Consider the following 141,594-nt stretch of genomic DNA (forward strand, 5'->3'; position numbering starts at 1 on the left):
GTACTGACAGGAATAATCTTAATACATTCCCAGAACCTTATGAGGCTTTTTCATTTGGGTCTAACCAAAGTTCTGTGGTGGGGTAAGTTGGAAAGGGCTGTGGCTTCATTTTATAGAAAAGGCACTTAGGCCTCAGACTGACTTACCCAGCGTCTGCCTTTGGTGGCAGATCTGGGACCAGAACTCAAGTCTCCTGACCTCAAGGCAAGATCTTTTGGCTCTACCGCCCTGGAAGCTTCACCTCAACTCTATTCTTATGGTGGCATGTGATCTCACGTCTTTTGTTGGTCTTTGAGAGGATCCCCAGGGGGGTATCCATGCATGCTTAGAACTCTCCTTCAGTTTAATTCATATTTCTTGAGTGACAACAATATCTGGCATTTATGTGGGCATTCTGTGTAGCCATATGTGGGCATTGCATATGCTTTACATATATATTCACGTATGTATTTCTATACCTGAATATGGGTATACACATACATGGATAGATTTAGCTCACCATGACTCTGTGAGCTAGTTACTGTTATTATTCCCATTTCACAGGTGGGGAAATTGAAGCACAGAGAGGTTCATTGACTTATCTCCTTGATCAAACTTAATTCAGGCCCTTCTGAATTCTTTCCCCACCTAGACCTTGACATTTGGACTTCTGTGTCATTCATGCCATTGTCTAAGACTAGCAAGAATTCTGCTGAGGTGGTTTATCCGATATCCTCTGTCCTCAGTATCAGATCAAATACCTCCTCTTCCTCCAGCCCCCAGGTGATGTCTGGCCAACCTGGCCTGCCCTCAGCAAGAGTCCTGTTGGGAAGATTTAACCAGAATCCCTCTTTGCCTCCACTTGATGTTTCCTTTGAGTAATTTCCCACCCATCAGCCTCCATAACCTATAAACTCCTCAGCTGTAAATTCTCACTTTTCCATGTTGTCTTCAGAGTTGAGCCCAATCTCTCTCCTCGGCTGAAAAACCCCACCTCAATAGTCCCTATAGCAATTGTGATAGTCCTGAATAAAGTCTGCCTCATCACTTTGACAAGTGTCATGAACAATATTTCGTTGGAACACCTCCCAGTCTGTACTCCTAACCACTAGCCCGCACTACCCTTCCAGTGAAGAGAACACTGAGCCTCAGGTTCAAGTTTTTGTTCTGCATATGCTTGCAATGTGACTTTGAGCGAGTCCCGGAATACCTCTGGGACTCAGTTTCCTTCGCTGACAAATAACAATAACTCCCATTAATACGGTGCTTTGCAGTTTACAAAGTGCTGTGCCAAGCATCATCTTATTTGATGCTCATGGTTCTTCGTGAAGAAGATGACAATCTTGATTTTACACATGAGGAGTCTTGGGGCTTGGGGATCTGGTCAAGGTCCCAGAGCTAGCATGTGCTGGAGTAAGAAGTTGGAACCCAGGTCTTTGTGTCATCCTGGGCTTTGGGATATGAAAGCCCTGGACTGAATACTTTCAAAGAATCCTGCTGGTCCTCTCCTCTCTGTGCTGGGAAATGATCAATCCAGGGTAATAAACAGCCAGCTCTTACTGTGAGGCCACGCCAAGCAGCCTGCGCAGGCAGCAGCACCTCTGTGTGTGGCCCCTTTGCAATCTCTCATCTCCCCAGGGCTCAGCAGAGGCTGCCCATAGACCATGGCCCCAAGAGAAGCAGGCTTTATGAAAACAACTGCGAAACTGCCCGACCCTCTCCTCCCTAGCCCATCTCTCCTGCTCTTTCATCCCCTTCAGGTATCAACCCTGGGGATGGCCAGAAGCATCTCTGAGCTGGGGCTCGTGCCCCCAGAGAGGCCAAGGGAGAAAGGGCAAAAATATAAAACAAAGATTATGCAAAAGAATTACCCTCCGTGTTTCTCCCATCTCCCTCATCTCCCCGTGTAAATTACCCTATTATTCTGCTCCCTTAGGACTCCTGATCGTCCTTATTTCTTCTTTTGAGCTAAAGTCATTCATGCAGTAAATTAGTTCTTTGCTTCAAAATAGCTCTGATTGTAGCAGTTGCTGCCACCGGCGGCAGCGACACCACGTCCCCGGACAGTTTCCAAAAAAAAAAAAAAAAAAAAAATTAAAAAAATAAGGATGAGAGAAATAAAGAAAGATAAAAATGCAGAACAACTCTCACGTCTTCCCATTCTATTCACATGTACAAAGAGACATGGGGTGCCCATTTCCCAGGAAATGACTTCTTCGAAAGGCATGTGCATGCTGAGAGGGAATGCAGATGGAGTCCTAACCTAGCGACCACTCAAGATGGGATACAGAGAATCGGTTGCCAAGGCCATGGATCAGCTGTCCCTTCCCTCTTCTCAGAAACCGAACCTTGGGTCACCCTGGGTTACTGAAGAGGCCCAATAACGCAGAGGTTCAGAACACATTTTTCTGCTGTGGGATACTGGGCCAGTGTCTTAAGAGTCCTGAATCTGTAAGTTCCCCCATCTAAGACGCAGACCTCTCTCCAGACTCAGTTAGGTGACTTCTCTGCCTCTCACACATGCAATAGGCAAAGCCAACTTAAAGATGTCCCCCTTGAGGTTTCCCCTTCTAAACAGGCTCCTCCCACAATCTTTTCCATCTCAGTAAAACTCCTCCCGTCTTGGGCTCAGGATGTCCTTCTTGACTCCGCCCCTTTCTCTCACGCACTCCGTTTCCTTACTTGGATGCATCTGTTTACAAACCACCTCCAGAGTCTGCAGACTTCTGATGACCTTCACTGTTACATCCTGAGTCCAGCTACCTTCACCTCTGCCCTGGCAAATCAATAGCCTCCTAACTGATTCCCATACTTTTTTTTTTTCCCTTGTCTCCAAAGTGGTTCTTTAAAAACATGTTACTCTGAGTACTATGTATAATTACGATGCCTAGTTAGAAAAAATATATAAAATAAAATAAGTCAGTTCACATTGTTATAACATTGGGGCCCTCTGGGAACTGGGGCAAGGTGAAGGGGCCCCCTTCAAATCCTGATTCCTGTGATTAAGGCAGAAAGATTTTGGGCATGTCGCTCAGAGTAACAGGCATGAGTTTATTAGAAGGGATAGGAAAGGAGAAAAAGGAGACTCTCTCTTCTCTCTCTCTCTTCTCTCTCTTTCTCTTTCCTTTCTCTCTCATATGCCTCTCCTGTCCTCCAGCTTAATTGGGGTCCCAGGGAAGTTTCCAGAGAGTCTCATCCAATTCCACCTCCTTTTGACTTTCGACTGACAGCAGGATGACAACAGTCTTTTGAGTCCTCATTGCCATGACAACTCTTTCACTTTGGCTCATGTTAACTGGTTCTAATTGGAACCTGTTCTTTCAGATTAGTTAGGGGGGATTATCCTCATCTCCCTGAATTCTGGGATCTGTTTGGTGTAAGGGTCATGTAACTTGTGTTCTTCTTCTTAGTTTTTTTTTTTTTTTCCTGGTGCCAGGGATTGAACCCAGGGGAGCTTAACCATTGAGCCAAATTCTCAGCCCATTTTTTTGTTTTGAGACAGGGTCTCCTTTGCTAGGACCTCACTAAGTTGCTAAGGCTGAATTTGAACTTGGCAATCCTCCTGCCTCAGCATCTCGAGCCTCTGGAATGACAGGTGTGGGCCACTGTGCCCAGGACTTGTGTTCCTCTAATGGTAATTATTTTAGGTCTGCATTTCTCCTGTGGATAACAGGTAGTTTGCTGAAGAACGTAACATATCCTGTCCACTTAAGCCAGGCAGGGCTGCAGGTAAATTGCTTTTCACAGGTGAAAGTATGTGGGGTTCAGCACAGTGGACCCATTTTATAGAATTATTCCTTTAACCTCATGTTCCCACCACTAACATCTGTCTGTCCCCTATCAATATCTTGCCTCTTCAAAACCTTCCAAAGGTTTTCAATGTTATTCCAAGAAAAAGCCGAGGACCTAAACAATCGGCACCCTTCCCCCAGAGAGGCTATTCTTGTTATTTACTTTGCAAGTAACCACCTGCAAATAGATGTTTGCCTTCCTGTCATTCTGATCCTCCCTTAACATTGCAAAATAACTTACTGTGTGTGTGTGTGTGTGTGTGTGTGTGTGTGTGTGTGTGTGTGTGTGTATGTTTATGTGCGTGTTGGGAGGTGATGGGGATAAATGGGGGAGGACGGGTCCTAAGAACAGGTGAGCTCACTTGGTACTGAGATTCTCACAATTTCTTCCGAATCTCCCTGGTAACAGAGGTGCACCCAAAGCCTTCTCTCAAGTACTGATGTCACCTCTCAACTGCCTCTTCTCCACTCCTCATGGTGCCCTCTCCTTTATCACCTATGGCTATGACTATCAAATTTTAGCTGGAAGAATAATTGAAGGAGCTCGTTTTAAAAATGCACATATCTAAATGCACACACACCTTCATAAATGATAACATACATAAATTTTATTTTTAAAGTACTTTAAAAGGTCAAATTTTTTGTTCATTTTCAAAAAGAAAGATTTGGAAGTAAAATATACAAACATCAATAAAAGGTATAATAAAATAGTGCTCAGTACAGAGGACCAGTGTACGCGTTTAGATTTATCATTAAACATGGTCTGCATGATGTTCTAGATCAGGAATATTGTGTAGAGTAAGAGGCCCATCTAGGAAATTGAATTTTGAGGGTGAATTTCTCCACAGTTTAAGAGACACGGGTGCACATAGTGCCCACCATGGACTGCCTCACAGATTAGGCTGAGAGTCTCTCAGATGGATGCTTCTCTTGATTTCTGAAGTTTCAGTTACGAACATAGCAGTCCGGCTGACTTTCTTCACTTCAGAAAGCGGTAAGGGAATTTCTACTGTTCTCCTGTTCTTTTGGTCTGCCTTTTGCTTTAATTCCCACACTGCTCATTCTACTAGTTGTTTCTGCTAGTACACAATATTTGTGTTTACTTACATATGTGCCAGCTTTTGTGATGACCATTTCATTATGCATCTGAGAAATTCCTTCTGGAAACATTTTCTTTTTTTTCCCAAAATAGATCCTTGAGAAGTTCATTTAGTGAGTTCTGTTGGTGTGAAATGCTCCAGAGTTTGGTTTTCTGTAAATAAATTTATTTCACCTTTGTTCTTGAAAGACAGTTTTGCACAGTACACATCTCTAGAGTGATGGTTATTTTTCTTAGCACTTTGAAGACAGCCCTCTGTTTTCTGGTTTTGGTTTTTGTTGGAAAAGACAACTTTCAGTAGTCTAATTCTAGCTGTTTTTCTTTAATATGATCTGACTTTTCTCTCTCTTTTAAGATTTCTTTACGTTTGGTGTTCTGTAATTTCACAAGCAGGTATATAAATATCCTGTATGTTCCTGACAATATGCGTTAGTGTAGATTTTTTTAAATTCCTGCATGCTGTATACTTTACTTCCCATCTACTTAGATACATTTTTTTTCCTATCACAAATGGAAAATTTTTTATTCATATATTTGTTTTCTTTGATTCTATTCTCCACAGCTGAACCTCTGAGTAAATGCATGCTAGATCTTTTGATCTGTCTTCCATGTGTCTTAATCTCTTTCATTATTTCACAGCATCTTCTCTCTGAATAATTTCCTCAGACTGATCTGTCAGTCAACCAAATTCTATCTTCAACTGTGTCTAATTTACTACATCCCCTTCATTTCTAGAAATACTATATAGATATTTTTTACAAACATTTCCGGTAATTTTTATGATCTATTAGTCCTTGCTCATTTTCCTGATTTTCAAATTTCTTTACATTTTACACCTGATTATTTGTCAAATATTTTGTGCCTAATAGGTGTCAGTTACTGTTGCAGAAGCTGAGGATTCAGTAGAAAAGAAAACCTATAATATGTTAGCTTTTGTTTAGTTTATATTCTAGTGGATACTTCCAGTAGCTAAAGCCTTTGAGGGCCTGAATTTCTTGTGTTTTCTTCTGCTGACTCTTCCTGTGGGTGGTTTATTTCTCCATATGTTTGCAGTCCTTGGTTGTGAGCTCATGTTAGGCTGCATATAATCTGTGGGAATGCAAGGTATCTAATTTGGAAATGCATTCCTCCAAGGAAGACTTGCCTTTGCTTTTTCAAAAGCCAGGGAACACTACTGTTCTCGAATCTGTTTAATCCTTTTTGAGAACTCAGATTAAAGTAGGAATCTTAACTCAGTTTTCTACCTTACCAATGCTCCGAGGTTCTGTATCCCCAACAGTTGAGGGACCTATATCAACAGTTGTCCACAGGCAACACCTGCCTTAAATTTTTGTTGTTGTGGCAAAACATACTAATTTTGGCAAGAAATTAAAATATTAAGTGTACGATTCAGAGGTATCAATTACATTCCCAATGTCACTATTTACTTTTAAAACTTTTTCATTACTCCAAACAGAAACTCTATACTTATTAAGCAATGACTTCACATTCGTCCCTGTCTTGAGCCCCTGGGAAATTCTAATCTACTTTCTGTCTCTGCACAATTTGCCTAGTCTAGATATTTTATATGAATATTTCATATTTCATATAGTATTTTTCCTTTTGTGTCTAGATTATCTCATTTAGCATAGTTTCCAAAGTTCGCCCATGCTGTAGTGTATATCAGAACTTCATTCCTTTTTATGGTTGAATAATATTTCATTCCAAGTATACATAGCATTTTGCCTACCCACTTATCTGTTGATGGACTTGGGTTGTTTCTGTATTTTGGCTATTGTGAATAGGATATGTATGTGCAAGTGTCTGTTTGACTTCCTGCTTTTAATTATTTTGGATGCATACCTATGAATGGAATTGTCATGTCATGAGGTAATGCCATGTTAGCTTTACATGCACGCCCACCAGCACTGAATGAGTGTTCCAGTTTCTTCATATTGTTGCTAACACTTGTTATTTTCCATTATTAACATTGTCATCTGACAGTAGTGACTCAATGTGGTTTGAATTTTTTTATATGTTCCAATTAGTTATACATGATAATAAAATGTATTTTGACATATCATACGTATATGGAGTATAACTTCTCATTCTTCTGCTTCTATGTGATGTAGGATTACATTGGCTGTGTAATTATATATGCACTTAGGATAGTAATGTCCCAGTCATTCTACTGTCTTTCCTATGCCCTTCCCCTCTCTTCCCTTCATTCCCCTTTATCTAATCCAAAGTTCTTCTATGTTTCCCTACCCACCTGCTCTCATTGTGAAGTTAGCATCCGCATATCAAAGAAAACATTCGGCTTTTGGTTTTTTTGGAATTGGCTTATTTCACTTAGCATGATTGTTTTAGTCATCGTTTTTTGCTTCTGTGACTAAAAGATCTGACCAGAACAATCGTGGAGGAGGAAAAGTTTGTTTGCGGGCTCACGGTTTCAGAGGTCTTAGTCCATAGAAGGTCAGCTCCATTCCTGGAGCTGAACATGATGGCGGGAGAGGGTGGTGGAGGGAAGGAGCACACAGCATGATCAGGAAGCAAAGAGGGGTTTCCACTTGCCAGATACAAATATATACCTCAAAGCCATGCCCTAATTTCACCTCCTCCTGCCACACCCTACCACTTCAGTTACTACTCAGTTAATCGCCACCAGGGGATTAATTCATCAATTGGGTTAAGTCTCTTATAACCCAATCATTTCTCCTCTGAACCTTCTTGCATCGTCTCACAGATGAGCATTTTGGGGGACGCCTCACATCCAAACCATAACAATGATATTCTTCAGTTCCATCCATTTACTGGCAAATACCATAATTTCTTTCTCCTTTATGGCTGAGTAATATTGCATTGTGTATATACCACATTTTCTTTATTCATCTGTAGAATGGCACCTAGGTTGGTCCCACAGCTTAGCTATTATGAATTGAGCTGTTATAAACATTGATGTGGCTGCCTGACTGTATGTAGTATGTTGACTTTAAGTCCTTTGGGTATAAATGGAAGAGTGGGATAAATGGGTCAAATGGTGGTTCCATTCCAAGTTTTCTGAGGAATCTCCATATTGCTTTCCAGAATGGTTGCACCAATTTGCAGTCCCACCAGCAATGTATGAGTGTACCTATCCCCCACATCCTTGCCAATACTTATTCTTGCTTGAATTCTTGATAATTTTCAATGTGGTTTTGATTGCATGTCCTAATGACTAATAATATTGTGCTTATTGGCTATTTGAGTATGTTCCTTGGAGAAATGTCTGTTCAAGTACTTTGTCCATTTTTTAAGTAGGTTGTTTGTCTTTTTGGTTGTGGGATGCAGGCATTCTTTATATGCTTGGGATATGAAGACATTACCAAATAATTTGAAACTATTTTCTCCCATTCTGTAAGTTGTCTTTCATTTTCTTGATAATGTCCTTTGAAGTACATTTTAAATTTTGATGAAGTTCACTGTATCTTTTTTTTTCTTTTGTTGCTGATGCTTTTGGTGTCATACCCATGAGTCCATGGCCAACTCTGAGAACTTTATACCTTTAGTTCTATATAGTTCATCCATCTACTTTGGATTAATTTTTGCATTTGCTATGAAATAGAGGTCCAAGTTCATTCTTTGGCGAATGGAATTTCAGTTGTCCCTGTGTTATTTGTTGAAGAGACTCTACTTTCCCCATTGAAAAGACTTGGAACCTTTGTCCAAAATCAATTGACCATATGTGTAATGAATTTATTTCTATATGGCTATCCTTATACCAGCACCACACTCTTGATTCCTGCAGCTTTGCTCTATACTTTGAAACTAGGAAGTGCAAGTTCTCCTACTAAGTCCTTTATCAAGATTATTTTGGTTACTCAAAGCCCCTTGCAATTCCATAGGGAATTTGAGGATGGGCGCTTCCATTTCTGCAGGAAGAAAAGAGGCTGTTGGAATTTCCATAGGGATTGTATTCAATCTGTAGATTGCTTTGAGTATTTTGAACAACCTGACATTATTGTCTCCCTATTTATGAACAGGGATGTCTTTCCCTAGATTGTCTTGAATTTCTCTTAGCAATACTTTGAGGTTTTTCAGTGTAAAAACCTTTCCCCTCCTTGGTTAAATTTATGCCTGGATATTTTATTCTTTTAGATTGTTCACAGTGTGCCTTTCTTAATTTCCCTGTTTCCATTGCAGGTATATAGAAACATAATTGATTTGTATGTGTCAAATCTCGTACCCTGCAATTTTGTTTAATTTTGTATGAGTTCTCAGAGCTTTCTTGTGCATTCTTTGAGATTTTTCTATAAATAAGGTAATGCCATTCTATACCTAGAGACAGGCTTGTTTCATGCTTTCCAACTTGAATGGCTTTTATTTATTTTTCTTGTCTAATTGTTCTTGGAGTGTGACTTCAAATAACTGAAGTGAAAGTAAATATCCCTGTCTTGTTTCAAAACCTGTATTTTGAGTTGGTTTGATGCTTAATACCTTTTGTCCTATATTCAGTGAATTTTGAGAGATGAGTGGGACTATTCTATTTCTTACTTTCGTTTACTCCAGAGATGTAATTTTATGTCTGTTTTAGAAAAAAAAAATCTGAGTGTTTTTAAATGTAAAGATTCTTCTAGGTTGTCAAGTCTGCCCTTGTTGGACAGTAGTCTGCTGAGGGTCGATACCAGGTGACACTTGGAAAACTCCAACATAGAAGACAGGAGATACACTTTACCTGTAATAACAAAAACAGCTGTGTTTTCAGGATGGAAGTTGAATCTCAAAAAGAATCTGGAAATTAGTCAAACTTATAGCGTTCTGGTGGACAGGGAGAGGCTCTGGGGAAACTGGCTTGAAGCATGGGAGATAAATACATCTTGTATCCCATACAAGGACCAAATTTGTTTAGTTTCTCAGCCAAGCGTCAATAGGTATATATATAATCAGGTGACACTTTGGAAATGTGTAATCAGTTGCTAGGGAACTTGCCCCATGAACACGAGTCTGACTTTATCCTGTACATCTGTGTATTGGAGAGAGAGAGAGAGAGAGAGAGAGAGAGAGAGAGAGAGAGAGAGAGAGAGAGAGAGAGAGAGATTGAGATGGAGAGATGAAGCCACTCCTTGGGGTGAACTAAGGGAGGGGAGCAGAGCACACTCCTGGCACCCCCCCCCCCACCTCCTGCCCATCCTCCACACTGGAGGAGTGGATTCCCTTTCCTGGGGTCATGGTCACCCGAAGACCTTCTGGAAAACAGGAGGGGCAGGCATTCTCTTCTTGGGGCTTCATGTCACATCTCCTAGTCCCCCTGGGTGCTCCCCACCCTCAGTTCCTGGGGGCCCAGGTGTGCTCCCACCTGCCTGGTGAGCTGTTGAGCGTGTCACCTCCTGCCAACGCCCGGGGTTACGTTGCCCAGCTACAGTTGCTGGGGGAACTTCAAGTTGAACTGTCTTTGCTCTAGGGCATGTGAAGTCTCAATCACCACCACGAATTCATGCAGTTTCTCAGGCTAAATGTGAAACCCCCATAAGTGAGTGTCGGCTTCCCGCCTGATTGAAGTAAGAGCTTCCCATTTGGATCCTGTCAATCACACCCCCTTCCCTCACGGCTCAGTGTGCTTAGACTGCAGATCCCGAGTGAGAGTCTAGGAGAAGTCAGAGAAGCTATTGCGAACCCTCTGAGAGGTCCCTACCAGGCAGAAGGTAGATCCAAAGGGGTCTTCTGATGGTGGCATTAGTCCCCCCATTCTAAGGGCGTTTCCAAGCTGGTGGAATAGACACAGCCTCTGCCTCGGGAGGCTTCTGGTGTGATGGGAAAGACACATCCTGCTTAAGTCAACTCCATGTCTAATGTGGGAGAGCCAGTCTCTGCCTCAGCAGAAACTCTGTCCTGGTAGAAGATAGACCTCTTCCAGAGATGCAGAACATGATGGAACTGTCCTATTTACATGTGTCCCACTGGATAAGGGGGGTCAGGCTGGCTGGGGTGACCTGATAGGACAACCTCTGGGAACATGCCATTTGACTTTCTAACATAGGAAGGCTCTAGAATCCTAGCTAAACCCTTGTGGCCCCTGGGAGATCCTGACCACTCCTTCCTGCCCCCACTTGTAGAAGTCCTATTTGGAGTGTTTTCCATTCTTTCCTGGGCTTACCTGCCCTCTCCTGAATCCCCTTCCCCCAAAAGGTTATTATGAAATTTCTAAACATACAGAACAATCGAAAGGATCATGTACCCTGCATGTAGATTTGACAATTGTCAACATTCTGTTACCTCTCCTTCCTTAAATACCTATGCATATATCTTATTTGGGGTATATTTGAAAGTAGGATGCCAGTCATTGGTATACCCCACCTCAAATACTTTAGTATGCATATCATTGTATAGAGTATTTGCTTTTTGGTTTTCTCTCTCTCTCTCTCTCTCTCTCTCTCTCTCTCTCTCTCTCTCTCTGTGTGTGTGTGTGTGTGTGTGTGCACGCGCGCGTGCAGGGGTAATTTTACATCACTGAAAGGGTAAGATACACAAATCATGATTATATCCTTTAAGGAGATTTTACGAGTGCTTATGCACATGAAACCCAAAACTTCAGAAAGATAGGGGCATTTTGATCACCTAAAAAGTCTTCTCATGTCCCTTTCCAATTACTGCTCTTACAGAAGCATCACAGTTCTCAATAAAAACCAAACCAAACCAAAACCCAATAAAATCAACCACCAAACCTTTCATCCATGTTGTCAAAAATATTGATTCTTTTTTCTTTTGTGTCACTGAGTAGTGGTCACAATTTATTTACCCATTCTCTCATTCATGGAGTTTGTTTGGGGTCATTTCTAGTAGGGGGACACTGTGAATAAAGCAGCTATAAATATTCTTATATGAGTTTTTTTCTGATCACATCTGTTTTTTTTTCATTTCTGTTGGGTAAACACCCAGAAGTGGAGTTGTGGGTTAAAGGGTGGGTGTGCGTTTAGTGCACAGACCTTACTGTGAAGTATCTGCTCAGATATTTTCACTTTTTCTTTATTGGGTAGTCTGAGTTTTTATTATTGTGTTGCAATTTTTATGTATTTTATTTATACAAGTCCTTTAACAAATGTGCTTGACAAATATTTTCTCCTAGCCTAGACCTTGCTGCACATTTTTGTTGATGGTTTTTGTTGAGCAGAAGTTTGAAAATTTTCTGAAATATAAATTTTTTTCCTTATAGTTTTTTTTTCTTCTTTCCTAAGAGACTTTACTCTAGATATTCTCCTGTTTTATTTGAGGCACTTTCCAACTTTAGCTTGTGTGTCCAGAGCATCTTGAATTAAATTTTCTGTGTTGTGTGAGATAGAGGTCAAGGTTAATGTTTTCTGTATAGGTAGCCAGTTGGTTTCACCACACTTTGTTGAAAAAACTGCTTTGTTCACAGGATTGTTTTGGTTCTTTATTGAAAAATCAAATGACCATATAAATATGGGTCTGTTTCCTGATGGTTTATTCTCTTCCATTGATTTATAAGTCCATTTTAATGCTACTATCCTGTCTTGATGACAGTATGCTAGATTTTTAGTAAGACTTGAAGTTAAGTAGTGTAAGTGTCCAAGTTGTTTATCTTTGTCAAGATTGCCTTAAATATTCTAGGTTCTTTGCATTTCCATGTAAATTTTGGAATGAGCCTATCAATTTCTACAAATACCTGCTACAAATTGAGATTGGAACTGTCAGAAATGTAGAATTAAATGGGAAGTTAATAATTGAAGATAATTGTCATTTTAACAATATTGAGTCTTCCAAAATAAGAACATTAATTTAAGTCATCCTTAATTTATTTCATTAATTTTTTTTCAGTTTTCAGGATGTAGGTGTTGTACATCTTTTACTAAGTTTATTTCCATTTCATGGGTTTGGCCATATCACAAATGGAATTTTAAAAATTTCATTTTCCAGTGGTTTTCTTCTGGTTAATAAAAATACAATTGATCTATGTATAGGGCCCTTTTATTCTATGAGTTCACTAAGCTTACTTATTAGTTCTAATTGCTATTTCTTAGATTATTTTGGACTTTCTAATATAAACAGCGTGCTATCTGCATAAGGAGACAGTCTTAGTTCTTTGTTTTATTTATTTGTGCCTTTAGTTAATTTTTTTCTTGCCTTATTGTTTGGGCTATCACCTCTACAAAATATTATATAGGTGTAGTGAGAGAACATCCTTCTTTTCTCCTGATCTTAGGGGCTATATGTATAATAGTTCCTATTCAATATTACTTTAGCTGTAGGTTTTTCCTAGATGTACTTTATTGGGTTGAAGAGATTCTTAATTTACTCAGAAGTGTGTGTTTTTTTTTAAATTTATTTTTAAAATTATGAACAGAAATAAAATTTCATAAAAAAAATCATATAATTTTTCTTCTTTATTCTGTTAATATAGGGAATCATATTGTGAGTTTTTGAGTGTTCAAACAGTCTTGCATACTGGAATACATCCACACGGCCATGATGTATTCTTCTTTTTATATATTACTAGACTTGATTTGTTAACAATTAAAGTCTATATTCACAAAGGATATTGATTTCTGATGTTTCTTTCTGTCTCTCTCTTTGATGATGTCATTGTCAGGCTAATCAGGGTTAATCTATTATCAGGGTTATGCAGAATTTTAAAACAAGTTGGGAATGTTCATCTTCCTCTATTTCCCAAGTTTATGTAGGATTGGCATTGCTTCTTTCTTATATGTTTGATGAGTTTATAGTGAAACCATTCCTTTCTTGAGTTTTATTTGCAGGCACATTTTTGATAACAAGTTCACTTTATTTAATAGACAGGACTATTTAGATTTTCTGTTTTGTCATGGGTCAGTTTTTTTTTACTTAGATTTTCCAAGGAATATGTCCAGTTTGTTTAAGTTGCTCATAATGTTCTCTTTTTTATCCTTCCAATGTCTGTAGGAACTATGATAATTGTTAGTCCTTCATTCTTGATATCAATAAGTTGTGCTTTCTTTTTTTCCTTTGTCAATCTAGCTTGGCTGGTCCTTCCTCCCCATTTTCATTTATTTGATGATGATGATGATGATGATGATGATGATGATGATGATGATGATTTTTGGTGTATGAGTGCCCTTGCATCTGGCTTTTCTACACAGGTTAAAGGTAGACTGGCCAGACCTTTTAGCTCCCTCCTCATTTCAAAATGTCTTTACCTTCTCTTTCTTTTTTCTTTCCTACCTTAAAGGAAGAATTTTCCCTGACCCTTTCCAATTGAAATCCCTCTACCTATGTTTGACTCTAAAATCATGTCCCGAACTCCATTCTCTTTTATGTGCAGAGTTCCAGCATTCCAACCAAATACTCTTGATCCTTCTCTCTTTACACATTATGGCACACACTGGTGTCAAAGCCATAGTCTTTTGAAGCATCTCCAGCCTCAGCTCTGGCTCTGATAGCCCTGAGAAGCCATGTGACTTATACGTCTAGAACAGGTTGTGCATTCCCTCCCACTGGCCTCCCCGGCCATGCTTTCCTCTCCACATGGGATAGGTTTCCCCCACAGATTCTCTGAAGAACATCTACTCAATTCAGGAATAACTTTCTCCACAAAGCCGGGTGAAATCAATGACTTTTTGTTCTGCAGTCTACTGGGTGAGACCTGTGGATATACATGTGGGTATAGATATATAGACATGTGGCTACAGATGTCTACAGATATACATCTGTAATACTCCATCGCGTGCATCTGTTGATGTCTTTCCTCCCTCCACTGAGTCCACAAAGTCCCCAAGGACAGGTACCATGTGTTCATATTTAAATCCTTAGTACCTATGTCCTGTAGGTTCTCAGGATATGTTTGTTGACTGAATATATAACATTTGCATTTTATGAAGAGTGGGGGTTCTAGGTGGAATGACCCAGCCTTTCCCTATCAGTTGCATCTTCCCCTGTTCCCCCAGTCCCTCTCCCTTCTCCCAAGGTGAGGGGCTGGTGTTTTCCTGCTCTTCTCAGTAGTTTCTAACATCTGGATCTTCTTCAGGCCACCTCCCTTTCCCTCTCTTTCTTTCAGTTCCTGTTGTCTCCACTACATTTTGAAGTAGCCTTGCCTCATCCTTGAGCCACTATCTACACTGACCCCTGGGCTTTCCACTTGCTCCCTCAAGTCCATCCTTCCTACTATTTAATTTGCATGAAACGTGTCAGGAGGAAGCTTCCCTGGCCTTTTCATTGTCCAGAAGACAAATGACAGCTGGCTTTTATTGAGTATTTACTGCATGTCAGGTTTTACATGATTATTAGCTTATAATTAATTACCCCTTTCAGCCTCCTTGTGAGATAAGGAAACTGAGGCATAGAAATGTTAATTAACTTGCTTAAGTTAATTAACATCAACTACTTCATGGAAATGGAATCCAGATCTTTGCCTTCCATTGGAAGCCCTCATCCTTGTTTCCTAACTCTCTTCTCACCCCGCCTTTCAGGCACCGATGCCTTGGATAGAAACCTGGGGCTCATCTTTATATACCATCCCTGTCTTCCATGAAGCCCATGAGCAGTATGACCTGAGTCTTTGCCCTAATTGTTCCCCTGCATAGGATGCTACTTGACTTCTCTCCCCATGACTGCATGTTTGCCAAATTCCTGCCCTTCCCTCGAATCTCATGTAACTCTCTCCTCTTCCAGGAAGCCTGTCTGGTTGTACCAATAGAGATCTTCTTCTCCCCCACCCCCCACCTTCCTCCTTGCTCCTCCTCCTTCTTTTTCCAGGGATTGAACCCAGAAGTGCTTTACCACTGTGCCACATCTCCAACACTTTTTATTTTTTTATTTTGAGACAGAGTCTCACTAAGTTTCTTAAGGCCTCTTGAACAAATTCCTGAGGCTGGACTCGAATTTGTGATCCTCCTGCTTCAAACTCCCTTGTTGCTGGGATTACAGGTGGGCGCCACTGTGCCTGACTGATGATTCTTCTTTGATATTCAGTAGAACTTATTGCTGTTTGCATTTCTCCCTGAAGTTTCTGGTTGCTTAAATTCAGTACAAGTTCAGATCCTCTGTACCCTCTCAGGGAACACAGGGGTACAAACACAGCAGGCCCTCACAAAAGCTTATTGTTGATGAGCATTTTCCATTTCTTCATCCGTGGCTCACTTGATATTTGAATAAGCCCTAAGAAGTACCAGGCATTGGGGAGGAGGCCCAGAGATGAGGCTGAGGAGGTCGATAATGACGGAGGATAGTGATGATAATGGCTGTCTTTGTCCACTTTGCCTGTTATAATAATCCATCAAAGGCTGGATGACTTATCAACAATGGAAATTCATTTCACAGGGCTCTGAAGGCTACAAGCTGCAGCATAGTCAGGTGAGCCGTCTTCTGGGGCTGGCTTGTGTCCTCATACGGTGACAAGTGAGTGGGAGAGTTCTGATCCCTTTTATCAGGGCACTAATCCCATTCCTGAGGGTTCCATCCTCATGACATAATTACCCCCCATGTCCTTACCACTGAATGTCATCACACCAGGGACACGGGTTGAAGATTTCAACATATATTCGATGCAAACATTCAGTACATCTGAATAGCACTATTGGGTGCTAGGTTAAATTCTTTAGAGGGACTATAGAACTCAATCCTCACAGTCATCCTATGAGGGAAGAACAACAATAGCCTCATTTTATCAAGAGGAAACCGAGGCACCGAGAAATTAAAAGAAAATCTCCAAGGTCTTACAGTAAGCGGCAGGTCAGGAGCCAGGGATCTTGGTTGAATCCAATCCAAACTCAGCTTGGGGGGCTCCCATTCCTGCACAGATTCACTAATTTCAGAATAATAACGCCCACTTACTGACTATTTAAGACACAAGTATCTGTGCTAAGCATTTGCTATGGTTTGGATATGAGGTATTCCCCCAAAGCTCCTGTTCATGCAGGAATATTCAGAGGTAGAAGGATCATATTTTGAGAGTCGTAACCTGTGGACTGACTGTGTGGTGGCTGTAGGCAGGTGGGGGTGTGGCTGGAGGAGGTGGGTCACTGGGGGTGTGCCCTGGAAGGGTGCATCTGTCCTGCGGCCCCTCCCCTCTGTTTCCTGACCCTACAATGCACTGAGTGGCTTTGCTCTGCTGGGCCCCTCCCCGGCAGAGCTGCCTCTTCTTGGGCCCAGAGCTCTCTATGGACCAAATCCTGTGACACCGCGAGCCCCAAATAAGCTTTTCCTTCTTGAAGTTGTTCTTGTCAGGTATTTGGCTCACGATAAGGAAAAACGGACTAAACCAGCACTTTAAATACATTGTTTCATATTAATCCTCCCCCCCAAAAAAAAATCCTTTATAAGGTCCGTATTATGATTCACATTTCACAGGTGAGGAAAGAGAGGTTCAGAGACAGTTTACTTGCTCAACTTGAGCAAGTAGGGTGCAGAGCTGGGACCTGAGCCAGGTCGGCCTTGACTCCAGAGCACCTGTTCATTTACCTTTGCTTTCTGCTACCTCTGCCACCGCAAGATCTGGGACTTGGAGGAGCCACCTTTACAAGTTGCCAGCCTCAGCTTCCTGAGGATTACTGATACAATCCTCACAGTCATCCTATGAGGGAAGAACAACAATAGCCTCATTTTATCAAGAGGAAACCGAGGCACCGAGAAATTAAAAGAAAATCGCCAAGGTCTTACAGTAAGCGGCAGGTCAGAAGCCAGGGATCTTGGTTGAATCCAATCCAAACTCAGCTTGACTCCCTCCAGGGCTGAGGGGCTCACCCGCTCTGGAGGCAGCCCATCTGTGGTTGGACAGCGCTGGAGAACTCTTTTATTTTTTTCCTAACAAGCCCAAGAAATCCACTTTCCTCAGTCCCCAGCAAGTCCTCTGCAGAGCTGCCTGTGTCCCTCTGTCGGGCTCCAGCTTTGCCCGTGGGAAGATTGAGTTCACTTCTCAGGGCCAGGGGGGCCACTGACCTGCCCAAGGTTGTGCAGTGGTGGTGGGAGCTGGGGACGTGGCAGGCACCCCTTGGAAGAGAGGCACACATGTCCTGGGTCTTTCATCTTCAGTGGTTTCTGATCTGTCTGGCTGAGCGATTGCTCAGAGCCACCCCTGTTTAACATTCATGCAGATCTCAGGCTGGGCGATTGCCGAAGTAAATCACCCTGCTAGCATTTACCCCCCACCCAATCCTCAGGCCCCCAGGCCAAGTATCTTCCTGGTCTCCATGGCAACAGAGCCATCTGTTTCACATGGCATCCCAGGCTAAACGAAGTTCATGTTGTCCCAACTCTGCTAAGTTGTGGATAGTGCTGGGAGAAGCAGGAGAATGAGAGAGAGACGGGGGACGGAGGAGGGACCTGGGTAGTCATTTTGAACAGGAAGCTCATCACAGACCCAATGTCCTCATGTTTTGTGTGGGACACTGGGTTCTGAGAGGAGAAATGGTAGTCACACAGCCATTGACATCAGAGCTGGGTCTAGCAGGCAGCCCATACACATTCACTGGATGAATCACAGAATCATAAAGAGTTAGAAGCAGACAACACATTATGCAAAATTCCCATCTTAATGCAGGAAAGTATCCAGAAATTATACTCTACAACAGATGGTCATTCAGCATATGCTTGGATGCTTCTGGTGACCGGGAGATCACTATCTCAATTGACTTCATGGCCAGACACTTAGAATACAGAAAAGTCTTCTGCACACTTCTACACAGTTCCCAGCCTGCCTCTCTGGAACGTTACCCACCAGTCCTCATTCTGTTGGAGCCACAAAGATTCAAGTCCTTTACGTATCTTGTCCTATCTTGGGGAAAGTCTGAGAAGAGATGATTCCTTATCTCATAGAGGTTTGGAGAGGTGAGGTAATTGGCCAGAGATTCAGAGCTAAGGTAAGAGCCCGGGTTTCTAGATGTCTTGGCTTTCGTCAAGGTTGGGGGCAAGGAGGGTTTTTCTCTTAGTTCCTTGGATTGCTTCTCACCCCTTCCCATCAATCATGCTCCTGGGAGATGTCTCAGCTCCCTCCTTGGTCTGTGCAGTTAGCTTCTGAGTGGCACTTTTCACCTGACCACCTCCCCCCTACCCATTTTTGTCTCCATAAGGCAAGAAAATAGTTCCCCTGCTCAACATTAGGCTTAAGCTTTGTGGGTGGGAGAAGATGGTTCCCAGGAGTTTAGTGAGCTTTTTTGTTGTTGTTGTTGCTATGACCAAAAGACCTAACAAGAACAACATAGATGAGGGAAAGTTTATTTGGGGCTCTTGGTTTGAGAGGTCTCGGTGCCTATGGTTGACTCCATGGCTCTGGGCCAAGGTGAAGCAGAAGGTCGTGGCAGGAGAGCATGGCAGAGGAAAGAAGCTCAGACATAGCAACAGAGAGCTCCACTCACCAGGAACAAATAGGTACCCGAGGGCATAACTCCAGTGACCTGTCTCTTTCGGTCACTCCCTACCTGCTTATAGTTACCACCCAGTTAATCCTTATCAGTGGATTAATCCACTGAGTACGTTTCAACTCCCATATCTCAATCATTTCACCTCTGAATGTTCTTCCATTGTTTCACACATGAGCTTTTGGAGGACACCTCATATCTAGGCCATAATACCAGGCCAGGTCTTCCCCACACGCTCATTGCCTCTCAGGTCCCTCATCCCCGTGAGAACATCCTCCATGTACCTGGTTGATGTGAAGCTGGAGAAATGAGGAAGGTAGAGATGGCTGCTGCTTAGCCTACTTTCTTCCTTTCTACCCATCTTAAACTTGGGCCCTTGCTCCTGTTCTTGCAATTAGACTGAGAAGCCCAGAACAGTTTTGCTAGACTCCATGGACCACCATTCTAGTCCTCTAAAGGAGTCCACTGCCATTGGGGGATAGACCCCTGAGTATCCTCTTGCCTTAGCTGAGCTTGCTTTCTACCCCAGGGGGTAGTGATTGACCAATCAGTGCAGGCATGCAAATGAGAGAATCCTGAGTAGTCTTTTCCCTGGCCACTCATCAGCGAGTTATAGCCTTGGCTCTCTCTAATTGGTCCGTCAGAAGACAGCTTGGGAGTTCAGGCTTAGTTATCATCTTTAATGGGCCAGCCGGCAAGAAAGGGAACAAAAGAGCAGATAATTAGAAGTAGACAATAGCCTACTTTCAGTTTGCTTGGGAATGCATTATGCTGGAATTTTTGCATCATGTTTAACTTCAAATAATGTAACAGTTGACTTTTGTGGAGTCAGATGGTGAGGAGAGGAAGAGAGGTGTGAAAGCATAGATTAGGATAAATGAGACGGGTAGGGAAGCTCCCACCCCTCCAATTGAGATGTCCCCATCTTATATCTTGTCCTCGTTTTGATTAGTGTCAGACCTTTCTGATTGCTCCCTCCCACAGCAGATGTGTTCACAAAGAACTTCCCAGCATTTAGCACCAAGACCCCTGGGTGTGCCCAGAGCAGGGTTCTGTGTGCACAGACCAGACACAAAGATGAATTGTTCCCTGCAATAAATATCGACTGATTCATAAATCTGGTTGCCAGATTCGATCACAGTCGCTGCCTGCATAATCCAGGAGAGGGAGGATGCCGGCTAATTGTGTGTAGGGCCGGCTGATTCCCAGCGGAAGATGTATAAACATCAATGTCTTTCAGTTCCCTGCAACTTGGGAGCAAGGGGGAGAGCAAATCCTCCTAGCCAAGGGAGCAGTCTCTGAACAGTGATGAAGAGCAGATGAACCAGGGGACAGAAGGTTCCACAGCGCAGGCTGCTGCCCTCCTCCCTCCCTACCTGTTGGGAGGTCCTCAGCTTGAACCCCCAACATCACAGCTTTTAGCTGTCCCTACGGCAACCTTATTCAGGCTGACGCTTGATGGTGCTGAACATCTGGATGAAAGGCAGAGTCAGCCAACCCATCACCCCGATGTCTCTAGAAGGATTTTGATGTTGTTGTTGCTGTGCCAACGATTGAACCCAGGTGTGCTCTACCATTGGGCTATATCCCCAGCCCTTGTTGTAATTTTAAATTTTTAAAATTTTGAGACAGGGTCTCACCATGTTGCCTAGGCTGGCCTTGAACTTGCATCTTCTTGATTCTGGGATCCCAGCCTATACCACCATGCCTGCTTGCCCAGGTGTTTCTAAATACTTAGAGCTGTGTGTGTGTGTGTGTGTGTGTGTGTGTGTGTGTGTGTGTATTCTAACAATGATGATTTTTTTTTCACTTTCCATCCAGATGTTGGATGCCAGGAAAATATAATCTTGGGGGCCCTTACCTGCTCTTTCCTAGACTCCCCTTTTACTGATTTGAAGTCCCACAGCGTCTGTGGGGAACTTGGTGGAAGGATGCTGACGGTTTTTCTTGCTGGTGGATGGTTGGGGAGGTTATCTTCTTTCATGAGGCCAGCTGCGTGGCCTGAGCAATTGGAGTTTTATTTAAGGGAGAGACCTCGGGGCCCACCCCTCACTCACCCTCTCTCTCCCTTTGGCCCTCCAGCACTTTATTCAGCCCCCGACCCTCCCCCTCCCACCCCCCTTTTGTTGCCTAACAAGGATGAGCAGAGCATCCGCCTTGGGAAGCCTGTCTCTCTCTGGTTCTCTGTGGAGCCTCTTTCCAGAGCCATACCACCCCTCCCTTCTGCAAGCGTGACTTCAAGCAACCAGCCCTATGCAGCATGACCCTGCACAACTGGCTGGGATCCCTTTGGGTCTCCATGGGAGAGAGGTGGGGCGGAGGGCCCAGGGGCTCAGGGTACCTGGCCAGGGTGTGGGAGGGCCCAGGGCAGATGTGGGAGCTGGTAATGTGGCTCTCATGGCCTGGGGCTCTCTGCAGCTCATCCCAAGGTTGCTTCTAGCTCTGTGGCCTTGGGCAGGTTCCTGACTCAGTGTCAAGGTCAGTACAGTAGGTGTGGGAATGGTATCTGTCTCATAGGATGGTTATGGGGTGAAAAAAGTTAATAATGCAGGTAAGAGCTCATGGGGTTTTCCTCCATCCCACACATTCCCTGTTCTGACTTCAACTAGATGTCCATAGATCTGGTCTCACTCATCCCTTTCACTTGCACTCATCCTCATGCAAGTGAAAGGCTCAGTACCATGAGTCTAACCTTGCTTCAGATGCCAAGTCCAAGTCTTGGTCCTTAAGGTACTCTTGCTTTTGTCTGACTGAGCTATCAACTGGAGAGTTCCCACATCCCCCTATCCAAGGTGTGATAACGTGCCACACCACAGTGACTCACATGACTCAGGAAAATGCTAACCTTACCCTTAGCGTTTATTATAAAGGATAGAAATGAACAGCCGGATGCAGAGGTACACAGGAGAAGTCCTGAGCATAGGCGCCTCGGTCTCCATGGACTGAGGAAGCGCCACCCCACAGTGTGGTGTTCTTCACTGTGGCTGCTTCTAGAAAGAACCCTGCCTGCTCTTAGGGGTTTCTGTGGAGGTTTCCCTACACTGGCATGATCATGGCCTTAGGTGATGAACTCGCTCTGCAACCCCTCTCCCCTCCCCAGCATTGGGAGCTGGGGCTGGAGTTCAGAACCTTCTAATCACATGGTTGATTCCTCTGGCTACCAACTACAGTCCTGAATCTATCTGGGAGACCAGCCGTCGTATAGCCTCAGGTGTGGCTGAGAGGGGCTCATGGATAACAAGATGGTCCTATCAATCAGGAACTTCCAAGGGTGTTGGGAACTCTGTGCAGGAAATAGGGAACCCAAAGACCAAGTGTGTGCATGAGTGTGTGTGCACACGTGTGCGTGTATCATACCACAGAGGAGACCATTGCTTGCAATAGAACCTGCACTCCCATGTGCCAATGTTGGTGATTATTTCTGCCAAGCCCTGGGATCCTTGGTGTTCCCATTCTGCTGAGAACATAGAATAGCTGGTGTGTGCAGGTCACTGGCTGGCCTGGGAGGTACGCAGTCAGAGAGTCTTTGGCCTACCCCGTCATTATGTCCATCCCAAATGCCGTCAGAGGGCAGGAGTGGCTGGATCAAATGCTGTTTGGCAAGTTGGGGAAGGTTTGGTGGAGAGAAGGGAGGCCTGACGGGCTGTGGGAGGAGGTACAGCTGAGGCTGGAAGGGTGTTCCCTGGCAGGGAGGGAAGAGAGCCAGAGTGTGGGGAAGAGCTGGTGAGAAGAGAGTTGGACGTTGGACGGGGGTGGTGGGTGCTCTGTCCTGGGGGGTCTTGAATGCTGGGTGAGACTGAGCCTAATCCCGTAGAGGACAGGAGCCACACAGTAGGGCCTGCAGGAGGGGAAGCTTCGTCAGAGCTGAACTTCGATGTGGTCTCTCCCATGGGGCGTGACCAGAGGATTTGAATGATGCAGGTGGAATGACAGGGCCCCGTACAAGACTAAAAAGTGCTACCAGAGAAACAGAGGGGCTGATCTGGGGGGGGGGGCAGCGAGGCTGGGCACGTCATGTCTCTTCCGGTGGCTCTTCGGTTTCCCTCTGGGTAGGGGGAGTGGCTATCCTCATTTGGGAAGCCTCTTATAGAGTTTGGATTGAAAGTAATACACCCACAGACCAGTCTGTATTTCACAGGTGCCGGAGGGAGGTCTAGAGAGCAAGGGGCGTTTCCATTGATACCTGGCCTGGTGAGGAGCCCTGCCTGGACTGCTTCTCATTGGTCCTGGTGCTGGGGGAGGGGCTCCCAAACACCCTCCAAACGCCCCATCCCCCACCCAGCCAAGTGAATGTGAGTTCAAGTCGTTCATCACGGATACCCCAGCACCTGCTGTACCTTCTCATTCCTGTCTGTGGCTGTCCGTTGGCTCCGAATATCTCTCTCTCATTTTTCCTTCCATCACACACCTGCAACACATGCACCCCGTCCCCCAGCGCTAGCATACACCTTCTGGATTGAGGAGAAGCCAACGCCACCATGGACAGAAATGTGTGGCTCTAATCACCAAAATCATCGAGGCCGCTCGGTGGAGATTTCCTCCCTGGCCTGGCCTGGCATCCTGGCTCTCTCTGCCCTCACTCACACACTCCTTCATGGTTGGGCGATTTTACAGGCACCTGGATGTGACATCTTCAAGCGGCTTCCAAGACTCTACCTGGACTGTGGCCCAGGTGGCGCCGGGTCTCGCCTTTGGCAAGCTGAGGGCCTCATTCACTAATGATGTGCCTCCGTGCCGGGTACTGCCAGGAACGCGGGATTTGGCAGTGAATAAAATGGACAGACTCTCTGCCTTCACAGTGGGAGACAAACACACATGAGGTGGCCAGAGGCATGGAGGAGAAAGAGCAAGACGGTGAGATGAGAAAATTGTGGGGCTGATCAGAATTCCAGGTTGTGTCGCTGGGGTCTACCGGAAACAAAGTGAGTGGACCAGGTGACATCTGGGGGGATGCAGGCAGGGAGGCCTGTGACCGCACAGCCTCAGAGGTAGGACTGTGCCTACCGGAAGTCGCAAAATGGGTGATGTTCCTGGAGGGGAATAAGCACTGAGGAGATGAGGTCACAGGGCCCGAGTCTTACGGGGCCCCTGGAAGTCATGGAAGGAATGCTGACTTTTGCTGGGTGCCGTGGTGCAAGCCTGTAATCCCAGTGACTTGGGAGGCTGAGGTAGGAGGATCACAAGTGGGAGGATAGGCCCTGCAACTTAATGAGATCTTATCTCAAAATAAAAATATAAAAAGGACTGGAGATGCAGTTCAGTGGCAGGACATTTGCCTAGCATGCATGAGACCTGGGTTCAATCCCTGGTACTACAAAAAAAAAAAAAAAAAAAAAAAGCAAGCTGGCTTTTACTCTGGGTGAGCAGCAATCTCACTGATCATCCTTCTAAGACCCCTTGCCCACACCCCGTTCATTCATGATTGTGTCTGGAGGGAGGGCAGGTGTTCCTTCACCACCTTGGAACAGTCTGCATTCATCTGGTTCTGCTTGGATGCATCCCCTGGTTGAGGGCCACATCTTCTGATCCTGGGCTTGTCCACATGGGCAGCCTGGGGAAGGCCAGATATCAGCTGAACATATGATGTGCTGGGACTGCCAGCTAAAGTCCCCTAGGCTGGCCACAAGAAGACAGCTGCCTGCTGACTCACCTGGCCCAGGGCTCAGGACAGACAGCCATTTGTTAGTATGTAATGGTCCCATAGACCCACTTAGCTCCTTCCCACCTGTCCCCTTTCAAGCCTTTGGGATTAAAAAAAAAATCAAAAACCAAAAACACTCTAATCTAAGGGCTACATTGAAGCACTTGGTCTCTGGAGCCAGAGAGTGTCCAGTCCTGGATCCGCCATTTGCCTGCCATGGGATCTGAACAAATTGCTGGGTATTCTGAGCCTCGGTTTCCTCCTCTGCAGAGTGGGTAGGGTGAGAATGGCGCCTCACTGGTGGAGTAGAGGGGAAGGCTAATGTGAGGATGCAGATGGCATGTTTAGTGTGCATGAACCTGGGTTTCCAGTACAGCAGCAGCCAGCATGATGGGTCCATCTTGGAATCCCTGCCTCATCCAAGGGTCAGGGAGGTGGAGGCCCCAGAGCCACTGGTTTGCAGGGCTCAAGACGCTGCGCAGAGGTCTGGGGACTCTGAAAGTGGCTGTGGTTCTAGCTCCCTAGGTCCAGCCCCAGCTCTGTAGGCCACCCAGGGACTGTCCTCATAATTACGCCAGTCTGTTGGAGCCAACTGGGCATTGAACTTTTCCAAGGTGATGTTGGTTTCCTTTTGCAGGGCTGAGGATCAGACCTGGGGCCTTGTACATGTGAGGCGAGTGCTCTACCACACCCAGCTCTGTCTCTCTCTTGAAGCATGGAGTTTCTGCAAATTAGATATATGGCTACGTGCAGCATAGTGAGGTGGATCCACACGAGGGAAGACAGAAGTCTGGGTTCTCGCCCTGTGTGGGCTGTGTGACCTTGGACAGGTCACCTCTCCTACCTGGGTCTAAGCAATCTTTTCTGTCAGAGCTTGAACTTGGCCCAGAAGATCCAGGGGTCCTTCTGGCTGAGAATAATCTATTCTGAGGATCAAAATAAAATAAATCAAAGTCAAGTTCTGGTGCCAAAGTTGAAAGCTACTCATCTGTGAAAAGAGGGTTGAAATTACCCCGTGTTTAAAAAAGAAGAAAGGAAAAAAAAAATAATGGGACTCAGAATGAGTCCGCTCTTTGGGCAAAGAGGGTGAGGGGTGGTGATTGTCATCTTCAGTGGTGAAGAAGCACTGGGAGTTTGTGATCTTGGATGGAAAAGAGTTTTTGCAGGTGTTGGGAGGGGTGGTGAAGTCACTGAGATTCAGTGGCAGGAAGGGGAGAAGGTGGGCCCTAGAGTGGAATGTATGAGGGATGGAGGCCAGAAATTGGAGGAGAGATTTTCACAACCTAGAGGGAGATTCAACATGGCTGTGAGCAAATCCTAGGAAATGTCTTTCCCCAGCAAGGCATCCCAGGCCCCTCGACGGGGGCTTCAGAACTTGCATTTGGTTTCTCCTATTCAATGGGGCCAGGAGGAACTGCACCAGGGTGTAGGTGTGTGTGTAGAAAGGGGCCTGGAAAGACCAGGAGGGTGATATCCCATGTGGCCACAGTGCAGGGTTGGGGTCGAGGGCCATCTAAAATGTTTGGGCCTGGGGTTGATCAGAGAAATCAAATCACTTGATCTGGCCGCCAAGGACAGAGATTTGTGCGCAGGTGTTCCAGGTGGAGAGGGCGGTGGAAGTCCAAGCTCAGAGGCTGCTTAGTGAACACAAGGTGGGTCAGTGCCGACCACTGCTCCTAGGCCACTGCCCCTGCCTAGAGACCCAGGGCAATGCTCCAACCAAGGGATCCGCAGCTTGAGGGCACAGCCGATTGGACCAGGGGTGAAACCTTGATCTATATTGTGCCAATCAGAGCCCCCATCTGGGAAGTTCGCAGTTGGATCCCAAGAGCTAGTCTGAGGCGGTGATCAGGTGGCAGGGAGCGGAGCGTGGTGCAGAGTCCGTGCTACAGAGGATGAAGATATGGGTCAGCCCTGGGGTGGGGGCTGTCAGCAGGGGAAACGGGTGTGCATCGCTGAGCAGGAGAAGGAAACAGGGTGCAGATGGGAAAGGGGCAGGAAAAGCCCCGGGGGGCCACGCGAGGGGTCCCATCGGGTTCTTAGGTTAGCGTTATATTCCTAGCCACCAGTTCCCCTCGGCTAAGCCCTGGGGCTTGCTGCGGGATGGAGCCTGTGCAGGCAGGTGTCAGCTGTTGAGATCTGAGCGTGAGGAGTTTGGATGGTGGCCAGGCTGCAAGATCCTATGTAAGTTTGCAGGTGCAGGATGCTTGAGTGGGGCGGCCACTGAAGTTTGAGCAGCCCTGGGAGCCCAGATGTAGCCAAGAGGAAGGGGTGGCTCCTTGAAGTTTGGGACTTATGTGTCCCCAGCAAGAGAGCCCTGAGGGCAGGGGGACAGCTCAGAGAATCTTGCTGAGGGCTTCGTGCAAGCTGTGGGCCTATGTCCTCAAGGATGGGAGAGGTACTTTCTGTCCCTTCCCTTTGATACCCACTCCCTCTAGTCTTGTCGGTCTTGGATAATGTCCCCCACCCCACCCCCACTCTCACCATACACAGAGGTCACCAGGAAAACAAGACCAGACGCCTTGATAAGCGAGAGCGTCATAAGAGCCCAGGGTTTGGGTTCTGGCAGATCTGGGATCTGGTCTGGCTCCCATTTATAGCTCGGTGACTTTGAGCAAATCCTTCAACTTCTCCAAGTCCTGGGTTCCTTGTCTATAAACCACGGATGACGGTTCTGTCTCCCAGAGCTGTCAAGAGGATTAAATGGCAAGATGAACGTAAGAGGCCCGGCACGCGCCTGGCACCTGGTACAGACTCACAGTTTGCTTCCTCCCCATCCAGGCGGGTCCAGTCAGGTGGACACGGCCCCAAGAGGGCCAGACCCAAACTTATCGGGGTCACTCTTTCGTTTCCAGTGAGAAGAGCCCACCTGGGGCACTGTTGAATAGCTGAGTGAGTGTGTTTGGGTTTCCAAGAGGCCCACCTCCCAGACCCCGGAGCCCGCAGCCTCTGCCCAGCTCCCCCGCCACCTACACTCTTGCATGGGGCAGGGGAGGGCTGCCTTTTGCACCTGACAGATGTGGCTTCCTGTCCCACCACCTGCAGGGTCCCTGGGGCTTCTGAGGCCTCAAGTAGTACATGCCTGGCTCCTTCCAGACTGGTGAGATGAGGGTGGTGTGTCCCGGGCTCCACCCGGCCAGCTACGCAGCCCAGGGCTTTAATGGTCCCAGCCCGAAATCCTCAGGTGTCCCTGCCCTTCAGACCCCCAAACCCAGGTCGGGGCCTACAGCTGTGGCAGCCTCTGGGTCCCTGCCTCCCTCCTCTGTCCCAGGTGTGAAACTAGGTGGCCTGGCCCCCTCTCCAGCACCCGCCCTTTTTCTGAGAAAGAAAAGAACAGAAATAAACCTCGTTGTCATTAAGCAATTAAGTGGAAGTCAAATAATCCCAAGGACAGAAAAGCCAATTAATAAAGGAGCAATGAAAGCAGACCAGAACCACGAGGGGGCTTGGAGCAGAGGCAAGCCGGGCTGCGACACTGGGAGTTCAGGAGACAGTGGGCTCTGGGTCGCCAGGGGAGCCTCAGAGGAGGCCCCGCAGGCCTGCCCAGAGCCCCTCATCTGTGGAGGATCCTGGGGGAGTCCCAGAGGGGCTGAGGAGACACGGCCTCTGCCCCGGAGCAGTAGACTTTCTAGTGTATTAAGCTGCCACTCTATGTCGGGCCTTGTGCCAGGTATTTTTACATAACATTAATGCACATGAAGTTATCATCATCAACTTGACTGTCTCCTTCAGCATGAAACCCAGAGTCCTCCCAAGGGTGAATGCTACCTGGCCTCTGTGCCCGGCCCCTGTCTTGACCTTTGCTCCTGTGCGGGGAAGGCCGCCTGGCCCAGGAGCCTCCTCTCTGTTTGGTTTGGAGCAGGTGGAGTTGGTAAGGTCCTAACTAGGGCATCCCTGAAGACCTGAGGCCCTGGACAGACGGCTGTTAAAATCCAGTGCTGGGAAAAAGACCTGGAGCTGTGGTGGGTGCAGCCCCCTCTTTGCTCTGCTGGGTTTAGCCTAAGTTCGTCGAGTCAGGGAGATCTGAGGCCCAGGATCAGAGAGCACTGGCTCAGTACCGTGGACCACCTGGGGCCACGTGGGGTGTGGCCCACCAGGTGGGAGTCCCTGGTGGCAGTCTCTGGCACAGCTGGGCGATGGCATGCACCATGAATGGAAGGCCCTTAGAGCAGTGCCCACTGCTCAGCTCAGGCCCACAAAGGGATCCCGGACTCCCTGGTCCCCAACTATACCTGCAATGGTCCAGAGCCATTTCTAGCCCCCCACAGGCTGTGCTGAGGCAGGAGGGATTGACAGTAAGCAGGATGACAGAGTGAGGGTCTAAGGTCTTGGCTGATTGGAGTTGAGGCCAGAATCTGATCAAATAACCTTACTGGTTACAGAGAGCAAGTCAACCTTGGGGGTTGCAAGAGCTAAAGCTCAGGCCAGCAAGACCCCGGGGCTTCCGCAAATCGTTGGACAGGGGCCCCAGGCAACATCTGTATTTTGAAGGGGGAGATCAGACAATCAAGTTAATACCATTCTCCTGGCCTCTGTTAATATAACAGCCAAAATAAGGGGCAAGCTTGTTCTTTTCGGGGCAAAATGCATGCTAGTGTAAGATTTAGGAGGGAAACTGACCCAAAGGAACATGTCCAGGGGAAGACCAGGCAGGGTCCCTGAAACCTATTATACCTGGAAGCCAACACTGAACATTGGGGTTTAGACTCAGGGATTGGACACGCCTTCCTTGGGAGGCTGCCCAGCCTATCTTTAGGTAGCTGTGATCAGTGAAATGTCAGGTCTAAAGGCTGGAGGGCATGGAAAAGCATAAAGCACTCAGGCTAGAGACAAAGAAGGACTTCCGCCAAGCCAGAAAGAGAGGAATACAGTGGGTGGGGGGTTGGGATGGAAAACCTGCAAACCCAAGCGCCAGCTGAGAACAGACCCCAGCCACCTCAGCTGATTCTGTGGCCCCAGGAGGGAAGGTGAAGGACAGGGGGCTAGCTGGTGCATGCTCTCCCTTTTAATTACCCCCTCAGCCTAATTGGTCTTCCAGCCCCCTCTCCGGCTGTCAGGAAGAGGTCTTTGTTTGATGCTTGCATGTTTACCAAGCAAATGGGTTTTAAAAGCTTTCATAGACACAGAGAACCCATTTAGGAGGCTTGGCGGCTGAAATTATTTATAGAGATTAATGGCGATCGTCCTCGTGCCTTCAGGAAATCAGGAGCCATATGCCACAGTGTGGTGACGGGGCCAGACCGCCCCTGTGCCCTTCCCTCCTGGCCCAACAGCCTGCTCTGCCTGGGCCTGTCTCCTTCCTCTCAGCCTCCTTCCACTTGGGCCTCTCTTGGGCCTCTCCCCTCCCTTCTTCTTCCCTTCTCTGTCCCGGGCTCCTCTCTGTCTGTCTGCCTCAAGGTCTAGGTTGTCATCGGTAGCGTCTGTAGACTCTGTCTCTTTCCGGCTGATCTGCATCTTTGTGGCTACCCACCCGACTCTCTGGCCTGGCCTTGATAAGTTCCTATCTCTCGGCCTCTCTGTGTGCCTATCTCTGCTCTATCTCCCCCTCGCTCTGTCTCTGTCACGGATCCCTGACTCCTCCATCTCTCGGCCTCTGCTCCCCTCCACCTTTTCCTCTCCCCTCCCCTCTGGCGATGGATCCTGCACACTTTGTCCAGACAAAACACTGGGCCGTGGCCTGGGTGGGCAGCTTCACCCCATCTCTTCTCCAGTGCAAGTGGCGGGCGGGTGGGTGGGTTCCAGGGTGTCTGGGCCTGGCTGTCTTCTTGGGTGGGGGTTTTCATGGCTCTGTGTGTATGGGCTTGAGTCTGGGACCCTCGGCTTCCTCTGCAGAAATAAGGCCCAGAGTGGGGGAGTCTGCTGCCCAAGGCCGCCCAGCTGGAGCTGGGGAGCGGGAACACGGAGTGGAGACTGGGCGGTGGTATCTCAGGCTCCTCCCCTCCTCTCCCTGCTGAGAGCCACAGGCCAGAGGAAGACCCCAGGGGGGTAAAGGAGCTGGGCTCCCAAAGGTCAAGGCTTCCAGGAAAGCTCCGGGAACTGGGCGGAATTTGAGTTTCTCTGAGATCCGGTCCACCTAGACCCTGCCCACACAGGCTGCCTCTCACCGGCAAGCCTACTGCTGTCCCCTCCCCAAACCGCTGGCCCTCCAGCCTCTGCTGCAGACTTGCAGAGACAGGAAGCTCCTTCCTATGCATCTGCTTTGCACGTGATGCTCTGCCCTGAGTGAAGCCTCTGCCTGCAGAAGCCCTGGAATGGACCCCAAATCTGGGGGCGCCCGGACCAGTGGGGAAGAAAGACTGAGGAACTGGGCTCCAGGCCTGGTAGAGGGGGTCCCGCCTACTGGCTGTGTGCCCTGGCCTCATCCTCCACCCCTGGGAGCCTCGGCTTTCTCCTCTGGACAATGGGATCCGTGGTAATGTACCTTCACTTTGGGGTTGACAGCCATGTGATCCGTGACCGTGAGCCCCAACTTGGACTCAAGTTTGGAGGATGACTAAAAACCCCGTGTTCTCATGCATACTGCCCTACTTCCTCATCGTGTGGCCTTGCACAAGTCTCTTAACCTCTCTGAGCCACCGTTTCTCTATGACATGGTGATAAAAGTAGTCCCTGTCACGTCAGAGAAGCTGGGAGAACAATTCAATGAGGTCTTGCAGGCACAGTGTCTGGCTCGGACAAGCTGCTTAGCCTCTCTGTGCCTCAGTTTCCTTCTCTGTAAAGTGGGGGTGATAATAGAATCCCGCCCCCAACCCCCCGCCCCACATGTGGCTCCAGCTATGTCCGTCCTGTGGACGGTACGTGGGTGGGTAACTGTCACAGGATTGCAGTTGTCAGCACAGTGCCTGGCTTGTGATAGGATGTGGTCCACCGAAGCCCCACCCGTGGACTCTGCCCCCTCCTCCTCTCCTTGAGTCCTTCACCTCCATCCCTGCCCTGTTCCCCAAGCCTGAGAGGAGACAGTGTCTTGGTCAAAGTCAGAGATGGCTTCCTGCTCCTTCTCTGTTCCAGAACTACCTGGTGGAAGGGGAGCGGAGAGCCAGAGCCGTGCAGAGGGGAGACCTGGGGCTTCTGGGAAGGCCTCTCTTCTCTGTCCTGTGCCTGCTCATCCACCCGCAGGCTCCAGTGGGGCCTCTGAGGGCTCTTTAACAAGCTCCATGGAGCTTCTCGGATCACCTGCTCCCCAGGAGACTGGGGGTGGCAGAGTGGGGACAGGTGCAGCATCCTTGGGGGGACCAAGGGAGGGAGCCCCGCCCACCCCAATCCTCTCTGGGGGACTTGGAGCTATAAGCCAAAGTCCCGGGAGCACCCTGCTGCCTGCACACCCGCTTCATGGCTCCGGGTGCTGGAAGCAACCTGGGCACAGAGACTGGTGGTGCCCAGGCCTTTGTGGCCAGCCTCGTCCTTCTGCCCCCTCTGCTCAGTAAGCGATCCTGACCTTTTCTCTTCCCAGAAATTATTGAAGGGAATTCAAGTCAGTGGTGCTGGCAGCAGCTTGGGGTGGGGGGGTGGGGTGGGGTGGGGGGAGGTGGGTTCTCATTTTCTGGCTCTGTACTTGACCTTACATTTGGAGAGACTCTGAATCTCCTTATCATCTGGACCTCAATTTGCTGGTTTAGAGGATGAAATGAACAACCATGACCTCATTTAGCCTTTAATGGGGGGGGGAGGGGGGCTTTTATAATTAATAACCCCATTAATACCAGCCACGTCGATTCTGTACTTCCTGTGCGCCGCACACTCTGTGGCTAAGGCTTTCTTGGGGGTCCTGTTTAACTCTCGATCTTGCCTGAAGTAGGGCTGTTAGGTTTCCCAGCCTCCGCGTGGGAGATGGAGAGGTGGAGCCTGGCGGAGTTCCCTCCCCTGGTGGCTGGTGCAGGACTCCGAAGTCACTGGGTCCCACACGCGGCCTGGTGCTGCTTCCACCAGATCATAATGGGGGAGTCGGGCCTGAAGACCCAGGAGAATGGAAAGGGTGAGGTCCCCCGGGAAAAAGGCCCCATGTGAGGAAGCCTCCCCCGGGCAGGGCAGCTCCCCTGGAGTCCTACGGGAGCCTGGTTCCCACAGTGGGCTTTCTGGCCAGGTCTTCAGGGACACTGGGCCTCTCAGGATCTTTGAGGCCCCACCTGCAGCCAGAGCCAGCTGGGATTTGATGGACAGCTTGGCGAAGGCCTAGGGAAGGGGAAGAAGATCAGAAGCTGGGGTGGCGGGGTCTTTTAGGGTGGCCTTTAGTTTCCCAGCACTTGGCACAGAGTAGGTGCTCAGGTAAAGCAGCTGAGACAACTGGCTGACAGAGGAACCCAGCAGAATTCCCTGAGCTCCCCATTTCTGGCCTCCAGAGGCCCCTCTGTGAAGCCCACAGACTGGGCCCGATAGGAGGAGGAAGGCCCTTTTCTGCCCAGACTGGAGGGAACCTGGAGGTCGTTCCACGCTTCTTTCAACAAAGACTCAGCTGTGTAACTGCTGGGACAAATCGATAGAAGTCCTCTGCCCCCTTGGCCACGCCTGGATGCCCAGTTACCCAAGGGCAGCAGCATCACTGGGGCCAGAAGGACCCTGCTGTACACAGCTGTGCTGTGGGGTAGCCCTGCCCCGGACCCTGCTCTTCCCCCATCTCAGTTTCCAGAAGAAAAATGGCCATCACCTTGGGAGTATTAAAGGCTAATTTATTTTGGAGGAGTACCATCACGACTTACATACAGAAATAAAATGAACATGTGTCAAAGATTGTACTTAATTCATTAATTATTGAGGGACCCCGTGAGACGTTACAACCTGTTCAAGGGAGAATTCAAAGTACCTTGTGCATACGGTCAAATAAGGTGTGCTGGAGTGGACAGACAAACAGACGCCCAAACTGGCTAGTTCATCAGTATCCACTGCTGAACTGGGATGACGGTCACTGCGTTCCTCTGAGGACAAGTGGCATTCCTATGGACCAGAGTTATTTGTATTATTCTCAGTTGAGCCTGGATGGCAGCGAGGAAGAGAAGAGAGATCAAGAGAGATCCTGAACTTGGACCTCTGTGCCAGGCACCGTCTATCCAGGTGCGGCTAGCAGGCTCCCAGGGACAGGCCATTCCTGCATGTGCCACAAGCTGTGTACCTATGCACGAGCTCAAAAGCAAGTAGAGGAGAGTGGCCAATGTGGAGATCCGTGTTGTACCTGCTGGTGGCCTGAGTACTGGAGGCAGGATGGCAGGGATTCCTGTGCTCTCGCCCTGGCTGAGGAGGGACCCCGAGTCTTATGGACGAAGCCCACTAGAGGTGGGGGCAGCAAATGGAAGGTAGATCTAGAGGAGGAAGGAGGCTTGGTGGAGGCTGGGAGCCTCCTTGGGGTGGCTCTAGAAGCAGGTGGGGCAAGGGAAGGGAGGAGAGATGTGCAGGGTGGTCAGCAGGGCACCGAGCAGTGGCTTTAGGAGAGCAAAGAGCCCAGCCTGAGAATCTTGGGCGCGGTCCCCGACCGGTGCTGGCCACCTGACCTAGGTAAGTGGAACCCTTTCAGGTCTCAGCCTCTCATTTGCATGTTATACACCTGTCAGAGCACCTGGTCCTGGGACCTCAAGCCCCATGGTGCAGGGCTGTGTCCCCATGGGTCTTAGCAGGCTTTTAGTGAATCTCTATTAGATGCAATGATTTTGGGGAAAAAAAAAAGAGTACAGCAGAGGAGGAGCAGGAAGGGATGAGGGTGGGGGTGGAGAGGCCCTGCCAGGCAAGGCGTGGAGGTCTGAGCTGCTGAGAGGAGCTGGCAGTGCTGGTGAGGATTAGCTCAGGAGAGAGGCGAGGGCCCAGCGGAGCCTGGCTGCTGCTGGCTGAGCTGGCATCTGGTTGAGGACTTATCTTTAAGGACAGGAGCCCTCTGGACTTGCTCCAGACATGGAACTCTCCCGAACACTCCTGACGATGGATGGGGGTGGGGGGAGAATTCAAGCCTGGGCTTTCTCTAGGGGAAGCAGAAAGCCTGGCACTCACCCCAGTGCTCCTGCTAGGGGTCTTCCCTTCTGTCTCTGCCACGCAGACGGGCAGTCAGGGGTGTGCAGGAGCCTTGTTAGCAACCACCCTGGTGCTGCCTCATATAAACTGGGGCACAGAGACGGCAACATATTGGCTGAGGCAAAACAGAATTGGCCCACCTATAAAATGTGTTCCCTTCGAGGTCTGGTTTGGCAGGTAAAGAGTTGTGGGAGATGGCAGCTCAGAGCCTATTGGATGAGAAGGTAGACAGGTACCAGCCCAGGTCACAGAGCGAGCAGCTGATGGGTTCAAGGGGAGAATTCCATCCTGCCTTCTCCGTCTGGGTGAGGAGACGAGATGTCCCTGGGTCTGGGAATTTTGTTCCTGGACAGCTTGCAATCCAAATCCAGAGTCCAGAGCTTGGTGGTGGCTTAGAGAAGGGGATTTTCTGTAGGGGCGCAGGTAGGGAATGCCTCCGTCCACCAATAGCCAGCTGGGCAATGTCCCAGGCTCCCAGGCTGCTCTGGAAATGGAGGGGCCAGAAGATGCCAGGCTTGTTGGCAGTGTGGCAGCCCCACTCTTGGGGATGGGGAGAAGATGGGATTTGAGAAGAGGCACTGGGCAGTGGTCCAGCATCTTTGGCTATTCCTGGCAGTGCCACCTGGATCCCAGCTGCTCTGGGCCAGTCTGCCACCACACAGTACCCATCCAAGCCGCTGACTCCCAAGCCTGGAAGCTGCCTGGAGCAGCTACCTCTTCCGTACCCTTAGTCACACTGCAGATGGGAACCATCCACCTCATTACCCTCAGCCAGGTGCCCTGGGACGCTGACCCTATGGAAGCCCTGCCTCCTCTCGCTCCCTTATCTAGCTGCCTGTCTGCACTGAGGTCCCTACCAGCCATGACTGCACAAGCTCAGAGGCCAGGTGAGGGTGGCAAGTGCCTTTTTTCCCAGGGGTTCTGGGCGTCCTAAGCCAAGGTGGGAGGGAGTGAGGACTGACTGGTGTCTGCACGTGCCTGGAGATCCCACTGATCCTCACGAAAACCACCAGGAGTGCCTATCATTAAGCCCATTGTGCAGAACAGGAAACAGAGACCCAGAGGTGGTAATAGCTCACCTGAACAGAGCCATGGGGCTTTATGGCAGTGGAGCCAGGACCCCAATGCAGACCTAACCACATTGTCCCTTCCTCATTCACCATCCCCACCAGAGGCTTGGTGCCCACTCAGTGTGATGCACGTGCTCAAAGAAAGACTGTGGGGATACAGGGGGAGGGGCTGCAAATTCAGATGGGAGATACCAGGGACGGCTTCACAGAGGTGGGGCATGTGCCAAATAAACAGTGACCTAGGCAGTAGGAAGAAAGAGTCTGGAGGGCACCTGCAGCAGAGCTGGTGGCAGAACAGGCTTAAACATCCCTCAAGAACATTGGGCTATATATCCTGTAGTTCTTATCCCCGTGGATGTGACAATTGGATTAATATTGGTCTCTTCTATCAATTTCTGAGCTCCATAAACCCAGAGGGAATGACTTTTTATTTATTTATTTCCAGTTATAACCAAACCTTAGTAGACTGTGGGTGAATGCTAGGTACTCAGTAAGGAGTGATCAGTTGCATGGGTAGTGCCTCCTTCATCCGTGACCCTGCAGACACCTCTGCCCTTCTTCTGCCCCTCCCTTCCTTGGTATCCAGCCCTCCTTGCCCTCTATGGTGTGGGTTGTCTCTGGGAGATCTTGGGCCAGGCTCTGGGCTGGAGGCGGTGGCTCCCGCAGCCCTGGGCTCTGTTTCCTTGCCCTCCCCGGCCACCCATGCCCACTTACCCCTTGCAGGGGCCAAGGCAAGAGGGCAGAGGGTGACCCACATACCTTATGTCTAAATACCCAGAAGTCGTTCCGTCAATGAACAGACTGGTAAACAAAATGTTTTATCGTCCGCCCTGGGCAAGTATATTTTCACCATGACAAAATGGATAAGTATATATAAAGCTAACATGGCAGCAAATATGGAAGACAATTGAATTGAATTTTTACTGTGCATGTCCCTGGGTTCTGTGGGTGGGCTTCGAGTGTTTAGATGAGAGAGAAAAATGAAGACTTGAAGCCTGAACTAAAAGAGGGGCAAATGCACCCTCTGTCCTATGTGGAGTTCAAGAGCGAACAAATGAGTCCACGGGGGTGGGGGGGGTGGGGGGTGGAAATCAGCTCGGGGAGGTGGCTTTAACTGCCAAGAGGTCTGAGGTTATGGGGTGTTTGTATCTAGACTGGGGTGTTGCGGAATAGTCGTGCACACTGATCCAAACTCACCCAACTGCCTTTAAAACCAGAGCATCTTATTGTACGTGAAATGACGCCCTAAATACAAAAACCTCAATGATATCAGAATCCTGAGAAACTTAGAACAAACCACACAAATTAAAAGTGTGTCATGCTTCAATTATTATATAGTTATTCTATAAAATCTACTTTTCATGCTATTATGCTAGCAAAATCAATAACTTCATTGTTAAAGTTAAGGATTCTCATATAATTTGTGTTGTATTGACAGTAATGAGCTAAAGTAGCCCTGTCCAGTGGAAATATAGGAGTCACAGATGTGACTAATTGCCATATTTAAAAAAATAAAAAGAAACTGGTGAAATTAATTTGGGGAGGGAGACACTAGGGATTGAACCCAAAGACACTTAACCCCTGAGCCTTTTTTATATGTTTATTTGGAGACAGGGTCTCACTGAGTTGTTTAGGGCCTCGCTAAGTTGCTGAGGCTGACTTTGAACTCGTGATCCTCCTGCTTCAGCCTCCTGAGCCGCTGGGATTACAGGCATGTGCCACCAAGCCTGGCAGGTGAAATTAATTTTAATACATTTTTTATTCCATTCAAAATGTCGAAAATGTTATTTCTGGAGGTAGTTGGTATAAAAAATTATTAACGAGATATTTTATGTACTTTTTTATGCTAAGTCTCTGGAATTTGGTGTGTATTTTATACTTACAGCCCGTCTCAATACAAACTAGCCACATTTCAAGTGCTTAACAGTCATAAGTACATAGTGGCTAATGTACTGGATCCCTCATATAAAGGATTTGAGAATAAAATACAGTTTTATGCAGTCCCTGAAATTTGAATGTATTTTCATTAAACATTTAAGTTCAAGTAATACTATAAAATTGAAAAATTATACTCTCATATGTTTTCAAAAAGAATTCAAAATGATCTATTAAAATGAAAAGATGTAATTACATTACAATGAATATTAAAATTTTAAATAAAGTCATTTAAATATCATTGAAATTTATTTTTTGAAAGCGATTTAAATAGTCTTACACATTTTCATAATGATAAAATTGCTCACAACTCTAGCATTTTTGTCTGACCTTTCTTGTTGTAATGAAGGTATTGGGACTTTTACATCTAGGTGTACAAATATTCCATGTGATGATACAACTTGCCAGTGTTGCAAAATGTCCCTCAGCTGCCTCGTCCATGGGAACGAATGCTACAGATCATTCGATGACCTGTGGGTAATTTCAGAATCATCAATTAAAACAGGGAGACAGCTCAGATGGGGACACTTGGCATTATTTGGAAATGATTCTTTGGTTTTCAAGAATTTTTTGCATTCATGTTATCAGCGAGCAAAGATTTGGAAAGCTAATGAATTCATCTTCTTTCTTTTTTAAAAAATATTTACTTTTTTTTTTTTAGGTGTAGATGGACACAACACAATGCCTTTATTTTTATGTGGTGCTGAGGATCGAACCCAGGTCCTGCCCCTTCTAGGCGAGTGCTCTACCGCTGAGCCACAATCCCAGCCCAACTCCTCTTCTTTCTTACCTAAATACTTCTGCTTCCATATTCTGGGGCCAATGTTACTGGCAGCAGATTCCAGCAACCTCCATGGTATTGGACTCCTACATCTTTTATTTTGAGAACCTAGAGCAGAAGATGGGGGAAGCCTTTTCCCCCTGACTCTCAACATTGTTAATCGAGAGAGCAGATGCTTAGGATTCCGGGCTACACCAGGACAGTGCTGAGCATAATCATCTTGAGTGACAAGAGGGTCCCATGTGTTCTTTAGGGTGTGTGTATGTGCATATGTGTTGAGTCCCAACAGATGGCTGCCATTGAAATAAATGAGAGTTGGAGCACAGCCACGCCCCTTTGTCCATGCTTTTGAGCTGCAAGGGCACAGTAGTTTTAACAGGAATCGCTTGGCCTATATAAGCCTGATGTGTTTCTAGCTGGTCTTTTAGGGCACTTGGGCAGGGAGCCCTTTTGCCTGCCTCTGAGTGTTTTTCCTCCTAGGAGACCCTTGAATGGAGCCCTCGTGAGCAAGGGAGGATTTGGTGGAGGCTTCTGCTGCAGTTCCCGGAAAGGTCTGGGAAGGGGGCTGGGAAGGCTTCCCAGAGTAGATCATCCAAATTCGGTTTTGAAGGCTTTGATTGCTTTTTGTAATGACTTTGCTGTTCCTAAAGCACTGGGGACAATCCTCTCTCAACAATGAGGCCAAAGTGAGCAAGTGGTCAGGGCCAGACCCAGAGAATGGTTCTCTGTGCTTCTCCCTTTGGCTCAACCTCTCCCTATCCTTCCCTCGAACAGCCAAGAGGGAATTTCCCACAATCCCCCACTTGCCTCTTTAAGAAAGCCATGCCGGCCCTGAGCTCTCTCTTTCTTCTGGCCCCCATGACCTGGATGGTGGTGGTAATGGCCAAGGGGTCTGGCCAAGTGTCCTTGGGACTCTGTGTCTGCTCTGGGGAGCATGATCCAACTGAGAAGGTAAGGCCAGTGTGGGGTAAGTAATGGGGCAGTGTGGGGCGGGCATGGTCCCCCTGTGGCAGCAATGGCTATGGTGACACTTTGTTTTTGCATCTGTCTCCTCTCCTAGATGCATCCATCTCGGCCAGTCTCTTTGTGCTTGACACAGGGTGGCTCCATGGTTTGTCGCTACCGTCAGCTATCTTTGGCTCAGGCTGTCTGCCAGGTCCGGGTCGGGGCTTACCCAAATGAATCCAAGAGGTCTGTGCCCTCCCGGAGCTCACAGCCCTGCCAAGAAGCCTGCAGTACACCCTCTCCCTGATCCCTGGAGCCCCGAGGAGAGGCTCCGTCTGAGACTTCCAAGTAGGGCACTATAATTCAGCTTGGAGGGATCAGGAGGCTTCTGCAAAGAGGCGACAAATTGAGCTACTTGTTGAAGGAAAGCGTGAACAAATGAGCCTGATGCTGGCGCTGTGAACTTTAAAAATGTGGGAAGGGATTGCCTCTGAAGTTTTAAATTGAATCCCTTTAGAATATGGCTGGGCTGAAAGTGGGACAGGAGAGGACCGGGGGCGGGGCGGCGTGGAGGGGGGGGGGGCTGGGGGCTGCTGGGAGCTGAAGACCAAAGCGGCTGCCAAGGGGTGGCCGTGGGGCTTCTGCCCCGGCTCTTGCCAGCAGTCCCTGCAGACAGCCTCAGCTCCCAGCCTAGGGAAAATGGTTGCTTCTTGTGCAAGAGGGATGAGCTGTCACTGCTGGAGGACAAATCTCTTTTAATTTTGTCCTCCAGAGGAAGGGGTGGGGCTGGGCCGGCAGTTGGAGCAAGAGATTGGCTCAGTGAGCAAGAGCCTGCTGGCTCCACTCACCACCAGGTGAGGGATGAGAGGAGAGACACCCCCTCCCCTTGCCTATTCTGGGCCTGGCCACCAGGGGACAGGGAGGGACCGTTCTGGGCTTGGCTTCTCCAGAGATGCAGACGCTGGAAAGTTTCTTAGGAACCATCCAACAAGGGCTTCTGAAGGTGGCCTCCACGGAGCTTTAAGGGGAGCCCTCAGGGGGGACCCTCAGTGGGCCGGCCACTCCTGCTGAATAGCGTGTGGAATGTTCTCGGAGTCAGAAAATTTTTAAGACATGGTGGGTGCATGGTGGGGATGTTTTCCTCAGCTTCTTGAAGGGGACCATGACTCACCCAAGTTAAATCTCCTAGAAGCTTCCGTCCTGCATGTTAGATGTGGAAGGGACGGGGCTCATCTGGTGTCACATGGGGTAGGGGGTCCTGTAGGGTCTCTGGAGCCTCTGGCTAAGCAGGTGCATTGAAGGAATTGAACTTGAACCCAGGGCTCCTGAGGGTCCTTTACATACCCTTCTCCTTGTGAACCGAGAGGCAGAAGGACTGGGGCTAAGAGGCAGGAACCAAACCAGAGGTCGAGGCAAAGTCTGGTGTGCACAGCTGTCCCTCCTACTCCCCCAGAGGATCTGAGGAGCCGGGAGGGGGCCTGACGTTGGAGGAGACAGACAGAGAGCACCTCCTCTTCTGGGCTGCCATCAGCCTGATCTCTGTACACCCTCAGGGGACACCTGGAGAGGCCGGGGAGGGGAGGGGAGGGGAGGGCAGCCCCCTCCCCTCCATACACTGGTGCTGGAAACTTTAAAAATGTGGATAGGATGGCATCTGAAGTTTTGGAATGAAGCCCGCCTTTGTCCCTGCTTTAATTTGCTTGTTGCTCTGGGAAAGACGCATCTCTGCATTGGCCTCAGTTTCCCCATATGTTAAGTGGGAAATCATCATAGTAGCAACACTTCTTAGCCAATGAGGCCTGAAGACAAGAGGGAGGGCACGGAAGCACTTTGACGCTCATGGAGAACAGATGGACAAGTTGTAGACAAGGACTTCAAAAGGTTACAATAGGAAGACATGGTGGTGGGAGAGGGGAGGAAGTGATGGGGAGGACCAGGAGAAAGATGAATCTGGTCAATAAAATTTGTAGGAGGCCATTGATTTGGACTAGGCTTCTGTATTGGGCCCAATGGACCAAACCAATATGGGGTCACTCATGCTCAATGAGACTAATGAACTTAGGAGTGTACTCATGTAACAAATCACTGGGTTCCAGTCAATTACAGCAGCTGAGCTGTAGTCAATGGTAGGTGGCCAACTGATTCGAATAATACCAACGCCAAGCCAATTGAGCTCTCTATGTCACTGCGGTCTCTGTTGTCACTTCTGTTTTCTCTCCATAAACACTGCCTGAACACATTGCCACCCTGGAGTTCTTTGAACCTGTTCTGATTCCGAGGCCCACCCAATTCCAGAATCGTGAATGAAAGACACGTAGGAACTACAAGCTAAGTGTGTAGTGGATAAGTCAAGACTGGCTTGAGGTGTCTATGGACAGTCTTCCACCTTCGCTGGTTCAACCTACAACTTTTCCATTTCGTGATGGTGTGAAAGCAGTAGACATTCAGCAGGAACTGTACTCTGAATTTTGAATTTTGATCTTTTCCCAGGCTGGAGATATGCAGTCAGATGCACAGTCAAGATGCTGAGCAGAATAGCAAGCAGTGTGGGGGGGGGGCCCAGGCCACTATGTGATCATGAGGGGGACACGCTATACAATGGATGATGTTGCTAAGCTGTGGCATTGGGTAGCTTCGGTGGATTCGGTGAATTTTCAATTTACTCGAAATTTTCAACTTCCGATGGGTTTATCAGGACATGGCTCCATTGGAAACAGATGCACACCCAAAGTTACTGCTTTCTTGGAAGCAGTGACAGCAGCATTTGACAGAGCCTCCTGTGGGGTGGCCTGTGGCTTGGGAGGGGAGTGGGGAAGTTGGGTTTTACCTGTGTTCCAGCCCAGTCCTGACTGCATTGGAATGAAGACACCTCCTTAGAGGAGCTGCTGAGGCAGGAGGTTTAGGTGTATGATCTGACTCCTGGGGACAGGGGTAGGATTCAAGTTGTTCAGCTACCTAAAGCTGAATTCGGTGGAAGGGGGACCACTAAGGGTGCTGGGAGGTAAGGCTGGGAGGGTCTGGGAAGGCTCCTTGGAAGAAGTAACTTGTGGGCTGGCACACAAGGATTCCAGAAGCACCATGGAGAGAGGCACCCCCCCCAGGTGGAGGGGCCAGCAGGGTGTAGCCCGAGCTTCCCCATCACCAGCCACCATTTTTTTCTTGGACCACATCAGAAGTGAGGAGACATATGATGTGACTCATGGCCCATCAGACTTTCTAACCTTTGGTTCTTGCAGGTGCAAGTACTGACCAAGGTCTCATCCCAGTGGGTGCCCCCAGGAGGCCTGCCAGCCGTGGCCATCCAAAGAAACGCGTTCCGAAGCTGCCTCTCCATCCCCAGGAAGACTGCAGAGCTGGGCTCGGCTCTGGGCTGCTCTCTGCCATACTCGCCTGTTTGCCACTTCGCTGCAGAGCAGATGGATGACACAGAGGCACCATTTTTCTCCCACAGCAGCGGGAAAATGAATCTCGCCAAGTGTTGCCGACACCATCCTACCAGGTTCCACATCCATCGCCGACCGGGGCTGCTGACAGAGCACAGGCCCATTCCTCAGCCCTGCGCTGGGGCCCAGGGGAGAGAGGGGCGAACATTTAGCATCTCTCTCTTGCTCACGGCAGTCCCTTGGCTCCCCGCAGATCCATCCGTTGCCCGGGGCTGCCCAAGGCTTTTGTTGCTGCAGACCTGGTGCTTGACATCTCTTGGGAAGGGAGGCTCCAGGACAGGCAGAAGGTGGGGGCAAAGAGGAGGTACCAGGTACACAACCTTGCAGCATGACAAAGGGCATCAGTCACCAAAATGCCCAAAGCCAAGTCTGTCTGGGAAGGAGGCATCAGGGAACATGGAAGATGGAACGTGGTCGGGAGCCCTGCATTTGAATTCTGCTCCTAGGATCTAGGACCTTGGACAAGCCTGGATCTTGGTTTCTTTCACTATTGGACTGGATTCCTTCCAGTGCTAGGGACTGGTGATTCCAGACCAAACACATGTGTTGTGATTTTAAAGACATGGTACTAATTATTGTTCACCATTTACTGAGCACTTACTATGGGGCTTAAGCAATATGGAGAAGATCGCTGATCTCCATGATGACCTTGGGAAAAAGTCCACTTCAGTCCCATTTCATGGTCTGGGTGACTGAGATACTGATAGGACAGTAGTAAGTAGCAGAACCGACATTAAAACCCAGCCCTCTTGACATCGATGTCCTTTCTTCCTACTACGTGACATGACCATCTCGGGGAGCAGACACTCTTGGGAGCCTGGGCCATAGGGAAACTCAATAAAGGAATAAGTGATTGAAATGAGGGATTTGAGCAGCTTGAGAGAGCCCTTTAGGAAGGCATTTTATTCGAAGATTCAGGAGACATCCAGTGTGACTTCATCTCTCATCCATTCTGTCCCCTTCCTGCCTCATGACCATCTTTCTAAAACCCATTGGGATAATCTGCTTGGACCACTCTCAGTTTAAAAGTCTCCATTGGCACACATTTGGGTCAAGGAAAGATCTAAATTCTCATTGCTCTGCCATGCCAGCTTGCTCGTGGAACTCAGTGGAAGAATCCTTGGGGCTTCCCAATTCCCCAGATCCTTTCTCACCTCTGGGTCTTCTCTGGTGTCTGGATCCCCTCCCCTTGCCAGCGTTAGTTCTCTGTACGTTGTCCCAGAGGGAGTGTGGCACCTTACTAATGCCTTTCCTATCTACTCAGCCACTAAACTTGTGCCTTCCCCACCCCCACCCTGGGAAGCTGTCCGGGTGAGAAGGTGCAGCCTCTTTTTCCAGGACAGAGGTGCAGTAGCAGGTGGGACCTGAGCCATTGGGGCAGGTGTTCTTCTCACCTGCTCTGTATGCTCAGCTGTCCTCCTGCCTGCCGGGTGACAGTAGGTGATGGTGGGTGGGAGACACAGCTGGTTAGCTGGACGCCTGCAGGAGCTCTTCATGGGCTCCCAGGAGGACGATAGAACCTCCTTTCATTCACTGGATTCTAGCAGAAGGATGGGGAGCACCATCTTCCACATCCAATCATCCTGCTCCCATTCACAGCCATTTTGTCTGGGGCTGTGTTATGGGCTAGCTGGGGCTAGAGATTTTATTTGGGTTTGTGGTGGTGTTACTGCTACTCCTGCTGAGATGAGTGGGTGGCCTTGTTTACTGCTCATAGGAGTCCCTGGCCTGGTGAGGTGGTGGGTGCATGGCTGGAATCATGAGCAGCCCCGGAGGCTGAGGCAGGAGGATTGTTGAGTTCAAAGCCAGTCTCAGCAACAGTGAGGTGATGAGCAATTCAGTGAGACCCTGAGCAAAAATAGGGCTGGGGATGTGGCTCAGTGGTCGAGTGCCCCTGAGTTCAATCCCTGGTACCAAAAATTAAAAAAAAAAAAAGAGTGCCCTTCAGGTGTGACTTGGGGAGGCTCCTAGGGGGGCCCTGGGGGTACAGGAGTGGGTGAGAAGTGCACACTCCCCCAGCCCTTTTTCAAGTTCCTGGCCTTTGTAGAGCCAGGCCACTTTGAGAAGAAAATGAAATGCAGGAAACCTGGTGTGAAATCGTGCACACTCACACTCCCTTTAGATGCCATTTTGGGAGTCTGTGGGCATCTGAAGCCCTTCCACAAGCTTCTAGTGAGAGCCCTGTTCCGAGGCTCCAATTCCAACCCCTCAGCCAGGCCTCCCTTCCGGTGCCTCTGACAGCAGTGGAGTCCCCACCTGGGAGTCTCCCACGCCAGGCGTCCTTCCCCGCCCCCAGCCTGGGTCCTGAGCCCTGAGCCAGGGTCCTGGCTCCTGCTGAGCCGGGGACTGCCTCCAGCTTCCTCGGACTCAGGGCCCAGGTGGGGAGTGGTGTGGGCCCCAGGAGCTTGCTGTGTCAGGCTGCCCCTCCACCCTGAGAGGGTGACGCCCCCGAGGGTGCACTCCACCACCCACTTCCCCGTAAGTGGAAGAGGGTGGGGCCTCTGGCCCTGCTCCCGCCCCCTCACAGCTCAGCGTGGATCTCAGGCACACACACCTATGAAGTTCCTTCTGGTGTGTGGGGGATACAGTGCTAAATAAAGCAAGGTCCCTGCTCCCGTGAGAGTGACACAGAACTAGCTAAATAGGATGTCTCAGGGGCTGGCAGATTCCTTGAGGACCCTGATGGAAGATGCTAGAATGGAGGGCTGCTGTCTCTGGTAGAGGGCTCAGTGGGGGGCGCTCGGGGGAGCAGAGCTGGGCAGAGCTCAGATCACTGGCTCTTCCCACTTGTCCCCTGGTCCTGGGCAAAACGGACTCAGGGGCCCATGGCCTTATCTGGGTCTGGGAGGGGACAAGTAGGAGACAGCTTCCTGGATGTGCTTTGGGGACCCAGGGCCATAGTTGGTGCATCTCCCTGGACACTCCAGGGTCAAGGACATAGTCCACCAGAAGAGACAAAGTCCCAAAGAAGAGGGCAATTGTAGCTGAGGCTGTCTCTCCCTGGTCATATCCTGCTTTGGAAAGGGACCCCCCCACCTGGCAGCCCCCGGAGGTCCCCAGCTCCTCTTCTGTCACCCGATGGCAGGGACCTCTCCCTCTGGAAGGGGCCAGGCTGGTGGGCCTGGAAGTCTCTGACCCAGTGATGGCCCTGCCTGGGGGCACTGAGATGCAGGTCCTGGAGGAGGAGAGGGACGGAAGGATGGAGTGGGAGAGGTGTCAGCTGTCCAGCTGGTTGTGTGCTCACCAGCCTGTGGACACAGCCCAGAGACAGGCCAGCAGGAGATAAGCCCCCTACCGCTGGCCTGGGCCTTATCTCAGCCCTGCAGATAGACATCTCCATCTAGCTGGACGCTGAGGCCCACAGTGACTCTTGGGGCCCTGTGCCAGGCTGAGGAGGGGACGGGGCTGAGTGTGGTTCCCTGGTGTGTCTTGAAGGAAGGTCTGGTGCCTGACAGCTCTTGGAGAAGAATGTTCTAGGATAGGGAGCAGCTGAGGAGCAAGGAGAAGGAACCAGGTTCAGACCTGCTACCTCCGCACTTGCGGGAGGGCCTGACCCTGTGAACAGAGTCCAGGGACCTACATTTCCTAAGCAATGCTTTGCTGTCACCTGGACCAATGGATGTCCACTCCCATGCACCAAAGGTTCAGTTCAGGCACCTCACTTTAGGGTAATTCCAGGGACGAGGCACCATCAGGAAGGGTCTCTTGAAGAAGGTTTTAAAGGTCTCTCTCCCTGCCACCAGCTCACCATCATCCCTCTTTTGAGATGTCAGACAAATTGTTCCAGCTCTTCCTGCCCTGACCCAACAAATCATCAGTATCTTTCTTTTGGGGGATTTCCAATGTCTTCTCAAAATCACTGAAGTGCCCCCGAGAAATTACTCAGCTCAGATGGAAGTCCTGCCCCTAAACCCCAAACCCAAACAAGCAACAGTAGTTGGAGTAGCAGATGGGAGGGTCGGATCCGACCTCTAGGCCATACGACTTTAGCAGATTCGTCTTTCTTTGGAAAATGACAGACGACTAGCTCATATTTGCTGAGGGGAGCTGGGGGCTGGCCATTTTCTGTTTTTCACGTGTGGCAACTCATTTAATCCTTGCAAGAATTCTAGCAGGTCGGTGAGGATTTCACTGACCAGGGGCCCAAGTTCAGGGAGAAATCAGTTTGGTTTCTTCTGTGGCCCAACCAGAGTAAGCCTGAGTCCCCCAGCTGCCTTTTCCTTCCGGCCTCCTCTGGTAGGGCTCTCCATCTCCAGGATCTTGGTCCCTCTCCTCCCAGAAGACTTGTTGGCTGTCATGCAGAGAATATCCTCCCAGAGAACCAGGGGTTCCCCTGAATGAGGGATTCCGTCTCCAGGTTCCACCTCACCAGGCACCAGCCCCAAATAAATCATTTCATTAGAGTTAATCACATAGTCCCTTTAACTGAAAAGTGCTTCCGAATAGAGGGCTCTCTAGTCAGAGTTAATGAACAGATAAGAATCTTTGTAATTAACTCAGTGATGGCTTGCATGGTAATGGACGTTCTTCTAAAGCTGCAGGACTATTTGTTTATTGCTGTAAGTATAGGGTAGACATGCTCCTGGCCACCCTCTCTCTGACGAGCTCCTGTACACACAAGGACCCCTCAAGGTTATTTATGCACAGCCCCTCCTTGCAGAGACTATAACCCTCCTTGGTTATAGTACAGCTCAGAGGGCTGCCTGGCTTGGCTCCAGTCCCTCTCCATCGGGGCCACCCCCTCCTTTACTTGCAATACTGGCTGCCACCCTGTGACTTGTGCTTTCCTATTCTCTTTTCTGCACTGATTATATAGTCAGGTATGAGCAGCCTGTTTATTACTGCACTGGAGCTGTGGGGCTCCGTCCGCCCATGTGCGTGTGCGCATGTGTGGAGTGTGCGCACGCATTTGCGTGAGAGTCTGGTGGGGAGCGAAGAGGGTGCTCTGAGAGTTTGCGTTTGTGATACTTTCTGCATGCGTGCGAGGAATGCGCGTGCCAGGAGCGCGTGTGCCAGGAGCGCGCGTGCCAGGAGCGCGCGTGCCAGGAGCGCGCGGGCCTGTGCTCCTCTTGCAGCAGAGCATTTTCTCATCTTCTGACAAAGCCTGCCCTTGGGCCACTTAAGGCCACAGGTGCTTTGTTATGTCTTCATGGAGTGGAGTTTTCTGGGGTGGAGGGTCATTGGAGAGTGCCTAGGGAAGCCACCCTGCTGGAATGTTCTTTCCTTTCCCTCCTTTCCTCTGTTCTCAGGAGGCACTTCCGCCCCGTGGGCTACTCAGTGCAGCCCCCACTCCCTTGGTGGTGAGGTCTCCATGCGGATGAATCTGGAGCTGAGCCTGGGGGATGGGGACACACTTCAGAAGGAGGACCCCTACCTGGTGTGCAGGTGTGAGTGTGTGGGTGCGAGTGGGCTGTGTGGGCAGGGCGTAGGGAGACAGCCTGGGGACACTGTCCCAGCTTCCTGTCAGCACTGATGAATTGCATCCCACCAGGGGTGGGCTCAGCTCCCTCTGCCTCTAGGAGGGTGGAGTGGTGCCAAGGTGGAGGCGGCTGGTAAATAATAAGGAGCAGCGGAGAAGGGGCCGGAGGAGGAGGGATCCTTTCTTGCCACCTCCCACCATCTTGAACCTCCAAGACTCCCTCCCTTCCTCCCTTCCTTTCTGCTCTAGGGGGGTCCTCTCAGGTGGAGTCACCCTTTCAGGACAGGAGCGGGGCTGCTCACCTCCACTGCAGTCCCAGGACCCACGGGCTTTTCCTTTTCTCCCAGAATTCTTCCTGGTTGGCAGGCTCCCTCCTGGTGGGAGAAGTTCCTGGGAGCAGCCATCCAACAACCATTGGAAACACTTGTTATGGAGGAGGAAGAAAGTCATTCTAGAATTGCAGGTGTGTGTGTGTGGGGAGGGCCAATCTAGTCCCACAGTGGGGCTCAGAGAGGCAGGGTGGGACCCCGACATCAGGGTAGAACTGGGCTGGGCCTGATCTTCTGAGGACCTTCAGCTGCCTGCCTCACCCTGCCCGAGCTGGGGTCCGGGGAAGGTGGCTCTGCACGCCAGCCCTGATCAGGACCTGGAGGGGCTGTAGGGTACCCCATTCCCCTGCTGGAAGCCACTCTGCAGATGGGGTCATGATTGGACTTCTGACTGGGCACATAGTCTCACAGAAAAGACGGGTCCTTCCCTGTGGGTACCTCCTTCTCCCTGGGAGCTGAGAAGGGCTGGGAGCCTCTCTGGGCTTCTCTCAGTCCTGGGCAGTAGTGGATCCCCCTCCAGGCCTGTAGAGGGTCACCTCTGCCCCCTCCCCAAGCCCCTCCTCCTCTCCACCAGGCCCCTCCTGGGCTCCATCTCTCAGCCAGGCTAAATCCATCCCACCCCCTAATCCTCATCCCAGCCATCTGGTGGGCCCTTGCTAATGCCCCCTCAATGCGCTCTGCACCACAGCCCCTGGTCCCTTTCAGGATCAACCCGGGCCTTCCACATCTGCTCTCACCCTCTGCTCTGTGCGCCTGCATACCGGAACCCGGAGCACATGTTTGTGTTTTTCTCTGGATGCACCGTGTCACTTCCTCTGGGTGTGGTCAGGTCCCTGCAGGGGATTGGGTGTTCCCCATGGGCGGGGCTTTATCTCCCCCTGCAGACTGGAGACCTCTGCAGAAAAGGGCTTCCTCTTCCATCAGACTGGGGGCTCCCCTAGAGTGGAACCTGGGACCCAGGCCTCAGACCGGGAGTTCCCTGTGGGTAGGGGACAGGCAGCTTGGACTTTGAAGATGCCCTGTCTCTCTGGCACGCACCCAGGATCACCTCCTTCACCCTGCTTGCTCTTTCACAACACCCACTTACAACATGGCAACCCCAGCCCACAGGAGTGTAAAGCAGAGACTGGAGAAGCCTGCACCGCAGCTGAGGACCACCAAAGTCCCTTCCCGCCTGCCTCTGCCCACCCACAGCAGCTGTCTCTCCAAGAGGGTGGGGGATGGTGCAGGGTGTGAACGGGCAGGCCTTGGTGGGATCCAGGCTTCACACCTCCAAGTCTAAGAGCCATCAGGACTGAAGGCACTGGGGGGACCCCCTGGGCCCTGGACTCCAGTGGAGGGTCTCGTCTTGCTCCACACGTGGGTGATGTCGGGTTCACGGCCACACCAGCAGACACAGGCAGAGTGAGAATTCCTGCTGAGCCCCTGGACTCCCGGCCCAGTGCTCTGCCAGCACATCAGAACACCTCTCTGAGTCCCCAGACTTCCCTGCGGGGGGCCAGGGGAACAGTGGGAAAATCATGGAACTTGGGGGGCCATGTAGCCTGGCTCTGCATCCTGGCTCTGTTATGGATTTGCTGTGTGGCTTGAGGCAAGTCATATAACTTTTCTGAACCTCAGTGTTGTCGTCTGTAAAACGGGCCTAATAATAGCCTCTACCTTAACTGGTTGTTGTGAAAGTCCATGAAAGAATGGAGACAAAGTGGTCTGCAGATGGTGAGGTCTCAGTAAATGGTGGTGACTTTTTAACACTCCTACTTTCTCTGTGCCTGGATCCGTGGCAAGGTTGAATAATTGCTCACTGAGCCAAAGTGGCAGGGATGGGGGACTGGATGGCTTCAGCTTTGCAGTTTCTCTTGCTAAGTCCCAGGGGACAGCAGGAATCCCCAAGGGGAAGGTCAGGTGCAGGCTGACACCCTGGTCCCTGTGCTGGCCATCTCTGCTGATGCCACCAGCTGCCCAGACAAGCCCAGCCCCACCGATTCTTAGAAAAATGTTGCAGGGTCTCTGCTTTGAGGGACTGCCTGATTGCCTGCTGTGACCGTCTGCTGGGATGAGGTCCCAGGGTCACTCAAGCCATGGCAAAGGCCAGTGTGTATGGCTGAGCCATTGTCCTCCATCTGCCCCAAGCATTATCTACCATCTGTACCTTAATTGGGGTCTTGCAACCTGGCCCCCAGCCCAGGGCACATCCAATCCTTAGGACACTTCTCTAATCTCCACCCCAAGGCAAACTTCTCCAACCTCAGCCCCCTTCACCTGACAATGTCATTGGTTGCCTCAGAATGCAGTAGACAGTAGGTTGGCCAGGTCATGTCTAAGCTGGAGACCTTGGGTAAATTCCTTGCCCTCTCTGTGCCTGTGTGTCCTCATCTATGATATAGGAGTAGACATCCCTATGTCCCTGGACTCTTGGTTAGAAACACAAGTGTGGAAACAGTGGGGCTTTTGAAGGAAAGCCAGTGGATATTATCTAGTCGTGGTGATTTCTGTGTTTTCCAGATGGGGAAATGAGAGCTCAGAGTTGGTGATGTAATAGCTGGAGGTCACACAGCAAATACACTGTCAGATTCCAGAAGCCCCTGACAACCTGACTTGGGAAGTAAGAGTTTCCTTCTCTGGCCCATCTACTGGATTGGTAATCCTCTCCGTTTGGCGCCAGTATCTGTCTCCCTGCCCCAGAAGTCATTTCTTAAGGGTGACACTGTGCCTGGTACATGGTAAGTGTTCAGCTCATCAAGACAGAGGTGGGGACCCTGGCCCAGGGTGGCACAGGTGGAGGCAATGATTCTGGTGGCCGCTCCCTCCCTCGGCCCTGCCTTCCCGGCTCTGGCTGTCGGAGAACTCATTTTGCAGCGAGCTGATTCATGGACCCGGTTCCTGGTGTTCCCCGAGCAGCTGTCTGTCAATAACTATTCTTTACAAGGTCCCTTGATTCGTTTTCAGAGTGGAAGACAAATTTTTAAAGAGGAGATCGGTGCCAGGGCCATTCCAGAGGGGCTGTTAACTTAATGTCCCCCCTCATTCCCGCCAAGCCCGCTCCTGCTTGAACTTGGCCGGGGTCAAGGCATCGCTGTTTCTAGCAATTGCTCCTGAGTTCTTGCATGTTGCGGACCCGGAGGGAGGGATGAAGAGAAAGGGACACAGATTACAGGACAAGGCAGCATGCATGTCGCTGGCCATGTTATCTAATGTGTGCTGCGTGACTTTCGGCCAAAGGCTTTTCCTCTCTGGGCCCTCGTCTCTGGTTGGCGAAGGCACAGAAGCTGCCAAACGCTTCCCTCTGGCAGTGGCCTGGCCTCTGAAACTCATTTGTCAAGGAGGTGGCAGGTCTTCTCTCCTCCTGCCGTCTCCACCTGGGATAAACCCTGGGCAGATTCTCCTGTTGAGTACCACTGTATGCACCAGCCCTGTTCCTGCTGCTTGGGCTCAGGGCCCGAATGCCTTCTGCAGCACCCTCCTAGCGAGCACCCTGGCTCCTGCCGTCCTGTGTTCCTTCACTCAGGGACAGGGATACTTCCCTGTAACGGGACCTCAAGCCTGAGCCTGATTCCCAGATTCATGCTGGGCCCACCACACCTTCTCTCTCTCCTTCTCTCTTTTTGGTACTGGGAACAGAACCCAGGGAGGCTTTGCCACAGAACTACATCCCCAGTTCTTTTTGATTTTGACACAAGTCCTTGTAAAGTGGCTTAGGGCCTCAAAGTTGCTGGTGCTAACCTCGAACTTGCCATCCTCCCCGCCTTGGCCTCCCGAGTCGCGGGATTACAGGTCTGCACCACCACACCTTCTGTAGTCCCCGCATGTTTGCACAAATGCTCTTGTGTTTCCTTACTGCCAGGGGCTCATGTTCCAGGCTTAGGGGGAGCCCTACCACCCCAGGGCAAAACTCGGTGGCCATCCAGGTGATAACGGGCAACTGTCTTACCTGTCTTCTCTGTGAGGGCTCCTTGAAGACAGGTGCACAGGGCTTCCCAGACCCCCCCACCCCAGCAGGGCCCAGCACATAACAAAGAGACTAATGTGTTGAATGAACAAATGGCTCCGAGCTTAACACCCGCAGCCTCCCCTCCCCACCAGGCAACCTGGGCTATTCCTCCTCAAGTCACACCTGTCCTGATCTCTCTCCCTAATGAGAGTCTCAAGGGAACGACTTGGATCACTTATGATTTTCTAAACTAATTAGATAGTAGAGTCTGCAAAATCCCAAACCTGGGATGATACCAAGGCCATCCATGGTCTGTGATGGGCTTTAATTTAGTCAGCACACATTGGTGGAGCACTTGCCCATTGACCTGTGTCCTTCTAAGGTTCACCAGCAGCTCACATCAGGGTGGATTTGAACAGCGGGGGTCTGGTGCTCCTGGAACTCTAGGAGAGCCCACAGGTGAACCCCTGGGGTTCTGCACTGCACATAGCTCTTCAGCAGCTACCCCCTTGCTGCAGAGCCCATTGGATCCTTGTTGCAAAATCATCCGTTCCTGGTCTTCCTCTCAAACCCATGCCTTGCCTGGAAGCTCAGAACTGGTTGTGGCCAGGACTCTTCCTTGAGACCCTCTCTGTGCAGTGGTCTGCCCTGGCGTCCTGTCTGCTGCTGGGTGCCATATAGGACACTTTACACATTACCACCTCATGGAGTCCTCACAACACCCCCCCCCCCCCGCTCTGCTGGGGTGGAGTCATGGAAGCCAGCATCTCCACTTGGTGGGCAAGGGCATGTTTGGGGGCAGAAAGCTGCTGGTCCTTTCTGGTGGGTTGATGGCTATTCTTCCTCCAAGATGGTTGCTGTACTCACCTGTCCATGGGCATAGAAGGCTGGGCCAGTCTCCCCCTGCCTGCCTGAAGCTTCTGGGCCCTGTCCCTTGCTTGCGGTTGCTGCCTGCGTGTATGTGGGGGTGGTCTCTGTGTATAAGGGTCTGTGAGTCAACCATGGTTCATTGGTGGGACAAGGGGACACCCAACATGCCTTATCCTACCATGGAAACCCTAAGAATTTCCATAACAATGCCACATGGAAGAGACGGGAGGTTTCCATGAGGCAGTGGAGAGCAACCCTCTCCCTTCTCTTGCTCTTCCGTGGCCTCCCACCCTCAGCTGGCCCTTCCCGTCTCAGAGCCAATCCTGGCACACGCCTAGAAGCCACCTCTTCGTAAGGCACACTTGCCAGTTTGTGGATCCTTTGTCCTTTGATGTGGGCATCTGAGGGCCTAAGAGACCTGCATGCAGGGGCCAGCCAGTGTGGCCTCGTGTCATGTGGTGCGCGCGCACGGTGTATGCGTGCCTGTGTGCATGTGTGTCCACGCACACGAGCAAGAGACGGAACCAGGCACCATGGAACCAGCCATCATGTCTGTTTGCCGGGAGTTGCGGCTCCCACCCCCAGTCCAATGGCCTCCATTTATTTATGAAAAAAATCCAACACAGTGGTGGGTAGAACCCAAGAGAAAAGTAGCTGTGGGATGGGGCAGGGGAGGTGCCAGCTCCCTCTGCCTTCGCGTGCCCCTCGGCCCCCCACAGTGCTCCCTGGGCCCTCTTCTCCCCCTGCAGGGATTTCCTCCTGGGGGGCGGGTGGTGGTGTGGCTGCCTGCCCTGCGGTGCAGAGGGAAGGGGTGGTGAGCAGAGCGGAGGCGGCTAAGGCGCAGTCGTGTTGACCTTGCAGTGGGGGAGGCAGGAGGCACCTAGGCCTCCCTGGGCCCTGCTGGCCACAGTGCTCTGGGGTATGGTTTGGCCAGAGAGGGGACTGGGGACTCCTCCCGCTTGGGGCCCCCCTGCCCACAGCCCTTGGTGGGGGGCAGGAGGGAGTCCTGAGGAGAACCCAGAAGGTGCTGGCTTGGCACCAGACCCCACTGTAGAGTCAGCTCCAGGCCCTGGGAGGCACCTGGAAGCCAGCAGATGCCACAACTGTCCACCGACCCCCAAATGTTGTCTGCAGCAAGATCCTTGGCAAGGCAGGCAGCCGCTGCCTCCCCACTCTGCAGGACAGAAATCCCTGAATATTGGTTTAAGAAAAGTCTTTGTGCAGTCTGTGACACAAGATTCCCCAGGTCCCCCTGGCACAGGGGGAGGACAGGGAAGCAGGAGACAGGGCCGGGCACAGTGTGAGCCCACCTCCCCATGCTGGACCTCAGGGCCTCACTCCTGCGGCAGGCAGGCTGCCTAGACCGGCAGGGATTGGAAAGGACAGGACGGAGCCCTGCCTGCTTCCCTCCTTGCAAGCCACTGGAGGAAGAGGCCCTCCACCCGCAGGCGGCAGGAGAGGGTGACACTGGGAGGCGGAGGGGCCAGAATAGGGAGCCATCCAAGTTCCTCCAAGCAAAGCTGCCGGGGCGGGGAGTATAAAACCAACCCGCCCGCCCTGCGTTGTGAACCAGGGTCCCCGCTGGTCCCACCCAAGCAGCCGGTGTGGGGGGTCATCCTTGCCACCTGGAATGGAGCCTCTAAGCAATCTCTTTGATTCTGCGCATGTAATTGTGCAGGTCCGGGGGCGGAGTGGCCCGCTTGGCGCCCGCCACGTCGGGGCAGCCCCAACCCAGGTCCTCCTCGTCCTCCTCGTCCTCTTCGCCGGCTGGCACAGAGTCATAGGCCAGCTCCTCCGAGGGCAGCGTAGTGAACGTGGTGAACTTGACCCGCTTGCGCTTGGAGGTGGGAGAGCTGGCGGGGTCCTCGGCTTGGTCCCGGGTGGAGCCGCCCGAGGAGCCGTCGCCGCGTCCATGCACCTGGCTCTGGACGCTGGTCTGGGAGCTGCCGCTACTGTGGTGGTCCCCGTGGCAGCAGGCGGGCACGGTCTCCAGGGGGTTGCCGGCGGGCGGCGAGAGCTCCCCTTGCACCCGAAGCGGCTGCCCGTTGCCCAGGAACACCCAGTGGTGAGAGTGGTCCATGCTGGTCTGGCCCTCGGGCGGGATGCGCTTGTGTCGGTAGCGCAGCACGAAGACGATGCAGTTGATGAGAAAGACGAGGATGGCGAGGCAGAAGACGCCCAGCAGTGCATACATGCCGATCTCCAGATCGGTCAGACCCCGGGGCATCTGCAGGAAGCCCGTGGGCAGCGGCAAGAAGTCCTCTGTGGGTGGCACCGCGGAGGTGCCCAGTCCAGGGGCCGCCAGCGCAGGGCCCCCTGTGCCTGGAGGACCGGCTCCCCGGGCCTCGTCCTCACCCCCGCCGGGTCCCGGCTGGCTGGGGCCTGGGTAGTCGTAAGTGGGGTCCTCTTCGTCCCTCCCGAAGTGCACTCGCAGGCCCACGGGGGTTGTGGCCAGCACGCTCTTGCGCTTGGTTTTCTGGCAGCTCTCGGCAATCGTGAGCTCGGCGCGGAGCAGCTCCCCGGCCCCCTCGGCCTCAGCTACCACCAGCGGGAAGGCCCGGTCCTGAGTGACTGTGGCCACTCGCTCATCCAGGCTGCTCACCAGTAGCCCGTAGTCCCGTGGGCTGTAAAGGGAGAGTGGGGCCGTGGTGCCATCACTATAGGAGAGCCAGAGGCTCAGGAGGGCTTCCTGCAGGGGAGAAGGGGACAGGAGTGAGAGACTGCCCCACTAGGTCCCGATGGCTACAAGGACAAGGATCAAGGGTCTCTGGCCCCCTTCTACCTTCCCAGTAGAAACCACACCTGGCATGTGGCAGGTACAAGTCTCCCAGGTTGTGTGTGTGTGTGTGTGGGGGGGTGAAAGGCATCATGGCATCCAGCCTGGTGCTACCCCAGAGACTGCTTCTGTCCTCTTGAACCCAAGGCAAATTCCGCCTTCAGTTTCTACTCTTATGCTGTGGGGAGTAGCCCCATATCTGCATTCCTGACCTTGAGATCCCCCATCAGACCCTTGGCTCATGATAACACACGTCCCTAGCCTCCTCCTTGGTCAGTCTTAACTTCTGAGAATCCCTCTTCCTGCAGAGGAGCAAGCAGAGCCCAGAGAGAAGCGATGGCCCTGGCTCATGCGCAGAGGACCCCTGCGTCTTGACTCCTGGCTCCATGCTTGAAGCCCACCTCCTCTGTGCTCCCACCTGTCGCCTGTCCACAGGAAGATCTCAGGTGGCAAGTGCAGGAGAAGCTGCCCAGACCCCTGTGCAGGGCAGGGGGAGGGGACAGGGCAGAGAGAGCTTCCGTCACCTGAAGACCTGACTAGGGGACTCAAGGTGTAAAGGAAAGACAGAGCCCCTAAGCCCTCCCTCCATGCCCCCAGACCCCCTGGCTGGCAGGCCAGGCGGCCGGCTACCTGCTTGGGGAAGGTGAGGGTCTGCTGTGCGGCTGTGGTGGCCAGGATGGTGTGGCTGCTTCCGGGGCTGGGCCGCAGGGAGAGGGTCAGGCTGGCCACCACCTGGGCCTGCAGCTGTGTGATGCTGACCTTCTCCTCTGTCACTGTCAGCAGCGTCTCCCCTAGCACCGCCTCCGTCAGTGGGGACACCACCTGAGGCAGAGCAGGATGGGGATGGGAGAGAGCCAGGAAGGCAGCAGCCCCACCCAGGGTCTCCCCAGGTAGGATGCCCCACGCTGCCAGAAGAAGAGCCCAGAGCGATGGGGTGGGCAGGGAGGCAGGGAGGCAGACTCCTGGCTCTGCCTTAGGCCTGCAAGCAGGAACCAAGGTCCAGGGGTCACAAGAGGGTGGGGGGCTCACAGGAGCCAGTCAGGAACCCGGATGAGAGGGGTGAGCTGATTTTGAGGACAATGACCCTCACACGGTGATAAACAGTAACCGATGTTTGGCCTCAATGTCGGGGAGACAAACAGGAGAAGTGGGGACGGTGGTAAGTGGGAGAACTCATGCTCACGGAAGGGGAAACTCATTGACTCCTGCTGATCGCGGCCAAGTGGGGATGCAGGCTCAGTCTTGCCGGATTCATTTTTTTTTTTTTTTTTGTAAAAACCAGAAATCTAGACTGTTTTTTTTTTTTTTAATGAGAAAACCTCTCAATTTTGAAATGTTGCACCAACCGTTTTCTAAACCCAATATGACTGCAGGCAGACGCCAGCCCCTGAGTCCCTATTTATAATCTCTCAGATCCATGAGCTCTACCCAGACACTGAATGATCAGGGAGCAAGGTCCAAGCTGAGTTTCTGGAGCGGCTCTCCCCTGCTCCCACAGCCCCTCTCCACCTGCACACAGTCCCCCTCCCCGTGGGAGGCTGGTCAATGGTTGATGCCTCATGCAGTGAGGACCTTTGCCAAGATGAAGCTGGAAGAACTTGACCTTCAGTGGTATGACTTCAGGCAGAGTGACAGGTGGGAAGGAAGTAGGCTCTGGGGCCAGTTGGGGTTGCTCCCAGGGGCTCTGAGCTCTCCACCCACAGGTAAACCAGACCCCTTTGTGCTCACCCAGCTCAGGCCTACCTTAAACGGGGTGGTGCCTGGCTCCAGTCCAGCCAGCGTGCTACTGTCCACCATGTGTGCCACTCGGGGGTCGCCTACCCGCATGAAGTCACTGACCAAATCCGTGACCTCCACCAACCAGTCTGGGCCCAGCATGGTGACCACCTGGTCAGTGCCCTCGGACGATGTTGTGTGGAACTGGGTGAAGACCTGCAGGGTGGCATGCTGGTACTGTAGGGTACAGCCCCGGCTCACGCTCTGCCGCCGCTCCTCTTCCTCCTCATCCTCGTCTTCACTTTCCCGAGCTGATCTGGGGGTGGGGATGCACCAAGGTCATGGCTGGCTGGGTTGGGGGTGCTTCATCCTAGCTCTGACCTGTACAAGTCCCTGCCCTCATCCTTGCCCTGCTGGTCCTTCCAGCTGCCCATGGGTGGAGGCTCTGCAAACCTCCTCCTGGCTCGTGCCTCCATCTCTAGGTTTGTGCCAGGAGCCCCGACCTTTCTCTCTCTAACCCAAGCCTCGGCAGAGTTGGCATAGATCCCAATGATGACTCCTGCCTTCTTTAGCACTAAGCATGAGCCTGGCTCTGTGCTCAGCTCCAAACTGGAGAAAAAGGGGCTCCCGGTTAGAGAGCGCCAGAAGGCCTAGCTGAATCACGCACAACTTGCAGACAATGAACTTGGAAATTTAACGGAGGAGAATTCCAAGCAAGGTCTGGAAGGGGCAGCCCAGCTTCCCCTCGCTGCTTTTAGTAAAAGGTGAGAGGAGAGAGACAAATTGACAAACTGTTAAGCAAAAGGGAATTCTGGGATCTGATGACTTGGGGAATTCTCAACCTAGCAGGTTGGAAAAGATGCTCACATCAGTAGATTCCCTGCCAGGAAGGCACGCTCCAGAGAGAAAGCTTGCGAGAGCTTTGTCAGTATCAACCAGCCCAAATATTCATTCACACAAAGGGCTCTTTCATCTGTGTTGACTAATTTAATCCTCACCACAATCCCATGAGAAGTTTATCTTGCTTATTTTACAGGTAAGACAAATGAGGCACAGAGAGGTTAGGTGAATAGCCCAAGTTTGCACAGCTAGTACTGAGTCAGGATTTAAGCCAGACTGCAGAGTTTGTTCTATCCTCACGACTCAAAGCAGCATCCCCGTCACTTGGTAGATGGTCAGAAATGCAGAATCCCAGCTCCTCCAGACCTTCCCCATCAGAAGCTGCATTTTAGCAGGATGCCCTGGTTCACTCAGGTTTCAGAGGCCCTGGTCTGCACAACCTTGCTTTTGCAAATCTCTGTGGAACTGAACTCAGCCCTGTTCTCTCTTGGCCACCTGCTTCTTTCTCCACCCCACCCCCAGATGTCTGCTACTTCCCTTGCTTCTCTTCCTTGCTGGGCCCTTCTCTGCTGTAGCTCTGAGAGAGTGGGTGGGTGGAGCATGGTGAGGAGACATGTCGATGCCCTGCAGATGGGCACTCAGGTGCATGAGCCTGCATCACCGCAAGGAGGCGGAGTGTGTGTCACGGTGCCCTTGTTTATGTGCTCAAGAGTCTGCCCTCAGTGTGCCCAGGTAGGGGCAGCTGTGCCCAGGCACTTGTGTTCCTATGATGGCTCATCTGCTCCACTGGATCTACCTGGCTGCTCTCTCACCCTGTCTCCTTTCTACTCATCCTTTAAGATTTAACTCAAGCACACACCTGTAATCCCACCAGCTGGGGAGGCTGAGGCAGGAGGATTGCAAGTTTGAGACCAGCCTTCACAACTTAGTGAGGCTGAAAGCAAAGCAACTTAGTGAGACCCTGTCTCAAAATAAAAAATAAAAAGGGCTGGGGATTTGACTCTTTGGGAAAGTACCCCTGGGTTCAATCCCCAGTACCAAAAAAAAAAAAAAAAACAAAAAACAAAAAAAGATTTAACTCAAGGGTCAATTCTTCTAGGAAGCCTGCTTTGGCTTGACACCCTGTGCACAGGGCATCCCATGCACCGTCGTGTTCTGTGGCACATAGGTGACTGCCTTCTCTGCTGGACGGAGAGCTTGGCAGGGTCAGCTCTCTGGCTCCACATCTCAAACACTGGTCAGTAGTACCTACCACACAGTAGCTGTTCAATAAGTTTGTTGATTGCACAGCTGACCCACAGAACGGGTTTACCCGGGGCCTTATATACACATCTGCAGCTTGGCCTCTGAGGAGGCTGTATCCACCTGTGAGTGTCCCAAGTGTCCTGTGTGTGTGAGGGGCTGTACCTGCGGTCAGGGAGGATAGGTACCCTCCAGCCCTTCACTTGGCTGAGGCGAGCATCCGAGAGCTCGATGTGCAGAGGCAGCTTGGGGACCCAGACTGTCATTTCCAGGGGGGCGCTGAGGACGTCGTAGCGGAAGGTGACCCTGGCGTTCATGGACCCTCGAGACTCCTTTCCGCTCACAAATACGTAGTCACAGCTGCTGGAAACCTGGGGAGAGGAGGAGCCGGCCATGTGCCTTGCCCTGCAGGTCTTCCTGCAGGGCGGTGTGGGGGACATGTGTGTGGCAAGCGAGGGCAGGAGGCCTGCTGGGGGGAGAGGGGCCACCAGGTGGGAGAAGGCGCTGATTCCACTGGGTGATGCGTTTCCACCCTGTTTTTCTAGAAAGCCTGACTCTGTGCCCACTGGTCCTTGGTGGCGCCAGCCTGCAGGTGTTTCTGTAAGGGGCTGGTTCTGACCTGACGGAACCACCCGGTGAGGAGGCCCCAGGTTGCAGGGCCTCACAGGGTCCTTGATGATGGATAGCTCAGGAGCCAGGTGTCTGGCAGGAGAGGGCGCCCCCACTGGGCAGGAGGAAGTTGAGGTGGAGGGGATCGCTGTGAGGGGCAGGTCCACGCCTCCTCTGTGCTGCCCCAGGAGAATGGGCATCTGGGTAATTTCAGGTGAGGGGGCTGCACTACCGGGTGTGGAGGCGAGGAAGCTGGGGAGGGGGCATCAGATGCCCAAATGCAGACTCCTGGATGTTTGCCACCAGTAGGGGAGGCTTTGGCAAATGCATGCCCACCTGGGTGGCCACCTGCATCCCTAGAGATTCCCTGGATGGCAACTGGCGCCTCCTGAGCACATCTTCCTGAAGACTAGTGCCCACTCACAGAGAGGTTGCTGCCAGGACTTCAGGACGTACACAGATGGGTGTGTGTGCTCGGTGTGCCCACGCACACCCCTGGCACATGCTCGAGTGGCTCCTACGTGCGTGGTACCCAGGCGCTCCTGCTAGCACAGGCCCTGAATGCACTACCTCGATGGGGCGGAGGATCCCCAGAGTCTCTGCAGTGGGGGCGGGGAGGGTTCTGGGACTGTGGCTCATGGAAATGAGCCCCTGGACCATCCCAGGTCCCTTAATCATCTCAGAGGGTGCATGGGGGGGGGAGTGGGGACAGTAGCCCTGCCAGAAATGCTCATTTCCCACCTGGGCAGGCAGAGATGCCATCTGCAGCCCGGCAGATTCCACTTGGAATGCTGGCCAGGCCCATAAAGAACCTGGGAGCATCGCATGGAGGTTCATCACAAATCCCACTTAGCAGCCTGGATGATTCCCCTCAGTCTCTACAGCTATCACTCGGGGGTAGGAAAATCTGGGCAACAGAAAAGGCGCCAGGTGAGGGCTTCAGGGAGCAGGCGTCTTGAACGGTTTTCCAGCCAGCCAGCAGTGGAGAGCCCCCACGGCCCTGGGCAAGGCTTCCAAGCGGCTGCCAAGGGCCAGGGGGTGTGGCACAGAGCCTCTGCTCTGACTCCCCTGAGAGCCTTCTGCCAGGGTCAGGGCGGATGAGGGCAGCACCAGGTTCTCCACTCTCAGTGGGATCCGGAGGCAGGGCATGGGGAGAGTGGGCACGAGGTAGCCCAGGTGAGCAGAGAGGACCCCTGCCTCCCTCTCCTGCCCTCCTCCAAGCTTCCTTCCAGGGCTGGACAGCTCTGGCCCCAGGCTCCTTCTCTGCCCCATCTCACCTCTGCAAATAGGGAGGCGGCAAAGTGGCCACCCACATGAGGAGAGTGTCCTGTGTTCTGGGCTGAGGAGGACTTGGGGCAGAGCAGGTCTAAGGGAGGGAAGCTCTCTTGGGAGAAGAGACTTGGGGATGGACTGTTTCCGACACGCACGTGGCCACTCAGGATGCATGAGCCTGGTGCCGTGGGAGGGAAGGGGAGGTTCCGAGTGCAGTTTTTAAGGATGAGTGAGATAAGCCACCTCGACTCTGGTTTGGGGGTCCGCTCCCCCCAGAGGGTCCAACACCATCTTCATCTAGAGGAACCCGCCTCCAGGAAGCTCACCTTGATGATGTCCTCGTTGTCAGACTCGCAGTCCACGAGGGTGGAGACATCTAGCACAAGGCCTGTCACTTCGATGGCGATGACTTTCACAGGGATGGCCACGGTCCTGCCCGTCAAGATGGCTGTGTTGATGATCTCCGTGTCCTGAGGGAGGAGCGGAGGAGGGGGTATCTGTTTGTGGTCCCTTTCTCTCCGGGGATAGGTCTACCAAGACCCTGGACCCTGGCTGCTGCCACTCTTCAGAGGCGTACCCTTCCCGAGGGGACACTGGCACCCGTGTGCGAGGATAAGCTACCACCCAGACTCACGCTTCTTCTCGGAGGGTCTGTCCACGTGGACAGCTGTGGAGCCTCACCTAGGCCTCACTCGGCTCCCCAGCCTTAGCCTGTGTGGGCCTCGCCATCCATCAGGATGCTCAGAGTCACAGCTGACGCATTCACCTGGCTCCTCAAGGTGCCCTGGGCTGGTCCCACATGGCCATTCTACCCCACACTCCTTTTAAAGCCATGGCTTCCTTTGGAGAAACCACTCACATCCCCACTGCCGTATCTCTGTCCACCTGTCCAAGGCACCCTCCTCACCTTCCGTGACAGTGAGAGCCCTTCCCCTTACCTGACCTCCTCCCACCTGACCTTCCTCCCACTCCCCTGCATGGCTACCTCCTCCAGGAAACCTTCCCTGAGCAGCCTCTACATGGTGACTGCCCACCCTCCAGGAGTGCCCATTGGGAGGGTGGAGGCAGTCTCCTGCGTAGTCCCCTCTGTGGTCACCTACAAGCACACACGTACTCAGCCAGGCTCACTCCTCCCCGCCCCCCCAGAGACATAGGCAGCCACTGGCCTGGTCGCCTGGCCACTCACCATCGCTAGGGGCAGAATGGCTTGCACGTCCCGCTGGATGACCGTCAGCTCGGTGACTGCCCGCTCCAGGTCAGGTAGGGCACCGTGGCCACGGTAGTCGATGTGCCACATGATTCTCCGCTTGACCGAATGGCTGGTGAAGTTCTCCATCTCAAAGTCTAGCTGTAGAATCTCCAGGGGGCCCTGGCCCTCCCTGCCAGGGAGGGAAAGAAGGGGGGACAGAGGATGAAGACCAGGAGAAGCTGGGGAGCTCTGAAACCCTCAGAGGGGACCCCATCCCTCCTCAGCAGCCGCCTTCTGTGGCCCTGGGCCTCTTCAGCCCTCTCGAGGTAACCTGGCCCCCAGGTCCCACATTGGGGTCCAGACCTCAGATTTCCCATCAACCAGGTCCCAGCCCTTCACAAGCCCAGCCTTGCCACTGAGGACCCCCCACCCCTCTAGGCGCCTGCTCTGCAAAGAGGTGGGGCTCACCAGGGGGGCAGGGGAGTGCCCTGGGCCCAGGCCACATCCACAGTGGCCGTTGAGTGCTTTGCCCCCGTCAGCAGCTCTGAGGTCACATGCCACTGGACACTTCGTGACTTGGTGCCTAGAAGGGTCACACCCTTTTTGGCCTTCACCCTGGAACAAAGAGCGAAGCAGAGGAGGGAGAGGGTCAGGCTGGGACCCAAAGTCTGGGTGCCTGGCCACCACCTCTAGGCTGGAGTTGGGGTGGGGGAACAGGGGAGCTAAGAGACCCTGAGTCCTAGACTTAAGGGTCTGGGTATCTGGCACCACTTAGGTACACATGGCTCATGTGGGGCGGTGTGTCCGTGGGGCCTATTTTATGTCAGAATTGCCCACCATGACTCAAACCATGCATTCCTACTGGGAAGCATCGTATGTTTTGTGGGGGATGTGATATGATCTAAGCATTTTTGAATTCATGAGCTGAGTTCTTCTGAAAGTGTAGAAAAAGCGGGAGTCTCAAAAAAAATTCTTCTCTCAACCCCAGGACTGGGACCAATGTCCCAACAGGCACATACACCTGTTGGTCTTATGGCTACCATCCAAGGGGGTGCTTTCTGATCTCTGACTGCTCTCTAGCCTTTGTTTCCTCATCTGTAAAGTGGGTGAGTTGGATAGCGGATGCTCCAGGGCCCTTGCAGCCCCATCCTGCCATTCCGGGCCTCTACATGTGTGAAAACTGGCCATATATGCCTTTGACTGTGACAGTAACTCCATTGAGATAAAGGAGAGGCAGAGGTTTTGGTTGCCATCAGAAGGGTTAAGAACATGGGGGCTCACCTAAGTTCACTGTCTCCTGCCATAGATGGGAGAGCCGAGATTAGGATGCTGGACAGGGATCCAGCTGGGACCTGGACAAGGTGTCCGGGATCTACTGGACCTTGGACGGGAAGCCAGACCCCTGACCCACAGCTCTGTTACCTGAGTGTGAAATGCTCCACGCTGGGGCTGGAGGGCGAGGAGGAGTTGGGGGCCAGGTAGAGGAGAATGCTCAGTACCTCCCCCGGCTTGAGCGGCCGGTCGGGCAGGCGGATCATCAGGTTGCTGTCCAGCCTGTGCTCCTGCAGCGCCCTCCGGGGTGGCGGGCGGAAGAGGCTGATGCTCCCGATGCGCAGCAAGGGGTGCTGCGTGGGGCTTTCAGCGCGCGCCCCCATCCCCTGCCCAGGTGCCCGCCGTGAGCCCCCGCAGCCGCCCGCCGCGTCGGGGGCGTGGAGGGTGTAGTAGAGCTCAGCCTGCTGGCTCTCGCCCGCGGCCTCAGGCTCCAGCCCATCGGGGGACTTGCGGCGGGCACTGGGGGGCACCGCGGGGGCCGGGGGTCCAAACCAGGCCAAGGGCAGCTCGGCCCGCACAAGGCAGGTGGCCAGGCCTCCACTGAGACGGCAGGAGCTCTTGACCTCTCGGGCATCCCTGAAGGCGTGCAGGCGGACACAGGGCAAGCGCTCGGTGACCCCAAAATCATCCCAGTCTCTGCCGGCCACGTAGAAGAGCACCTGCGCCACAGGCTGCGAGGCGGGCACCCGGGCGCGGACGATGAAGGCCCGCACCTTCCAGTTGACCGTCAGGCGCTCGGGGATGTCCAGGGTGCTGGAGGGCTGCAGCAGCTCCCGCGCTACCACCTGGCTGGTGCTGAAGGGCCCCAGGGAGACGTTGAGCACCGGCAGCTCCTTGGTCTGGAACACCACGAAGGGCTCGGAGCGCTGCAGGGAGCCGTTGACCACTGCTGGCGATGGGGGCCGCGCCTCCCGCAGGAAGAAGGCCAGACGCGTGTGCGACAGGCGGTAGCTGACCGGCAGCACTGGGCTGGCTGGAGGCCCCGGTGGGCTGGGACTGGCAGGGTGGGAGCGGCTGGAGGCTGAGGACAGAGCGCAAAGAGACCCAGAATGGTCAGGAGAGGCACGCTGGACCCCAGCCCCTGGCTGCCTACCTCTCACCCCCACAGACAGCCTGGTCCACTGTCTTTGGTGGTCCAGGGCCCTGCTACCAGGCACCCAGCCGGGCCCCACCTTTGTTCTTTGTTAATAACCCTCTTGCCCATGTTTCCTTTCTTCCTCTTGGGCCTCAGGGTAAAGCCAATCCCATCACAAAGCCTCGCAAAGCTTTGGTGAAGTTGCCTCCCCTGGTGCTCTGGAAACCTCAAGGCCTGCCAAATGAGCCTCAAAATTGTTTCTGCCTTAAAGTGCCTGGTGAGGACCTTCTGAAGTCTTGTGCCTTTAGGGCTGAGCCCAGCTCTGGAGACCAGGAAGTGTAACTCTTCCCCGCATGCTGGGCTCTGTGCCCAGCGCTCCGTGCTCGGCCAGTGTTAGCTTGTTTGATCCCCAGTGCAGTCCTTGGAGGTGGGCAATGCTATGATTTCCATCCACTCAATCACTTTCCTGACAATAACTTGTTTTTTTTTTTTGAGTACCTACACTTGCATCTTATAGATAAAGGAACAAAGATGACAGGGACTTTAATAACTTACCCAACTTGCCTGGGCAAAAGAGCCAGGAGCAGGATTTGAACCTGAGGCTACTTGGTTCTCAAGCCCCAGTCCTTAACTGCACCAGCAGTCTCAGATGATGTAGGGGTCTCCAGGGACCCCCTAGTTCCCCTTGTTCCCTCTTATCATACACACAGGGAATCTTGTCTTCAGTCTCCCAAACCTAAATGTGGGTCTTGTGTTTGGCTTCTCCCTTCTCCCAACCCTTGCGCCCCATTTAAGGAGAAGCTGCCAAGTTCTAGCAATTCTGCCTGCTGGCCAGTTGTTTTGTCCTGGGCTGTCCTCTGCCCTGCATCCCCAGGACCCTGCCCCAGGTCAGGCCTCACTCCTGCTGCAATGCCTAACTGGGTCTCCCCTCACCCCCTCTCTCCTCCTCTCTGGCATCCTGACATTCCCCCCCTCCCCTACCACAGCAGCCAGAGCCACCCTCCTCCTGGACAGGCCAGACCTTAGCGATCCTCACTCCTGTCTCAAAACATGGTGGCAGTGTCAGGGCACAGGTAGGACCTACAATGGAGGCCTGAAGTTGGAGATCCTTTTCTGGATCTTATAAACTCTCTGAGTCACATCTGTCAACTTTAAAATCAGGATGATAATCATGCTGGTTATTGTTATTTGTTCTGCGTTTGCGAATCCGATAAGGAGATGCTCTATCAATTGTGCAGCACAATGCAAACGTGGGGAGGTATCCCTAAGGAATCTCTCCTGTAGGTTTTACAAGATAAAGCCCACACCACCTCACAGGGCCCTCTACTTGTAGACCCAGGACCCTCTTTCCCCTAGGACACCCTTTCTCGAGCCCCTTCAGCAGGACAACCAGGTAACTGAGTGTCCTTACTGCATCCTCCATGTGGCCTTATGGTCCCTCCTTTGCTCATGTTGAGCCCTTTACATCCAACCCTCTCCTTATTCAAATCAGAATCTTCCTCCAATGCCACCTTCTCCAGGAAGCCCTTTAGGATGTGTCTCACTCAGAGCTTTGCCTTTCTCTCCAGGGTCCTCTCCCATCCTGCGTTGGGTGGGAGCTGATTGTCTATGGGGTCTGGCATCAAGCAAGGCTTCAACAAATCCCGGCTGATCTCCTCTGAGCCATCTCTGTTCAAAGGGGAGACCCCTGGTCAGCGCCAGACTGTCTCGGAGCTTACGTATATTTATCATTTTATCACTGTCCTGGAAACCTTGATCGTTTCACAAACATTCACACCCACTTCCTCCCGAAAGCAGTGAGCTAAAAATTCCCTGCACTCGAGGGTCCGGGTTCTCCCTCCTATTTTAAAAATCTGCAGTTTCATCTCCTCATTCAACAAAATAAGGCAATTGGCCTGAGCGAAGGCCCTTGGGGTCGGTTGTAGGAGGAGAGGTGCTTGGTCTCTCCACTCCTTCTTAAGGGTCCTCATGAGCAGCCCTGAGAACCCACTGGGGAAACGCTGGTCCCTGGTCCTCTGGGCAGCCCATGCTTTTGCCACCAGACAGTCTCACTGCATTCCCAGGAGACCTCCGTGTCCAGGCCCCTCTTTCCTGCTATGCTGTGTAGCCGGCAGAGAGCCACGGGGGTGGAAGTGGGGCAGTGGAGTCCAAGATGAGGTCAGGAAGATGTTTGCAGAGACACCCAAAACCTTCTTGTTTGGCATCTGAAATCTCAGAACGTGTCCCTGCAGCCTGGGAGGACTTGACCCAAGGTGGGCTTGTGGACATCCAAAGCAGTGTCCCGAGCCAGGTCATAGAAGTCAATCAAAGCAGGAGGACGCAGGGAAATGGGCTGTGGGACTGAGGACAAGGCCTCTCCCTGCCCAACACTCCCTGGGCACCTTCCTTCCCATTTGGAGCCTCGGATTCCATCTCTAAAATTTCAGTGGTCACGTGAGCCCCACCCACCTGATGGGGATGTTGATAGTGGCTGACAGACCCAGGGGTAGGACAGGCTCTGTGAGTGGTCCGGCAGCCCTGGGGGCAGGGGAGAATGAGGCACTCATGTGGTGGGAGTGTCGAGGGCCTATGAATGCTGGGCCTGAGGCGGGGACAGTCCACCATGCTTGTCCCTCTGACTTGGAGAAGGGCAGCTGTGGCCAGGAGAATGTGAGTGCTCAGGGCACAGGGAGAGCCAGACAGGCTGGAGTGAAGGAGTGGAGGGTCAGAACAGTGACCCTGCCCTCGTTGGCTATCCCCAGGAGACCCCAGAGGCTACTAAGTGGCACTTAGTTCCATTTGCCCCTCTCCCCAGCCCAACTTCACGGTGGACCATCTGGACTCCTTGGAAGGCACCGTTGGGGGCAGAGGCCACCAGATGGCCACCAGACTCAGAGGGGCGTGAAGGAAGGGATTGGGGAACCGTGTTTGCTTGTCCGCATCTACCTCCTGGGGAGAGAAGTGGTCTGAAAACCAAGGTCCTGGATGATTCAACCCATCCTTGCTGTTCTCAGAATCTGCTGAGCAAATGTGTCCGCCTCGGGCCTCTGCATGTGTTGTCGCCTTTGCCTGAGAGCGCTCCTCTCTCTCCCTGTCTCTCTGTCTTTGTTCAGCGCCATCTGTCCTGGCCGTCCCATCTACAGTACCATGTCCCACCCCCCTTGGTCTCTCTCCATCCTCTTTCTTGATTTATTTTCTTCATAGAATTTATTGCCCTCTAACTTTACACAGTGAGCCCGTGTGGTTCCTGTGCACTAGACACTGTCCCCAGGGGTGCACACACCGCCTCCCGCCTGCGCTGCCCCAGGGCTTAGAACAGGGCCTGGCACTTAGTGGGCCCTCATCAGCATTTGTTGAAACCAACACTGACCCGGATGCTGTGGGGTCATGAGTCCCTTGTCCCTGAGGCATCCAAGAGGAAAGCAGACGGCCACTAAACCTAGGAGTGCCTCTTGTAGCCTTTCGGCCACCTTGTGGATGAGAAATCGAGTCTGGGAAAGGATAGTACCTAGATGAAGGGAACAGCCGGCATTCAAAAAGGAGCCCCAGAAAATGACAGTGTTACAATTTTCGTATTTATGTCCTTGGGACACACAGCACCCTGCCCATCACCACTCGGAATCGCTCCGTCCTCTGGGCCCTGGGGTCTCCTCTGTGGCTTGGAACAAGGTGGGTCGCGGGCACCCTGGCACTAATCTCTGCTTTCCCTGCAACCAAAAGGAAGTTGCTTGACTTTTCTGAGCCTCAGTTTCCCCTAGAAGCGTGGGTAGCCCTGGAAACACTCTGGTGTGACCGGAGGAGAGGGGGAAGTGAGTCGGGAGGAGGCGGCAGATCACACAGTAGGTCAACTTCTGAGATACTAAGGGTGTGCTTGCTAACAGGCATACGACCCTGATCTCTGGACATCTTGGAGCATCGGCATGCACGGGCCTGGGGAGGAGAAGCTGCTGGAAGGTTCCGGGAAGGAATTCGGATGTGGGGTGGGGGTGGGGGATCAATAGCATTGGGAGGTGGGTGAGAGAGAGGTGCTTCAGAAGTGAGCCGGGTGGCAGGGTGGTAGGGTGGTGGTGGTGGAAGTGACAGCTGGGACCCGCCTTGGACACACTCAACACAGGAGCTGCCTCTCACCCCCAACCTGGCTGGGAGCCTGCAAACATGGACACACATACTGGCCCTCGCCTGCCCCTCAGGGCTCATTTGAAAATTCCCGCCCACCCGGCCCTCTCCCCTGTGCCATCTCCTGTTGAAGGAACTTCTCGTGTCTTCTCTGGCTCCTGAGGGGTCTCGTGGTTCAACTGTGTCCCCCTATGTTGAGGTCCTCAGGCCCCGTATCTCAGAATGGGACTGTATTTGGGGATGGGGTCTCTAGTGGGGAATGGAGTTAAGGGGAGGCTGTAGGGGCCCCTGATCCAGGGTCCAGGACACAGGTCTACAGAGAGGGAAGATGATAAGACGCAGGGCAGACAGGACGAGGGCCCTGGCCAGCAGCTGCCCTTCCAACACCTGGTCTCAGGCTGCAGCCTCTGGAGAGTGAGGATGCACTGCAGCCAGCTGCCCAGCCTGGGGCGCTGTGTTATGGTGGCTGACCCAGCAAACATGGGGGCTGGCCTCAGTTTCCCCAGTGAGACACGGAGGCACCAGGATGGCAGAGGAATGGTAGTGATGACTGAGGTTCCCAGCCTTCCCCATCACCCCGGAACCCTGCCAGAACTGTGGCTGGCAAGTGGCTCTCCCCGCACAGGCATGGCCAGCTCTGTCCTTCCCACAACCAGAAGAGACCGAGGAATGAATCTGCAGGTAGAAAGGCATCGATCCACCTGGACCGCAGGGGGAACTGGGCATGGAGTGGGCGTGGGGTCCTTGTCTCCTTCCATGCCCAGCATGAGGGTCCCCTCCCCCGGAAGCTCCTCTCATGTCACCTCCCAGGGAGATGGCTCCTCTTCTCCCTGAAGCTCTGTGCTCTGTGTAGCTCTGGCCTGGACACATCAGGGGCATGGCCCCAGTGCGGATGAGAGGCAAATGACCAAAGAGCAAGGGACACTGGCTCGTGAGCCCCTCTGCAGTGCACAGGTCTCTCCAGCCACGTCCACCTCCAGGAGGCAGAAATCTGCTTTCCTCCCGTGGCCTTTCCAAGTGGACCCGGATATGGGTGACCCGGGAGCTGAGTCCACTGTGCACAGTACCAGGGGTGGCATACAGTGGGTGCTTAATAAATGTCAATTCTATCTACTTATGAGGCTGGAGGTACCAGCTTCGGGCCAGTGGGTAGACAGAGTCCCTTCCCCTTCATCTCAGGCTGGTCCTACTTGTCTGGGACATATGGGTCCCTCTGGCCACTGCCGGATGAGCTTTTTCCCTGGGGGGGGGGGTGCAGAGCCAGGCCCCTCCCTCACCTTCCTGAGCACATAGATGGGTCTTCACAGAGGCGGGGGCCAGGCAGGCTGGTGCCCTGGCCATCTCTTTGCTTCTAATCAAGATCAGATACCTCCTGCTTCTACCTCTAATTGTCCCCAAATTAAAACTAATCACTTGTGAATCAGAAAAAAACAAACAAACTGTAATTAGTTTTGGTGAGTTGGAGGCTGAGGGGCCCTGTGGGGCACGCCCATTGGGATGGAGGGTGTTGGGCTGACCGGGAGAGCTCGGTGCTCCTCCATGGGCCATGCCTGAGGTCAGTGTCTGCAGATCCTTCAGCACCTGCTCCGGAACTTGGCTGAATACAAGAATCATCTGGAACCAACACACAGCAAACAAAGCCTGGGGACCGATCCAGGTGGACACTTTAGAATTCCCAAAGGACAGTCCCCGAAGCCTGGGTGTTTAGCATTCATCCCAGGCGCTGTCACCATCACGGAAGTTTGGAAAACAGCGCTAAGTAGGGAGGGTTGGTGGAGGAGCTGAAGAGGTAAGGGGTTGCATAGTGCCATGAGGCTGCGCTGACGGGGAATGACGATGAATTTCCAGAGCCTGGAACAGTGCCTCACCAGACAGGCACCGGGTCCATGCATCAGGGAGTGGACCAATGAATGAGCCAACGAGAGGGAGCAAGAACCAGACTAACGCAGTGGGGAGGGTCCCAGGGGCCCCTTGGCCTGTGACCAGGAGGCCAGGGATGGCTACACCCAGCAACCCTTCCCCAACCCTGACCCAGAGGGCCACAGATTCAGCAGAGGCGCTGCCTAGGAAGCCGAGGCCTGGGGTGCATCGACAGGGGCTCTGGAATGGCCGGCTGCCTGTCCTTGGCTGGTCAGAGGGTCTGACCTCGTGTGCAGCTCTCTGCACCCGACTTCCCGAGGGCAAACAAGGCTTCACAGCCAAAAAAAAAAAAAAAAAAAAAAAAGCAACAGACTTTGCAGAATAGGGCTGCCGTGGGCACACCCAGGTCATGAGAAACCCCCTTGGGTTTTTAAAGAGAATGAGTGGTACTTGGTGCTTAGCAAGGGCTTTCAGAAATGGGCACGCTCTTGCCCCGTTGGTAAAGGGTAAAGTGGGTAAGCTTTCCAGAAAGCAATTTCAAAATCTGTTTTAAAGGCCTTAAAAAATGTTCATGCTCCTTAACCCAGTAAATCCCTGCTGCGGGGATCTAATAAGCAGAAATCTGCTCAAAGGTTTATGGAAAAAGGAGTTCAGTGTGATGTCATGCTTATTAGTAAAGAATTAGATAGGACCCAAAATGTCCAAAAGTAATGTTGAGTTAAATAAATGCAAATGCACAAGAGGGATAGGTGTGAGTCCATTAGAGATCAAGTTTTTTTGTTTTGTTTTGTTTTGTTGTTTTGTTTTTTAATGTTTACTCAGTTGAAAAAAAATGCTCACAAAATAGTGTTAAACTGACAAGGAAGAGCACAAAGAGGCTCTGTGGCCCCGGTACTGACCTTACATGAGAAACACAGACACAAACATACACTGCAATGCTAATGGTGGTTATCTCAGAGGGGTGGGGATTACGACTGATTGTTGTTATTTTTTTACTTCATGCTTTTATGTATTTTCCAATTGTCTGCAATGAACATGTATTGCTTGTAAAATTACAAAGAAAACAATAGATGAAGGAGAGTGTTTGAAGCTTTTCCAAGAATAAAAAAATAAAGGAATTAAAACAATCAAACAAAAAAAGGGAAACCGTGTGGCTTTGGAGAAACAAACTGGCATTCAAATCCCTGCTCTGACATTTCTTAGCTGTGTGACCCAGGGCAAGTGACTTAACCTCTCTCACCCTTAATTTCCATATATGTAAAGTGAAGATCAGGGAACTTATTTCATGAAGTTGCCATGATTAAATAAGAAAATGGGTTAGTGTCGTCCCTGGTAGACTCGGTGCTCCCTGTCATCTGCTCCTTGATTTCTTCACTTGACACTTATTGGTTGTTGGGGTTCTGAGAGGAGGGGTGTGCTGACCTGTTTTTCTCCAGCACTTGGTGCCTGTTTGGCTCATGGCAGGTCCTCTGTCAATGTCTGTTCAGTTAAATAGGACAAGTCAGAGTTGACAGGTGCACAAAGCAGTGTCCCAAGGGCCTCAAAGGAAGCATGGAGGTGGAAGGAGTACTTGCTGTCGGGGGCCCTAGAAGCCAGCGCAGGAAGCTCTGCCGCTGACCTTGGTCAGGTTCCCTCTCCTCTCGGGGCTCAGGTCCTCATCAGGGGGCGGCTTATAACCCCCGCCCTGCATGTCGCATGGGTAGCTAGAGGTGGGCAGGGTTGTGTGTGCAGGGATCTCGGGGGTCCCTGCAGCAGGCAGAGTTCAGCTGTTCCCAGGGGGACAACAACGGCAGGGCCAGGAACACCGCCTCCCCTCCCTCCCAGGGCAGGGCCCCCGCGGCTGTGGACAGATGCTGCTGCTCATGGTGAGGCTCTAGCCCAGCCCAGGCCAGCTCTGCGGCCACTCCAGTGCCACCTCTGGGTAGTCTAAGTTGCCGAGATTCCTCCATACAGGCCAGGCCCCGTGGGCGTGCACACACTGGAGGCTGGAGCTGCCCTGGACCATGGGGGCTGAAGGGGAGAGGAGCCCAGTGTGTAGGCAGAGGAGAGGTGCTTCCCTAGGGCCTGCGGCAGATGTCCACCCAGCCCCGGCCTGACCCACCTCCCTCCTCCAATGTGCCCCTTCCCAAAGCAGCTGGTGCTCCTCACCGTGAGGCTGTAGACCCCACCTCTACGGCCCCTGGGGGTCCTCCTGCAGGGCAGGAGGGCGTGCCCTCTCCTCCAGTGCTGCTCCCCAGATCTGAGGGCCCCAGGTGCCTGCAGCCTTGAATGTGAGCAGCCTGTGGCCACGCCCCTCAGAAGGGTGAGAGGAAGGGCCTGGAAGCTTGCAGTAGCCCAGGACCCCCAGGAGCTCTGGCTGCAGGCTGTAAATCCTGGAGAGGCGGCCGCCGCCCCACCCCCATCCTGGCCGCTACCCAAGGCTGGACTAAGTGGGCTGCGAGGAAGCTGCAGGAGGGGCGCCCCCTCCCCCCTGCTCTGAGCCCCTCCCCCCGGGGCTGCCGGCTCACCCAGCGGCCCTGGCTCGCTGCCACCCGCATGGGAACTCCCTAGCTCTTGGCAGAAGGGATGTCAGGTCCCTCCCCCGCAGTTTGCTGAGGAGGAACCTTTGGGTCAGGAGGGCGGGGGTGGGACTGGCTTAGCACCCTCCGCCTTGGCTTCCTAAACTGTAAAGGGGGTGGGAACAACACCCCTTTCACTGGTCGCTTTGAGAAGCAAACGCTGTAGGGGAAGGTCATCCCCTGCCCAGCGCACAGCGAGCCCTCTCTAGATGTTAGCTCTGATTTGAGCGTTATCACCCTCATTAGCTGAATCCTCACGGCCTCCTGAGCCAGGGTCCAGGGGTCCTCCAAGGCCCGGCAGCGGGACAGCCGGTTCCGGGGAGGAGGAACCCACACTGCTCTCCCGGACTGGCTGCTGGGGGAAATGCCCCCTGCTCAGGGCAGGGCCCCCGCTGTCTGTCATCCCAAGCACAGAGGCTTGCCCAGGGACAAAGCTGAAGAGAGGGCTGGAGAATGAAGGAATGAGGGACGGGGGACCCTGGGGGCTGTGTCTGCTTACACAACCCAAGTGTGAGCATGAGCGTGAGTGCACACACACACACTCACGCACAGCCCACCAAACTTCTCTGGCTGGTGCGTCCTGGGTCATCTGTCCTTACCTGGACACTCCTTTTGTGCTCTCTGCCTAGAGGCTGCAGCTCTCGGAAATCAAAGGCCCTGGCAGAGGAGTGGGGAGGGGAGGACCCGTGGCAGAATGAAAGAATGGGGCTTGCTTAGCTCACTAGCTCCCCAAGGGCCCTGAGGAGGGCCAGGGGACCAGGAGGACAGGTGGCCACGGGACTCCAAGAAGCTTTGCCAGCACCCCACCCCCAGGTTACAGCCAGCCCTCGAGTACTCTTGGGTAATGGTGGTGGTGGTGGTGGGGGCTTGCCCAAAGCACACAGTGAAATAGCGCCCTCCCTGGGGCTCTGTTCCCCTCTCCCTGGTGGCCCCAGGGGACCTTCCCTGCTGGCCTCTGGTGGAGCCCTCCCCCCACACTGAGAACAGTCCCAGGGGAGACCAAGAAAAGGCTCCTTGGTCCTGGAGACCAGCTGGGTCAGGGTCCCTGCCATGCCCTCAGTCTTGGGGGTGGGAAGGGGTAGCCTGATGGGCTGGTGTGGACCTCTGTGGGCAGGCCCCATAAGAGGTACCGCCAGGCTTGTGCTGGGCCATGGGGTCCCAAGACAGAGCGACCTGGAGCTTCGTGGCCCAGTATTGAGAGGAGAAGTTAAGGCAGAGGTGGGGACAGAAGCCCTGCCCCTCCAAGAGCATGGTGGCCTGGGTTCTCCCTGTCTCCGCTGTGAGTAGGGGCCTGTGCCTATTTCCCCTCTGCATCTGTGACCTCAGGCTTGGGACCAGGGTCTAGCAAGCTTGCAAAGACAAGAAGGCTTTGTGTTTCCACCTCAACACCCCCTCAGCCCCAGAAAGAGCTTGGATTTTTGCAAAACTGGAGGGGCCCCTATCTCTCAGCCTGTCCCCAGCAGTGACCTCCCCAGCAAACCTGCAGCCCCAGCCCTCAGTCTGCCCAGCTGTAAGGGATCTGATGTAAGGTCCCTGTGATGGAGAGAGCTGGGTGGGGAGCCTGGACTGGAGGAAGCCAGGTCAAGGGTTCTTTAGTCCCCAGGTCTGGAGCCAGCCAATGGGTATGGGTCTAGAGGTCAGAAGAAACTGTCTTAATAGTCCTTTGTTCCCAAGTGCCCCCCCCCCCACCAGCTTCCCCTCACCCAGGCCACATGGAGTCAGGGGCTTTCAGTTCAGCCTAGAGCCTTAGAGGAGTTCCACCTTCACTTAAAGACAGGGCTGCAGAATGAAGGAATGGAGGGGGGACCAGGATCTCGCAGCTCCCTCCTCCTCTCCGCCTGTCCTGGCGTTTCTTGGGTTTTAGGGTGGCCACGAATGACTTGGAGAAGAGGGCAGTGAAGGGGCCTCTTGGAGAGGTGGCCAGCCCAGTCCTCAGCACCCCCACACCAGGGCTCAGGGCAGGAGGAGGGCAGGACCAGAGGGCAGCTCTGACAGGTTGAGAGTGGGACCAGAACTGCCACCAACACCTGTCCTCACAGGCTGGTGGCTGATCTGCTCTGCTGGCCTGCCTACCCAACCTGCGGAAACTGACTTGCCCCAGGGGGAGGGGGAGTGGGAGGGGGAGCATCGGAAAGAAGGCAAGGCTGGGGCTGGAGGCAGGGGAGGCAGGGGAGAGAGAGGCTAGAGAACCCAGGGAAAGAGGCAGGAAGCTCTCTGCTGGGCTGGCCAGCCTGTGGCTGTGGAGTGAGGGAGAGGAGGGGAGCCAGGGCAGTGGGAGGGCCCGGGAAGGAGCCTAGCAGGACCTGTGCAGAAGGTGGCTCTGGCCTGGGAATGAGGGGGTGGGTGGCAGCAGGAGTGCGGGGGAGGGGTGCGCTGTGAGTTACACTAAATGACGAATGTGCATTATCCTAATTATAGCGGAGCAAGCTGAGCCTGCCCACTGGTGCAGCCGCCTGCATCTCCTAATAAGCAATTAGCCGCAAACAACAGAAAAGGAAAGTGTGTGTGTGTGTGTGTGTGTGTGTGAGAGAGAGAGAGAGAGAGAGAGAGAGAGAGAGAGAGAGAGAGAGCACTCACACATGCTTGCCGTGAGTGGGGGTGGGTTTGGAGCTGGGCCTTGGGAGTCCCTGGGTCTCCTGGGCCCTGGACAGGGGTACGGCTGCAGCAGACCCAGGGCTCTCGGGGAGAAGTTGAGCCTCCATGTCTCCTTCTGCAAAACGGGGCCAGCAAAGCCCACCAGGGACAGTTGTGAGGAGTCTGGGATCCAGGCTCCCCTGGACACTCCCACGGGACACTCCCACCTGCCGTCTCCCCCAGGGGGCCCTCCATGATTGGCGGGGGTCCCACTCTAACTTTCCCTCAAAGCCTAGGCCCTGTTGCCCCGGGTGTCTCTTGCGCCATATGATGGACTGAAAGATGTCTTCTTGAGCATCCTGGGCATCTCCAACAGTGCCAGGAAGGGGCTGCAAGCCTTTCGGGACCAAACCACTGGCTTTACAAGTGGGAAAACCAAGGTCCAGAGGAGGCAAATCCCTCAGGCCCAGGATCTCACAGCTCCCTCCTCTCCTCCACCGGGGCTCCACCTCACTGCCACCCATTCTTCCTCTCTGAGGGATGCTCACCTCCCTGCTCCCCAGCCTCAGGTTCCCTTTGGCCCTGAACTGTCTGTCCCTAGCTGCTCCTGAGTACTCTCTTCCCACCTCCCAGCCACCCATAACCCCGGGCCTCTCTTGCTATTTCTTTGCCATGCTGTTCCCTCTCTCAGCGGTGCTGTTCCCCACACATTCCATCCGGTTGGTGTCCTCTGTGCCTGGACATCTCCCAGGTGTCACCCCCTCTATGAGAGCTTTCTTGACAGCTCCCCAAGGGCTGGGTTAGGCCCCCGTGTCTGAGCCACCACATCCACCGCCTGTCCTTTTGCTCTGAGCTGTGACTGTCACTGTGTCAGGTGGAACCTTGCTGAGGGCAAGGACCAGGCCTGTCCCCCTGCGGCCCAGATGCCTGGGACAGTGCTAGGGCTTGTTACGGGATCCTCAAAGATAGTCAACAAATAAATATTTATTCAGCCTTTCTTTGCAAAGACCCTGCTGGGAGCTGCCAGGGAGAGAGAGATAAAGAAGAGAGTTTCTGCCCTTAAGGAATTTGCCGGCTAACAGGGAGACGGACCAGACAAGTGCATAAATAACCATGCTAAAAGGTGGGCAGCGCCGGGAGGGAGCCCTCGCAGAAGTGAGAGCTCCCGGGGGCTCCAGGGGGAGCCAGAGCCAGCCACCCACACGGAGAGCGCTTTCAGAGGGAGCGGCTGCTGAGCAGAGGGTCTTGAAGAGTGGGTGGAAACTCAACCACAGGCCGGCTGCGGTGGCACCTGGGATGGGGGAGGTCAGGGACACTTCGGGTGGAAAGGACAGGGTGACGCGTGGGAACCAGGGAGGGAAGGCAGGTTTGGATGGAGAGGCATAAAACAGGAAAAGCAGAGAGATGAGACCATGGGCCCTGGAGGGCCGAGGCTTTGAGCGCCTGGCGGTGGAGCGTGTGGCTTTATTCCAAAGGCTCTCAAAGAGTGTTCCTTGGGGCCCCGGGGGCTCTGTGAGACCCCCCGAGGTCCTGATGTTCTTGTCGTGGATTTTCCACGTGGGCTAATTCCAGGACTGATGGTCCAGGACATGGTCTCATGGCAGTGGGGGAGCCACTAGGAGGAGGGGTGTGACACTGTGAGCTGGCGCTTGTCCCTGTGCCCCACCCCCACCCATCACAGGGTGACGTGGAGGAGGTGCTGGTGCCTCGCTTGAGAAGCTGCTGCGATAATTAATCTCCTGAGCGGTCAATAGCACATCTGGCCAGCTAACCTAGCTACGGAAGGACCAAGCCCTCTGCCCAGGGCTGGGCATCCTGAGGGGAAGGGGCATCTCCTTCCCTCCCCTGAGGGCTCTTTCTGGTCACAGCTGCATCCTGCTTCCTCTTCCGGTCCTCCTCTCACTCCACTCTAGTCCTCCGTCTCCTCTCCTCCCACCCCTGCCTCAGGCCTGCCCGGAGCTCCTGCTTATGAGGTGCCCGGAGAGCAGAAGGGGGCAGGGCGGCATGCACAGCTGAGCACGGGACTCTCCCCAGGCAGCCCCCAGAGCTCCTAGAACATGCCTCCTCACTGCTGCTTGATGCAACTCACCCCCCCCCACACCACCACCCATCTAAAAAGATACTGAAAAAATATCACCTCCTCCAGGAAGCCTGTCCAGAGGACAGGGAGCCAGGCTGCTTTAGGTATCTTTGTGTCTCATGCCAAAGAATCTGAGAGGAGAGCAATTTAGGACCCGAGTCCCAGCCCAGGGGAAGAGAGGAGAGCCCGAGCGGATTAACCACTCAGCCGTGAGTGCCGGATGGGAAGCAGGACTTCTGGGCTCTGTCTCCACCGTCCTCGCCCTCCTGACTCCAAACCTCAGCTGGAGTGTGCAACTAGACATTTTTTGAAGTTCCCCATAGTCCTCAGGTTCTGGAAGAGGCCACACAAAAGCAGATGACATCCTCTTCAGCGCTAAGGCCACCTGCTCCCTGGTCTCTACTAGAAAGATAACTCTTATAGTGTTCTGAATGCCCACAGCTGGGTCTGGTTGCCAAGCACCTCCACGCCTCAGTTCCAAGAAGGAGAAATGGCAAAGTGGATTAGAGAACTGGATTCCCAATTCGCTGAAGACTCCAACCTGTGGGAAGGGGGAAGGTCCCACTCGGAAAGTCAAAGTGTCGTATCACGGGTGCAGAGGTGCCGAGTGCTAATTCCATCCTGCGGCGCATTGTCCACAGTAACGAGACGGTACCCCCACTCTTTCTGCCACCGGAGAACGCACCGGTGGTCTCAAGTGTACACAGAGACACACTGCAGCCGCTCAGCTGCCACCCGGATCACAGATCTGGAATTCAAACCCAGTTCCAACGCCAAAGCACCCCCAAGGGGTATCCTGGGGAAAGGCGATATACCGTGACATAATAAGAAAAAATACATTGGATCTTTGTCCCTTGTTCCTGACACGTGGCTTCTAAAACCTTTGAGCTTTCCAAATGATAGAGTGAGAGGACCATCTTCCGATATTCATAATGAACCCCTTTACCCCATTCCTGAGTTTAGGCTAATGAGCTGGCTCTAGGAGGATGCCCTGGTTGCCCAGGGAAGCAACCATGTGCTTGGAGACTTGGCCCTATGGCCCCTCCCCTGACCTCTGGGCAGAGTCAGGAGCTGGAGATGGAGTTGACCACCAATGGCTAAATATGCCACCCATCCTGCCTGCATGAGGAACCTCCGTGAGACCATTCCACTGCAGGATGAGGGAGTTCCTGGGTAGTGAACACACCGTGTGCCTGGATGGATGGAGCACCCGGGTCCCTGGGGACGGAGCTCCTGCACTTAGAACTCCTCCCTATCCCTCTCTATGTACCTCTCCATCCGACTGCTCGTTGGTGTCCTTTAACAATATCCTTTCTAATAAACTGGCAATGGTAAGCAGGTTTCCCTGAGTTCCCCGAGCTGTCAGAGCAGATTATAGAACCCGAGGAGAGGCTCCCGGTAGCCAGGATGGAAGGAGCACGGGTACCCTGGGCAGCCGGTACTTGCCATCGCATCTGAGGTAGGCAGCAGTCTTGTGGGATGGAGCCCTTAACCCATCAGCCCCGCAGGAACGCCCGGCAGCTAGTGTCAGAATTGGATCCAACTGTAGGACATTCACTCGGTACCTGGTGAATTGCTGGTGTGGAGGACAAAGCCCTCACATTTGACGTCAAGGTGTTTTGGACAGAGAACTGCGGTCTCCTTGTGGAAGGGATTCATTCCTTGTCCCCTCCTTCCCGACCTGAGCACCTGTCTCCCCCGCCCAGGTTGCCCTTGTCTGTCTCCCTGTGCCCTCGGGGCCCTTGAGGAGGTAGATAGGGATTCCCATCTCTATTCCAGTTCCCAGCTGGTGTAAGGTTTTCCTAAATATTGGTTGAATTAGATCAACCAATATTGATTGAGGGCAGCCTGGGAATGAAAAATGAGTTAGTGATTTCTTGGGGTCAGAGCTGCCTAGCAATAGAAGAGGCGGCCTCATAGGGCAGAGTTCCAGTCCCTGGGAGGACCCCAGGCACTTGAAGCTTGGCAGTCTCCATCAGGGATGCTGCATGAGCCTTCTGCATGGGTGGAGGTGGCCCGATGCCCTTCCAGCCCAGGTTGTGGGAGGCTCCTATTGGCTGGCACTGCTGCCTACTGCGTGGAGGGTGGAGGAGAAAAGGAAGGAGGTCAGGAGAGAGGAGAAGGAGGGACGAGTGGGAGATGGTGTGGAGAGAGGGGCCCTTGTGTTTCACTTTGGCAGAGGAGGTGCAGCCAGGGGGAAAGGTGAGACTGGAGCTGGAGACATTTCAACAGCCATTGTCTCTGCTCATTAGGGGAGGCCATGGGATCTGGGCATCTAGAATGACCCTCAAAGTCCCCTGGGATAAAGAATTGGTATTTTTTGGAGGTGGAGGAATCTTTAAGAGGTGGAGCTTGATGGGAGGAGGGTAGGCCATTGGGGGCGTGTCCTCAAAGGAGATAGTAGGACCCAGCCCCGTCCTCTGTCACGTTTTTGGGGTTTTTTTTGCCATTGACGGGATGATTTTGCTCTGCCACACACTCCTGCCATGACGTGCTGTCCCTCACCCCAAGGCCTAAAAGCAATAGATCTGCCCAATCATGGATGGGAACCTCCAAAACTGGAGCCAAAATCAACTCTTCTTTAAGTCAGTTATCTCAGGTATTTATCATAGCGATGGAAGCTGACTGACACAGGGGTGGGACACTGCCCTCAGTCCAGGTGTCCCTGTCTGGATAGGAGACCCAGCAAGAACTGAAGCTGGGCACCCCTCTCCCAGGACCAGGCTTTTGAGCCGTCCTGGAGGTAAGGGAGAGGCAGAGCCGTGTGGCAGATGGGATCTAGAACTCCAAGCCCATGTGATTTGTCTTCTGATTCTGCCCAGCCCTGGCTGTGTGCCTGGCGGGTGTCCCTTCCCATCCCTGGGCCTCCGTTTCCAGGCCTGTGTCCTCTCAGCCCCCTTCCGTTTGTGACCTCTGGACCACCCTTTCCTGGGTGAGAGACGGAACCCGTGGTCTCAGTTCTTCAGGGTCTGGAATAGCAGGACCCAGCGGCAGCCAGCCGTGGACCTTGGGATGAGCTTGCCTTCTCCTGAGCTGGGCTTGCCCATGCCTGGCTGAAGCCCAGGAGACCTTAGCTAGCAGGAAACACGCAGAGGGTGGAAGAGCCATCCTTTTGGCACGACTGGGCCTTTTTTTGCTAAAAGAAGAATGTACTTCCAGGAGGGCCTGGTGCGGACAGCAAGGGAGAAACGTGCACAGGCCAGGACTGGCCAGAAGTGTCCGGGGGTCCAGCCAGTGGGAGGGCCTGGAGTCACCCAGCCCCGGGCACCTGCAGACTCGCGAGAAGAAAATCCTCCTTGTTTTTAAGGGCATAGAATCATGGCAGGGGCAGGGGGTTATGGCATATGCATGGCAATAACTAATAAATCTTTCCCAGACGCCTGGAATCCAGCGATGCTGAGGGGCCTCGGAGGGGTCGCTGCAGCCCTTCCCCTGCCAGTATGCAAGGCCACCGCTTAACCAAGCCACAAGGCAGTTCCTTGTTTGTTAGCAGTCAAATAGGACACCAGGGCCAGGTCAGGCTGCTGAGAGGCGGGGGGCACCTGGGGCTTGCTCTGGGGGGGCAGGAGAGGCCTGGAAGGGGCTGCCCCATCTTGCCTGGCCACACCTACCCCTGAGGCCAGGGCACTGAGGACGCCTGACCTCTAGGTTCCGACGGGAGACGGCTCTCTGGGCCCAACTCTGAAGCACAGTGAGGATCTTGAAGCTGGGCCCAGCTTCTCTCATCACACGGTTCATGCTCTGAGGGCCCCAATTGCCCGTGTGACAGTCAGGGACAAGGGACCTGAGTCTGCTCACTTAGGACTTCACGGCTGATTACATAAGGAAATAAAAGCAGGTCTTCAGGCAGCGAGGACAGACACGTTCCTCTCGGTGCAGCCAGCACGTCTGCGGGCTCCTCCAGCGTTGCCCCCCTCTCCCTGCCCAGTTCCTGAGCAGCTCCGGGGAGCTGGGTTCCAGGCAGTAGCAGCCTCTAGATCAACCTGGTTTTGAATCCCAGTCTTGCCTCTTTCTGGCTGTGTGACCTTGAGCAAGTTGCTTCACCTTGCTGAGCCTCAGCCTCCTGTCCTTCACAGCGTTGATGGTAACATCTACCTCGTGGGGTTGCCTGAGGATGGGACGGTGAGTGCCACACACAGGGCCTGGCACCGAGTGGTGCTGTCATAACCCTTGGCAGTGCCATTAGTCACCCATCATTCTCGTTAGACGTTGGGCTTTCTCGTTCTCGGAGTGCGTTCATTCTTCATCTGGTCCTTTAGGAGGTTACTGTGTTCCACGTGGGGCATGGAGCACAACTGGCCTCTGAGCTAACAGAGCTGTTGGGGGCACCCAGAGCGGGCAGTGGATGCCACCCAGGAAGCACAGTGACCTCAGCAGGGAGCCGAGTAGGAACTGCCAGGAGGAGCCTGGGTAAAGTGACCGGGGCCTCCGTGGTCACCTGCGTGGGGTGGGCACAGTGTGTGTGCATGTTTGGGAGGAGAGTGCAGAAGTGTGTGGTGACACAGACGGGGGAGGCCAGACCACAAGGCCCTGGACACTGCCACCAGGAGCCCCGAGGATCTGCTCCTCCGCCCCAGTCACGGGAGAGGAGGCCATCGCAGGTGGAGGGCCGGGATGACCCCGCAAGGTTTTCACTCTCTTGGGGAGATGGAGGCCGGGAAGAGACTGAGGCCAGGGCAGGCACTCCGGGTGTGATGCATGGTCCAGGGGAGGCCAGCAGGTCTGAGCAGGGTGGTGACAGTGAGGAGGCCAGCTCCCTACCTACCAGGGCCGTGTGGCCTTGGGCAGCTTACCCCGATGCTCTCTGGGCCTGCAAAATGCTGTTGTCGTGAGGATTAAACGAAAGAAACATGCGAGGCCCTTAGACGGACGCCCAGCACTGGGTGTGCGCTCAGTGCGAGGTGGCCACTGTGGCCGTCACTTCACAGCCGGGTCCCTGGTGGGCTCAGGCCAGATGTGGCCAGGGAGTGGAGAGATGGGCGAGAGGGAGTGGCGCGGGGGGATGGGTGCATGGTCCAGGGACCAGGCCAGGCCATGCATCTGGGTCCCACCGTGGCTCTGTCTGCTGGGGGCCACAGCGCCCTTCTCCTCTTCCCGGCACCTGGCACGGCCCAGGGCTTTATTACTGTAACCAGACGGCAATGCTGGGCTGAGCCCGGAGGTCATCTGCTGGCTTCTGGGGAGTACATCTGCTCAGTGCATAGGGCACAGGGGACATCTGGGCCCAGCGTCCCCATCTGTAGTAAGGGGAAGGGGCTGAGTGGTGCTTCCCTGGGGTCTCTCGTCACCCTGGCAGCTCTCGTGGCCTGTGAGTCGTCAGCCTCCAGGGTCCCGGCACCCATGCCTGGGAATGTGAGGTGACACTCATGTGACAGGAAACACGGTGCCTCCTCCAGGAGAGGAGCCCGGCCAAGGGTCTCCTCCACCGTCACTCTCCTGCACCCCGATGGCCCTCCCTCACCACGTTCCACTTTGTGACCACACAGGAGACTTCAACAGGGAGGCCACCCCAGCCTGTGCAAGGGAGCCCAGGCTGCAGAACAGGGACAGGAAGGTCTCCCCCAGAGGCCATGCCACCTCCAGCCACGCATGGCTGGCTGAGGGGCACTTCCTGGAGGACCACCCGAGAAGCAGATCCCGTCTACCTGTGCAGGGACCTTCTTGCTTCCACCCCACTCAGACCCCTTCCTGCTTCCCCGTCTCCTGCCCTGGGTCATAAGAAGGACACAGAAGCCATCCTGAGGGGTGTGCAAGGGAGGCGTGGGGTGCCGAGCCCACCGTACACCGCTCCCGGATTCTCTTCTGCCCGAGATCCGCAGCTTGACCCCTGCTGCCCCAGAGATGCCCTCCCTCTGCCAGCCTGGCTCCACGAGATGGTGTGGCCTTCTGCAGGGGGCACAGGGAAGCTACGGATCTTCTGGTCTGTCGGCAGGTCCTGCTCTCACTTGTCCAGGCTGGAGGGAGACTGGGGGGTGGAAGAGAGGAGGCCCCTCCCACTCCAGCAACTCTTCAAATGCCTGAGAACTGAGGGTCCCAGCCCAACCCCCTCACATCCCCCATGCACTAGAGACAGTAAACTGAGGCCCAGAGAAGTGAAGGGGTCCCCCGAGCCCACAAGGAGAGTGGATGGGGCTATGTGTCTGTCTGGCCTCTGATCTGTGCTTGACCAACACTTTAGGGACTAGACCAGGCCAGGGAACTGTCTACTAGGGTTCCACAGCCCAGGGAACTGGCCCAGTTTCCTGGCAGCAGTATTGTTACTTCCAGAAGCTAACTAGCTTCTCCCTAAAGATCCTTTCTTTTGTGCAAGGTGGGATCTGATGGGATAAAGAAATAATAATAATAATAATTATTATTATTATTTTGGTACTGGGGATTGAACCCAGGGGCACTCTACCACTGAGCCCCATCCCCAGTCCTTTAATTTAATTTGAGACAGTGTCTTGCTAAGTTGCTTGAGGCTGGCCTCAAACTCGAGATCCTCCTGACTCGGCCTCCCCAGTCTAAGATTACAGGTGCATGGCACTGTGCCCAGCTTGGGAGGCAGTTTTCAAACTGTGTTCCCAGGAGGCTTTGGCAGCAGGGTTCCCCTGTGACAGACCCCAGACCCAGTGCCTGGCAGAAACCGTCAAGGCCACATGGTATCCACAGGAGAGAACAGGATCCTGAGTCTGAAGGCTGGGTTCAGACCCCTCCTCTTCTGCTAACTTGGAGCAGTGCCCTCTTGGAAGGGGTCCTAATTGCTCATATGGGGCAGTTAGAGGGGGCCACGGAGGCCCCTGGTAAATGGGAGGGGTCACAGGTTCAGGAAGGTCCTTGAGCCTGGGGCTTTGGGGTGGGGGTGGGGAGGCAGCCTTGGAGCCCAGTCACTTCCTCCTCCTCCTCCCCTCCTAGGCCCCAGAGGGGCCAGAGGCTTACAGAGAAGCGACTTGGAGTCAACAAAGACAAATTGGTTTAATTGACCCAAATTAGCAGCAGGAAGGGCCTGGATGGCCCAGCTGCTGGTCCATTTAATCACTGTCATCCTGTGTGGTCAGGGCCAGTCCCCTCCCCCAAGGCCATCAGGGTCATCCTCCCTGTGAATGGTAGTCTCTCTGGTGTCCTCCATCTACAGGAAGTAGGGCTGGGACTTTGGGGACAAAGACAGCCTCTGGCCAGAGGCCAGAGCTCCCCATAGGGCTCACAGCCTGGCCTAGGACACCGGGACCCTCGTTCTGAGTTCCGCTGGAGTTCTGGGGCACAGTGGCACTGACCCAAGGACCTCCACTGAGATTCTGTCCACCTCCTGGGCTTTAGAGGTGGGCAAAAGGGTGTGCTCTGCAGGGCCCCCTGAGCTGCTCTGCTCCCTGCTTTCAAATCCTCACCAATTCCTTTCCAAAGCTGGGGCCAGGTCAACGGGGACCTCCTGAAAGGTTGCAAGCCACAGCCCTCAGTGGCCCCTGGTTCCTGGGGGCTGTTCCTGCCCAGGGTCTGCATTTTGAGAGGGCAGGAGGACCTCTGTTCTCCCCAGGGGCCTCCCGCTTCCCGTCTGTTGCCTGGTGGAGATCTTCTTGCCTCCCACAGCAATCACTGGTGGAAGGCCCATGGGGAGCTGGGCCTGGGCCTGAGTGCCAGATCACGGCCTCACCTTCTAGATCCCCTTCTCCAGCAGCACCTAACTTCTTCCCATTTGGAATCTGATCCGCCACCAGTAGATCTTGCACGCTGCTCTGGGCCCTGTGCGGAGTACCCAGTGCTCTGTGCCCTTCCCAGCTCCAACCCGGTCTCCTGCCCCAGGGCTCTGCCTGCCTAGACCTCTCAGCCCTTCTTGGGCCTCTCCCAGCTGCTTCTCTCTGTGGCCCTCTTCCTGTGACAGCAAGGTCGTCCGTCGGCCATCTCCATGGACGCTCTACTGGGTTCAATCCAGGTGCCAAAATGCACCGCAGAGAAGACCCTGGGGCGGGGGTGGGGGGTGTTGCTAACTAGCTTCCCTGAAAGCAGAACATCTCTGTCTCCTCTCTCTCTCTCACACCCACAGATGCGTGTGAATGCACGCACACACACACACAACCCCTATTCCACAGACAGGCTTCAACTTATAAAAGGGCTGCTTATCAAAAGTTCATTGGAAATTGGCTCTTAGAACTCAGAAAACACATTTCAACACATTTCCCTACACAGACCACATTATCAGGAGTCATCAGTAGTAGTTCAGGTTGAATATCCCTTATCGGAAATGCTTGGGACCAGAAGTGGTTTTTAGTTCCATTTTTTTTTTTTTTTGCCTATCTTTTGGGGAATATTTGCATATACATAATGAGGTATCTTGGGGGATGGGACCCAAGTCTAAACATGAAATTTACGGACGGCTCCTCGGCACCTGACACGCACAGCCTGAAGGTAATTTCACACGATATTTTTAATGCACCTGCATTTTGACTAGGATCCATCATGTGAGGTCAGGCATGAAATTTTCCACCTGGGGTGTCATGTCTGTGCTCAAAAAGCTTCAGAGTTTGGAGCGTTGGGGATTTCAGGTGTTCGGATTAGGAATGCTCAGCCTGTGGTAGTTATCGGTATTTATATTCCCAGGCTAGCCCACCAAGCGGATTTTTACCCATAATTTGGTGAATATTTATTGATCCCCAATATATACATGGTGAGACTGATTGGCAATCTAAGAGAGATACCTTGAATTCTGGGTCCCAGAGCAGGGGACCGAGTGAGGCAGAGGAGGCAGGAAATGGAGAGGTCCCTCCAAGTCACTTAACACCAGGACAGGCCCATCTGTGACACACCTCTGCCTCCCTCCTCCATCCCACGGTCCCATCCTCTCATCCTCAGGGTCTCCATGTCCCCTTCCCTGTGCAGGTAGGTCCCAGCTTCAGGGGACCCCCCCTAGGTCTGTCCCAGTGCCACAGGTCCCAGGCCCCCCCTATCCTAATCCGGGAGGCTGGGTGGTCCCACCGTCCCTGCTCTGCAGCCTCGGGAAAGGCTGGCTCTGGCCGTGGGTTTCCATCTTGGTTTCCCATCAGAATCACCGGAAGCAATTTCTGAATCTCTAAGGCGGGCACCCAGACCCCAGCATTTAAAAGATACTCCTCAGCATGCAGCCAAGACTGAGCACCACTGTCTGACCTGTTCTGTGTCTTGCAGAAGGTATTGTCTTGTCCTCCGCCTCAACCCGCAGATCCCCAGAATCCATAACTGCCCACCCTCCCCCGACTGTGACGCGGCATCAGCAACAGCTGACACTGGTTTTGCACAGGCCATCAGGGAGGGATGGGGATATCCTAACAGCCCCAGTGCTGAGGCCACAACCAGACCAGCCCACCGCCACAGTGAGGACAGGAACTCCAAGATGATGTGACTGACCGCTGGCCAACGGGGGTGGGGGGTGCTGAGCCACGACGGGATGTATGGTGCTAGGTGTTCCTATGCAGGCTTCTAGGATGCCCCCTAATGAGAGCGATTCATCTTCCACGATCCGACTCTCCATGCACCCTCTTGCTGTGAAGGAACCCCTACCTCTGTTTCTTCATTAGAGACCTGCTCTGGTCAGTCTCTGGAACCTGCTTCCAATTCCATCTAGAAGGTCTTTGCCTAAGGCTGGCCGTGTCCCAGCCGGGTCCCTCCTTCTGTCACTGCTTGGCAGCCCTGTCCATCTATTCCATAAACATGCCACTTATTTTCACCCACCTGGGCTCAGTCGGGCCCCCGTGAGCCATCATCAGTGAGCTTGGGAAGGATGAGCCCGCGCCCAGGGTGGACAAAGGATGGCAGATGTGGGGACCTGGTAGAGGCTGGAGATCTGAAGCCACAATTCACATAGCAGCAGGAGCTGCCGAGAGGGGCCGGCGGGAGCTGCCAGCAGGGAGCAGGAGGTGGTGAGAGCCCCTCAGGTCAGCACCCGTCCACCCCCAGGAAACCCTAAGCTGCCAGTCCAGGCCCTGCCCAGGTCAGCCGTCATGCCGAGCGCCGGCCCACATCCCAAGCTGGTGGAAGGTAATTTCACGTTTGTAACAATTATTCACATAATTGGGTTCCAATTAAATCAGAGAGGGGAGTGATGGGCTGCGTCTGTGTTTGCTCTCCGCCTTCCTCCTCCTGCACATCAAAGGCTCTTCCTCCTCTGGAGCGAACCCACCTTCTCAGGGGAGTCTCCCGTGCCTGCGGCTCTCATTGGGGCTGAACTCACTGCAGGGTGCCCAGGGGTGCTGGGTGCCCAGGCATGCACCAGTTCTTTTCCTGGACTTCACCCCCACTGGAGACGGACTGGGATCCCAGGGAACAGCGGGTAGAGAGGGTGGGCCTGCTCCCATCAACAGCACCGCACAGGCCCCTGGGTGGCACGGTAGTGGGTGTCTGGGGGAGGGAGAAAGTGGGCCAAGAGCTGGCCAGCTGGGCTCCTTGGGGGTGTCCCAAGGGCTGCTGGGTAACAGGGCAAGGTGGTACCTCCACGTTCCCGCCAACCAAGAGCTCTGATCCCATCTGTATCACGCGTGGCCTATCTTGTCTAGGTAGCGTGTAAATATGTTATGATGTGTTGTATATTGCATTTCCCTGGCTAAAAATATATTAGAGAAACCACTGCTGGCATACACGTCGACCACATCTCAGACAAGGAGACTGAGGCCCAGAAAGGGGAAGGGTCTTGCTCAAGGCTACACCCTGTCCCTCTGCTACAGGGGAAGGCCCCTCACCTCAACCCCCAATGGCCAGGTGACGGCAGAGCTCCACGGGCCAGGTGACGTGGAGGGGAGTGAGGGTGGAGGTTCCCAAGGGAAGCCCTGCCCAGGTCATGGTCTCTAGGTGGAACTTCCCTCCCTAGTGCTGGAGGGACTCTCTTGTCCTCTGGTCCCAGGCAGAGCCCACACTGAAAAGAGGTCATGGTCACGAAGAGCGGCCAAGGCCACGGCTGGGAGTTTGTGCATCGCGGTTCTGAGTGCCAGCCCCGAGGAGAACCAAGCCACGTCTGGGGACCCTGGCTGCAGGAGCTCCTCAGAGGGACCATATCTGCAGAAAGACACAAGTTCATTCAGTGTCTGGCAGACAGTAGGAATTCAGAAAAGCTTGGGAGCATGAATGAACGAGCGAGACCTCAGTCCAGCGGTCAGGACCTAGGTTTCTAAGTCGCAATTTGAGATGCAGAACAAGGAAAGCCAGAATCAGACATGGGCCTCAGGGTGTCCCCCAAGCCCTGCCAGAGGGAATTCCCCACTAATGGGGCGAGCCTAGCCTCTCCTGGGGGCATCTCTAGTGTGACAGAGGCAGGCTCCTCTGAAGGAGTCCTCAGATGGATCGGGGAGGCACAGCTGTCCCTGGGAGTCCCCAGTGTGGTGGAGCAGGCTGAAGGGAAGGGGTGGATGTTCCTGCCCCAGGAGCTCCCTGTCAGATGGAGGTCACAGCCCTGACTGAGGGAGGAGGCCAGGCCCGGGGTGCGAGGCTGATTTTCTGCTTTCTGGCCTTGGAGCTGAGGAGCCCTGCGTCTGGATGCCCTGCAGGAAGAAGCCGGGAGCTGTGGCCAGGCCGGCAGGAGAGCCATCGGCATTCCGGTCAGGCAGCCAGTGGCTGAGTTATTATTATTTCTTTCTTTCTTTTTTTTTTTTTTTTTTTTTGAGCTACTTAGAGCAATTTACAGAAATCATTTAGGGGCCGTTTAGGGAGAAGAGAAAAGATGAAGACTTTTAAAGGCAGGGCCCCGGGAAGGTTTTATGCAAATCAGCTTTGCAGGGACGTGAGGACCAGTCTAGATTCCCAGAGGGCAGCGGGGCAGGAGCCTCAGGGCTCCGGTCCCTGGAATAGCTGGGAACCATGGAAAGGGATCAGGGGGAGCCGGTATTGGACACGGGCTGAGCAGGGAGCCGGCTTCCCGGCTAAGCCAGCTGCTCCAGGCTCTGTGTCCCCTTCTGTGTATGGGGCATCCTACAGGAGCACAGCTGACGGCCCTGGGACCAAGCTGAATGGGTAAGACGCTGGGGGGCCAGAGGCAGAGCCTTGGGACCCATCACCCCAGAGAGGAGAAATCACTCTTTTTAGGCTGGACAAGGACACAACTGGCCTTGGCTGGGCAGGATCAGAGTCTGAGCTGGATGCCTGGGAGCACAGGTTGTGTGTGTGTGTGTGTGTGTGTGTATGGGTCTGTGTGTGTGTGTAGGCGCGTGCGTGCACACACACAAACATATGATGTGAAAGGGGAGTGGCGGGGGTCACAGAGAGGGGAGTAGTGGGGAAAAACGAGAAAATCAGTCACATATTTAACCATAGTCCCCACCTCCTGCTACTTGGGATGTGATTAACGGAGATCAAATCTGGTCACCCCATGCCCACACCATGCCTTCTGGGGTGCATCTCCCAGATATAGCCCCTGGGGAAGCTGGAGATGGGGGTGAACTCAAACTCAGTGACAGGCCTGGGAGTCAGGAATCTGGGTCTTCGACCTGCCGTTGCAACTCCTGACTGCTGGGTGACCTGGGTTAAGATCATTCCCCTCTCTGGGGCTTAGTCCCTCATCTTTAAGACAGGGATGCTTCCAGGTGAGAGGGGCATGAAGTCCCCTTCCTGTTTCCCTGGTGTAAGTTTCTTTGACTTTAGGGACCTTGCCTCACTGAGCGGCCCCTCTGTGCCACTGTCCGGAGAGACTGCAAGTGTAAACGGTCTGCAGGGCAGCTCCCCAGACCCCACCCGCAGTAGGGAGGCTCGGGCTGCTCTTTCTTTCCAGTGGCTGGTCCCCAGGATGCAGTCCTAACATCCGCTCTTTCAGCTAAGATTAATCGTAGCTCCTGAGCCTCAGCTCCACAACCCATGGAGTCCCCTCAGTCTAAACTTAGGGAGCACAAGTAACTTTGGCCAAGGAGTCCTTGCAGAAGCCCCTGACTCCTGGGGTGTATTTTTTTTTTCCTTTGGCTTTGGAAATTGAACACTAGACCACTGAGCCACATCTCCAGCCCTGTTTTGTGTTTTATTTAGAGACAGGGTCTCACTGAGTTGCTCAGCACCTCACTTTTGCTGAGGCTGGCTCTGAACTCTTGATCCTCCTGCCTCAGCCTCTGGAGCCGCTGAGACTGCAGGTGTGTGCCACGACGCCCGGCCAGGCTGCATTCTTTGCCAGCACCACTGCAATAGCTGGGTGGGAAGGCTCTGGGCAAAATGTCCACCCCTGGAGCTGCTGGAGCTCAGCCTGCCGGCAGCTCACACAGATTTTGGCAGTGGTTGCTGCAAAACGACAAGAATCCCACCAGATCCACTTCAAAGCCCCAGCGAGTCCAGGTGTTCTGGCACCTCTGCCACCCTGGCATGGATTGTATTCCACTGGCATTGCTCACATCCTTGCCCCGTGACAAGGGGAACTGTACTGGCATCACCACATGCCTGGCGTTTGCTGCAGTGCTTGATGATGAGGAAATGTTCAAAAACATGCACTAAATAAAACAATGGCTACCATTTATTGAACACGTACTATAAGCCAAGCACTGCCCCAAGTCCAGAACCAGCATAAACTTATTTATTCCTTCTAATAACTCCATGAAGAACATAGTCCTCATTCCCATCGTTTAAATGTATAAATGGTTCTACAGAGAAGTTAAGTGATTTCCCCAAGGTCACACAGCTAGGATTTGGCCGGCCAATGTGCTACTGAATAAGTGAATGCAGGAATAAATTCTTCACCTCTGGTCCCTGTCACCCATTTAACTACCCATCTGTCTTCCTAGTGGCTCTCTGGGTGGGAAGGGTGAGAGGATGGGAAGGAGTCACCTCCACGATTTATTCTTTCATCTCACAAATACGTGCCGAGTGTTTCTGGTTGAGCTCTGGTTCTGATGTTGGGGCACAGAAGCGAACAAGACTCACGTGGCCCCTGCTCCCGGGGGCCTCCATTCCAAAGGGGGTCAGTGTACAGACCAGTGGACACATACCCAAGTAACATGCCACACGACGGAAAACAGAGTGGAATGAGGGGAAAGAGGTGTCCAGGCAGGGCACCAGAAGGCCAGGCAGCAAGACCAGGTCCCCAAGGCTCTGTGCCTGGCATGCTGGGGACAGCAAAGAAACCATCACGGCTGCTAATGAGCAGCATGGAGAGGTGGGGTCCGGAAGGGGACAGCTGCGGGGACTTTGGCCTTCACTCCTGGTGAGGCGAAGACGCTGAGCAGAAGTGGGCTCGACCTGACCCGTGGCTTCCAGGGGGACATGGTCTCCGGGGTGGGGGAAGCTGGGTACCTCCTCCCCAGCCCTGGACAGAGCTGCTGGACTAGATGGGAGTCGCGGTGGCCAGCATGAAGCACACCAGCGCTGGGCAGGGCTGGGCAAGGCAGGACAGGGCAGGGGACTTCCAAGGAGGCCTGCAGGGAGGGGCCTGGGCCCAGCTCACCAGAGCCAGGGTGTGACTCCTGGGGAGAGAGTTGCAAGGCCTCGGGCAGCAGCCAGCCCTGTGCCTGCAACACTGGCCCCGGGCAGCCTGGCTTACTGGACCCCAGATGCACTGCTGGGGAGCATCAGGAGCACAAGGACCAGATAGGAAAGAGGGGACCCTGGTGCAGGACTCCACGCAGAATGTGAGGTGACACGACAAATCTTTGGATACATTGGTTCAAATGAACGATTAAAATCAGTGTCCGCTGTTTCTTTTTCTCACGTAAAGACTAGAAATGTTCTAAAGCAGACCCGCGGCTCCTGTTCTGTCTCTTTTGGACGGGGCAGATGCCGCCCAGCAGCCTGGACGTTCAGGACAGGGACACAGAACCCCACCTGGAGGAGGGAAGGGTTTGTCCCCACACACAGCTGGTCTGCGAGCCAGGAGGGGAGTGATCAGCCAGATAGAGGGAGGACGTGGCGAGCAGGATGGAGCAGGCTTGTTCGAGGTGACCCCTTTGGCCAGCAACACCGTGGACCGTCAGTGACCACAGTGACCATATACTGAGCCGACTGTGCAAGGCAGGGCCAGACCTCCGCTGCCCACTCAACAGCCACACGGGATGGGCAGGCATCTCCTCCCATTGTTGTCGGATGAGGAAACTGAGATGGAAGAGTGGCATGCCCAGGGCCACCTGTCCCCAGCCAGGAGTGGAGGAGCAAGCCCTGGGCCAGGACCTTCAAGGGCCAGGCTGCAGGACCTGGGGAGGCCTGGGCTCCATTGCAGAGACTCCCCGTGACCCTGAGCCTGACATGCCACACGGGCTGCCTGCGCCGGCCTAGGGGCCCAGCCTTAGGGGCTACTATGGCAGGGGGCACCGTCGGGAAGCGGTGGCATGGCCATCCAGGTACTGGATGTTGTGGCCGGAAGCTGGAGCCGGGGAGCGTCCTCCACCCCAACAGGCTGCAGAGGCGCTGGGACTGTGGGCAGAGGCCTGGGGCTGATTTCTGGGGAGGAAAGGAGGAGGGAGAAAGGAACAGGGGCCGGCCACTGGCCACTGCTTTTAAAATCCAGGAGCATGTTGCTAGGAGTCACCAAGGGAAAACAAAAGATCCCAAACAAAACAAAAACCCAACCACCAGAAAACCCACCACCACTGGGAAGCCTCCGGCACTGTCTGCTCAGCTTCTGGGCAGTGAATCTACCACCATTCTCTGGCACCTGGGCTCCTGGGGCCTACACACTGACAGGTCTCGCTGTTGGGCCCTCTGGCTGACGGCTGGGTGTGGAGTGAGGAGGAGGGAGGTCCTGTCTCTCTGGGCTCCCTTACTTGGCCACCTTCCCCAGGACTCCTGAATGCAGGATGAGGACACCCGTGCACCTGTCTCGGCTTAGGGACTGCTGGGAACGGTAGGCAAGCCTCTTGTGTTCTCCAGGCCTTGGCTGCTAAAATAATGGTTGCACTTGCAAATGCTGAGCCTCCGCCATGTGAGCTGCCGGTCCCCTTCCATTTGCCGCCCGGCCTCACAGAGGTGGAGACCAGGGAGCAGAAGGGCCATCAGGCCAGAAGTGCTGTCAGGCCGCTGCTAAGTGACAGAGGAGGCTCTCACACTCAGACCCCTTCCCTGGATCTAAAGCGGGCTCCTTGCCATGCAGCGGTATCTTGGATGACTTCTCATGATCATTCCCATTTGGAGACCCCTGACTCCCAGAGGGGGGCTGCTGCAGCAAATTCCTTCCGCTTTATACCAATCTGCAAACTGACCCCTGACCCAATAATTATTGGGACCCCTGCTCTGATCATTGCCATTCCCCCCTCTAACCCTTCCAGGCCTCCCCAGCATTCCACTGACCATGAGGTCACAGTCCTGAGAGGCCTTAAGAACGTCCAAGTCAACCACGTCCCTGGGCAGACAGCCTCATAGCCTGCACTCGCCACCGACATCCCTGGCTGTCCCCAACCTGCACTCTGAATGCTCTAAGGCCAGTAGCTATTTTTGCCCTGTGTTTCTGTCCTTCTCAGGGAATCAGACCCAGGAGATGCTGAGTGTCCAGCCTTCTGCAGCAGAATCCGAGCCTGGCCGTGGGCTCTTGGAGTGACACCTCTTCCTTGAAGCCTCCCCTGAGCCCCTCTGACCGTTATGGAATTTTCCTTTCCCTCCCTCCCCCCACAACACTCTGTGTCCCTTCCACAGTGTCTGCGGCTCTGCATTTGATCCCAGTCTCTGCAGACGGAGCTCATCTCCCTGGGACGCCCCATTAGAAGCTCCCTACAGGCAGGCGGTACGTTTCCTTCATCTTTCCACTCAACCCGGGGCCTGGCATGCGCTTGTAAAATTAGCAGCAACAATATTGACAACTGTCGTTTTTGCACATCGGCTGTGTGCTAAGTGTGACTCTAAATATTTGGCATGTCCTAATACATTGAATCATCATAGCAACCTTCCTTATAGATGGGGTAATTTCGTAATCATTTGCAAATGAGGAAACCCAAGCACAGAGAGGTTAAATAACTTGCCCCACACCACACAGGGTTTGACTAAGATGAGCAGTTTGGTGCCAGAGCTGAGTGCAGGGAAAGGGTGAAGGGGGTGGAGAGCCATAAGGGGAGGGGGGAGCCATAAATGTCTCCACTATGTGGAGTCGGAGCAGGGTTGCTGCTAGCCCGGGGGGGGGGGGGGGGGTTGCACTGAGTGGCACACAGTAGGTGCTCAGTAACAATGGACTATTAAGATAACGAGACAGCTCAATGGCTGGTGGGGGCTGGAGGCTGAGGAGACTATCCCAGGCAGGAGGACTGGCAGTGCCCACCTGGCTATCACCCCGCCACTTCCGCCAGCTCCAGCCGCCTGTCCCCAGCCTTCAGACCTCTCATGCCTGGGCTGGCGGCTGGCAGTTTTTCTCCTGCCGAGAACAGCCATAGAAAATTGAGATCATTTCTCTGCCGTGCTGGCAGCTGAGAAAATGGCAATTTTTCCTATTTCCAATCCAAGAGTTCCTTCCTATTGGACAAAGGCCCCATGAGCCTGTCGGGCCAGGGGAGAGTATGGGTCACCCCTGGGCAGGTCACCTCCTACGAGGCGTGGGCTGCAGTGGTCATGCAACCGCAGGCTGCGGGTGGCAGGAGGAGGGGGCCACTAACCAAGACCCCTGAGGGTGTCAAACAGGGGCAGGTGGCAAGGTCCCAGCAGCCGATGACCTAGTTGCTGCAGGCTGCTCGGGGACTCAAAGGACATGGGGCTTTGCAGTCCTTGAACTCAAGAGCCTCCAGTTCACCATGCCCCCAATCAAGAGTGGCAGCAAATGAGACCCAGCTTGTGTGTGTCATCACCCCCACATCCCCTTAGAAGTGGAGTTTCTGTAAAGGTAGATGATTTGTTAAAAATATTAAAATTTGTGATGGGTATGGTGGCTCACGCTTATAATCCCAGCAGCTCAGGAGGCTGAGGCAGGAGGATCCTGAGTTCAAAACCAGCCTCAGCAACAGCAACTCAGTGAGACCCTGTCTCTAAATAAACTACAAAATAGGGCTGGGAATGTGGCTCAGTGGTTGAGTGCCCCTGAGTTCAATCCCCTGGTTGAGTGCCCCTGAGTTCAATCCCCTGTAACCGCCCCCCCCAAAAAAAAAATTTGTGAAAGAAATGGGAAGTCGCTTAGCATCCCAAATGCCCTGCAGAGGACAGCTGGCCTGTGGGCTCCACCAGTATGCCTCCCCATCGCTCTCAGCTTGCAAGCTAGCTTTCTCACCAGGGCCTCTGGGCCCTGTAAGACCCACCCACTCACCCACCCACCCATCATGGCACTCCAGCCCCTCTGGCTTCCCTTCTGCTCCTTGAATGGTCAAGCCCGTGCCCCAGGACTCTGACACTGGCTGCTGCCTCTGCCCTTGGGCTCTCCCGGGTATAGCTGTGTGGCTCTCACTCCGTACATCCTCCCCTGCCCTCGTCTCTGCTGGGTGATGCTTCATCCAATGGTCATTCGCTTTGATGCTAAACAGCTCTCCCCAACGCACACGCTCCTCAGAGTTCCCAATCCCCTTACCCTACTTTTTGCCTTCTAACATATAGAACTGACTTATTGGATAGATTCATTCCCAACCTCTGCCTTCCCTTCCCCCACGATGCAGGCAGGTTCCCTGAGGGCAGGGGTTTTGTTGTGGCCACTGATCATGGCAGGGCCCCAGCTGAACACCTGTTGGGGGCGTCCGTGTGCACATTCATGGATTCCTGTGGCCCATTACCAAATGCTTGCTTCTCGTCAGACACCCCTGGGTGGGCAGTGGCTTCGAAGCCATCACGCCCCGTCTGTGTCCACAGGAGCCCAGGGCCGGTGGGGAAGCCTAATGAAAAGCACAGCAAATCTGTTCTGGAGAGATTCTTGTGGTTTTCTCTGGTGGACGTGCTGTGGCTCGGGAGCTGGGCAGGTGATGGGTGGGAAGGTGCTGGGGTCAGAGGGGGCAGCAGGTGCAGAAGCTCTGACATGGGAAAGAGCATGAGTCGTCCAGGAGAGGGGGGGGGAGGGCAGCTCCAGGTGAAGCTGGAGGGACCCTCACGGGGTGGTCCCTTTCTGTGGCTCATTCTGTGCTTAGTCCTTGTTTGCAGGACACGGAGAGGTTTGCTAAGAAGCCCTCCCTGTGCGGGCTCAGAAAACCTGACTTCCAAAGCTGGTGAGGCCAGGGTTCTGCGAAATGCGGACCACAGGGCTACCTGCACGCGGCGGCCACCACGAGCGTCAAGTGGATCTGAACCGCACAGGCAGCTGGACCTCTCCACCAGGCGGTGTGGGACCGCGGCTGAGCAGGCGCGCACTGAGCATGCGCCTCTCTTCTGGCTCCCACCGACACCTTGCTCCCGCCGTGACAAGTCTGCTGCATCATCTGAACCAAGTTGCCAAAAATACATCCACTTCTGGGCCAGAGCCAGGCTCCCCACAGCCCCCAGGTCTCAGGGCCGGGGCGGGAGGACCGCAAGGGAGGGCCCCTCCAACCTCTGAGCAAAGGGGTGTCTCTCCCACCAGACGCGCGGCAAGCAGGCGACCATGGCCACCTGTGCAGGTTGCTCATCAGATGGGCCTCTGTGGAGAGGAGGCTGCCTCTCTTGTCAAATGGGGTGCTCCCTGAGGGCACCCCACCTCTTCTCCTCTCCTTCAGTAAAACAGAGAGGCTGCTACCCAGTGCAGCGTGGCTCTCCTGTTTGAAGCTGGTCACTGCTAGGGCTATGATACTGGGGAGGGGTCTGAGGGGGAGGGGAGGCGTATCCTGGCTGTCTGCTCTCCCTGGGACCAGGGTCTTCCCTGGAGGTCCCCATGTTGCTGGGCCTGGAAGTCTTAGATAGAGATGCCTTTGGGAACCTGACTGCTTTAAGAGACATCCATCCATCCTGGTGACCATGGGCACACTGTTCTCTCAGCCCCTCCTAGGATCAGGAGAGAGATGGGCCCCGGGAGACAGAATAAGCCGAGAAACCCCACACCAGCCAGTCCACATGTCCTCACTGGTCCCAGTTTGAACTGATTAGGAAAGTCATTTATGCCAAGAGAGTCTCCAGTCACTCATCCCCATAGGCCATAGGTGTGGGTGAGAATGCAGTGGGAAGGACTCGAGTTGGATAAAAAGGAGAACTTTCCAAAGGCAGATAATTATTTAGATAATTTAGGCAAAAAAAAAAAAGGAGATTTTCTTCAATTATCTTTTCTACCCCCATTTTTTTTTTGCACTGAATAATTCATTCTTGCATTCATTCATTTGTGCAATAAGCACTGAATTATCTAGGTAATTGCTCCCATTTTCCACTCCATCCTGCTGGGCTGTCTGTTAGCCAGCAGAGCCTGGGGTGCCGGGGTGTGTGGGGAGGGGGTTAGGAGGGAGGGGGGCTAAAAGGAGCAAAGGGAAGAGTGGAAAGGGGACGGTCACTTCTGGACTCGAAGCCCGTGGGTGCTGAGGGTGCTCTCAGGGCTGGCTTGTCCCCCTGTGACAGCGCTGGTCTCACTTCTCAGGACCCCCTCCCTCCCTGGGCTGTCCATTTGTCCCCCAGAGACTGGTGTGTGTGGCTGGCTGAGTGCTGGTGCTCCGTGACACCCTGCCCCATCCTTGGGGACGGCTGGAGATGGCCCAGCTGGCTGAATGGCTGATAACAAGTCCTGCCTTTCTTTGCATTTAAAAAGACCAGAGAAGGAAAATAGGAAAGGACATTTATTTTCTTGGAAAAAAAATATATATATACGCACACAACCGGTTCATTAATTTCTTATTAAAATTCCGTGTTGAGCAGGGGCGAGGAAGGAGTGGGGGAGACCCTGGGGAAGGGGCGGGAGGAGATCATCCCCGCTTGTTAGCGCCGGCTGCGGGCGCCCATGGAGGGAGGCCCAGGAAGGTGAGGGGTGCTGAGGGGGCTTCTCATCACCAAGCAAGGGCGGGACTGGGCCTGGACAGTTCCTCCTCCCCTCTGCAATGGCAGAGGAGGAAAAGAGGTCTCAGGAAGGAGCAAGATTCCTGGGCCCACGCAGCAAGTCTCGATGACAGTCCGTGTTTGAACCCAGGTGCCCTGCATCCTGGGGGCCGTGGCTTCAAATGGCTTTGCCATGGCGAGAACCCAGGGCTGCCTGGTCTCTGCAATTGGGTCTGGAGCTCGTGATTGGGAGCTGGGAGGAAGACCCAACCCCTCTGTGTTTCTTTTTTAGTGCTTGGTCAGGTTGATTAAGGAACGCTACAGTGATGGATGGCCTCCCCTGCTGGGCCAGAGGCTGGCTGGAGACTGGAAGCCTCTCTGGAAGAGGCTGTGGAGAGGGAGGATGGCTGGGCTGGGGGAACTTGCTGTCAATCCAGGAGCCCTGTTCAGGCTGATTCCAGGATTAACTTGGGGGGTGACCTTGGTCAGCCCTTGGCCCTGTGTGTCCATTTCCTCAGCCATCCAGTGGTTGGATGTGGTGGCTTGTGGATGTCATTACATGACGTGCAGGGAACAAAGCGAGACCCTGCCCAGGGTAGGCAGTGGGCCAGGCCCTGGGGGTGGGGGGCAGCTCCTCTCTGGTCTGGTTTCTGCAGCAGCATCACACTTGCCCCCAGCAGGGCCCCAGAAATACCTTGAGAGCCCACAGGGGCTGCACCTCCTGCAGCCAAGCACCCAGCCCTCCTCAGAACAGATTCCAATAAAGCTCATTTTCTGCCACCAAGTTTATAACACATCTCCACCTACTGGCCTCAAACATTAACAAGGCTGTGTGGTGGCACCGGGCTCCATGTGGCCAGGAGGAGCAGGGGTGTGGGAGGAGGGAGGCAGCACACACCTGGTTCCCAGCAGCGGGGACACCCCAGCCTGGTCCTGTCCTCCTGCATCTCCAAAGGAGGCCCCAGCTTGGGTCATCAGGGGAATGGAATGGGGAGCGTGGACACGGCCTGGGGAGAAACTCTGGGCTTCTGGGCCAAGGGCCACATGCACTTGAGTTCATGCACTCAGAGCAATGGGGGACACTGGCATTTATATCCTGAGACCATGTCATAACATGACACCTGAGACCCATGTGTCTTGTAGATGCCACTCCAGGGGCATGGCATGGGCCTGCTCCTTCCTCTTGTTTTCTTCCTAGCGTCCCTGCCTGTCTCCTCCCCTGTCCCTCTTCTGCCCCGGGGCCCAGAGCTCTCTCTCTTGCCTCATCCATTTCTTCTGAGCACCTACCATGTATGAAGCACTGGAGTGAGAGGCAAAGACATGGAAGATGTGACTGACTCCTGTCCTCGAAGCAGGAGGTAAACATGCCCATGCACATGCTTCCTGTGTGTGCCCAGCCTGGCTCAGTCCCCAAAAGGCAGGAGGATATGCAGAGGCGGCATCAAGACAGCTCTAGTACTTCTGTTGGGGCAGGAGGGCTGCTGGAGAGAGCAGTCACTGGGACATCTAGGGAGACTCCCGGGAGGAGGTGATAACTGAACTGTGCTTTGAAGGGTAGGAAATGATTTCTGGAGGAAGGGTGATCCAGATGGAGAGAATGGCATGTGGAAAGCAAAAAGGCAGGAGAGTGATGAGTGACGCCTCATGAGGTACATGGAGGATGGAAAGGTGTGTACCAGACATGAAGATGTCCATAGGGACATGTCCATGGAGGATGTTGGACACAGGGCAAAGCTGACTAAGGCAGCGGATATGATCAGCTCTGCCACAGACTGAACCATCACCTGGTCCTCCCAAACTTTCACATTCAAACTAAATATGGAGGAGAGTCTCCCCAAAGACAGAATCAAGAAAATGGCCTTCACAGATGATCTCTGGAAGAGGCCTTGAGACTGGCAACAGTGTAGGGGACCCAGATGCCCCCACCATCTACCCTTTGAGCTGAGCTGGACTCTGAAAGGGAATGGGGGGGGGTCTCTGCCCAGCAGTCCTGGCAGAAAGAGAGGAGGGCATGGATGGGCCAGAGACCACACTGCCCGTGGAAGGTGGGGACATGAGGGAAGGAGGCCAAGGTCACCCTGCCCAGTGGCGCCAGAGTCAGACAGAAACCCAGGCTACTTGCCTCCAGACTGTCTGAGTGGTCAGAACCCTGTGGCCCCAGGATCCTGCCAGGCGTCAAACAACTGCACCTGCCCCTCCACCCCCACAGCATCCTGGATCACCCAGAAAACCCAGCCATGAATTAGGCGTGAGATTAAGTCCATGTGCCTTCCTTATCAGAGGAAATGGTTGGCGGAATGGCCATCAGGCATCCTTGGAGGAGGAAGGGCCAGGGGACTCTTTTTTTTTCAGGGGGAGGTTACTTTTATTTGGGCCTTTCCCATTCGGGGGATCCCCAAGTTTTAAGCATCTTCCCCAGAGCAGAGGGAAGACTCAGACATGGAATGGGGAAGAGTCTCAGGGGAGGAGGGGCTTGGAGAGGGAGTCAGACAGTCAGGAGGCGGAAGCCTGCCCCACCTCAAGTGTTTTCTTCCTGCAGCCAGGTCCTGAGCCCCAGGCGTGCAGCACTGGGCTAGCAGTAGCTGTGTGACAGACAGAGGAAAAAGCCACGGTTCTTCTCACTGCTCCAGGACCACCAGCAGGGAGACCCCTGGGTTCCAAAGGAAAACCAGAAGCAGAGAGCAAACAGTCCCAGGCATTTGCAGGCAGCAGCCAAGGCCCACCTGGAACTGGAGCCTAGGAAGCAGACAAGATGCTGGCAGGTGACAGAGGGGAAAAGAAATTTAGTGCCAAACTGAGGAATTAGGAAGGGGTGGGTCGGTGGAGACCTAAGGACAGTGTTTGAGCTGCGAGAGGTCTTAACTGGATTTCGGGATGGAAGGTCTGACAGCAAAATGCAAAGGTGGGGAGAACCATGCCTAGACCCAGTCCTGAGCTCCCAGGTTTCCTCCTGCTGGGCACTTGGATTCCATGCTCACCGGGGCTAGTCACCAGCAGCTCGCAGCTCCAGTGTACAGAGGAGCCCACCTCTACCCCTTTCCCATCCCCAGTCTTGCAAACCCCAGCAGGCAGAGATTTGGGGTTCAGCTGCACTCCCAACCGCCCCACCCACTTCCACCTACCCCAGGCTGGCGCTTGCCCTGCCCATTGCTCTCCTAGTAGAGAACTGAGGTTTGCTATCACTGGTGAACTGAAGGCAAAACAGCCCCGTGGAGTCACTCCCCACGGGGAACAACCAATCCCCATTCATAGAGACCGGTCAGCCGACTCCCCTCCCCCTCCTGGCCCCAGGACCCTTGGATTCTGAGAGACCATTCTTTTTCCTATTCTTTCAACCTTGAGAATGCACCCTGGTCAGGGTGAGGGAGGCCGCTGGTTAGAGACCTTGGGCACACACATGGCACGCTTAGGCAGGCTCCTAGGGACTGGGCAGCTCTGGGCAAAAGCTGAGCACGGCACAAGGAGAGTCTTCCTCCAACGTGGAGAGGCCACTACCCCCTCCGTCAAGTCCCTCTCCATCCTGTCCGAGGCTCACCCTCAGCGTGGGGTATCGAAACCTTCGTCACCCCGCCTTTGCTGGTTGGGGAAATGTGTCCCGGGCCTGTTGGATACACGTTGGGAAGGGCAGAGGCTGCTCTTCTCCATTCTCCTCTCCCTCTCCCTTCTCTTGGAGCATCTCCAGCTTGCGGAAGGCCCGCCGCAGCCACCTTCCGTCTGGTCTGAGTTACCACGCTGGGGGGCTGTTCAGAGACCCTCTGTCCCCCATCCGTGTCCCCCCTGTCCCACAGCCAAAGCGCGCCAGCCCGGCCCCTCCCTCTCCCACCCCTTTCCCGAGGAGCCCGGGGCGAGCCTGGGGAGCAGACGCAACAGATTGCAGAAAGCAAGAGCGCCGAGCCCGCTCCCTCCGCGCGCCCTGCCTGCGCCCGCTGCCCAAACCCCCGCCTCCTGGCTCCGCTAAGCCGGCCATTTAGATGCAGCTCACAGGACCGCGGGCGGCCGGGCGGCCGCGGCTCCCGGGGCCCTGTCAGTCCACTTCCCTTCTCCAGGACCGCCGCAGGAAGCCAGACAGCGGGCCGCGCGGCCCCGCACCCGCCTGCGCGCCAGCGGCCGAAGAAGATGCGATTGCACGGATCCCAACAGCCCCCCGCCCGGCCCGCTGCAGGGGGAACCGCGGGTGGGGAGGCTGGAACGCGATCCAGCAGACCCCTCTAGATTACCATAGGCGGACACGCCCCCAGGTTCTCGGGTTTAGACCCTTCTTTTTAACCCTGGGAGGAATGGAGCGAACCCTCCCCCCCAGCCCTTTTCCTGGGCCGGGCTCGGTCCCCTCCGCGGGTCTCGAGCTTCAGCTCCCGCCAGAGGGCTTAGGGGCCGGCGATAACTCAAGCTGCAGCCCAAGACGCCAGGCTGGGAGCGGCGGCAGAGTCCAGGGGGTAGAGATAGGGGTTCTCCTTTCTCCGGTCCTCCCTGTGCCCCCTCCAGTGGCGCCCGCCGCATCTTCACCCCCGAGTCTGCGCCGCGACACTTACCGTGGGCGAGCAGCGCCGAAAGGCAGAGCAGGGCGGCGCCGCCGCGGCCCGACATCCCTGGGGCCATGGCCGAGGCGGGGCCGAAGGGGTCCGAGGGGACAACAGTCGACGATGACTTGGCCCCAGGATGGGCTTGGTCACATCCAACTCAGTGTGGCGGTGGCGCCTAGCTGTCTCTGCAGAAGCTTTGGTGACCAAGGAGCGCAATTCGGGGACACTTTGCGGGGAGGGGGCGTCCCAGGCGCCGCTGGCTACACCCTCGGAGCTGGTGGGGGCGCAGCTCCGGGCGGGAGGAGCCTCCACCTCCCTCGGCTGGTGCCCCCTGCAGGATCTGTGAGGCGAGGGGGGAGCCGCACGTGCAGTCCCGGGGCCCGGTGGCCGCGGACGTCCCGGGGGCTGCCTAGAGACGAGCGCCGAATCCCCTGGCCCTGCGGCCCAGCTCGAATTTGAACTCGCTTGAGGGTGCAGATTGCCGACGGAAGCCCCGATTTCCTTGGTTTCGGTGGTAACCCCACATGGAGAGCGCAGCTTTCTTCCTCCAAGAGCCCTGCAGCAGCCTCAGCATAAAAATCCTAGGTCGGGTGCAAATGAATGATTTCTTTCGCAAAGAGAAAATCAAGGCAACTTTAATCCATCCAGAGAAGGAAAAGTTTCCGTGTAGTGCTGAGACGGGCGACGTGGATCGCCACCACCCTAGGCGACGCCCAGACGGAGTGCCCGAGGCGGGTGACCAGATGTTTGTCCCCTTGCAGGGCTCGCTCCTGGACTCCAGCGCTCTCTCTCACGTCTGGACCAGGGCCCGCGCTCATCACAGGCAGGCCCCGCGCCTCCTGGCCCGGCAGCAGCTTGGTGTCTGGGGCTGGGGTGGTGCGGCCAGAACCGGCTGCCCCAGAGGAGATGAGATGGGGCTTAGAGAAACGAGGGAGCGGTAAAGCCAGCTAATGCGCCCTGATCCGAGCCCTTCCTACCCAGAGCATCGACTCCAGCCTCCAGACCACAAACGTTGTAGGATCGAGAGGGGCTCCGCCAACCCTCTGCAGCTCCCGGCCTCCCCTCCCCGGTCTCGCTGTATCAGCAGAGAGGCGCGCTGCCCCGCCTCGCTCCTCGCCTTCCCTGGGGGGAACCTGCACAAACCTTGAACTTTTCCGGGGTTCAGACTCTCCGACGTCTCCTGCTCCCCGCCGCCCCCGCCCTGCCCCTGGACGCCCGCTCTCCTGCTGTCTCAGTGCAGCAGGGCATCGGCTCTCGCTCTCTTGGAGTCAGTTTGGGCGAAAGGTTCGCCGCACCAGTCCCGGCTGCGGGTGGCGAGACACGGGCGCCGAGCCAGCGGCCAGGGCACCCGGCACCTGCGCAGCCTCGGGCCGGGGAGGCGGCAGCTGGTGCCTATCGGGCGGAACAGAAAGGTGCCAGCAGCGGGGCCGGCTCCCCATGGACGTGTGTAGGGGGAGTAGAAGAATCAAGGAGCTATAAGGAAGAGGAGGCGGGGGGAACCACAGTTGCACGAAGCTGTCGCCACCGCTGCCACCGCCTCCTCGGCGCTCGCGCCGGCTGCTCCACCGTAAAATACTCGGGAGACACACTCGCGCTCGCCGCCCTCCTCCTGGGTCGAGGATTCAGCGCCCACCCGAGCAGTAGCGGGCGCAGAGCTTGGCGCTCGCTCCCCCCTTCCCCTCCCCTCCCAGATTCCCCGTGGTCACGTGGCCTGGAGCGCGCGGCCCAAGGCTCGCGCGCCACGGAGGCTCCCCCCGCCCCACCTCCCCCTCGTCTGTCCACGTGTCCATTCCGCATTCCCAGCCTGGGGGCGCGCGCGGCTCCTTAATGAGACTCGGGCAAGAGTCGACCCAGCGATTCCGTTCTCCTCGCTTTTACGTTTCATTTTTCCTCCCTGACGCAGGCTAGCGCTGGGACCCAAGTGGGGTTGGCTGGCTGCAGAGGTTGCGTTTCTCTCCGGGACATGCCACCGCAGTCGCTGATGTCCCTTTTCAAAGGATGCAAGCTCCTCGCTGGGCATCGGAGGTGTTCTACAGTCGTTCGACCAGAGGCGCGGGTAGGGGGCACCCTACCCCCACCACCAGGGTCTGCGTGGGGCTTCCCAGGGTACCGGTGGGAATCAGTGTAGCTGCCGCGCCCAGGAGCTCTCGGGCTCAGCTTCGTGCTGGGATGTGCCAGGGTCCCAGCTCCTGGTAGACCCAGTCCTCTGGCAGCAGGGGGTGGAGGCCAGAGAGGAGCGACTGCCAGCTTACAGGTTGTTTTGCAAACCTTTAAAGGGGTTTGGGGTTGGGGCGAGGAACTGCCCTTCTTGCACAGTCACCCAGGCAAGCGCTGATGAGGGGGAGGGGTGGATGGGATGGCAGTTCATTCCCACCATTAGGCCCTTTCCATTAGTTCACAACCAAGATCAGACCGGACAAGTCAACCGTCAACGGTCAATCAAGCGTTGGATCAATAGCAATGATTTTGTAGCATCATTGGGCATCATGCCCTAACCCCCAGAGGCCTGTTCTCAATCCTGCTCTACTCTGGAGGAAAAGGGTCTTCAGTCCTATGCCCCCCCTTTGGGGGGAGCATGGGTCTTGAAGATTACCCCTCCATACCCCTGCACTCAACTAGAATGGAGAGTGTGGGGTGAGACAGGTCTGAACAATGCTGCTTGGGGTGCTCAGTTCCAACCCCTATCTGCCTGACTCAGCCCTCTAGACCCTATGAACTTCCTGTTCATCCAGGAAAACGACATTGTTGTTTTGTTTTGTTTTGGAAAATGGCTCCAGAAAGCCCCCCCCCCTTTCCCTGGCTGCTGTCTGTCCCTGCTTCTGCTTGCCTGCAGGAGCCCCTCCCCCACACCCACATCTGTCTGGAGCTGGAGATGTAGTGTGGGGAGGGTTGGCCCGGCTCTTGGAGGCCCTGGGGATGGAAGGTGCTGGAGTAGTCAAAGAAGATGATTCTCATTAGGCCCCTAATGCCTGATGGCAATTAATGTCACCCAAGGGCTTATTAACCATCCCACTGAGAGGCAAGCCAGCAATCAGGCTGTATGTGTGGGAGTAGGGGGAGAGAACCACCTCCTGAGTCTGGAGAGGACTCCAAGAAGAGAGGAAAGAAGGGGGTCCTTCCACCCCTACCCACCCACCTGATTGGAGAGGACATGGGATCTGAGGATGGCCAGAGGGAAGAGATAAGGCTGCTGCCCCCGGTGAAGTGGATCAAATGTTCCTTCTTCACAATTCTTTGCAATTTCCACAGGAGCTGGAGGGCCAGTGGTTCAGCCCACTCTAGAAGCTGAGCACAGTGTTCTGGCCAAGGTATCCAGGAACTCAGACACAGGCTTCTTCTCCCCGCCCCTGACTCAGTTTCCCCTCCTTCCTCCCTCTCTTTCACAACAGTACTGTGATGATCACCAATATCAAAAGCCTTATAGGTACAACAGTGAGCCAGAAAGAACTAGCCCTTGTTTCCATTCTACATTTAGAAGGGAACTTACTTTCTAGAAGGGAAGGCAGATGCTAAGCTTATAATTGAATACAGGGGTGATGCCTGGAGTTATGTGCTTTGGCTCATCTTACGGGGAAGACAGGGGCCCATATCAGGAAGGGTAAAGGTGGCCCCTGTTCTCTTTAGCGGACACCATTTCGGCCCTGTTCTTTCTGTATCTCCTACTTGGATCTACTGTTGATGGACTGGGAGCCTCCTTTCCTGTCCGTGTGTCTGATGTCACCCTGAGATCATCCTCCAAATGCTGGGTGTCTCTCCTCCTTGCCTTGGAGAAGTAAAGGACTGCGGATACCCACCTGGGGACTAGAATAACCAGTGACTCCAACATCAGTGCCCTGTGGGACTGCTCCTTTTGGCAGTGCACACTCCAGGGTTCAGGGAGAAAGCAATTGGCATGAAGAGGGTACTGCCAGCTGCTCCAACTGTTCCCATCTCACAGGGGCTTACCCAGTGCTTTACCTCTGCCTTGCCTACCAGACCAAAAAGATGCCCTTGGCTTCACCTGGGAGTCCTAATCATGGATTCCCAACCACCACGCCACTGGAGCCTGGAGAGGGGCAGGTCACTGGAGCAGTTCCACCAGAGGGAGCCCAGGCTCAGGGGAGGAGCCATGCCAAATAACACCTTCTTAACTTTCTGCTTTCCCTTCCTGGCTGGGGTGGAGTGTCTTTCTGAATAGAAGATTGGCAGTGGTTGGGGGTCGTCTCAATTTCTAGCTCCTGGGATGCCTGGAACAGCCCTCGCCTCCTTCCAAGTAGATGGACAGATGGAGTTCAGACCCCTGCAGGGATGCCTATCAAGGGCCCAGACTGAAACTAGAACCCACTTCCTCCCCTGCCCAGCCTGCCCCACAGTGGACCTTCACAGCATGCCCTTCAGCACAGCCCTGGTTGTCAGGATACCTGCTAACAGAAGACAGAACAAACCAATGTGGCACATCACTAAGAGGATGTTTCTGGGATCACTATGGAGTCCCAGTCTTTTTTTCAGCTACAGGAGGACTCCAGATGTCCTGAGTTAGCCCTCTCATTTTACAGCTGCAAAAATTAAGGCCCATTAATTCAATCGCCTTATTAAATACTTTGAATTTTTATCGAACTCTAATTTTAGGTATCAAGCATTGTGCTAGGCGCTAGAATGCATAGGTTGAACAAGACCGCCAAGACCCAGATGGTACCAGTTCAAGAGCATCAACAAACCCATATTGAGAACCTAGTAATACTAATAGCTAATATTAATGAGGGTTTTTTATATGCCAGGCACCCAGACAGGCATTTTGCATGCATTAACTGGGTCCTCACTACAACCCTCTTAAATAAATACTATTATTATTGCCATTTCCAGATGAGAAAACCGAGGCTCAGAGAAAGTAAGTTCATTGTCTAGGGTCATGCAGCTAGAAAGCAATAGCACCACAGTTCAAAACCAGAGGAATGTGATTGCAAAGCCCAGCGATGTAGCCCACTTAACACTTCCACGTGATGTGTAATGGCTCAGGATTACGTAGGTGATAGGGCCACCATCTCTCCCTGGACATGCTTATGGAACTCTAGGCTTAAACGGGACATTCATCCCAGGGAGGGCAGTGTGGTGAAGGAGGTCAGCACAGGGTCTCTGGCAGAAAGGCGTCTCTGAAGACAGAGGGCAGTGCTGTCTGCATCACTGACCTAAGAAGCTCAGCCTCTCACCTCTTTTTCTTGGCACCCAGACTCACACCTACATGCTGTTAGACCTACATCCAGTTTAGCATACAGTTGTGCAGACATTTGGTGAGCCTAACAGTCACCCAGCCTACCCTGCAGCTGGACCTCTTTGCCCCCTAGCTGGAATTCCAGGACCACTGCTGACCCACAGGTCAGAAGGACAGCAGCTAAGGGCAGCGGGCATAATGGCCAGCCTGTGGGTTTCCCAAGTGGACACCTGGTTCCGGTTCTGAAAGATGAGGTAACCTACTAGTCTGTACCAGCTGCCATCACAAAATACCACACACTGGGTGACTTAAACAAGTTCATTTCTGGAAGCTGAAAGTCTAAGATCAAGGTGCTGTTAGGTTGGTTTCTCCAAAGTCTCTTCCCTAGACTGCCAGATGGATACCCTCCTGCCGTGTCTTCGTATGGTCATTTATCTGTGCTCATGGATCCCTAGTGTCTCTTCCTCTTCTTATAAGAACACCAGTCGTATTGGATTAGGGCTTCATGCTAATGACCCCATTTCAACTTAATCACCTCTTTTAAAACCTGATGTCCAAATACAATTGCATTCTGAGTTATTTGGAGCTGGGATTCCAACATGTCAATTTCAGGGGGATATGGCTCATGACCGGGACTATAATTGGTCATCCAAACTGAGATGATTTTGAGAATCAAAAGGGGTGCTATTAATTGTTACCTTGGAACGGCAGCCTTAAGTGGACCATTCAGGACACACTGGAACATATGGTTGCCTAACATCCTGGCCCTGCCACGCACTCTGCAGCCTCGCTTTCAACGGCATCTCTCTCAAGCCCTGAGCACATTACCCTCTGCTCAATTTCCCTCTGCATCTTGAGTACCCAGTCATCTCTACACGGTAAATCCTGCCCCCCATGGAGTCTTGTTCTCAATTTAGGATTATAGGTCAGAATCTACCTGCTTCTATTTTTGTAGATAAGAAACCCAAGGTCCGGAGAGAGCTGGTGATGGACCCGAGGTCACAAAGTCCATTACCAACTCAGACAGGAATATAATCCTCCATCAGGATGGGCCTGGTCCACACTGTGCCCACCCCCAAGTTCCCTCACCAGGCTCAGTTTTGCTGTAGACTTGGGAAACAATCTTCTCTTTCCTGAAGGGAATGAGGCTCCCTAGATGATTGATTCAGAGCTTCAGCCCTGGTCAGTGTGGATGTTGGTTCTGCTCAGACCTTGGATTCTAGTTTTAGTCGTTGTATTGATATCACTCATTTATTTTCACCTTGGACTTGTTTCCTCCGTGAAGCGCTCCCCAACACTTCCCCGGCCGACACTCCTATTCTGTGCACCCATAGGCCCCATGTCTCCTGCATCTAAGCATCTATCAGGTTGTGTTGATTTGTCTGTCTCTTCTTCTGCATGGGAGACCCAGGAAGGTAGGAAGTCTGTGTTGTCCTCATCCTTCTATGCCCCTGGCCTGACATCTCTATAGAACTCAGTTACTGGTCATTGAAAAGTGAGCTGTCAATCACCTCTTAGGCGCTCAGAGTTCTGTTAGATGAGTGAATTGGTCCCTGGCCTCAGGGAGCACAGGTGGGAAAGACAGGAGGGCAGACACAGGGTGTACAGTCCATGGTGGCAGTGAGTGCGGCCACAGAGGGAAGCATATGGATGTCTGGTTCAGCCTAGGGTACAGGTGTGGTTGGATAAGGGAAGGCCTCCTGGAGGAGGTGATTTTGAGTGGCACTGAAGTAAGACAAGTTGTCACAAGCCAGGGGAAGTGGCGAGAAGAGGGAGCGGAGAGGAGATACAGGAAGAGGGAGTACATTTCATAAGCCTGGTACATGAGGGAGCTGGATTTCAGCACCTCTGAGAGCTGGGGTGGAGCTGGGGAAGGAGGCTGGAGAGGCACGCGGGCACACCGTCCCCAGGCACAGAGGCACCTGCCTGGGCTGGCACGCATGCTCAGAGCTGCTATATTCAGTCACAACTTCACACATAAAGGCCAAAGGCACTGGGAGGCTTACAAAGCATTTGAGCAGCACATGTGTCTGCACATGCACACCCCAATTCTTGCACTCTTGTGCAACTCTTGTGACCCTTGGAACCGTCTGTTCACAGGTCTTTTTACTCTCATTTCCTTAGAATCTCCGCCTTTAGTCCCTCTTTAGACAGCAGAGTCCTTCCACTCCCACCCATGCCACTCTGACCCTGGCTGCTCCCTTTCCCTTCTGCACACGTGGGCAGTAAGCTGGGACCACCCTGGGCTCCCAGCCAAGGGAGGATTTGGACCTGGGCCATGCAGGCTGGATGCTGCTCTCCCCCTCCATCCCTCCCCACCCCACCCCCTTCCAGCTCCACTTAATTCCAGGGCAAAGCACTGGCCAAACACACACACACACACACACACACACACACACACACACACACAGAGAGAGAGAGAGAGAGAGAGAGAGAGAGAGAGAGAGAGAGAGAGAGAGAGGGGCTCTATCTCTGCCACAGCCCAGCAGCTAAATGGCAGCAGACTCTCCTGTGCTGCTGCCCATGACCCCGTGCAGCTGTCGAGCCAACTCTGCCTGGCCCCTGGGGTGGGCACCACCTAAGCACTGGGTGGTGAATGCTAGTCGGGGCTGCTGGGGAAGGTGGAGGAGGCCAGTGCCCCTGGGAGGGGAAGCCCTGTCAATGCAGACACTACATCTGGATAGGCGGTCCAAGCCCTCTGGGTCTCTGTGAGCCTTAGCGGATGTCACAGCAGTGGGTACTTCCCCTGGCTTCCCACAGGGCTCTCATTTCAGGACTGGAGTCAAAACCAGGTTCCCCTTCCTGTCCTCCCAAGATGGGAATTCTCGCTTCAGGTTCCCTGCCCTCCCTCCCAAATCGAATCCTCGGATCACTTACGTCTCAGTGTTGCTCTGGAGCCTTCTACGCCTTCCCACTGCCTGCAGGATTAATTCCAGTGCCCCAGATTGGCACGGAGGGCTTGACACAACCTCCCAGCCTATCCCCACCTCGACCCACTCTCCCCCCCACGAGCTTTGCCTTTCTCTCCCTGGAGCCCTGGGCCAGGCATTCGCTGGGAGCACACCTGTTCCTCCTCCCTTCTCTTTTTGTGGAGGCTTTTCTTCCAAGCCTGATCCTACCACCCCCAGATGGAATCAATCACTGTCTGCCTCATCGTTAGAATTCACCCCGTCTCTGTCTTAGCTTCCTCTACTCACTTGTAAAATCCTTAAGGACAAGGACTATATTCTGCTCACCTTTAAATCTCCCACAACACTGGACACAGTACCGTCCATGAAATAAATGTGCCTAAATGTTTATCGAGCAGATGAATGAATGGGTGGCGGGCAAAAGAGGAAATATTTTGGAGGTCGATGCCCTGCATGGTCTTGGGGGACTCTATTCGTTATTCCTCTGAAACTTCACTGTAATCCTGAGTGACATGTAAATATCATCTCCCTTTAGAGAGAAGGAAGAGGAGGCTCAGAGAGGCAAAGTAACTTGCTCCAGGCTACCCAGCCAGGAAAGGGGCACAGCTGGGATTCTATTCAAAATCTGCTTCTGGAGCCTGGGTTCAATTCACCTGCTCTGAGCACATCTAATTACAAATGCCTCTGGGGCTGATGTTCTGGGACATCCCATGACCAACCTAGAATCCACCAGCGGGGAACACTCAAAGGAAGTCCGGGGCATCTGTAGAGTGATTTTCTTAGCTGAGGTCCCACTCCTGTCCTGGATGAAGCTAGATCCAGCTGAATGAAGCTATGTTCTAGGCTGCAGCACAGAACAGAGAGATGGATGTTCCGTGGTCTTATGGGGGCTTCATTTCCACCAGTCCTGGGTGGTTCCTAGGGTAGGCTTCTACTGGATGGTTCTGAACCCAACTCCTGGAGCCAGATGGCCTGAAGTTCAAATCCTGCTCCTGCTGTCCAGCCCCTGTGTGATCTTGTACAACTAACTTAACGTCAGGGGCTCAGTTTCTCTTCTGTAAACAGGGATATTGACAGTCACTCAGTACTTGGGGCCTGCACCAGCTCATGGCAGGTACTCTATTGTGAATGCTGGTTACCACGATCATCCACACCGTATTCCCGCTCTGAGATGCAAGCCCCGAAGGACTCACCTCCTTGCCCAGTCGTCTCCATCTTGCTGTGAGCTCTGGACAGGTTGCTGCGTGCTGCCGGGTGAGGCAGGGAAACCAAACCGGGCAGGGAGAATAGTTCCAAGGAAAGCCAAATCAGAGCGACTTTTGTGGTGACAAATGCTTAATAATAACTTTACAAATCCAGTTGAATTACTATGAATAACAAGCCTCTTTTTTTTTTCCTCCTTCTTCTTCTTCTTTTTTTTTAATGTGTATGGATACCGCTCCCGTCTCCCAGAGAGAACACAGCTACAACCCTGAAATCCACCCAAAAGAATCATTACTGGGAAAACAAACTAAAAATAACCCCCAAAGGGAAGAGTGCCAGCTCAGAAGCGTCTCTTTGGAGGTGGGGGCGTCCGAGGCAACTTTGCTGCTGCTTCTGGGGTGAGAGATGCTAATTTTTAGAATGCTTTTTGCCTCCGAGCCTGCAGTCTGAACCCCCAGGCCACCTTTAACAGTCCTCCTGGGCATCCAGCCCCTGTGCCATCATCTGGCGGCTCAAGGAAGGGTGTGGCAGGTGCGGGGGCTCCCTTCCCGGTCCCCGATGCTGGCTCGGTTACTACCCTGGGAGACCTGGACTGTTCTGCTTGGCCTCATTTTCACTTCTAGGCAAGTTCCCATTTTTCCAGGTAGAGAAAGGAGCCTCAGAGAGGCTGCATCACTGGTTCAAGGGCATGCAGTTGGAATTTGAACTCAGGCCAGGTCGGCCTGAGGATCATCCTGAAGGTCCCTCTAGGAAGTGCTGTATGGAGGGGCTTAGCTGCTCCTAACCTGCACATTAGGGGTGCATGGGGGTGGGGTTCTCCATGGGAAGGAGCCCATGTCTGCCCTTCAGATGGCACTTTCCAAGGCAGGTGCTTTGCCTCCAAGGTCATGGACAGACGGAATCTTGCTTGAGTCTCTTCGCTGATGCTCCCCCACAAGGCAGGGCTGAGTCTTTGCATCCGAAAGGGGGTTCCAGAGGGCGGGACTCCTGCTTAGTCTGGGACATCCTCCAGGTAAGGCTGTGTCCCATTAGTCTGGAGGAAGTCTCATGGCAAGGTCCTTTCCCCTCTCAGATTGGGAACTGCCTTATGGAAGAGCTGAATGTCCCCTGTCAGGCCAGGTCCCCCTTGCCAGGGGTCTTCACCCACATCTAACCCAGTCCTGTTAGACCCTGACCTTGATCTCTCTTCCCTCCACTTGCCACCTGGATTCTGAAGTTTCCAATTGACGAGTGACAGCTGACTAATGGGAAGGGCAGTGGGATACACATGGGGCTCTCCTTGTGGCTACCAAGGCTGTTTGTCTCTGCACGGAGATGAATGCTTGTCCCTGGGAAAGCTGATGGCTTTTCTTCCTGAGAGCACTGCAGCTCCCCGTGATTGAAATGTGTCCCTGTGGTGATGAGGCCCACTCTGGGGAGGAGAGGATTGCGGGTCCCCCCCTGCCTGGCCTATAGGCTTTGTCCACCCGGGCAAGATAGATGACGTTATTCCAAGCCGAGATGATGCAACCAAGGTCAGAGTGAAGTGCTTAATTGGAATGTCAGGGGCTGGGGCCTGACTCTGCAGGGAGTGATTGATTCCAGAGAGGTGCCCATCAAAAATGCAGCCACAGCAGCGGGAGGAGGTGCGGGGGGGATCTGTGAGTGACCCAGGCGAGTTCGGGGCAGTGGGAGGCTACGAGGCCCTGCCAACGTCTGCAGTAAGGAGACCCAGCAGGCCCCTGCATCGGTCAGGGACTCTGGCTCCTCCAAAGGGGAAACTGAGGCACGATATGAGAGGCATGGCTGGGACGAGGATACAGGAGCTTCACAGTTCAGCTTTCAGTTCTGTGGCCAAATGGCTCTATCCTTCCTACTCCTCATCCCTCAGATCCCCCGACGGGTCCTGGTCCCTTCCCTGTGCTAAGGAAGAGGCTGCAGGAGGAGCGTGTGGTCACCCAGTGCATAGAGAGACTGCTGCCCATTCATGACCTCACTCCTGTGGCTCCAGCCTGTGGGGGACTGGCAGGGTGGCAGCAGAGTTAAGAAGTCACTGAAAGGCACCCCCATCTCTGCATAGTAGGAAGCTCTTCTCCCAGGCTCCAGAGACTGAGGGGCACTCTCATGTGAGGGAGATGGGCTGAGAGCCGGGCCTGGTACCCCATGAGCAGCCCTCTTCCGCCCCACCATGGTTTCAACCCAGGAAGTGAGGAAGAGCTTGGCATGGGCAGCCAGCAGGGCTCTGACTACCCGGCCTTTTGCCTTCAAAAGTTGACGGCAGGGTGGTGCAGAATGGAAGGAGGCCAAGGCAGGGAACTGAGGTATCCCTGGTATAAATAGCCTCCAGAGTGTGCTTGTCCTCCTCGCCTGGACGGAGGAGTGAGGCGGAGGGAAGAAGGAGCTGGGGAGGTGGTCAGGGAGGGCTGCGAGGCTGCAGGGGTGGAGGGGATACACACAGGCTCCACCTTCAGGGGCTGGGGGAGAGGGGTGGGCTGCAGGTCCTGGAGCCTAGATCTGAGATCTGGGGCGACATGAGAAGATTGGAGGCTGGTCTAGGACAGAGTGGGGAGATGTTTCTGGAGGAGAGGAGAGGGGATTGCTCGCTGGGAACACATACACTGCTTCACACCTCGGTACCAGGAGGCCAGATCCAGGGTACTGCATTTGTTGTTGTGAACATGATCATCATCATCACTAGCATCGTCATTGTCACAGTTCTTGTCACCATGAACACCACTACCACCACCATCATCACCATCATCACCACCATCATCATCGCCATCACCATCATCTCTACCACCATCACCATCATCACCATCACCATTACTACCACTACCATCAACACTACCACCACCACCGCCATCATCACCACTGTCACATCACACTTCTGTCACCACCACTATCTCCATGATTGCCATCATCACTACCATCAGCAGCATCAATAGCACCACCATTATCACCATCATCACCACCATCACCATCATCATTACTACGATTACCATCATCACCACTGTCACCACCACACTTCCATCACCACCACTATCACCGTGATTGCCGTCATCATCACCATCAGCATCATCAACAGCACCACTGTTATCATCATCATCATCATCGACATCACCATTATCACCATCATCACCACCATCGTCATCATCACCATCACTACCATTATTATCATCATCAAGATAATTGTCATCCCTAGTAATTAGTCACTGTCCTCATCCTGCTCTCCATTCCTGTGTAGTGCTTTATAATTTAGTTCAAAGCACTTGTACATCCTTCCACAAGTAAGAAATGAGCAGGCAGGGGTGTCTAGTTATCTCCATTTCACAGAAGAGGAAACCAGTGTTCAGAAATGGTAAGTGACAGGCTCAAAGTGAAGTGGTATGTCTGCAGATAACCATCACCAGAACTGAGTTCTTTTCTACTGGTCCAGAGGTCGGCATCCTAGACCAGCTGCCATAGGATCACCATCAGCCCCCTTCTCTGCTCATTCTCCTTCTGGTTGGCATGAGCACAAACTGGCAAGGAAGACTCCAGTTTTGATAAATAAGAGAGGCTCCAGCCATAGTAGGGCAAGACTAGCTATGTGCTCACGGTCAATTCCCTTCCTTGTTAGGGCCCCCAATTCCCTCATTTCTGCAAGGATAGGTCTGGGCCCGATGATGTCTGAGGAGCCCTTTATATTCTGCTAGTCTGCCTTGGTGCCACAGAAAAAGAGCCATAGAAACAGAGAAATAGACAGGAAAGACAGATATAGACACATGGAGACCAAGGCAGAAACCCAGAGTCGTGGGAAGACCCAGACGAGAGACTCATTAAGATCTGTGAGGATACAAGAGAGGAATAGAGACAAGAGACCAAGAGGGAGAGTGGAAAGGCATAGAGTGCGTTAGAGAGGAGGTTTAGAGACCTCCTTTCTTTTCCAGCTCCTTGAACGTGGGGCTGCCCACCGGTGATTCAAGGGCCAGAGGCAGTTGAGAGGACAGGGAAGACTTTGAACAGGACCCAGGGGCTCCTCCTGTCTCGTGGTCTCCACTCAGGACCCCCACCTGGGTGTCCAGGAGGAGAACAGGCTAAAGAATGAGCAGAGTGCAGCCTGGAGAGGTTTCTAATGGGCTCTTCCTTGACCTGCAGCCCTGGGTGCTTGGGTCGCAGAGTGTTTTTGTGAACACACCAGGAGACGTTAGGTCTCCTCTTGGAACTTCTGTCTCTCCACTGCCTGACCTCCACAGCACCAGTGCAGCTGTGGATCTGCCTGCCTCTGGCCATGGAAAAATGGAACACGGAGGAAGTGGGTGACAGGTGACAGCTGCATGCAGGAGGCCACTGTGGTGGGGGCTCCCCATTCCTTGCAAAGGTGGAAATGGCTTCTTTCCTCCTGTGAGGGTCCCTTGTCAGCTCTCAGCCACAGTCTCTGCAATGCTGGACTAGAGACTGGACCCAAACTTAGCTCGGGCACCCAACAATGACCTTGAGCAAGACCCTGGCTCCTTACTCACACACAAAAAGCGGGGATGGGTACGTTCTGCCTTTCGTGAGTCTGGGAACTGGACTTTCTTTAGCAACTAGCCCCCCACCAGTGCACTCTGTGCCCCAGAAGCCCTCATCTCCTGGGCTGCCTGTCCCGAATATTCTGGTAGGTTCCACACAGCTAAGCAGTCAGTGCAACCTCCCATCTGTAGCTTCCCTTTACCCTCAGCAGACACCCCGAGCGCTTCCTCTGAGGCCCCTGAGACCTGCTGCAGCACAGAATCAGGAGGTGGCTGGGCTTCTCCAACTCCCCCACCCGTCAGTGTCTGTCCTCTGTGCTAATCTCTCTTGCAGGGTCGGCCACAAGCCTCCCTGCATTCAGCTACAGGACCTAGGGTGGACTTGACTCAAGGACAGGTAACTCAAGGGTCCAGAAGAACTCTAGTTCACGGAAGAGTCTGGAAACATGAGGGAGAGTGAGGGCTTAAGGGTCATTCCAGCACAGGTGAAGAGGAGGCAGAAGCCAAGAGGAAGCCGTAAGGAGAAGGGCCTCCCCGGAAATAGAACTGGAACCAGGGCTCCCTTAGGGAATTCCCCAGAGACCCCTCTCTGATGAGTCCACCTGTCTCACTCACGCTTTTTCTGACATAATGGCCCCATTAGTAAAGGACCCAGCTCAGTGATGACAACATATTTGTCCCCTGCTTACTTTTGCACCTGTACCTCACTCTCTTCTTTCTTCCAGGTTTGCAACAGAAACTTTAGCCCTACAGGACAGTGTCCTCTATGTGCCTTTTGCTTGCAATGCCTCCTCCCACCTCTTCTCAGGACACTCCTCCCTCTGGGTGCCTCTCTGAGGAGGTTTCCTGACCTCTCTTTGCCTCTCCTGCAGCGCCCATAGGTCCCCCTTCTGCTCCTGCATGCCCTTGCAATTACCCTGCAGAGCTGGGACCTCATCTTTCTTTCCCTCAAGATCTGAAAACTTGCCAAGCGGGGAGACCCTGTCTTTGCTCTCTCCACTCCAAGGGCCTGCCTTGGAGCGAGCATTGAAGTGGTGCTGAATAAATGAATGACTTCAAATGTTCATGTGTTAACATTTGGGGGCATGGGAGGAAGACCAGGTTTCGGTGGGCCAGGAGAGCAGCTGAGTTAGGTTCAGACAGGTGGAACCTGGGGTGTCTGTACTGGAGCATGGAAGTACCCAGGAACTCAGAGCTCCAGATAGAGATCTGGGCCCAAGAGAGATTTATTTGGAAGCTGCACAGTTATGGGTGGAGCCCGGAGCTACAGGGGCGTGCGTACATGCTCTGGAGGAAGAATAGGGAGACAAAGTGAGGCTGAGGAGAGATGGGCTTGAAGAAGACAACCTCCCTTTCTTTTCCAGCTCCTTGAACTTGGGGCTGCCCATAGGGCCAGAGGCTGCTGGTTTGGGGGCAGGAAGGAGATGTCAGGACAAGCATGTTACCCAGTGCTGGGTTTCAGTAATGGCTGTTTTCCTTGCTAACATGCATGCAGATGCGCTGCTGAGGTTTTCTTTGAATCCTCCGATGCCAGGTAATCAGAATTGCCCTCTCCTCCCACAGGGATGGGAACCACCAGCAAGGGATGTGCCAACCTCACACTAGGCCTGGCAGGGCTGCAGAGACCTGTGGAGAGCAGGAGACACACAGTGTGGAGAGACTAAGGGGCTGGGCAATGCCAGCTCAGGGGCCGGGCAGGGTGTAGGGTGCCTCTTGCATACCTGTGCCCTCAGGGAATGATAAACCTCCTTGTGTGGAGTGCCCTCTATGTGCAGGACATGGCGACAGGCACTGCATAGCTGCTGTCTCCTCATAGCTTTTGGACAGGGAATTTACTCTGTTTTACAAGTAAGAAATGAGCCTCGGAAAGAATAGGTTCATTTCATGGTTACACAATATTGAATTGCAAAACCAGCATCCAAATCCCCCACTGAATATTGCCCTGGGACTGGGCACACTTACCTGCCACTGCAGGCTGGACCCACTCATCCTGGGAGCTCTGGCTGCAGGGCACAGTCTTGTTTGGTGTTGGGCCACAGCCATGATTTCTTTCATGAGTTCTGCCATATAGTTTTTTACAGTGGTCCCTTTACCTACCTGAATGGTAGAGTTGTTCTTCCTGTTAGTTTGACCACCATGATGTTGTGAGCAGAAGTAGAATAGGTCACTTCCAGGCCAAGCACTTCACCAACAAAATGGGACCAATGTGAGCTCTCTTTTCCTTTTGGTAAAGGAACCAGCAGCACATAAGTTAGCTTCTCCATCAGTCTGGGCCCAGGGATGACCATCAGCAGAGTCCCCTGCTGACTGGTGACAGAAATGTGATACAGGCAAAAGGTCATGTGGCTTTTAGCCCCTGAGATTTTGGAGGGTTATTTGTTACTGAAGCATAAATTAACCTATCCTGACTCAGATGTAATTTTATCTCATTGTTAGAAAAAGTTATGGACCACTTTGCTTCCAAGGCTCTGTCTCTTCTCCCCCAGGACTGTCTTTTCTGGAGTACTTTCTTCAGAAAAATTCCGGGGTTTGTAAATATTCCCAAGAAAACCAAGCAAAGATCCAGGTGCTACTCTGAACACAGAATTTGAGAGCCAAGACTTTGTGAGCTTCCCCGTTCCCCGGTGCTGCTGTCAATACCTGTTTCATATTTTACAACCACCATTCATGCTCACAAAGACGTCCAGTCCTAGGAACAACCCCTCGGAGGGAGTCACAGTCATGCTCATTTCACAGATGGGCAGGGTGGAAGCCAGAGAAGCTCAGGAACTTGGCCAGGACCCTGGGGTTCTTGGAATTACAGAGCTGGGAATGGATCCCAGGGCTCTTGGCTTTAGTTTCCTTGGATTTCCCATACCCCAGATCAAGGGAAAGGTATGAATTTCTAGAGAAAAGTACAAACCAGAGAAGAAGTTTTGATGGAGTTGGTGAAGAAGGTCTAGAACAAGAGTCCCAGCGAGTAGTCCTGGTGTCATCCAAGGGTCCTGGAGCCCGGTGGGGGTTACTGGGGGGCCAGGCCCAGGTAAGAAAGCAGTGTCCATACAACTCTGCAGGACTCTGGAGCCAACTCCTGTTTTCCCTTATCCACTGTGCAACTTGGGGCCTTGGTTTCCTCAACCATAAAGTGAAGGTAATCATAATGCTTATCTCATATGGTTGCTATGGGAACTAAATGAGATAAAGTATAATGGAAGTACTTAGAAGAGTATCAGGTTCTCCTTAGCTTAGTAGCTGCTGTTACATTTCACCATCATCATCACCATCATCATTGCCATCATCATCATCATCATCATCAACAACAACATCACCAACATCATCACCACCATCATCATCACCATCATCATCATCATCATCACCATTATCATTGCCATCACCATCATCATATCATTGCCATCACCATCATCATTATCATCACCATCATCATCATCATCATCATCATCACTCCTATCATCCTCCCCACCCCACTACCACTATATTTACCGTCTTTTTTTCTTAACCATGGGTTGAACCCAGGTGCTCTTAACCACTGAGTCACATCCTCAGCCCCTTATATTTCATTTTTAGACAGAGTCTTTTTAAGTTGCTTAGGGCCTCACTAAATTTCTGAGGCTGGCTTTGAGCTTGTGATCTTCCTGCCTCAGCCTCCTGAGTCACCGGGATTACAGGTGCGTGCAGTGCAGGTGCCAAGCTACTGGACCATCATTCTTAAAATCCTGGACTAGTTACTTTCACTTTCTGGACCTCAGTTGCCTTATCTATATGATGGGAACAGTAAATACTTGTAAAGCTGCGAGATACGTAGAGATAAAATAGATTGAGTGCTCACCAGATGCTTGGTGCCATTCTGAGTGCATTCTCTCAAGATTAGTTCATGCATAGCGGGACTGGGAAACCAAGGCCTTCTGACTGCAGAGCGGGTCTCTTACCCACGACCCTAATAACTTATATTGAAAGCCCGAAGCCTTGCAGGTGGTGGCAAGCTGTATATGCAGGACAGCACACAATACTGCAGGATCCACCTGGGGCTTCTGACATACTGCAGCGATGTACAGGTTATGTGAGTCCATGAGAGTTAAATGCCCATGCGTGAGTGAGTGACATGTGATTGAAAGCATACCTTGGGTCCCTCTGTGAGGTCTTTCAACTTTCTCTGTGTGTGCTGGTCCACCTACAGTATTTTGTAATCTGCCACTATTGTGTTTCAAGGTAGGTCACATAAGTCCATCTGTGGGCGTGATGCCGTGGGAACCAAGCCATGTGTTCTTATCCTGTGAGCCATGTGGGCCACCGTGGGTGCGTTTGTAGTGGCATGTGAGCTATAGGGCTTCCTGTGTACGTGCGTGTGCCTGGGAACGGGGCAGGCAGAGTGCCGTGTTCATTTGTCGGGTGTGCATCTGTCTCTGGGCGCCGAGGGTGTGTGCTTTGTGTGTGCATCTTCGTGGGAACCCGGGAGCCGTGTGTGTCTGGTTATGTCTCTGCATGCAGGATGCTGGTGTGCAAGCACATGTGCTGTGGGCTGAGTGCCCCAGTGTCTTGGAGAGCCAGAAGGCCGGTGCGGAGTGGGCGGGGGAACCGGGGGAGTTGGAGGCTTCAACCAGGCTTCTCTGCTGGCCTGGCTCCCGCTGCGCCCGCCCTCCACAAACACCGCCTAGCAGACGCACCGAGTTTTTACACACGTGGAAACAGCCCTCCAAATATTTACCCACCAGCCTGGTGGAGAGGCATGCTTCCCTTCTCCATCTCCCCTGCCACACGGAGCTCCAGGTGCGATCACTCTGCTCTCCTGTCACTCCCTGGGGCTTGGCTTGCCCGTCCTCCTGCTCCCCCTTGGGACTCACAGTGTCCTCACAGTCGTCAGTGAGGAGGGAAACCCCAGGGGGCCCGAAGCCAACCCAGCTCTCATCCTGGGCCGTGCCCCTTGGCCATCCCTCACACCTGCCTTCACGCCTGCTCAGGTGAGCAGCACACTCGCTTGCACACTCGGGCAGTCACATGCAGCCATCTCACTTTTATCCTCAGGTCCACTGAACCATGGCTTCCCCTTGACCCTGGCTCTGGCCTCCTCTCCTACCTCGAGGCCCCCAACCCCCTGATCCTTTCCCACTCTGCTCTCACGGGAGCTGATTTGCACCCCTTCAGGCCCCTTTGCTTCCTCTCTATGGGTTCCAAGAACTTGTCTCCACACCCCTCTGGTCCAGGGAGCTAGCTATTCTCCTTCCTCCAAAGCTGGAGGTCCCAGAGGGCCCATGTGGAACTCTGTCCATGGTCCTGAAACTTCCTACCTAGTAGACACTTTCAGCCGTCACCCTGGGACATGGGGAGTGAATTGGTTCCAAGTTCAGAAATTCAGAACTGGGTGGAAAAAAAAAAAAAAAGAGTCAGTCTAGGAAAAACTGAAAGATGTATAACACAGGCAGACTATGAGAGATCAAAGAGGCAAGAAGATAAAGAGAGACAAGAGGAACAGAGAGACACAGAGAGATAAAGAGAGACAGAATCAGATGAAGAGACAGGTGAGCAGGCAGGCAGGCGGCTGAGAGAAGTCACTGGAAAGACAGAAGGGCTCTGAGATTTTAGAGAGGAAAACAATGACTTTTGTTTTGACATCACTTTCAAATAACTACTTGCTAAAAAGACGTATTGTTTTCCTCTGGGAAGTTGGGGGAGTACATGCCCCTTGATCCTCCGTGCAGGAAACAACAAATAATGAAGCCCAGACTTCAGATGCTGGGACTCCCTGCCAGAGCTGAGATTTGTTCAAAACTAGGAGAGTTCAGGCCGGGCACCGGGGCACACACCTGTAAACCCAGAGACTTGGGAGATGGAGGCAGGAGGATTGCAAGTTCAAGGCCAGCCTCAGCAACGTGGCAGGACATTCTCTTGAAAATAATAAATAAAATGGGCTGGAGATGTAGTTCAGTGGTAGAGCACCCCTGGCTTCAATCCTCAATACAGAAAAAAAAAGAATGTCAAGGCTGGCATCCTGGCAGGTCACCCTCTTTCCACGCCATTCAGGCCTGTGGATCTCTCTCCTTCACCTGTCCTGCCTGGACATGGTTTATAAGGTTGGAGATCAGCTGGAAAAAAAATGCTGGAAATAGGCAGACCCTCTGGCTGCCTGAGCAACTTGATATCAAGGCATTGGAGGCAGGAGAGTGGGTACAGGGTCCACTTGGCTTACATCTCTTCCCCCTTTTAGCCACACTGGCTTCTCCTACCACACAAGTGGGTCAATGGATTGCTGACCTCCTGCTTTGGTTCTGTGGCATCTTGCCTGTGCTGGACCCTCCATGGGGCACAGAAGCCATCACCTTGGGAGTTGGTTATTGTTCATGTTTGATAGAGAAGGCAGCAGAGGGTGCAGGAAAGTTAAGTAACTTGCCCAAGGTTCCAACAGCCGGCAAACATCCAAGTTCAAGTCCAGATAGTTGAATAGGGTCTCCTTGAGGGCTGGATGTGCAACATCACTGTCCACTGGCAGCTCTCCAAGGGTAGCCCTGCATGGTTGTTAGAAGTCCTGGAGGTGTGACCGTTGGGGTTTCCCATATGTTCTGGAAGGATCCAGTCAGGGCCTCCTCGGTGAGGCGGTTGGGGTCATGGGCAGGGGTTTTGGAGAATGTGAGGCAAGGGAGATGCTAGCAACGGTTCAGCCCAGGCAGGCTGAGTGGCTTCAGCCAACCGCGAAATGCCACGGCCCCCGGCTGCATGTGCCCCTGCCCACAGAGACAGAGGCTGCCTGGCAGGGTGGGAGCCCGGCTAATGGCCATGTTTATAGCTTGAAGCATTATTAGCTCTTAGGAGTGCTCAGCCTCGTTTGTTGTCGACAGCTGAGCTTATTGATTGAGTGACTTGATGCTTTTGCTTATTAAGTGCCTGGAGTGTCGGCAGATTTGGGCCAGGCTTGGCTGGGCTGTGGAGGGATGTGTGAGGTGGGGGAGCCCATCTGCCTGTGGCCCGGGCCCACCCCACTCATTCACTCAGGCCCATGCGTTAGGGTGGCGGGCATGCGCGTGTGCCCCCTCGTGCTGTGCTCATGTTTCCGAGTGGAATGTTAGGAGAACGAACCTTGGTGTCTGAACCTGGCAGTGACACAGCAGCTCTGGGGGAAACTGGGATTTGGATTTGGGAGGTCTGGCTTTGAATCTTGGTCTTATCTTTCCAAGCTGTGAGCTCGGGCAAATCCTTTGCCATTTCAGAAACTTGGCTTCCTTATCTGGAAGATGGAAATTCACAGAAGACCAGCTCTGTCTACCTTGGAGACTGAGCTAATGAGGTACAGCAGTTTGTAAACTGTAAAGGGCGGCACACGTGTCAGGGAGCGTAGCTGTTGTGAGCTGAGCTGTGATGTTGTAAGTAGGTTTATGCTAGGGGACAGGCAGAGGGGTGGAGAAGGAAAGAGAAGGGGAGACTCTAGGGAATGTGGGGTGTCCGGCTCTGAGGCACCTGCTCTGGAGTTTCCACTCCTATTTGTGACCAGGCCTGAGGAGACCTGGGTTCCAGGCCACTATCAAAATACAATAGCCTCAGGCCAGTTGATTTTTTTTTCTGGATTTTTTTTCCTTTAATTTGTCCAAAGAGAGATTTGGATTCATTGCTCTCCAAGGCTGTTTTTAGCTCTGCCTTTTTATGATTACCGTCTACAAGTGAGGACATTAGTGGACGCCCATTGAAACAGCTCGCACTTGAGTCTCTGAGTTTGGTATATCCTGTGGGTTTTATGTGTGTGTGTGTGTGTGTGTGTGTGTGTGTGTGTGTGTGTGTGTGTGCAGTGCTGGGGATTGAACCCAGGGCCTTGTTCATGTGAGGCAAGCGCTCTACCAACTGAGCTAGGTTCCACCGTGCATGCCTGCGGGGGGTCAGAATGCCCCCTGACTGCTGTGTGGCGCAGTGAGCACGCCCCAGCCTCCTAGCGCCTGGAGACACAGACTTGTTAATTCAGAGGGGCCGGGAAGCCAGTTACCTCCCTGGACTCCAGCAGCTAATGCGAAAGCCCATTTTCATAGCTGATAAAAAAGATGGGTGCATTAAATGAGCAAAGTAACTGCAAGCCCGAGAGCACTTCTGTTGAGCTGGTGCTTGATGAAGGGCTGTTGAATGTTGTGCTCCGTTTGCTAAATGGACCCTCCCCCTCCACTCCTTGCTTCTGAGCTGTGGCTTCGGCCAGGACCTGCTGGTCTGGCCGTCCCGCCCCTCCATAGGAAGTTCTTTTTGTCCCCGTCAAAGCTGTTCAAAGCTACCTCCTCTGTGAAAATGCCCTTGCCCTTCCTTCCCCTCTGGTTGGAGGAACCCCTATAAACCCCACCCCCCCTGTGCTCTAGCATCAGGAATGTGGCCGAAGGGAGGTGACCCTCCCTGACACCCGTCACTGTTTGAACCCGTGCCGCCCTTTGACTGTGGCATCTTTCTCTTTATCACTTGGCCGATTGCCCATGCAGTCATCCCTTTAACCAAGGTGTGGTGAAGACCTACTGTGTGCCCGAGTGTGCACTGGGTCCAGTCCTTGCCTTAGGAGAAGGGGAGGCTGGTGGGAGGGGAGCCGGGCAGAGAGTACCCCATCCTGCTTAGGGAGGTCAGGAAAGCCTTACAGAGCTTTCCAGGCAGTGCAGGGGTGCAGGGGAACCCCGAGCAGAGGGAACTTGGTAGATGTTTATGGGAAAATAGAAGGGTCTTAGGTGTCCATTACAGGCCAGGTATTTTCCGGCACTGGGACAGTAGCTTCAGCCTTCTCATCTGCATATAATAGTAGCCATCACCAAGGACAGAAGGCAATGGCTGTGCCTGGCGCGTGGCACCGATCAGAAGGGAGCCCAGGCCTCTACTTTCTCCTGTCTTTTCTGGACCAGGAGGGAAATCCATCCATCCCAGGCAGGAAGGCCATCCTGGGGGGACCAGAGTCAGGCTTCCTAGCATCCCCCGGGCTTCCTGCAAATGGCAGAGTGAGTCCTGGGCTGCGCAGACTCAGGCTTTCCAAATGGAGCAGGGTCCAATACCAAATAGCCTGAATCGTCAAGAGCAGAGAGTGCATTTGGGATTCTGATGCTTGAATTTGGGCTCAGCCTCCTTGACTGAATCCACCAGGGTGCTTTTCCGTGTGGTCCTCGATGAGCAAGGACATTGAAGGGCTCAAGCCCCTCCATGATTGCCATCTCTCTCCAGAGCAAGTCCCATGTCCCCAAGAGCAGTTCAGGTCATTTCAAAATGGCCCCGTGGCCATGCCTGTAGGTGCTACCCCAGTGTCTTCCTCCATAGCCACATCAGAGGGGGTCTCCTCTTGCAGCGGACAGATACCATTCCAGAAGGCTGAGCCTCTGCACGTGCTGGCTCCCTGCCTGAGCGCTCCCTCGACAACCTCAATGCAAAAAAGTGCTCACTCATTCCCTAAAGCCCTGCCAGCTCCTCTCTGCTGGGGAAGTTTCCACCCAGTCTCCTTGGGGAGGATGAATCCCTGCCCTCTCCGGGTTCCTGTGCACTTCCTCAGTTGTGGGCTGTCATCGATTGTGAGATGCAACATCGATTTCATAAGAGCTTTTTTGGGGAAAAGAAACCCTGCTTTCAGTGTTCACATCTGCATCTCAGGAATGGGTAGATGTTTTTTTTTTTTTTTTTTTTTAAAGGGTGTCTCGGAGTCGGAGGGATGCAGTTCATGCTGCTCTCAGGGCACAAAAGCCGTAAGAATTTCCTCCATTCCTTCGACCAACTGACCGTCTTGGCTGAGCTCTGTTGTAGGCACTGCAAGGGGCAGCACACCAAGCCTCGGAGCCCTGAGCTGGCACTGCGTCTGCAGAAACAGCAACCAGAAAACAAGGCAGTGGAATCTCCATCATCTCACGGAGAGGTCATGGCAAGAGTTTGGAGAAATCCCAGGCAGGCGAGGAGCATGGAGAGGGTCCCTGAGGAGGGGACATTCGTTCAGACTTGATGGAAGTGAGGGGACAAACCACAGGAGCATGTGCTGAGGATGGTTTGAGGGAGAAGCCATGGCAAGCACAAAGCCCTGAGCTGGGACCATTTTAGGTCTGTTTGAAGGACATGGGACTGGAGTGGCAGGAGGGAGGACAGAGCCAGAGTGTGCTGCAGGTGGCAGGCAGGGCCCTGGCACAGGGTGGGTATGAGATCCCCCTTTTTTTTTTGGTACCAGGGGTTAAACCCAGAGCTTTATCACTGAGCCACATCGCAGCCCTTTTAATTTTTTATTTAGAGGCAGGGTCTCCCTAAGTTGCTCAGGGCCTCACTCAGTTGTTGAGGCTGACTTTGAATTTTCGATCCTCCTGTCTCAGCCTCCTGAGCCGCTGGGATGACAGGGGTGTGCAGCACAGGTGTGGGAGTTTCATCCTGAGCATGATCTGATTTGTTTGCAGATGGGATCCACAAGCACCTCTGGCCCAACAGATTGTAAGTTTGCTGAGGGCAGAGACCTTGGTGCTTATCGGCTTGCTGAGTGAATGCTGGATGGCCTGAGGGCAGTCCCCTCCTGGGATGACGGTCTGGGTGGGAACTCAGGGTGTGGTAGAGTGTGAGTGAGGCTGGGCACAGGGGGCCCTGGCAGCCCCTGGTTCACCTGGAGTCCACATGCAGTGGCACGCGGACAGTTTCCACTGGAGGACTGGATGGTGTTTAGAGGCCTATCTGGAGTGCAGCAGGCACAGGCCAAATACTTGTTAGTAGAATAGCAATGTGAACTGAAAGCCATCTTTCTAGACTTTCAAAAAGCCTTTCTCACGTGTCTCCTAATCTGATCCATTCCTTGAGCCTATTTGAGGCTCTTTTCATAGATGAAGAAACCGAGTTTCGGAGAAGGTCAGGATATTGCACAGCACATGCTAGAAGAAGAGGCAGGGCTGAAGCCAGATCTCTTGACACCTGTCCTCCTTCCTTTGTCGCCCACCACAGTTAGACTGTACCAGATGGCTTGGCCTCTGGGCTCTGCACTTTCCTGCAGCTCTGGAGATGGTGTTTCCTGACCCCACGGTGAAGAAGCAGGCTCTGCAAGCCCCATGGTGGTTAACAGGAAGGAGCACAGGAAATCTAGAACATGCTATCGTTGCAATGTCTCTGCTCCCCGTCAGGCACTGGTCCCAGCTCCGCCACTGACTGGCTGGGTGTCTTCACAGGACCCAGTTTCCAAGACTCCCAAGTGAGGGTTGATCTAGATGCTTCTCCAAGGCCTGTTGGAGAAGACAGGAGGATTCACCTCTGTGCCTTGCAGGGGAGGCTCAAGGGCAGACCTGTGCCCTCCCTCAAAGGGGCGGGCACTGGGGCAGGTGGCCACGCCCCCCTGGGGAGGCTGCTGCAATAGATGCAGTGTCTATGCCTCTATCCCCAGCGTCACTGCCATCTGCCTGCTCGCCCACGACACCTGGGGGGGGGGGGGCGTTGGGGCACTGGACACCCTTCCTGCCTCACTCCCACATTTACACACCAAGCCGCTGCCCTCCCTTGCTGACACTTTGCTGCAGATGTGAGCAATTCCTCCTCTTTACTCCAGGGCCCTTCTGGTCCACTCTCCACGCTGCGGCCATTTGCTCCAGGACAGAGTTCAAACTCTGTAGCAGGGCTCACATAGCCCTGCAGGATCGGGCTCCCCTCCTTCCTCCCTCCCTCCCTCCCTCCTTCCTCTTCTCTCATCTTCCAGCCTTAATTCTGCGCTGGCGTCCCGCTGAGCTCTCCTCTGTTCTTTGAACATGCCACATCCACCTGCTGCCCTGCTTTGCACATGCTGTTCCTTTGGTCTGGAACACTGGTCTCTCTCTGGTCAGTGTCCCCCAGCACACCCCAGGACCAGGCTCCTGCCCATTTGGCTATCACTTAATTGCCTTCAGTATTCAGCTTCAAGAAATCTCTTCCTGGAGCCTTTTGTGGATTCTGCCTCTCACCCAGGGGTGTCCAGACCCCTTCGGGGAATCTCTGAGCACATATCCTGGGCCCTGGAATTTCTGTGCACCTGTCTCCTTGGCAGTGAGTTCCTAGAGAGCAGGACTCTTGTTCACGGCTGCATCCCCAGGTACTGTATGCAGGTTCTCAATGCAGCCAGGCATGGTGGCGCACACTTTTAATCCCAGTGGCTCCAGAGGCTCAGGCAGGAGGGTGGAGAGTTCAAAGCCAGCCTCAGCAAAAGCGAGGCTCTAAGCAACTCAGGGAGACCCTGTCTCTAAATAAAATACAAAATAGGGCTGGGGATGTGGCTCAGTGGCAAAGTCCCTGTGAGTTCAATCTTTGGTACCAAAAGAAAAGAAAAGATTTGCTTCTGCAAACCCTGATAAATGGATAAATGGGTGTGGAAGCATTCGTTAATTTGTCACTTGCTCAGTATTAGAGGCCAGGGGTTGAGGACACAGAACGGAGGCCGTACCTGGAGGCAGGGGAAGGAATCCATCTCCCTTACAGCTCTGAGGGTTTGGATCCTAGATATTTCCTCTGCCAGAAGCACTGAGAAGGCCCTGGTGTTACAGAGCAAGACCTGCCCTAGGACCAGGGTTGGGGTTGGGGTCAGTCAGCATCTGCCACTCTCTTGAGGCCACCCTCTGCCCCTCCTGAGGGGCTCCTGGCCTCCAGGGAGGACGGTTCTCTTCTCCTGGCCCCACCCTTCCTCCTCCTCTGCCTCATCTCCCTCAGCTGTTCCATTTCCAACCAGCCAGCTTAACTTAGGCCTCCCGGTTGGGCTTTTAATTTGGATTTATTGCCGGCCGTGATTGTATGTTAAACAAACTCCAGGCGATTATTAAAAACATGATTATCTCGGTTTATTGTCTGGCGTGGTCCTCAGTGGGCATTCTGTTGCTGAGAGGTGGCCAAGCCTTTGTAAGACAGTGGGTGGGTGGGGGAGTGAAGACCCCCGGGGAGAGTCCACCCTCCCTCCCCACTTGTGACACCACCTCCGGGAAGAAGGGGGCTGTTGGGGCCCAGGGCCCTTCTGAAGCAGAACCCGGCCAGCAGGGGTGCACACGTGTAGCAGGGAGGGCACCAGCCTGGCGAGAGGGAGCCTGGTACCAGTTTGACTCACGACTTCTCTGGGCTTCAACTTCCTCATCTGAAAACCAACGCGTTGGGCCAGAATGGTCTGGTGCTCTAGAGCTGAACCCAAGCAGGATCTGGGGCGGAGGGCGAGAAGAACTGCACTTCATCCCTCAGTGAGACCTGAGCCAGGGAGGTCTCCAAGGCATGCACAGACCAGAACACTCCTCAGGGGCTCACTCAGCTTCACACCAGTACTGCAGACGGGGGAGTGTCCCGCGGTCCAGCAAGCTGGCCTCTAGTTTGGGAGACGCACCAGACAAAGGCATTGGCCAGGCGAGGCTGTGGGAGGAGAGGGCAGACTCGGCCCAGAAGCCCCAGCCCTGCGTCCCACTCCGGCTCTGCCACCCACTGTCTGAAGGGCCTTGGACAAGCCCCCTCCTCTGATTAGGGTCTCATTTGCCATTTTGAAAAGAAGGGGTGGACTCTCCAATGACTTTCAAACTTTCAAACATTAACAATATCCTCTTCTTCTAAGCAGATGGGGGGAAGAAGCTGCTTGGAAGCCCTGGGCCCTTCCAAGGCTCTCAGCTGTCTTCGTTCAAGGTCGGTGATGCCACCCATTCCTCCTTGTGGCAGATTTAACCCTCCCTTAGGGAATGGAGTCACCTCAGTGATCCTCTCCCACCCCCATGAAGGGAGGGACAGGTGGCCTTGACTCCCACTTGCTGACATTAGGCAGTCACAGGGTCACCTCTTCATGTCCAGCCCTCTCCGCCTAGTGGGGAGCAGGCCTGGGCATGGTCTGGTACAGTCAGTGCCCGTCGACCTGCGGCCTGGCTTCCTCTCTCGTTCCTCCTCCACCGGGTTCTGCAGGCAAACGCTCAGCCAATCCCAAGCCTGATGAATCTTTGATGAATTCTGAGTAAAGACACTTTAAAAAATTCAGAAAGGTACAAGGGTATTGGGAAGGAGGGAGGCGAGATGACCCTGCTCCCCCCTTCCATCCTTGGTCGGCTAACGAGGCCTGAGCCCTGGAGTGTGGGTAGAGAAGAGGGGGCAGGATGCACCGAGCCACCCCCCCCCCCCCCCCGACCAGGGAGCCTGCAGAACAGGGCCGGTCCAGGCTTTCTGACAGCAGCAGAGGCAAATTCCAGAATCAAAGCATCTTAGAGAAAGATGGAGCTTAGAAATATCGTCCTGGACCACGAGGCAGTCAGAACCTTGAGTCTCAGAGGGTGATGTGTCCAAAGTCAGACCCATTATGGCCAAGTGAGGGCTAGAATTCAGTCCCCTCTCCCCCAGGACAGTGCTGATTCATAGGCTGCCGGTGGACACCAGGGCCTGAGACGGGCTTCCTGACCCAAGACAGAGATTCGCATTTCGGCGTTTCCCCCTCCCCCACCGGAGCCCAGCAGAGCCATCTCCAGGATGGACAAGGCCCAGGGGACAGTCTGGCCATCCATCATCTAGATCTGGAAGGACAGAGGCTCAGGGAAGTGAGAAGAGAGGGCAGCTCTAACCCCTGCTTCTGGCTTTCACTGGCTCTCATCAACAGCCTACTCCCAACCCTTGTCCCCCCAAGTCCTTAATCCTTACAGGAACTAGGGCTCCTCCCTACTGTTGGTACCCTAAACCCTTCAGGTTGCCTTTCTGAACCTTGATCGATCCATCTCTCTCTCTCTCTCTCTCTCTCTCTCTCTCTCTCTCTCTCTCTCTCTGCTCTCAATGGCTCTTCCTGCCTGGTTTGGCCTGGATGAATCCATGTCTGGACTGGTTCAGGGTCCTCCCAGCTGGCCACGGGAGGACGGAGGAGAGGGGGTTGGTGTTCAGAATCCACTATTCTGGGTTCTAAGTCCGGTTCCTAACAAAACTAGCTGGGTGACTATGGGCGAGTGACTGGCCCTCTCTGAGCTTCTTCCCTTATCCTTAAAACAGGAGATGCTAAGAACCAATGAGACCAGAGGGGTGAAGGCCGAGCATGGTGGAGGCACAGAGCGTGTGCTCCGTACAGATTGGTTGTATGCCTCTCTCCCTCTAAAATCTGAAAGTTGGGACATTTCTCATGATTTCGTTCACTGCCTTCCTCAACTCCCCACCATACTCAATCCCCTTTGACATCCTCATCAGGTGGATTTCTTGCCGAGGGCCGGCCGAGAGGGTAGGGACACTGCATAACTCAGCCCCATTCATCTTACTGTATATGGGAGCAGCACCCCCCCCCACACACCGGGGTCCTGGGGCTCTACGCCGCGGTGCCTTTTGCAGGGAGGTGGTCAGGAAGACTGGATCTTTAGCATCTGAGAACTCTATCGGGCTTGGATTTCTCCTACTGAAGCCCCGTTCCCTTCTCTTGGCAGTGATACCTGCTATCTTGCCTGGCTCTCCGTGCATTTGAACTTTACTCTGAGAACTGAGATTTCGACTTGATTCCCGTAATTTAGACTTCAGCTTTTGGAACGGCTTCTCCCTTTACCAAGGGCACCCTGTTTAGATTTCCAAGCACGTAAGATTCCAGAGACACATTTTTTGGTCTATTTCAATTGCACATTCATAGGACTTGTAAATATAAAAGAGGCCCATAAACTGAGAGATGCCGGGTAATGGCCTCAAAAACAATACATTTTATATCAGAACTTGAAGGGGGGTGTCCCTAAATCGGGCAGCTGGGTTTGCACCCCGCAAATCTTTAAATCCAGAGGGAGATTCTGCCCGGGCTTCAAGGGGTTTCTGGAGGATCGTGGTGCGTGGAATCAAAGCTCAGCTCTATACTCATTTGCATTCTGTATTTTGAGCCCTGCCTGGCACAACGGCTTCCTGGCTGTGTGACCTTAGCTGCCTCCCACAACCTCTCTGAGGCTCATCTTTCTCATTAGCACAGGGAGACTAGTAATTGCCCATCCACCTCCCAGGGCCAGGGGAGTTACCCGAGATGATGTCAACAAAATGACTATTGTCATTTACTGCCCGAGACATCCGCTCTTGCCTCTTCCTCAGACTGCAGAAGAGAAAGTGGAAACCAGAGAGGTCATTTTGTACTTGCCAACAAACCCTCAGATTGCTGGGATCCATGCCCGGGACCCGCCTGACTCTGAAGTTCATGGTTCATTTCCTAGCCTAACTTTACCGCAAAGAGTTTTGTTGTTGTTGTGGTGGTGGTGGTGGTGGTAAAATATGCACAACGTCAGATCTCCTATCCTAGCCATTTTTAAAAAGCGCACAGCTCAGTGGCATTAAGTACATTTACACTGTGGCACGGCCATCACTGCTGTCCATCTCCGGAGCGCTTTCATCTCCCCACGCTGAAGCCCTAAACCCATTAAACCATCACTCCCACTCCTCCCCCAACCAGCCTGACAAACGCCATTCTTCTTCCTTTTGTCTGTGAATTTGACCATGCCAGGTGCCCACATGGGCAGAATCAGCGTCTGTCCCTTGGTGACGGGCTCCTTTCACTTAGCGTAATGTCTGCGAGGATCATCTCATGAAATCTTGATTTCCTGCTGAATGATATTCTAAAATATGGACGTCCGCCAACAGCTAACCTCAGGATATGTTTTAATGCACACGACAGACCTGGTACAGGCTAGGTTCACGTCCTGTGACATCATCTCTTTGGTACTTATTGTTGCTCAGTTGAAAATTCTTCGGCAATATTAATCATAGCAACGACAATAATAACTGCTCACCAGATAGAGAGGTCCCTTCTTTGATATCATCTCAGCATTTCCTGGGTTCAAACTCTGACCAGCCTCAGAGCTACCCAGGGACCTTCCGAGCCACGCAGATGCCCTCATCCACCGCTGGTTCACATGGTCAACCAACTTCTCCCCAAGTCGGAGCCTCGCTCTCCTGGTCTTTGAATCTCTTCTGTGGCCTGCTATCCCTGGCAGCACCTGGACAGATGCCATAGGACTTAGGTTGGGAGGATGGGAGGGCAGAGGAGTGGAAGCCTGGGAATTGTGAGCAGCTCTTCCAAGACCACAGGCTCTGGCTTTGTGACTGGCCCTGCTCTGAACTCCTCTGTGGTGGACGAGGATTCCAGCCCTTTCTGCAGAAATGCCTGGTATAAGAAATGACTTCTGGGGACCTGGATTAGAACTCAGGCAGACAGCTGTGTCCCTCTGGCCTCCACCTTCCCAGTGAGTCAGGAAGGGGTTTTTGGTCCCAGGCTGGCATCCGTAGAAGGCTTGGTGTGCAGGCTGAGAAGGTTCCAGCACCCTCTTCCACCCAGAGCAGGGTGCAGATGTGACCTGGAACCCTCACATCCACCTTCCCCAGTTAAATCCATCATAGCTCCACCTTAGATGCCCTCCCCTGGTTCTCCACTGAAGTTCAAGCAGGAAGTCAATGTTAGTGGGGCAGAGAAGTTTCCAGCCTCTTCAATCTACAAAGCCGATGGGAAGCTGGGGGTCCCAGAGCAGGGTGGACGCAGCACATCTAAGCATATCCTTTCTGTCTGGAAACTCTTCCACCCACTTTTACCTGTCCTGGAGGACTCAGCCCAAAGTCACCTATTCTGGGACAGCTTCCCCGACTTCCGGGGGCAGAATGAGGCGCACCTGCCCTGAGAGGCGAACTGTGGTATCGACTGCACGGTTGTGACAGAGACTGGCGCTTACTCATCTCATCACTCAGGGTCTTTTTGTGGGGGGGAGGAAATCTCAGGTAGATCTTTTCCTATCACAGAGGCACAGCTAAACCCTATGCCACAGCTGTTTTACAAAATGATTTTATTTTCACCCTAAGAATCACGTTTTGATTAAGAATTCTATCATGCATGGTGAGGTCCATCAGATTTAGGTTGTGGTTTGTTGTCCTGGTCTAGAGATCAACTAGGGATTTAGAATGTGACTAAAATAAGACCGTCCGTATGTGACAAAATTTGGAATTCAGCGTGGCATCTTACCCGTCTTATATAATTTCCTTCTTTATTGTTTTGTTTCCCTTGTAGCCTCAGAGTCAGATGTCCTGGATAATGTTCTGATGATGAGCAGTTATATTTGTATTGAAAAAAAAAATTATTATGTCACTTTAAAGTTAATAGTTCTGAAAAAGAAAAGAAAAAGCCAAAGTCGAATTGCTTATTCAAAATGGTCTTCCCAAAGCTCATCATGACTCTGCAAGCCCTACTCTAAATTCTACCCTGTGGACTTTCACTGCCCAGGGACTCGATGTCGACAGAAGCCAATAGACATGGACACAGAGGTCACATCGTTTCTGCCGATGGGTGCAGCTTCAAATGCACCCAAATACCTGGGGTTATCTGTGGGCACTCCCTCCATTCTTGGGTCATTCTTCTTCATCATTATTATAGACAGGCCTTTCTAGATGCCCCCCAGAGGTCTATTTGAAACATCCAAGAGTTCCATCAGCCAATCTCTGTAAACAGAGGACCTACTGTGTGTTGGGCACAGTGTCTGTGAGGGGCGCCCTCTGCAGTTACAAATAGGAACAGCACAATCCATGACGGAGATGCAGGTGGTGTGTTGGGAACACCTGGTCAACAGTTGGGCTGTAAATAAATACTTGGTTTTGGGATAGTTTGAGCTTGACAGGAAAGCTGCAAAGACAGTACAGACCCTTCTCCCTACTCTTCCCCTCGGGTTAGGGGCTCCGCTTCAGAACTTGCCAGAGAGGAAATTCTTGCAGGTCTCCGCCCCAGGATGGCTTGTGCCTCTCCAGAGTCACTCCCGTGCTTTATTTTCAGGCATGAGCTGTGCATGTTGCAGTTCTGACGATTTCTCCATTTGCACGGACTGCTAGGAAGCTCAGAAGCAAAGTTGTGGCTCAATTCTCACAAAAGCAGAGGAACTCTTGGGGGACACTTTGAGGGTGAACTTGACCCTGGGTTTCATCTGGTTCTTCCTCCATCATGCCACTTTCCTGGCTGACTTGATTCTCGTGTCCTGCTTCTGTATCGTGCTCTGCCGGCTTCTTCAAATCATTTTTGGAACAAGGTGGGGGCATGTATCACTAGATAAACAAACAGATCATTTTATCTCTGTTCCCAAGGTGCCTGATGCTGCTGTTCTCGCATTTGTCACATTCTCTTGTCATTGCTTGTGGACGTGTTGGACTCCCCCACTGGGCCACCTGGCTCCCTTGCAGCTGGACTCCTCTGCATCACTGAGGATGGCAGGATGGGCCCCAGCTGGCACTACAGGGCTCAGATACTGAGTCTCCCTCTGCCATCTCACCCTGCCCTACGTGAGCATGCGCATGCACACACACACACACACACGCACACACACACGCACATGCACATGCACACGCACATGCACACACGCACAGGCACACAGGCTCAGAGTCCGACCACATTTCTCAGTCTCTCACCTGCCTTGGTAAATATCGTTTTGGAGCAGGGGGGGGGTACTGGGGACTGAACTCAGGGGTACTGGACCACTGAGCCACAACCCCAGCACTATTTTGGATTTTATTTAGAGACAGGATCTCACTGCGTTGCTTAGCACCTCACTGTTGCTGAGGCTGGCTTTGAACTTGCAATCCACCTGCCTCAGCCTTCTGAGCCACAGGGATTACCGGCATGCACCACACCATGCCCAGCCTTGTATGTGCCATGTTGAGGCCGAGGCATATAGGACCAGTCAATATCCAGAGGGAAGATGACCAAGAGCCAGTGCACACCCGCATTCCAAAGAGAGTGTCCCGGGAAGCTGAAGAGGGAAAGCCGGGGTGTGTACTGCCTGCTCCTGCTCACTCTCCTGGCTTTGCTCTCTGTCCTTTCCGGGTCCCTCCCTCCACTTGGTCATATATGGCCCACAGAAACCCAGGATCACAAGGTGACCCTTTCCAGCTTGTCTGTGTCTCACCTAGAGACTCAACTTGGATCATTCTCTTCCCCAAACTTCCCCACCATCAACCTCCTCCTGGTACAGAAAGGGCCCAGAAAGGGAGTGACCTCTTTCAGGTTGCAGCACAGCAAATTTGAAGCAGGCTGGTTCTCTTCCTGCCTGAGAAGTGAGCGCTCTGAGCTCTGGGAGCATCGGGCACCAACTGAACCGGTGGGGGAGGGTTTGGGGGTTTGGGGAGCTTTCCTTGGGCCCTAAAAGGCAGTCTTCCCAAGAAACCAGGGGATCAGAGACCATTCCAGGTAAATCCCTCCCTTCTGCTCACCCCCAAGACACCATTCCTCCTGGAACCCCAAAGGCACTGAGTTTACTTAGAAGGAGGAGGAAGCATGACACAGGGGAATCTTGGGGTGGGGAGGGAAAGGTAGGCCAGGGAAGGTCAAGGGGGTCAAGAGCAGGAATGATGAGCTCCAAAACCTTCTGCAATCCCGCTGCTGGCGTGGCGATGTCGGGATGCGGCGGGCAGGAGAACGCAGGCTGCCTTCTCGAATGTTCACTGATGGCTTGGTGCCACCACTGGGGAAGGGGGTTGCCGGTGGCAGCTCTTCCAGATTTTGTTTCCCAGGAAAAGCTGAAAACCTGATGTTTGTGTGAAATCCAGATTCTCACGAGTTTGACAAGTAATTCAAAAATTTAAAAGCTCTCCGTGAATACAACATGGAGATCTCATTTGGGTCCTGATGCAAACAAACCACCTGCAAAAAAGACATTTTTGGAGACAATTAGGGAAATTTTAATATGTACCGGGTTACGAGACACTAATAAGGGATTTTTTTTTCTTCGTTTTTGTCTGGGCGATGATGATTTTTGTGGTTATGTTCTTTAAAAGTCCTCATCTGCTGGAAAGATGTATTGCAGTATTTATGGGTGAAATAATGCGGTGCCTGGATTTGCTTGAAAATATTTCAGACACACAAAAAAGACGCGTGTCGGGAGTGGGGGAGAGGTGACATGGGGCTGACAAATTGGGGATGGTTATTGAAGCTGGGTGATGGGTACATGCAGGTTCATTATACTAGTATCTGATTGTGGATATGTTTTAAAATGTCATTAAAAATAAGCACTGTTTGGGGGATGAACAAAACCTGTTCATTAGCCGGATGTGGCCTTGGACCATCCTTTTTCAACATCTAGGTCCACGTAAGCCGCAGAACATCAGGGTTGAGGACATTCTAGAGACATACAGGTCAGAGGTCGGCAAACTCCAGCCTGGGACCCAAATCAGGCCTGCCCTCAGTCTTGGTCCATCAAGTTTTAGTGGACTCCGGCCACGAGCATTTGTTGATGTATTGCCTCTCGACCACGGTGCAGCTGAGTCACTGTGATGAAGACTTTATGTCTCCCAAAGCTTGAAATAATCACTGTCTCACCCCTTACAGAGGCGCCTGCTGACGCAGAGCTGGGCCAACAACTGTCTACCATTAGCGTCGAGGTCTTAGTGGCATGTTGTCCAAACCTGGGGCTCACTTGGGGCAGGGGGAAAGATGGGGACTCTGCTGGTGGAGGACAGATGGAGACCTGGGAAACAGGTGTCAGTGACCGACGGGGAGTGGTTGAGGGCTGTGAGCCTCTGTACAGGACCCTGTCACACTCTAGGAGCACTGGGACCATTCGACTAAAAAGCAGCCTGGGGTGGGTAGGGGAGCTTGGGCTATGGAGCTGGGCAGGTCTCACATCACTAGTGATCAAGTGTATGTCTCAGTTTCTCCTCCTGACATATGACAATACAGAATGGTGGCCAGAGCTCCTGTGGATTAGAGGGTGCTGATATAACGTGAATCACAAACAGTAGGTGATTAATAAATGGTACCTATTATTGTGACAATGCCCCTGTGCCATAGTCACGGAGTTTGGGGGTCATAAAAACTCAATGTTACTAAACTTTATTGTGAACCTTAGAAAGATCGTCTTAATGAAAGGAAATAAATGCTGAATATAGAGAATTCGCACGACTTTTGTTAAAAGCAAACAAAGTGTTTATTGATCTCAGAAGAGAAAACAAAGGAGAAAACTGCATTCTTTGCACATATAAAAATGATATGGCTTTACTTGAGTGGGAAGCTAGACATTCACATGGGAGGCCAACCATAAATAAGGCTTCCCAGGAAGGCATATTATGCAATGATGTTCTTTCTCTAATCCAGTTTAGGTGGCAGAAGGTAGATTCCGGAATGCTTCATATCTATCTAGACAGGTCATGGTGATCTTTCCTTGCTGTTCATGTAAACGACAGTAGCGCTGAGAAGTAATGCTATCTAGGATTGTTTGGGAGACACAAATGAGATAATCTATGTAAAGCACCTAGCACGGGGCTTGGCATATGGGAGGTGCTCAGTAAGTCTTAATTCCATCCACCCACCCTTCCTTCCATCAACCACCATCATTTGTCTTTTTCTCCCCAATAGCCTGTCCTTGGCTTATATGGTTTATATTCTATGTATTCACCAGACATGTCTTGTTTTAATCCAGGGCCTAACGAATATGAATACGAAGACAGATTCTTATTCCGTGGGCCTGAGAAACAAGCTCTTAGGTAATATGGAGACTTAGTCACACCTTAAATATCAAGGGTGGAGAGCAGGGTCTCTCAGCCTCAATATGGGTGACATTTTGAGCTGGATCATTCTTTATTGTGGATTTGCCTGTGCTCGGTGGGGTGTGTAGCAGGATCCCAAGCTCCAACTCACTAGCTGTGACAACCGCCCCCAGATGTGACAACCAACAGTGTCTATGGACATTGCCAAGTGTCACTTGGGAGAAAAAAATGGCCCCCAGTTGAGAACCATTGATGCAGAGAGAATAATTTTTTAGGCAATGGCAGAGACCAGTGACGGGCTGCGCGTATGACAGACCACGTGGGCCAATGGGGTCCCATCCAGTCATACCGCCCCTTGACATGGAAGCCTTCTGAATTTGTGCAAGTCTGCCCTGTGACATGTGCACAGTGAAATTATCCAAAGGCACGTTTCTCAGATCCCCTCTCTTAAGTGATGCATGACGGAAGGCTCGTCCATGGCCACGTGCCATCCACATTGGTACCAAAGTCTTGAGGTTCTCGGGATGACAGGGATGACAGCCTCCACGGCTCCCTCTGCCTGAGCCTGCTCTGAACTTTCCCGTCTCCTAGGACCCCTGACGCTCCAGCCTACCTTTGGGGTTAGCCCATCTTCTGTGGCTAGAGGAAGATGCCAGAGATCCAGTAATTCATAAAGAGGTTTACTCGACTCGGTTCTGAGGGATGAGAAGTCCACGGCACAGCCTGGCGTCTCTTGGCATCTGGGAAGGGCCTTTGTGCTGCATCATCCCGTAGATGAGGGCACTGCGTGGTGTGGGCTCAGGCCTTTTTGCCCTCTTCTAAGTCACTGAATATTACGGGTGTCCCACCTTCATGACCTCATCTAATCCTAATTACCTCCCAATGGCCTCACCTCCAAATAGAATGAGCACATAAATTGGGGGATTACAAGCCCAACATGAACTTTAAATGAAGGCCACATTTAAACCGCGGCATGTTAACCCTGCGTCCACTCCTGGAATAATCCTCCCAGGGGCCTGAGCAAATAGGAATCATCATTTAGAGGTGACACATTGCCTCTGCTGCTGTAACCCATGGAGAGGGAAGGGCATGGGCTAGAATCTTTGTTTTGCAGACAGGTAAGTGGAGATACTCTCTGAGGGTAAAGTGCACAGCTCGGAGCCGGAGCTGGGTGATAGCTCAGATAGCCCAGCTGCCCCCTGGGAGGAGGTAGATCTGGTCATTCCCCCCATGCTTTCCCTGTCCTGCTATTCTTTCCTCTTGACAGCAATATTATGGATGGGGAAACGGAAGTACTGAGAGTTCAGTAGCTTGCCGAAGGTGTCGAGTTGGTAAATCGGGAGTTAGGATTCAAACCCAGGCCATCTGCCTCCAGAACCCACCTGCTGTATCGCTGGTTGAGAGTTAGAAATAAAGCCCCCTGCCTACTAAGTTTGTCATTATTGTCATCATGAAGCCTGAGGACGTGGTCACTAGTGTCCAGAGAC

General features: G+C 53.2%; 1 protein-coding gene and 1 long non-coding RNA gene across 3 annotated transcripts; one reads left to right on the plus strand and one right to left on the minus strand.

The window, feature by feature from the left end:
- Nucleotides 1–54,071: 54,071 nt before the first annotated feature.
- Tmem132e (transmembrane protein 132E) lies at nucleotides 54,072–105,653 on the minus strand. Its single transcript, XM_013359772.4, has 9 exons — nucleotides 103,986–105,653; nucleotides 64,587–65,517; nucleotides 63,633–63,779; nucleotides 63,162–63,354; nucleotides 62,302–62,445; nucleotides 60,260–60,465; nucleotides 58,040–58,328; nucleotides 56,927–57,118; nucleotides 54,072–56,209 (listed from the first exon to the last, which is right to left on the minus strand). The coding sequence occupies exons 1-9, from the start codon at nucleotides 104,050–104,052 to the stop codon at nucleotides 55,160–55,162; spliced, it is 3,219 nt and encodes a 1,072-aa protein (XP_013215226.1). The 5' UTR covers nucleotides 104,053–105,653; the 3' UTR covers nucleotides 54,072–55,159.
- Nucleotides 93,962–98,242, plus strand: LOC120884153 (uncharacterized). Of its 2 annotated transcripts, XR_005726424.2 has the most exons (3): nucleotides 94,165–94,480; nucleotides 95,094–95,353; nucleotides 97,672–98,242. It is a non-coding gene; the product is annotated as an uncharacterized LOC120884153 (long non-coding RNA). The 2 variants fall into 2 exon arrangements; XR_005726423.2 differs by lacking the exon at nucleotides 97,672–98,242 and having other exon boundaries at nucleotides 93,962–94,480; nucleotides 95,094–95,443.
- Nucleotides 105,654–141,594: the final 35,941 nt, after the last annotated feature.

The sequence above is a fragment of the Ictidomys tridecemlineatus genome, chromosome 3 (assembly GCF_052094955.1).
Source record: "Ictidomys tridecemlineatus isolate mIctTri1 chromosome 3, mIctTri1.hap1, whole genome shotgun sequence".
NCBI lineage: Eukaryota > Metazoa > Chordata > Mammalia > Rodentia > Sciuridae > Ictidomys > Ictidomys tridecemlineatus.

What these genes read in the sequence shown, in the direction of transcription:
- Tmem132e (XM_013359772.4), bottom strand. Translation starts at nt 104,052, where the DNA reads ATGGCCCCAGGGATGTCGGGCCGCGGCGGCGCCGCCCTGCTCTGCCTT. An exon ending in TTCGGCGCTGCTCGCCCACG is followed by an intron (nt 65,518 to 103,985) that starts GTAAGTGTCGCG and finishes CTCTGTCCTCAG; the next exon opens with CCTCCAGCCGCTCCCACCCT. An exon ending in ACAACGAGGACATCATCAAG is followed by an intron (nt 60,466 to 62,301) that starts GTGAGCTTCCTG and finishes TCCTCTCCCCAG; the next exon opens with GTTTCCAGCAGCTGTGACTA.